General features: G+C 65.2%; 11 protein-coding genes across 23 annotated transcripts; 4 read left to right on the forward strand and 7 right to left on the reverse strand.

Moving 5' to 3' along the window:
• The first annotated feature begins 8,637 nt into the window (after positions 1 to 8,637).
• Positions 8,638 to 17,159, forward strand: RNF126 (ring finger protein 126). Of its 4 annotated transcripts, none has more exons than XM_074851546.1 (10): positions 8,638 to 8,782; positions 9,454 to 10,857; positions 11,959 to 12,017; positions 13,437 to 13,500; positions 13,969 to 14,210; positions 14,758 to 14,826; positions 14,911 to 14,980; positions 15,201 to 15,294; positions 15,661 to 15,776; positions 15,943 to 17,159. In XM_074851546.1, exons 2-10 carry the CDS (start codon positions 10,615 to 10,617, stop codon positions 16,096 to 16,098), a joined length of 1,113 nt encoding a protein of 370 aa, XP_074707647.1. In that variant the 5' UTR covers positions 8,638 to 8,782; positions 9,454 to 10,614; the 3' UTR covers positions 16,099 to 17,159. The 4 variants fall into 4 exon arrangements, with proteins under 4 accessions (XP_074707647.1, XP_074707646.1, XP_074707645.1 ...); XM_074851547.1 differs by having other exon boundaries at positions 8,681 to 8,782; positions 9,457 to 10,857; XM_074851545.1 differs by lacking the exon at positions 9,454 to 10,857 and having other exon boundaries at positions 15,201 to 15,290.
• Positions 17,160 to 19,434: 2,275 nt separating this feature from the next.
• FGF22 (fibroblast growth factor 22) lies at positions 19,435 to 23,540 on the reverse strand. The gene is given in 4 exon segments (XM_074851557.1): positions 19,435 to 20,099; positions 20,144 to 20,321; positions 20,323 to 20,444; positions 23,285 to 23,540. Coding segments are annotated over 4 exon segments (810 nt in total). The 3' UTR covers positions 19,435 to 19,845.
• Positions 23,541 to 24,075: 535 nt separating this feature from the next.
• POLRMT (RNA polymerase mitochondrial) lies at positions 24,076 to 41,357 on the forward strand. Of its 2 annotated transcripts, none has more exons than XM_074851528.1 (21): positions 24,076 to 24,163; positions 24,774 to 24,869; positions 25,491 to 26,173; positions 26,521 to 26,651; positions 29,209 to 29,395; positions 29,853 to 30,002; positions 30,165 to 30,332; positions 30,639 to 30,809; positions 31,461 to 31,700; positions 31,899 to 32,678; positions 33,213 to 33,335; positions 35,250 to 35,372; positions 36,294 to 36,470; positions 37,181 to 37,267; positions 37,532 to 37,645; positions 38,306 to 38,355; positions 38,541 to 38,639; positions 38,867 to 38,939; positions 39,429 to 39,511; positions 40,040 to 40,110; positions 40,808 to 41,357. In XM_074851528.1, exons 1-21 carry the CDS (start codon positions 24,106 to 24,108, stop codon positions 40,855 to 40,857), a joined length of 3,714 nt encoding a protein of 1,237 aa, XP_074707629.1. In that variant the 5' UTR covers positions 24,076 to 24,105; the 3' UTR covers positions 40,858 to 41,357. The 2 variants fall into 2 exon arrangements, with proteins under 2 accessions (XP_074707629.1, XP_074707630.1); XM_074851529.1 differs by having other exon boundaries at positions 29,856 to 30,002.
• Positions 41,358 to 41,899: 542 nt separating this feature from the next.
• On the reverse strand, positions 41,900 to 56,197 carry HCN2 (hyperpolarization activated cyclic nucleotide gated potassium and sodium channel 2). Its single transcript, XM_074851530.1, has 8 exons — positions 55,740 to 56,197; positions 48,840 to 49,263; positions 46,295 to 46,456; positions 45,169 to 45,387; positions 44,776 to 44,922; positions 44,236 to 44,476; positions 43,912 to 44,076; positions 41,900 to 43,790 (listed from the first exon to the last, which is right to left on the reverse strand). The coding sequence occupies exons 1-8, from the start codon at positions 56,180 to 56,182 to the stop codon at positions 42,844 to 42,846; spliced, it is 2,748 nt and encodes a 915-aa protein (XP_074707631.1). The 5' UTR covers positions 56,183 to 56,197; the 3' UTR covers positions 41,900 to 42,843.
• A 2,420-nt stretch (positions 56,198 to 58,617) lies between these two features.
• On the reverse strand, positions 58,618 to 70,816 carry BSG (basigin (Ok blood group)). Of its 2 annotated transcripts, XM_074851549.1 has the most exons (9): positions 70,612 to 70,816; positions 66,282 to 66,629; positions 64,540 to 64,702; positions 62,736 to 62,824; positions 62,130 to 62,257; positions 61,676 to 61,949; positions 60,300 to 60,324; positions 59,911 to 59,981; positions 58,618 to 59,646 (listed from the first exon to the last, which is right to left on the reverse strand). In XM_074851549.1, exons 1-8 carry the CDS (start codon positions 70,682 to 70,684, stop codon positions 59,924 to 59,926), a joined length of 1,158 nt encoding a protein of 385 aa, XP_074707650.1. In that variant the 5' UTR covers positions 70,685 to 70,816; the 3' UTR covers positions 58,618 to 59,646; positions 59,911 to 59,923. The 2 variants fall into 2 exon arrangements, with proteins under 2 accessions (XP_074707650.1, XP_074707651.1); XM_074851550.1 differs by lacking the exon at positions 66,282 to 66,629.
• Positions 70,817 to 73,166: 2,350 nt separating this feature from the next.
• Positions 73,167 to 79,075, reverse strand: CDC34 (cell division cycle 34, ubiquitin conjugating enzyme). Of its 2 annotated transcripts, none has more exons than XM_074851555.1 (5): positions 78,777 to 79,075; positions 75,620 to 75,706; positions 74,915 to 75,012; positions 74,471 to 74,605; positions 73,167 to 74,024 (listed from the first exon to the last, which is right to left on the reverse strand). In XM_074851555.1, exons 1-5 carry the CDS (start codon positions 78,951 to 78,953, stop codon positions 73,814 to 73,816), a joined length of 708 nt encoding a protein of 235 aa, XP_074707656.1. In that variant the 5' UTR covers positions 78,954 to 79,075; the 3' UTR covers positions 73,167 to 73,813. The 2 variants fall into 2 exon arrangements, with proteins under 2 accessions (XP_074707656.1, XP_074707657.1); XM_074851556.1 differs by lacking the exon at positions 78,777 to 79,075 and adding an exon at positions 75,797 to 75,961.
• Positions 79,076 to 80,086: 1,011 nt separating this feature from the next.
• Positions 80,087 to 82,138, reverse strand: TPGS1 (tubulin polyglutamylase complex subunit 1). Of its 2 annotated transcripts, none has more exons than XM_074851552.1 (2): positions 81,791 to 82,138; positions 80,087 to 81,593 (listed from the first exon to the last, which is right to left on the reverse strand). In XM_074851552.1, exons 1-2 carry the CDS (start codon positions 82,132 to 82,134, stop codon positions 81,077 to 81,079), a joined length of 861 nt encoding a protein of 286 aa, XP_074707653.1. In that variant the 5' UTR covers positions 82,135 to 82,138; the 3' UTR covers positions 80,087 to 81,076. The 2 variants fall into 2 exon arrangements, with proteins under 2 accessions (XP_074707653.1, XP_074707652.1); XM_074851551.1 differs by having other exon boundaries at positions 80,087 to 81,608.
• A 371-nt stretch (positions 82,139 to 82,509) lies between these two features.
• Positions 82,510 to 85,981, reverse strand: MADCAM1 (mucosal vascular addressin cell adhesion molecule 1). The gene is made up of 5 exons (XM_074851543.1): positions 85,555 to 85,981; positions 84,756 to 85,022; positions 84,323 to 84,637; positions 83,306 to 83,977; positions 82,510 to 83,148 (listed from the first exon to the last, which is right to left on the reverse strand). The coding sequence occupies exons 1-5, from the start codon at positions 85,613 to 85,615 to the stop codon at positions 83,024 to 83,026; spliced, it is 1,440 nt and encodes a 479-aa protein (XP_074707644.1). The 5' UTR covers positions 85,616 to 85,981; the 3' UTR covers positions 82,510 to 83,023.
• A 3,562-nt stretch (positions 85,982 to 89,543) lies between these two features.
• On the reverse strand, positions 89,544 to 102,669 carry LOC141935398 (hippocampus abundant transcript 1 protein-like). 6 transcript variants are annotated; one of them, XM_074851540.1, is made up of 13 exons: positions 101,508 to 102,087; positions 99,797 to 99,892; positions 99,383 to 99,514; positions 98,607 to 98,669; positions 97,399 to 97,526; positions 96,850 to 96,964; positions 96,066 to 96,284; positions 95,282 to 95,395; positions 94,734 to 94,805; positions 94,234 to 94,346; positions 94,006 to 94,103; positions 93,386 to 93,552; positions 89,544 to 93,300 (listed from the first exon to the last, which is right to left on the reverse strand). In XM_074851540.1, the coding sequence occupies exons 4-13, from the start codon at positions 98,631 to 98,633 to the stop codon at positions 93,091 to 93,093; spliced, it is 1,263 nt and encodes a 420-aa protein (XP_074707641.1). In that variant the 5' UTR covers positions 98,634 to 98,669; positions 99,383 to 99,514; positions 99,797 to 99,892; positions 101,508 to 102,087; the 3' UTR covers positions 89,544 to 93,090. The 6 variants fall into 6 exon arrangements, with proteins under 6 accessions (XP_074707641.1, XP_074707639.1, XP_074707638.1 ...); XM_074851538.1 differs by lacking the exons at positions 99,383 to 99,514; positions 101,508 to 102,087 and adding an exon at positions 102,443 to 102,669 and having other exon boundaries at positions 93,427 to 93,552; XM_074851537.1 differs by lacking the exons at positions 99,383 to 99,514; positions 101,508 to 102,087 and adding an exon at positions 102,443 to 102,669.
• A 3,829-nt stretch (positions 102,670 to 106,498) lies between these two features.
• Positions 106,499 to 111,917, forward strand: SHC2 (SHC adaptor protein 2). The gene is given in 13 exon segments (XM_074851531.1): positions 106,499 to 106,582; positions 106,585 to 107,058; positions 107,629 to 107,699; positions 108,065 to 108,125; positions 108,325 to 108,444; positions 108,564 to 108,617; positions 108,811 to 108,862; positions 109,022 to 109,148; positions 109,305 to 109,485; positions 109,570 to 109,636; positions 109,737 to 109,901; positions 110,240 to 110,541; positions 110,672 to 111,917. Coding segments are annotated over 13 exon segments (1,887 nt in total). The 3' UTR covers positions 110,801 to 111,917.
• Positions 111,918 to 116,054: 4,137 nt separating this feature from the next.
• Positions 116,055 to 117,783, forward strand: C2CD4C (C2 calcium dependent domain containing 4C). The gene is made up of 2 exons (XM_074851548.1): positions 116,055 to 116,123; positions 116,505 to 117,783. The coding sequence occupies exon 2, from the start codon at positions 116,524 to 116,526 to the stop codon at positions 117,781 to 117,783; it is 1,260 nt and encodes a 419-aa protein (XP_074707649.1). The 5' UTR covers positions 116,055 to 116,123; positions 116,505 to 116,523.
• The last annotated feature ends 13,002 nt before the right edge of the window (positions 117,784 to 130,785 follow it).

Consider the following 130,785-nt stretch of genomic DNA (forward strand, 5'->3'; position numbering starts at 1 on the left):
GGGGAAGGACGGAGCCGGGAGCCCCCACTGCGCCAGCTCCCGGCGTGTGGCTGGCCCTGGGCTGGGCCGTGCGGCTCCACTCCCCATCCCTGTCCCCGTTCCCGGCCGGCGTGACCCCTGGCTCGCTCTGCCGGCCTCGGAGCGATTGCCCATGTAAGGGCAGAGGGCTGGGGAGCCAAATCCCCGAGCTGGATGTCGATGAGCGAGCGGGTGGTGATGCACTCGCTCACATGCTCCAAGATGCAAGAGGAGCTTGCGGAGGCCAGGGAGGGATTTTCCCTGGCTGCGAGTGGCGTTGCACAACCGGCTGGCTCTGGCAGGGAAGGGGTCGGACCTCGCTCCGGAGCAGCATCTGGAAGGGAGCAGCCGGCTCCCGCTCCGCCTGACGTGGGGCAGGAGGGGCCTGGAGGCCGGGAGGGAAGCGGGTCGGGCTCCTTCCCCCGAGCCGGCGTAGCTCGGCGCTGCCTCGCAAAGGCCTGCTGGTGCCCGTGGGCTCGGAGCCCCGCCGAGGCTGCCCCGTGCCCTGCAAAACCGTGTTGGGGGGCTCCGCTCACCCCCTGCCCCGGATTTGGCCCCTGCAGCCCTGGGAAGCGCCAGGAAAGCAACTTGCCCGCAGTCACGCTTCAGGCGGGGGCCAAGGCTGGTTCTCAAGCAAAGCTGAGAGCAAAACTCCACCAACCAGTCTGCCGCAGGCGGGTGATGCTCCCCCCAGCTCCCCCCGGCTCTCCCCGGCTCCCCCCACTCCCACGGGCGGCAACTGAGCCCCAGCAGCACCCGCGGAGTGAGGGGGGAGAGGGGCCAGGCTGGGAACCGCCGAGAAAGCAGCCCGGCCGCGGCAGCCGGGGAGAACCCGAGGAGCCCACGGCCGCGCCAGGGGCCGGGGGCGGCGGGCGTGGCGGGGACAAAGCGGCTCTTTGCGGGCGCAGTGAATGGCAGCCTCTGAGCTGACCTTTCCGTCTGGGTGCCGGCTTTGTGCCGCGTCCCGCTGCAGCAAGATTTCAGGCTGAGGTTCAAGAGCCAACCATCCTCCCCCCCAAAACCCTGGCTGCCTCATTCTCCTCCTGAGCTGCTGGGCTCCTTTAAGGAGGGAATCTCGCCTCTCTCATCAGTTCAGGCTAATTAAACTCTGCTAAACCAATTAGAGCTGCAATTTGCAACAAGACATTCAATTGAGAAGCGTTTCTCGCAGAGCCCAGGGTCACGGCACAGGCAAAAGAGCAGAGGTTTCACACTGACGGCGTGGATCCGCTGGCAGGCGTTGGCCAGGTCCCAGGATGCCTTTTGGTTGCCGTTTCCCCCTCGGAGCAAAGCGATCCCGGCCCTGTTACGCTCCCCGTCACGGTGGGACGCCCGAGTTTCTCCCACACCAGCGGAGATGCTGCCAAACGCCCCAGCAGTGCCTGCGGGGGCCAGGGCTACCACCCGGGGATCCACAGCCCGAGGCTGGTCGGGTGGGGCCGGGGGATCCCAGAGACGCCCAGGGACGGGACCCCGCTCGGGGCGGCTCTGGGTCCGCAGTGGGTCAGCACCGGGGCACCGGGCGAACTCAGCATGCGGGAACCGGGCGAGGCTCAGCCCGAGCCTCAGGCTCCCCCTCCATGAGCGTCCCTCGGAGCTCGTGGTGAGTCGCCGGTGCGAGGCGTGCGCCGAAGGCACGGCCCCGGTGCTGCGGGCGGCACCGGCTCGGCACAGGGCGCTGGTGGGGACCGGCCCCTCGAGGCTCTGACCCCGGGGCTGGGTTTTCTCTGCCGTGTCCACATGGCTCCGGCCAGGTAAATCGGATGCTTATGGCTCACGGCTGCATCACCGGCGTTGGGGAGAGAGTGGCGGAGCGGCGCGATCCGCACCTCGACGGCCACACTCCACCCCCAGCGCTGACACGGAGCTTCGCCCCGCGCCCCGGGGCAGCAGCGTCACCGCTCTGTGCCTCAGTTTCCCCATCTGCTGCGGCGAGATAATGCTCCTCTGCTTGATCCTGCGCTATCTCACAGGAAGGTTGCAGGGATTAGTTAGCTAATGTTTGCAAGGAGCTTTGAAGATGAAAAGCCGTGAACAAATGCCAAGAAGTGCTGAGCTGGATTCTCCTCGCCGAGTAATCGTTTCATGTTCCTGGGACACTTCCACTTGTGCAGATGAAGGAGGGCAGGGCGGGAGAGCTTGCGTGCGGGGAGGGCAGGGGGGCGGGAGGCTTGCATATCTTCCCAAGACCTGCCCCTCCAAATCTGATCACCCGGCCTGTTTGACTCCTGATCAAACCCAGATCCCTCCCGCTAATGCCTCTCCACCACCCCGGCTGCGCCCTGCGAGTGCCCGGACTCGCGGGACGGCTCCTTGCAGCCTGCCTTTCCCCTCGCCGCGGGGCTCCCGGCCCTGGCTCCTAACGCAGCATCAACCGGGCAGTTCATTAACGCACCTTTTACCTCAGCTTCCAGGCAGGGAAGAGGTTAAACGTGGCGGCACCTGCTGCCCCCTCCTGCAGCCCCCCCAGCCTGACTCCCTGCCATTTGCCGATGATCTCCAAGCCAGTTTTCAACGTATTGTAAAAATGCTCACATCAGGCAATTGGATTTAATCATCTGGGTAAGATTTCATGAGGCGCCGTGTCAAAGGTTTAATTAAAGCCCAGATTTGTTCTGCTGCCCGCACCCCCTCCACCACCCAGCCCGGAGTCCATCAGGTCGGCCCCCAGTTCCCTTGGTTGGGCGTGAGCTGCTCCCCGACCTCGCTGCTGCGGCTGCTGCTGCCGCAGGGGGACCCTGGCCGAGAGGTCAGCAGGGCTCTGCTGTGGCCAGTGAGGCTGCGGCTCAGCACAAGCCACGGGCCACCTGCCAGGGTTCAGCCCGAGCCAGGACACAGCTCTGGCCCGGGAGGAGGGAGGTAGGGGCTCCCCGCTGCTGCCCAGCCCCGCACGGCCCCGCGCCGCTCCCAGGGTCGCTCCCCACCACACCAAGGGCTTCCACCTCCCGCTCCAAGCAGGGAACACCTTCGCAAGGAAGATGATGCAGGAAAACCACCCGTGAACACGCACAAGACGCGTGCTGAGGGAAGGTCAGCGGTGCCCCTCCATCCTCCAGCCAGCCGCCGGGTCCTTCATCCCACGGGGGCAGAGGAGGAGGATGCTCCAAGCCTCTGTGGGGTGCGGCAGGAATCGCCCTGTGCCCGGCGCCTCATGGGAGCCCGGGGCCGCCCCACTCAGCCGGGTCACTGCGACCGGCCCCGCGGGAGCTGAGCGGCTGCCGGGTCACCAGGCGCACACGGCCGGGCTCAGCCACGCGTGACACGGCCCCGGGTACCTCTCACGGGCACCCGTGTAAACAAGGTGTGAGTCAGCGGCCGTGCCGGCCGTGCGGTTTCCCCAGTGTAAATGCTTCCTCTGCCGCGGTGGAAGGAAGGACCAAACCGAGCCTCGAGGGAAGAGCTGGCAGCGCCGTAAAACGTAATGAAATCATGTGGGGCTGAACTGGGTCCAGAGGAGCTGAGAGTCAGTAAAACCTCCCGGGTCATTAAAGCCTCTCTGCCTCCTGGGAGAGGCTGCACAGAGGCGCTGCGGGAGGCGGCAGAGCAGCACCGGGATGACCCTGGCCCAGAAGCGATGTGCAGGTTACCCGAGGGGACAGCCGGGCCGCTGGCCGCCCGCCGCCGGGACCGGCCAGAGCAGGGACACAGACTCCGACAGCACCTGAGCACGTTTCTCCTTCCTTCCTGCCCAGGGGCGCTTCTGCAGAGGGGTCCTGGAGCCCCGCGCCAGCGTAACCCAGCACTGGCCGAGGACAGAGCTCGGCTCGGGGAAGGGTGGGAGCCGCTGGCCTCGTTCTGCACGTTGACCCCACCAGACGCAGCCCCTGCAGCCGCGTCCCGCCATCCATCCGACGGACGAGGGCTCAGGGACGGACGGACACCAGACACAGGCCCGGGCTGCCCGGGGGAGGCCGGGGGAAGCAAAGGCAGGCGGCTGCTCTGCGCAGCACGGGGTGAGCCGGGGCTGGGCGCAGCCCTCCCGCCGAGGGCCCCGCTGGGCCGGGGGGGAGAAGCCATCGACACCACCGAGGGGCTGATCCTGCACGGGCCCATGGATGTCAACAGGCCGACGCTGTTCCTGCAGCCTGACCTCGCCGGGAGCAGGTTTCTGCTACGAGCCACGATGATGATGGTGGCTGCGGCCGAGGGCGTGCCGGGCTGCGGCATCCCGGCCCCACCAGCCTGGCAGCCCCGCGGGACCCCGGCCCCGGCAGCCGGCGGTTTGGCCGGTGAAGGGCAGAGCCGCCGCAGGGCACGTCCCCCCGTGGAGCCCCCGTCCGCGCCCCAGCCCGCGTCAGCCGAGGAGCTTGATTGCTTACATAGCCCAGGCTTGCAGTTAGTAGAAAAACAAAACATGTTTTTCACATTAAAATTTCCCTTGAAAAACAATGGTTTAAATCAAGCCTAAGAAAAGCAAAGAATCCAAAAAGAAGAAAGAAAAAGAAAAGGGAAATTTTTGGTGGAGCCCAAAGCAGCCCCCGGAGACTCCGAACTGCCCCCGAGGCTCCGTGCCGCGGCCGCTCCCCACCGGGACGGTGCAGCGGGACATCTGGTGCTACGGGATACGGGCACTGCGCCGCTGCCCTGCCCGCGCGGCTGCCAGCCCCTGCCTGCTGGTGAGATCCAGGAGCCCGGAGCCGCGCAGGCAGCCGGCCGGGGACCGCGTGCCACCAGCATCCCGGTCGGCGCGGTGGTGGCGAGGACGGGGCTCAGCCCAGCCCGCTGCTCACAGGTTATCGGGAGCTGCTGGATAAGTGCCGGGGCAGGATCCAGACCTGCAGCCCGGAGGTGCAAAGCTCGGGGAGACGAGGTGGGGGATGTAAATCTCCTGATCTGTCTGTGAGTGAATTCAAAGGGAGACCGATTCAAATCCGCCGTGACATGACTGGCTCGGGGCTGGCAGACAATCCCTGCAGTGTTTGTAACAAATCTTGCCGCTTTCCTTTGAGTGGCCTCCAATTTATTAATTAAAATAGGCAATTATATATAATGTGGGGTGGAGGGGAGCGGGGAGACCAGCTGCACCAGTTATTCTCACTTGGCAGGAACCGTGCTGGAAAGCTGCGCCGGCTCCGGGAGGTGCTTCTGCTTTCAAGGGCTGGAGGCAGAGCCTGGGCCCGGGGCTGAGCTCAGAGCTGCCCCCGGACCCCCCGCCCGGCACGGCCCAGGCAGGGAGTGGGCTTTGGCTACAGCGACCGCTTCGTTTAAGAGCCCAGAGGCCGAGACCTTTTAGAAAATGACTTGCCTGAGTCACCGGGGAGTTGGCAGCAGAGCTGGAAGCTGCACTCAGAGTCACTGGGATCTGCCGAAAGCGCTGGCTGCCCTCCGGCCCCGCAGGCAGGAGCGCGTGGGGCTGGGGGGGGGGAGCCAGCTCCCTCCCAAGCGTCACCGTCCATCCCTCCGTGCTCCTCAAGCGGAAACACGACGAGGCAGAGACCCCAGGTTTCCGCAGAGCGCCGGGAGCGCGGTGCCGGCGGAGGGGGAGTGCCACCGGCAACACGCCCGTGCAACACCGTGGCTGCGGGCAGCAACACCTGCGTGTCTGGGTTGATCTGCACCCGCCAGATCCCGCGCCAGCAGCCTGGCAGGGCTCACCCGGAGCCCTCGGTGCTCCCGCAGGACACGCCGGCGCACGGCTGGCCCCGGCAATGGGCTCCTCTGCCCGGCGCTGGCCACGGGGGCATGACGGTGCCGCGGGGCGAGTCCGGCCGTGCGGCGCGTCGGCTCCCGCTGAGACCGTGCGCGCTCAGGACACGCACAGGCACACGCCGGTGCCGGAGCCCGCAGCCACCCCCCGCTAGTGCCTGGCACGGTGGCACCGTCTGAATTAAGTAACGTCTCGGGACGTGAGCTCATCGCCAACACCCACGACCCAGGTGATGCGAGTGGCAGCACTGGGTGCCGCAGGAACGGGCCTGGACTAACTTCTGCTGCACCCGCACGGGCTGCTGGGAGCGGCCCCGGGCCGATGGGCACCGCGGGCTCCGGCAGCTCCCACCCGGACGCCGCTGCCCCCCTCCCCTGACACCGGCACGGTCCGGAGCAGCACCGGGGCTTTTTTGCCTTTCCTGCAGAGCCCTGGCAGGCCGGACCACCAGCCCCGCGCCGCCTCTGCTCCCAAACACCCGCAGATTTTGTGGCAGAGGCCGCTGCAGTGGCACATGTCCCCCTCCGCAGAGTAGCCCAGGTGGGACCCCGACTCAGAGCTGCCGGAGGAGCCTCCCACCCTGTCCCGTCCCCTCGGACAACGACAGGCCCAGGATATTTCCCGCTGCCCTTCACCAAAACCCTCCCTCTTTCCCTTCCGCTTTCCCCGAGCGGGGTCGGCCGCTTTGCCAGCCCGGCTGCTTGGGGAGCCGGCTCTGCCTAACGATGAATCGATACTAATTGGGGAGGTGTCACCTCTTCGTCAGTCCTCTCGGAAGAGGGTGCAGTTTGCTTCTTTCTGCAGCACCGTGGGAAAATCCTCCCAGCCGTTGGCTTCCCGGGGTGACTCAAATTTGCTGCCGACCAGCCCCAGCTCCCTCGGAGGCAGCGGGACCTGTGCGAGCCCCGAGGCTGCAGGCTGTGGGGCAGGGCCTGAGTGCTGGCGGAGCCGCAGCTCTAACAGGGAGTTCTCCACCTGCCCGCGCTCCCCGGGCCCAGGGGCGAGGTGGCCCCGCAACGGAGGGTCCTCGCCCTGAGCCGCCTCTCCCAGCACAAACAGGTCCCAGGCAGCCGAGGGGCTCAGGGCGGGGGGGCTCTTCTCGCCGGCTGCGTGCTGGAGGTGTTGGGGCGTCACAGCACGGGCTGCTCGCCCGCCCTTATCTCCACGTGCACCGAGATCTGTTGCCATTTGCATCCCGACGAGTGTTGCCACGTTCAGCTTCCGCAGTTCCTGCGTCAGGGAATTCCAGAGGGACAAAGTCAGTGGAGCCGGATCTTTCCCTCCCCATCCCACAGGCACCCGGCACCCATTTGATCAAGTGGCAACTTGTCCTCCGACCGTGAAACAGGGCGAGGAGAAACGCGTCCACGTCCTCAGCGGGGAAGGGAACTTCCCCCGGGCCGGGAGATGCCCCGTGCAGGGCCGCGGGCTCCGCGCCGGGCCCCGCCTGTCCGGACCCACCCCCCGGCAAGGAGCTGCCGGACTCTGCAGCGGTTTCCCCATCGGGTGTCGTCGGTGCCGGGTCTCATCCGCAGCTGGGACCAGCCCTCAGCGACGAAACCGCTGCAGATTTGTCCCGCAGTTGCCGTTTCCACGCGACGATCGAACCCTTCCCGCAGCCGCCGGGCGGTTACCGAGCCGTTACGCGCCCGGTTCCCAGCAGCGCCCGGTTCACCGGGTCTCACCGGTCCCCTGCCCCCATCCCGCAGCCGGCAGAGAGGGGGGACCCTGGTACGGGGCGTCCCTGAGTTTTTCTTCCCAGGACTCCTGAGCGGCCCCACAAACCCCTCCCCAGCCGCTGCACCCCCGAGCGCAGCCGGAGCAGCCAAACCTGGGCTGAAGATGCCACCTGCTGGGAACGGGGCTGGAGCCAGGGCCGGCGGGCACCCCGCACCCCGCACCCCCAAATCCCGCACCCCAAAGCCCCAAACCCCCGCACCCCGCACCCTAAACCCCGCACCCCAAACCCCACACCTCAAACCCCCAAACCCCCAAATCCCGCACCCCAAACCCCACACCCCACCACCCCCAAACCCCACAACCCTGCACCCCATCACCTCAAACCCCAAAACCGCCCAGAAATCCCACCAGCCCACATCCCTGCCCCCCTGAAACCCCAAAACCCCACATCCCCACGATGCAGAAACCCCCAAACCCCACAGCCGCACCACCTCAGCCCCCCAAACCCCCCCATCCCACAGCCCCACCACCCCCAAACCCCGCAGCCCAGCTCCACGGTGCCACCCCCGGTGCCAGGGACCCCAGCGAGGCCCCGCACCCCCCTGCTCCCCCAAGAGCCGCAGCCTCAGGCCCGGGGCTCCCCCCGTGCCCCCCGAGGGACCGTGCGGCAGGGCCGGGCCCCGGCTCATTGCGGAGCCAGGCCGGGAGGGAACAGCCCTGAGAAACGGCGACTCCACCTGCGGCCCCCAAACCCCCCCAGCACCCGCCGGCAGCCCCAGGGAGAACCGGGGGGAAAGGCCCCACTTGAGAGGTTTTTGCTGAAATTCAACTTTATGTTCACTCGAGGCTATTGCCACTTTTTAAAGAAAATCTTGGATTTGCACTGGAAAACAATTTTGTCTTCATTTGTGGGGGGGACTTATTCCCTGCCCATCTCTTTTTTAAATGAGAAATCATTCAGCTTTTGCGCTGAAATGTGAGAGGCCCCTTCCCGCAATTTTATTGAAAAATAAGAAGGAAAAAGCCAAACAGGAATGGGAACAAATCCGGGGAGACTCTGGGCAGCGTCAGCTGCAGCCCCGTCCTGCTCTTCCTCACTCTTCCTCCTCCCGGAGAGACCGGCCGGGGCCCGGGGGGGGGCTGGGAGGGGCCGGGGCCCCAGAACCGGCCCCGCGGGGAAATGGCGGCGCCGCCCGCCCTGGACACCCCGAGCCCCGCCCCCGCAAGTCCCGCCCCCCGCGAGCCCCGCCCCTTCTCTTCCGCGTTTCTGCCGCTTCGCGGTTCCTGTCCCCCCTCGGCCGCCGTCGCCTCCGCCGCGCGTCGCTGGGCGGGGTGAGGCGCGGGGGGGGGGGGGGTGGGAAGATGGCGGAGGCTTCACCGCAGCCGGGACGGTTCTTCTGCCACTGCTGCTCGGCCGAGATCGCCCCGCGCCTGCCCGTGAGCGGGGGTGGGGGTCCGGCCCCGGTCCGGGGCGGGGGTGGGGAGCCGGGGGGGGGGGCGGGACAGGGCGGGGGGGGGCCCCGGCGGTTCGGGCACGTGGGGATGAGGCCTGAGGGGGCCTGGGGGGGCCTGAGGGGGGCCGGGGGGGGCGGGCCCTGAGGGTGGGGAGGGCCGAGGGGGTGCTCGGGGGGGGGAGCGGGGTGCGGGGGGCTGTTAGGAGGGGCGGGGGGGAAGGCCCTGGGGTGTGGGCGGTTCTGCGCCCACTTGGGGTTCGGAGGGGGGGGGCGGCGTTAGGAGGGACTGGGGGGGCTCCGAAGCGAGGAAATGGGGGCGCTGGGGGCTGCGGGGGGGAAACGGGGCGACCCCCGGCCGCGGGGAAGCCGCCGGAGCCGGGCGGGGCGGGGGCGGCAGGGCGGGGCGCGGCGGGGGCCCTCCGCCCCCCTCGGCCCGGCGCGGGGAGGCCGCGGCGCTTCGTGTGCTCCGGCCGGGCTGCGGGAGAAGGGACCCCCCGAGCAGCCCTGCCGCGGGGGCGGGGGGCCACCCCCGGGCCTTCCCCCGCCGCGCCTCCGGCTGGGCCCCCCCGGCTCAGCACCCTCACCCCGCTGCTTCGGCCCGCGCTAAGCGAAGCGCCGTGGGGTAACGAGGGGGTTTGTTTTTGTCTCTTTCAGTAGGATTTAAATAAGCGTGAGAAAAGCTCCGCGGGTGATAATATCTCAGGTGTAGGCAGGCGCAGAAAGGATCCGTCTGGCCGTTTCCAGAAGCGCTCCGTAGGCTAGGGGCAGCGCGAGCAGACGGGCCTTAATCACCGAGTAACAGCCCCGCTTGCAAGGAGTCAGATTGTCCCAGTGTGGGTAGAAAAGGAGCGTTGGCTGTTGGAGAGGAACTGGCTAAAACATCGTGGTGGGTCATGGCTCGATTTTCTGTTGATCACCTGCCAAATGTGACACGTTAAATTCGACTCAGAGGATCCTGCCAGTCTCTGTGTGTCCTGAAACTTTTCACGGCATCTTATCAGAATGTGGCACTGGTTTTTGTTAACCTTTATCGAATGTTAAACGTCAGACGATTGCGAGCAAAGGTGTCTCTCTGCCGTGGTTGATTAGACTTCGCCGTCAGTTTGGTTTTGTGACGTGCTGTTCGTCCTTTCGCCCTCTCCATCGGCCGCCCTGGCTAGGTGAGGGTAGGCCTTGCTGGCGACTGTCACAGCTTGTGTTTAAGCGTGAAAACGAAACTCTTGATAATGCTCCTGCTCAATGTGTAGACGGGCTGGAGAAGGTGGCAACCAAAAAATACCAGTCGTTTATTTTTGTTTAAACACCCTGTGTTGGGCTTGTGCCAGCAAAGCACATCTGGTAGTGAACACGCTGAACAGCGGCAGGGAGCGCACCACTGCCGTTCTTGATCCAGACCCAGTTAATTGCTGGTTAATGAACTTGTTTGGGGGGTCCAAGTTCATTCGGTTTCACTTCCTGTTTGCAGACCATGCTGCTGCAGATACCGTGGCGTACGCCGCGAAAGGAGTGGTTCAAACAGCCTGAGAAACAACAAACTTTGACATTTGTGCTGTTCCAGCTGCCGAGGAATTTGCTGATCCCGGTGTTCAGAGTTGTCTGAACACACGCACAGAAAAGCCGCCCTTAAATAGGAGAGTTGAGAGGAGGAGGAGGTTGCTCACAGCTCCAGGGTGGCTGCCCCCGTGGCGCTGCTGGGACATAAACCAGTAACGGGGCGTTTTGAAGGCAGAGGAAACTGGTCTGATCTCCTGCGATCAACGCAGCAGTTCCCACGTGTCGGTAACCACCTTTGAGAAGAACTTGCACGGTGTAGGAATGTTCTCGAACTCAAACGTTGTGCAAATTGCCTCGATGCGGTTATTTCACAATCCGGATCTGAAGAGTCCTGCGCAGGAGAGGGAGCAGCAGCTTCTCTTGGGTCTCTCTCTAGGTCTTGGTGTTTGCTGCTTCCTTATCTCGCTGGGCAGGCCGGGGCAGCGCCGAGCGGATCACTGGCGTCGCTGCCTTGTGCTGGGGCCTTATCGGGTTTTTCCGTGGTGGCTGGAAGAGCGATTCCAGGTGTCTTATCAGAGCAAACCCACGTGGCCGGCATCCTCTCTTTTGGGGAATCTGTTGACTTTGTTTCAGGGCCCGTGCCAATTCCGACATAGCAGTAGGAAAGGGAAGTAGCATTATTTTTAGAAACTCTTAAATTTCTTCCCGCCGAGCCTGGCTTTGCCAGCGCGGGGTTCGGAGCGGTTGCGTTTGCCCGTGGTGGCTGTTCCGCCTCGGCCGTGGTTGGGGTTGGCTGCGGGGTCTGTCGCTTCCTCCTCCACCTCGGCGGCGCCGCGTGCCACTCCCTCCCGAGCGCTGAAAAGCCAAGTCACTTCCTTTCGGGATCATAACCATCCCGGGCTGCTGCTCGCTACGGCAGTGAGGTTGTGGAGTAGAAATTCTTCACCGGCACCAGGAATCCTGAGGAAAAGGGGCTGTCGCAAGCTCACGGGGAATCCGGCTTCCACACAGCCGGGCTGTTTACACCAGCAGATTCAGTCTTCGGTGTTAAAGGCCAAAGGGTGGCAGCAGCCTCCCGTACCAAGCGCCAGCGGGAGGTGTAAAATTCTGTATTGTGTGTTGCAGAATGACCCTCTCGTGTCTCCTTGAGCTCGGCGTGGTGTGAACCCCAGGCTGCGATAGCGACAGCTTTCCTTTCAGCCCTTCCGAAGTGGCACTGACACTGAGATTAGCCCATGCTGCAATTCCCTCCGTGTTTCTTTCATTAGGGCAGTTTGGCCCTCGAGGGGGGCAGGGGAGGGCCCCCAAAACACGCAGCTATTTAACAACTAGTGTGTGAGCACGGCTTTTCTGGGAAAGGACGGTGGTTTTGCTTTCACTTCACCCAGAACTACATCAGATGTTACCTAATGCTTTGTCTCTACTGGGGATTAATTAGCGTTATCCAAATCTTTTCTAAAGCCAAGTTCTAAACAAGCTCAGGCTTAACAATTTACCTCACTAGTCTGGGGAAGGCAGATGTCCGTGGTTTGGGGACTTTTTGGCCCTGTAATCGTGGCGTGTGTTTGGGACGATGGGCTGCAGGACTCTTCCGCCCCGTCACACTCTTTGCAGCTTTTACATTCCGATTCTTCCTTTGCTCATTCAGTGTTTCTTCTCCCGTAGGACTATATTTGCCCACGGTGTGAATCTGGTTTTATTGAAGAACTTCCTGAAGAGCCGAGGTAATGTCTGCCCCAAAGGCTGTTGCTGGAACAAACTCAGTCTGCTTTGCTCTTTTCCTTTTTCTCGTTCAAAGGTGATGTTGGGTACTGAATACACCCTCTTTACTACTCCTGCCCAACATTTGGCTCATCTTTCCTCACTATGGGTAGTGAGTGCTTAATTTGCATAGTTTGCATCTACAGGTGAGGCAGCCATGGGGATGCTGGGTGTCATGGGGTGCTGGTGGAGGGTGGGGGAGGACTGGGTCGATTTAAAACAAACAAAAGTCAGCGGTAGAGAGGCTTTTCCCCGTGGCATGTGGTAGCTCTGAACTGGTTTGAGTCATCAGGGTAGAGATGACCCTCGGAGAGAGGAATCTGCGGAATGGAGCGTGTACCCACGCTGCAGCGCGTAATTTAATAACTTGGAGTACAAATGGCGAAACATTGTGACTGAGACTTTGGACTCTGCACTGGAGCAGCTGAGATCTGCATTCACGTGCTTCACTGCTGACTCAGCAGCGGCGCTGCTCTCTGGCAGTGTCGGAACGGGCAAGAGCAGGAGAAATGGCTTAAAACGTTTCAGCCGTGTCTGCCGGCCCTTGGCTGCGAGTGGCTTTGGGACAGGCAGCGCACAGGCGGCTCCGAGCGAGGGCGGGCTGAGCCGCGCGGGCTGTGCCGGGCGCGCGTCGCTGCCTGCCGGGGAGGGGGGGTCTTTATGTGCTGGCAAGGTGACGTTTGGTCTGACCACACCAACCTCAGAGGCTGCACATGAGCCCTGGCCAGCCCGAGCCGTGCGGGCGATCTGCTGTGACCCGGGGAGCATCGCGTCGTCGTTGAACCTCTGCGTTGTGCTACCACGAGTGTCAAAGCTTAGAGCTGGCCGCTGAGCAGGAAATGTTCCTGCGGCTCTCTGAAAGCAGGAGCCTGACGTCATTAAGAGTTTTCCTAATAATCTGTCCCGTTTGGTCACCCACCTTTGCAAGAGAGAAGTTCCTTTGATTCAAGATTAGATTTAAGCTTGTTTGGGTCATAGTGACCAGGGTTTGTACCTCCAGGCTTCTCTTCCCGGTGCCTGATTCGATGGGGTGGATCGTGCGGGGAGTCCTTGCGGTTCAGTCACTTCTCTGTAGCTTCATGAAATCTAAAAGGGCAGGGAGAGATGGGTCAAGATGTGGGAAAACGAAGGTTTCCGGGAGGGAAGAATGGAAATTGATCTGGACGATTAGAAAATGAGGAGCTGAGGGCGGAGCAGGTTCTGCAGGGAGCTGGCCCTGCCCTGGGGCGGGGGAAGGCGAGCAGACCTCCGCGGTCCCTTCCAGCTCCAGCTCTGCACAGAAACGGTCACTTCTGCGAGCTGTCACCGAGCCACCGTGGTGTCTGTGCTCCCGGTCGGGGTCGTGTCCCTCACGGCTCACCGGTGCTGCTCTTCCTCCGCAGGAACGCGGACAATGAGACCAGCTCCTCGACGTCGGCCAGCGACCAGAGCAGGCACCCCTTCGAGGTGAGCCAGTCCCCTGTCGCTTCCAACGCTTTCTGCTTCGCCATTGGAGTATTTTTCCATTAGTACGTTGTTTAAATGTCCCCCAGATCATGACAAAATTTGGGGAGGGAGGTATTAATACCATCCACACGCTGCTCCTGAAATCTCCGCGTGTCATATTTTTGCTGCCTGTTTTTAATAGGACCATCACTTGTAGCTTATTCTTGCTGTGAGGGGGCTAAGCTGGGATTTAGTGAGCTGTCTGGGTGTGTTGCTATGCAGTAGCCTCAGCTTACAAGGCGGCAGCTAAAGCGAAGCCAGGGAAGCTGCAGTTATTTCTTACCCTCAAGCGTAGTTCCAGCCTGTCTGTGCCTCGCCCAGCTGCCCCTCAGCGCGCGGCGCTGGAGCTGCGGGGGGGCCTGGGCTCCCTGGGGAGCAAAGTGCTTTCGCTGCTAGTTACAAGCCCTTCTCTGAATTTTCCCCTCCCAGAACGTGGATCAGCACTTATTCACCTTGCCCCAGGGCTACGGGCAATTTGCCTTCGGGATCTTCGATGACAGCTTTGAGTTTCCGTTCGGGTCCAACGTGCAGTCGGAAGACAACAGGGACTCGGAGAACCGGAGAGAGCGGGAGCATCAGTCCCGGCACCGCTACGGCGCGAGGCAGCCGCGGGCCCGCCTGGCCACACGCCGTGCCGCTGGCAGGCACGAGGGCGTTCCCACGCTGGAAGGGTGAGAACAACCGCGGGGTTCGGGGGGGAGCCCCTTTATCTCTCCCTGATGAGCGTCAGCGGGAGTCAGCCCGTCCCTCGGCCTCGGCCAGGGAGCGCAGCCGCCCAGCACCACTCCTCGCAGGTGCCCAGCTCTGCCCCGGGAACACGGTGCTGGGCCTCCAGCTGTTGGCAAGCACTTGCCTCGAGTTGAGAGGGGCCCCAGGGGGGCCCTTTCACCTGCGCGTGATGGGGGTTCTGCCGTTAGCCCTGCTCAGCGTGAGGGGGAACGAGAGGACGCCCTGGACAGCAAGACTGATGTTCCTTTAACTGCGTCCTGGAGCGCCACTCGCCATCGTGTCAGAAATTATCCCCTCACGATAAAATATCGAAACTTCTCTTTATCAATGAATAATCAGTTCATAAGACGCAGTTGCAGTTGCTGCAGGATATTTTTCCTTTTCCCCTGGTGATGCGACAGTACTGAGCCGTTCCTTCCACGCCAGGTTCCTGGGCTGGGAGCTAGCAGACACTAATTCTTACGTAATCCTGGTTTTCTTGTCTTTCAGAATTATCCAGCAGCTGGTCAATGGAATTATTGCACCTACAACGATACCAAACCTAGGACTAGGGCCCTGGTGAGTTGGAAGACGCACTGCTCTTTCTGACGCTGCTCTTGTTCGTGCTCCTGGCCAGGTGTGACCGTTGTCCTTCTCTTCCAGGGGAGTCCTGCACTCTAATCCGATGGACTACGCGTGGGGCGCCAACGGCTTGGACGCGATTATTACCCAGGTAAAAGTGGCACTAGAAAGGCTCCTCCCGTCCTCCCGTGCTGCTGCGGAGCCGCTGTTGGGGTGCAGGGGGTGAACCGCGGGGGCCGCAGGAGTGGGGGGTGAGGTCCGCAGCGCAGGCGATGCGGCGTCCGAGCGCCCTGCTTCAGGAAACCAACAGGTTCTGCGCGCTGCTGAGCTCACGCCTCCTCTCTGCCTCCTGTGGCCTGTTGTTTTTTCAGTTACTAAATCAGTTTGAAAACACTGGACCGCCGCCAGCAGACAAAGAAAAGATCCAGGCCCTCCCCACCGTACAGATCGCACAGGAACACGTAGGTATGTGTGTCTCCTCCAGGGAATCGCTCACAAAGAGCTCTCTGAAAGTTCTGTTCAACGTTTTCTTGGGATTTTAATTTTGTCTGCTGGTCCCTTCAAGGCCTAAGACGTTTCAAAGAGGGGAGGAAGCAGAAGTGTTGCGCTGTTACACTCGCACACAAAAAGCAGCAATACAGGCTGGATGGATTTGCCCTGGGGAGGCAAACTGCTCTGAGGAGCTCAGCGTGGACAGAGATGGCAAAGTGGGGGGGGGGGGGGGGGGCAGCGCCCCGAGCTTTGCTCTCCGCTGGGGAAGGGGAGGAGGGTGCTCCCAGCGTCGCGCTCCCCGTCACTGCTCAGCTGCATCTCGCTTTCCCTGTGACCCAGACTCTGGGCTGGAGTGTCCGGTGTGTAAAGAAGATTATACAGTGGGTGAGAACGTCCGGCAGCTGCCCTGCAACCACCTGTTCCACAACAGCTGCATCGTGCCCTGGCTGGAGCAGGTTGGTGCCGCCGCGGGGGGGTTTCCTCGGGAGGGGGCCTGAGCGTGAGCAGCCTTTGATCAGAGGAGGGAGCGTCACCTGAGCCTTTTCCTCGAGTGCTGCTCCCGTGTCGTGTTTCTAACCCCGCTTCCCATGTTTCTTGTTTTGTTTTTTCTGCTCTCCAAAGCACGACACGTGTCCTGTGTGCCGGAAGAGCTTAAGTGGACAAAACACTGCCACAAACCCCCCAGGACTCACAGGGATGAACTTCTCACCATCCTCCTCCTCCTCCTCCTCTTCCTCCAGCTCACCAAGTAACGAAAACTCATCGAACAACTCATGAATCTTAATCCAACCCTCTGTCCCTGGGGCCCTGTCCATTGTCCTCCCTCCCTCCCCACCAACGTGCGCGACGAAAGGGGCTTCCAGAGCAGAGCGAGGGGAGGGGAGCGCGGGGGAGGCAGCACCCCCAGAATCCCCTTTTGAGTTCCGAAGACACGGAGACTCCGGGTCCTTCAGAGACGAGGAGCCTCGCGCTCTGTGGCGGGGGAAGAGCCTGTTAATAAAAACACCCATTTGCCGCGTGGACTTTTACCCATTGCAGTGAACGGCTGCTGCGCTGCCCAGCCGGGGAACCCGGGCGCTGAGCTACCGGTTGTGATTCTGAATGGAAAGGTTGTTTGTATGGTTTGAATTTGAGATTCCTTTCTTTATTTCTTCTGCTCCTCCTCCTCCCCTTGGATACTGTCTCTTCTGCTTTGGAGATTGAAGTCTTTAAAATGAAAGCGTAATGTTACTGCCTCCCTCCCAGGACCTGCGGCCGGGGAGGGCCAATAGTTGTCACTGAAAAAACGAACTCTTGAAGTAGACCCCGTCATCCTTCCCTTCCCCCTCTCCGGTCCCATTTATTTTTCTTTATAACCTCGCCCTTCCGATACTCCACACTGAAAGGGTTTTTATAATTTTAAATTATTACTGCTGTTAAATAAACGGACATTTCAGCTCCACGAGACGTTATGCATGATTTGAGAGAAACTCCGGGGTGAGCTCTCGGGAGGCCGCCGCGTCGCCCCAGGCGAGCTGGGCTCGTCCGGGCCCTCCTGCGCGCCGGGCTGCGGCGTGACCAGCGCCCGGTCCCCGAGCGGCGGCGGCAGGATTGCGACCCACAGCCTGCCCGGGGCTTTTGTACTTTTTAGACCTTCTCCCTGTCGCAGTCCTGCCCTTCTCGCCGCCGGAACCGACTTTCCACTCGGGTCAACATCAGGACTGGGCGCGCACCAGAGCGAGGACCAGCCAAGCATCATTGTGAGCGAGTAACATACAGGAAAAACAACATTTTGGAGAAAAATGTATTTCAGAGCTACTTAAAATACAGCTGATTAAAAAAGAAGAGAGAGACAAATATCCAGGTGTGTTTGTGACTCAGTTTCTGTGACAGAGCTGGATCTCGGGGAATGAAAGGAATGTGCCGGGAGCGGGCAGTGCCGTGCCCGCGCTCCCCGGGCCAGGGGGTGTCAGGGGCAGCGCCCGGGTGCTCTTGGTGCTCCCTGAGGCCTCCGGTTTTGGTCCGGTGACGCTGGATCCCGGGGGGAGCAGCCTTGGGCTCGAAATGCCCTCGGTGGGGTGGGCGTGGGGAGTGGTGGGCGAGGGCTCTGCCCGGCACAGGGCCAGCAGGAGCAGCCCCGCGGGCACGGGACGGAGGTGAAGTGACGCCCCGTCGTGCGGCAGGGACGGGGGGTGGGCAGGGGGGCTCTCCCAGAGTCCCCCACCCTGTGTGTGTGACAAGACCTTGCTGTGGCAGAGGCCAGAGCAGCAGAGGGGGGGCTGCCGGGGGGGATGGACGGGGGGTTCAGCGGCCTTTGGGGCTCCCCACCTTCTGGGGCCCTGGAGCGGGCAGGGGGTGGCTGGGGAAGGTGCTGGCCCCCTCCCCGGGCACTCGAGGTCCCGGCACCAGCAGAGCTTTGGGGTCTCTCTCCCGAGGACGCGGCCCACCAGCCTCCCATAGGCAGGGGGGGCAGCGGGCAGGCACCTCGTTTGGCGTTTCCTGAGCTGTTTTGGAACACGAAGAGAAGGTTTGTTGGAGAAAACGTCCCCAGCACGGAGGGCAACAGCCTTCGCCCAGCCGGCGCTGAGCAACTCCCCTGGAATGTTTTTCCTCCTCGGCTTCGCCAGCGCAGCCAGGGCAGCCCAGCGGCACCTTTCATCTCGGCGGGCGGATGCCCGCGGGACGAGGGTTTATCTCAGGACTGGTATATCAGGGTTAATAGCTCATCCTCCGCCGCCGGAGGTTGAGCCAGAAGCTTCTGCTACCGGGATCCTGGGCCTGGGAGGTGGGTGGCAGCAGGAAGGTCCCCGGCTGAGCCCGTGCGTGCCCCTCGGCTGGGCCGGCACGGGGGCAAGGCTTTGCTGTTTAGTCACTGAAACGCAGCCCAAGGAGACCTGGAAAAACCTTCCTTCTGCGGCCGCGTTTCAGCTGCTGGCTCGGCGCAGGGTTCCCGGCTCCCCCAGAGCTCGGGGGGTGATTTCTGAGGGACGAGCTGTGCTCGGGGTGGGATTCGAGTGGCCCGTGGTGGGTGCGTGGCTGCTGCTGCCTGCCTGGCAGGGGCTCTCGGCTGGGGCCGGTGCCCACCGCGGTCACCACACAGTTAACGCGGTGGCTGTTCCTTCTCGCAGACACGTTTGGAGCTGGTTGGGTAAGAAATGGAACAAGTTTGGTGGTTTTCGCTGGGGCCATCGCTCACATCTGACGTGACAAAGTGACCGGGCTGCACTGCCTCGCCGCGGCGGGCGGGGAGGGCGGCGCAGGAACGTGCCCTGGCCGGGAGGCCGAGGCGCAGGTGCTATTTCTGGCCGTGCTTCCCTGCGGGCACAGGGCTGGTCCTCGCCACTGGCCGCCTTCCCGGCTCCATCTCTGCTGGGCAGGATGGAGCGGAGCTGGGCTGGGGGGGGGCAGGACCAGCCTGGGGAGGCTGGGGGCTGGATTCTGCACTTTAAGTCATGATCCGGGGCGTGGATGTGGGTGTCTGTGGCCCAGGTGTCCCCAGAGCGGGTCCCTTCTGCCACAAAATCCTGGCTCAAGGGCTGCACATGGGTGGGGAGCAGCGTCCCAGCCCCGCCCAGCCAGGGGCAGCCCCAGGGCTGCATCTGCCCAAGGGTCCGGGCTGGCTCCCGCAGCGCTGCCCGGTGCCTGGTCCCGCAGAGCCCACTGCAACACCGGAGCGGGACACTCGCCTGCGACCGGGCTCCTCCTGCGGCACCAGGGACCCTCTCGACGCCTTGTCCCCCTCTGCCTTGTCCCTTTGGGTCCCCAGGGCTGCATTCCCTTGCACCACCTCCCGGGGTGCTCCCCCCGGAGCAGCCGTGCCGCTCCGGCTGCAGGTTGTGCCTGCGTGAGGTTTCCTGCAGCGCCAGCGCGGCTCCGGGCTCTCCCCACCGGCAGCCGCTTCATCCTGCTCCCGCCTTTGTGCCACCGAACAACCCTCGCTGTGTGTCTTCCTGCGGGTGAGGTTTTGGTGCACGCAGGGGAGGGTGTGGGTCAATGAGGAGCTGGGCGCAGCGGGGAACCAGCCAGGCTCCCCAACAGTGGCCGCGGGGACAACACTGGTGGCTGCAGCCATGACCCCAGGGGAGCCACCCCCCCGAGCCGAGCCGAACCCACCATCGAAGCTCCAAGACTCGCTCCCCTTCCTCCACGAAGCTTTAATTGCCACGAGTGCTCGGACACCAGACAGATACAACCTGCCGGCACATCCCAGCCCCGCGGCCCCCGCCCCAGCCGCCGCAGAGTCGCCATTCGCAGAGTACCAGCCGCCCCGTCCGGGCTGCACAGGCCGCAGCGCAACGTCGGTGGCCCCGGCACGCGGCGGCCGTGCTCCCCGGGCTGCGCCGCACCGGCTCCGCCTCGGTGGGACGGCGGGAGAGCCGCGTCCCTGCGCGGCTGCTGGCTGCGTCTGGAGCCTTCCACATCCAATCCTCCGCCATGCATTTAAAAATAAAACAATAAATAGCAAAAAAATAGATATGTACATAAATAAAATAACCATTTTTCCATTTTTTTTCCTATAGGACGGTCTGGAGCCGCCCAGGGGGCTCAGCTGACGAGCATGGGGAGAAAGTGGGTGGAGAGGTGCTGCCGGCGTGTCTTGCCCCCACGCTGCGGCCTGCCCTTGCTATTGAGCGAGAGGAACATGGGGCGGCCCCGGTGCCGCCAGCGCAGCGACGCGTAGGTGTTGTAGCCGTTCTCCTCGATGCGCTCCGTGAACTTGCAGTTGGGGCTGAACTCCTTCTGGCAGGAGAGGGAAGGGGCTGAGGGGTGGCCGCGCTCGGCCGGGGCCTATCGTTGCCCTGCTCCGGTGGGCTCGGACCCCGAGAGCGGGGCAGGGCGGGACCCCGGCTCCCCCCGGGTCCCCAGAGGGCAGAGGGGCTCTGTGGGTGCAGTCGCCCGCTGGGGAGCGGGTCAGGGTGTGGGAAGCCAGGAGCCCGCTCCAGGGCACCAGTCCCAGCGGGTTTGGGACCCCCCGTTCCAGCTCTGCCCTGCGCCTCTGACCCCGGTCCAGTCCCTCCCGGGAGGCAGTGTCCGACCTACCGACCCGTAGAGCCTCCCCCGCTTGTTCATGGCCAGGTAGAAGCCGGTGTGCACCGCCCGGATGGCCACGACGCCGACACGCACCGACCGGATCTCGACGATGCCTGCGGGACAGGGAGGTGCGGCGGTGAGCCGGGGAGGGACGGACGGACGGACAGCCTCCCCGCAGGGCCCCGCACTGACACCGGGCCTGTGGGCGCAAATTGCCCCCCCGCAGGGACGGGACTGCCGACCCTCGCCCGGCACCGGAGAGACGGCGGGAACGAGGGCTGCAGCCTGAGCCGGGAGCGGGAGGGGGAACCTCTGATCCGGGAGGGGATTCGATCTTTACCCCTCTCCTCCCCAGGGCCCGGCCGCTTCCCAGGAGCCCGGCTGTGCGGGAGCGGTGCCAAGCACAACCTCTGCTTGCCCGGAACAACCTGTCAGCCTCTGCCTGGTGCCGACCTCGCGTTTATCCTCCCCTCGTTGGCAGCTCTGCCCGTGTGTCTGTCCCGAACGCGCCCGCGGCGCCCGGGGACCCGACCTGCCTCTCGCAGCACCCGGCCCCCTGCACGCTCCAGGCACCGAGGCCAGCACGGCCCTTGGAGGGGCAAAGTGTGGGGGGGGGCGGCAGCGACGGCGCACAGCGGCAGGAAGAGGGGCCGCAGCTGGCCTGAGCGTGTGTGCCCGGCCATCGACCTCCTGGCGCAGCGCTAAGGCGAAAGGCATGTGGTCAGACCAGCGGCTCTGACACGGGAAACTCCCAGAGCATCGTCAGGGCCTCTGGATCCCTGTGCCGCCTCGCACCCCCCAGCCCCGAGCGCTGCTGCCAGCCCTGCCGCCGCCGGGCACACGGTGCTGCGGGCAGGGAGAAGGACTCTCCCGTGGGCAGAGATGCAGGCAGGGCAGCAGGCAGGGTGTGAGCACAGCGGGAGCTGCCCCGGCCGGCCGGGGCGGGAGGATTCGCGGAGGCTTTGGCTGGCAGCGGCACACAGGGGCCGCAGCCCCGGGCAGGGGCTGTCACCAGGCATCGACCCCCCGGCTGAGCCGGCACTGCCTGGGCATCGCTCGCCTGGGCGCAGCCGTGCCCTCGCCGGGGGCGACACGGCGCCGGAGCACCGCGAGGGTCCCGAGCGTTCGGCTCCGGGGCGGTGATGTGTACCGGGGGATTTTCAGCCCAGCTGCCGCCAGCACCCGGCCCCGGCACCCACCGGGACCCGCAGGGCCCGGCCCGGCGAAGCGCCCGACAGGCAGCAGCTGTGGGCAGGGGCTGAGCGAGCGCCCGCGGATCCGTCCCACCCCTCCGCCCTCTGGAGCTGCCGCTATTTATAACAAAGGACCTCGGGTTCCCCAAAAACACCCCCCGTCGCCGTTCCCAGCGCCCCGGCCGCCGCTGCCGCGCTTTGCTGGCAGGTGCCGGGCAGCGACGGGCCCCCGCGGGCGCAGGGCGGCAGCCCCGGGGCAGCTCCCGGTGCCCCCGGGGAGGCGGGGGCAGAGGCAGGGCTCGGGGCGGGGGAAGCCCTGGGAGAGCCCCCACCGCCCTGCAGCCGCGGGCGGGGCTGGTCTGGGGGCTGCTGCGGGGGCCGAGGAGCGGAGCCCCCGCCCGGCCCAGCCCAGGGTATCTGCCCTCGATGCGCCGGCCCGAGCCGCTCCACTCGCCAGTCGCCGTTGCGGCACGGCCCAGGGAACGTGTCGGGGCGCTCGGCGCCGGCAGCGCCCCCGGTCGGGGCTCCCGACAGCCTCTGACAGCGCGGGAGGGTTCCCTCGTCCCGCGGGCGGGTGATGGGGCAGCCCCCGCTGCTGCTCCCGCCCCACGCCCTGACACCCTGCCAGGGCCCCCGGGGGTGCGCGGGCATCGCCCCCTTCCCCCGGCCCCCGACAGCCCCACCGGGTGCAGCCGCTGGTGCCCCCCTCCCTGTCACGGGGGGCCGGGACCCAGCACCCAGAAGGGGCCGATGCCCCCGGCGCCGCAGCCGGTACCGCGGGTGCCGCGTCCCCTCGGGACCCGGCGCTGTCACCCGGGGGGGGAGCGGGCGGCCGCGGGGCCGAGGCGGGACCCCGGGGCCGGGAGCCGCCCCTTGGCCGGCGCGGGGGCCCCGGTGTCGGCCCCCGCAGCCGCCGCCTCCCACCGCCGCACGCCCCGGGGCGAGGCCCGATCCTGCCGGCTCGTTCCCAGGCTCCGGATCGCGGCACATCCCGGGCAGCCCGCAGCGTGCCCCGGCCCCGTGAGCCCCCCCGGGCCCTCCGCAGGACGATGCTCTGCGGCCCCCTCCGACGGGGCTGCTCCGCTCCCCCACCCTCGTGGGGTGCTCGGTTCTGGGACCAGCGTCGCCCCGAAGCTTCCTCCGTCCCTCCTCCTCCTCCTTCTCCTCCTCCTCCTCCTCCTCAGCCTTTATCGTCCCCAGAGCGTTTGCAGGGAGCGACAGACCCCCCCAGCCAGTGCCCCGGAACGCGAGACAGGGGCGGCAGCTCCCCCCGCCCCGAGACGGGACGAGGGACCCCCCCGGTCACCCCGGGCGCGGGGCAGAGCCGGCAAAGCGACGCCGGGTCCCCGGGCAGAGCACGCCGGTGCCCGCGCACCTCTCACGGCTCCCCGACCCCCGGGAAAGGGGCTCCGGGGCCGCGGGCAGCAGGAGCCGTTCGAGCTCGCGCGAGCTGCGTGTCGCCGGTGTCTGCGGGACGGCGGGGGCGGCCCCGGGGACCTGCGACTCCGCACGGCCGGAGCAGACGCTTTGCGGAGGTTTTGCCGGGCGGGAGGAGCTGCGGGCGCTCCCCGGGCCGGACACAGCGGGGTCCCGCCGCCGTCCCGGGGCGCCTCCGTCCGGCCTTCGCCTCCCCCGGGCCGTGCCCTCCGCCCCGCGCCCGGCCCCGGCAGCGCCCGCTTCTGCCGCAGCCTCGGCTCCCCGGCGGGGCTGGGCTGTCGCGTCCCGGTCCCGGTCCCGGTCCCGGTCCCGGCCCCACTCACTGCCCGGCCGCTCCCTCCAGCGCGTCCCCTCCACGCCGCCGCCGCCGTCGATGAGGAGGAAGAAGCGGGTGGCGGAGAAGAGCCGCCGCCAGCGCACGTCGCCTTCTAGGTGGCCGTAGCTGCGGGGGGGCCGCCGGCCGCCCCAGGCAGCACCGCCCGCCCCCGGCCCTGGCCCCGGTCCCGGTCCCGGCCCCGCCAGCACGGCGAGCGCCCCGGCGAGGCAGGCGGCGAGGGCGGCGGGGCCCCCGCGCCTCATGGCGGCGGGCGGCGGGCGGGCGGCGGGGCGCGGCGGGGCGGCGGGCGACGGGCCATGGCCGCGGCGGCGACCGGCCCCGACGGCGCGGGCGGCCCGAGCGCGGGGCGAACCGGCGGGAGGGGCGGGGCGGGGCGGGGCGGGGCGGGGGGCGCGGCGGCCGATGGGCGGGGCGGGGCGGGGCCTCCCATTCATAAATCGGCGCCCCGACGGCTCTACTAGAGTCCCGTCCCCGGTCTCTTGCTGGCGCTCGCGGGGCGCTCGGTCGGCGGGGCGGCGGCGCACGCTCCGGTCCCCGCCGGCTCCCACGGCTGGCGGGCAGCGCTGGGGGGGGCGCGGGGCTGCCGTGGCCCCGGGCCCGGGGGTTGATGCCCGCTTGCGGCCCGAGGAGCGCCAGGCTCGGGCCGGGCCCCGCCCCCCGGGCCCCGCTCCCGCCCCGCCCCCGCCCCGCCGGGCCGCCAGGGGCCGCTCCGCTCCGCGCGGCCGGACTCCCGCTCCCGGCGTGCTCCGCGCGGCGCGCGCGCGCTGGGTCCCGCGGGCGGCAATGGCGGCGTAGCGCGGGGCGGCCATGGCGCTGCTGCGGCTGCGGGCGGCGCTGCTGGGCCCGGCCCGGCTGCGGGGCACCGGTGAGCGGCCGGGAGCGGGCGGCCGGGGGCCGGGCGGGGCGCCTGGACCGGGGAGGGGGCCTGGAGGGGGGCCTGAGGCCGTGGGGGCCTGAGGGAGTGGAGCGGGGGGGTGTCCCTGGGGTCCCGCCCCTCACCCGCCGGTCGGAGCTGGGGCTGGGGGGTCCCGCAGGCCTGACCGCGGCCGCGGGGTCCCTGTGGTCCTGAGCACCCCCCAGGACAGAGCCGGGGGCTGTGAGGGTCTCGGAGCGTCGTGAGCCCTCTCCCCCCGGGGACAGCGATGGGGGCGCTGGGTGTCCCGGGGCGTTGCCATTCTCCAAGGGTAGAAACGGGGGTCTCGGGGGTCGTGTCCCCGTGCAGGACAGAGGCTGCCTGCTCTGGGGGCCTGTCACCCTGTGCAGCAGCGCTGGGGTTTGTGGTGTCCCTGGGGTCCTGCTCCCCCCAAGCGATCAGAGCCGCGGGGCGGGGGGTGTCCCTGTCCCTGCCAGCTGAGCTGACCCAAGGCGGCTCCGCGCTGCCCGGCTGGGCCCAGCCGCGGTGGGGGCCGGGCTCTGGGAGGTGTAAGGGGTGACGCCTTCTCTGACCTCCCGGTCTTTGTGCCTTCCCGCTGCAGGGATCCCATGGAGTGTTCTCAGGAACTACTCCTCTGCCAGCGCCAAGGAGAAGGAGAGGAGAAGTGCCGTCTGCGAGAGGACGGAGCTGCTGGAAGGTGAGTCAGGGAGGGCTGGGAGAGATGCAGGGCTTTCCGTGTCCTGGGAGGTTTTCCAGTTTTCCCGTTCTGGGTAGCCATAAAGAAGATATTTGGGACTGTAAATACTTGTAGTTCCCCGTGGACTTGCTGGCCTCCCTGAGCAAGTTCTGTCCTGTCTTAAGGACCTGGAGGCCCACCCCACCCAGAGGGAGGGTTGAGTTGCTGTAAGACACAGGGTGGTCCCAAGGGACAGTAGAGGAGTCCCCTCCAGGGTGTGTGAGGCCCCGGCGGACTGACCTGGGACGTGCTCTGGCTTTGGGCTCCCTGCCCGCATGAGCTGGGGCCTGAGGTTCTCGGAGGGAGCCCCCAGTGAAGTGACCGGACAAGTGCGAGCTGGTGCCTTTTCCCTTGCAGGGACGTTGTTGGGTTCCCTGGGACGTTGGGGTGGGCTACAGCGTGTGGGTGGGTCCCAGCAAGACAGTGGTCAAAGCAGCTGATTGCTGGGGGGGGCTGGCAAGAGGGGAGGAAGTCCTTGTGTGGACCCTCTCTTCCTGAGCGTGTTCCTGAGGCCCTGGGGTAGGACAGAACCTTCTGCCAAGCCTTGCGTCCCTTCACCTCCCCGGCTGTGTGTCCCAGCAGTGCTGAAAGCTCGAGTGAAGCAGCTCCAAGCCAGTAACGTCCCGGAGGTGATGGTCAACAAAGTGGAGCTGGCCCCACTGGTGAATGACAAGTACCAGGACCCGCTGTGGAAAGGGGGGGCTCCCAGCCCCATGGAGGAGCAGCCTGCTCCCAGGGAAAGGGGTGAGAGCCCAGCCCAGCCCAGCGGCTGGGTCGAGAAGTTGAAGAAGGAGGTGTGCACCCGGCAGCTGAAGGTGGAGCGCAAGTTAGCCATCGCTGCCTCCCAGCTGGCTGTGGAGGGCCAGGCCAAGGCCAAGACCAAGGCCAAAGCCAAAGCAAAGGGCAAGACAAAGGCCAAAGCTAAAGCCAATAAGAGCGTGAAGAAGCCAAAGGCTAAAGTGGATGCTGCTAGCATCTGGGGCCCCACTGGGTCCCGCAGCATCTGTGCCCACAGGAAGCCCCGGGTGGCAGCGGTGAAGGAGGGAGCAAAGGCGCAGAGGCCTTGGAGGGCGCCGGAGGAGAAGGAGAGCAACCACCGCAAGATCCTGCAGCAGACGGTCCAGTCCAGCCTGGAATGCTTCCTGTTCTTGCAGCAGCCGGAGGAGGCTGAGACGTTCCTTCTCATGTACCACAACTCCCGTTCGAAGAGGCGCCTTTTGAACGTCGACGCCTACAACATCGTGATGCGCAGCTGGGCGAGGAAGGTACCGAGATGCTCTGGCTGTCAGGTCTTCTGGGTGGCCGAGGGGGGAGAGGGGCTGGCTCAGGAGGAAGAGCCCCGTGCCTGTAGAAGCAGCGGTTGTGGTTTTATCGGTGTTTGTTGCAGCTGCCTTCAGCAAGTGTTCAAGGGGGGCTTGACTCTGCTGAGAGGGCTGGAGCTGGTACGAGGCCACTGAATTGGGCCACTGATACCTCTGCGGTGGCTTTGAGGGGAAGAAGGGGATGGGGCGGGGTAGACATGGCTAAACTGGAACAGGAGCAGAGGGGCGTGAAGCTGTGACCTGGGGCTGCTGGTGTCTGTGTCGCAGCCCCCTTCCCTTCTTGTCCGCAGGGCTGCTTGCAGCGCGTCCACCGGCTGTTTTCCATGCTGGTGTCCGCCGGCCTCCAGCCCAGCCTGGACTCGTACGCGGCGGCGCTGGAGTGCATGGGCCGGAGCCAGGTGCCCGCCAAAGCCATCCAGAGGTAACGTGGGGGCTCGGGGGAGGGAGGGGATGCGCCCGCTGCGTGCGTGGCTACATGCGTCAACCCACTTCTCGTGGCCGGGTTTGGGGGGGCAGAGCTCCTGCAGCCCTTCCCACCCCCAGCTGCTGGGGAGTTTGTCCCAGATCTCGCAGGGGAGGGAGGTGGAGGAGATGAGAACAACCTTGCTCTGGGCAGGGCTGCGTCTGCTCCCGCAGAGCTCGGAGCAGTGCCCTGGGCTGGCAGCAGCCTCTCTGCGGGCAGGTGCTCCTTGCTTTGCCCCCGCCCTGGACATCTTGTCACTGCCTGGTAGGAATGGCTCCTCCATTCGCTTTTCCAGCAAACAGCTGGTTTTTGCAGGGCGCTCTGGAGGAGAGTGGTCAGGAGATTGAGATGAATTTCGTGGGGCAATCAGTGTCAGACCCAACGTGAGGAGCTGAAGGAGCCCTGTGAGATCCCGGCAGGCTGGGTCGCGGGGCCTGGGTCCGGTGGCACAGGCAGCTGCTTTGCCAGAGGATGGAGGAAGCTTTCTGGTGCTCTGCTAGTGCTGCACGAACACCCTTGGATGGTTCAGGGCTTTGCGCTGGCCTCGTGTGTCCCTTGGCTGGCTCACAAGTTCTAGATGCCTCCGAGTGAAGATCTTCCAGTCAGCTGATGTAGAAGCGACTGGTGTTGACGTTCCTGCCTGGGTGTGTGGGTGTTGCAGCAGTACAGCAGCGCACCCGTAGGGCTGTCTGTAGGCAGATGTTTATAGCACACCTGCACGGATTTGTCCACCCCCAGCCTTGCCAGGGTGTGTGTGTGTTTCCCCACAGCTGTTTCTGTTTGCTGTGTGCGGGGGTACGAGCTCTCGTTTCCCTTCCTCTCCTAAACGTGCTCCCCCAGCTGGACGCGGCGCGGCCGGGAGCGCTGAGCCTGTCTGGACTGTGCGAGATGGGGGTTGTTTCTCGCTCTGCTCCCAGACCGCAGTGTCGCTTTGAGGGTGTAAGGTGGGAGTTCCTTGTTTTGACTGCGCTGCTGGACGGTAGCTCTCAGGGAGAGGGGCTCTGCAGAGATGCAGGGCTGTTCACCGAAGCTCCCGCCCACTCCCAGACGTACCGAAGCGCAGCTGGGGCGCATGCGGCGGCAGTTGTGGCTCAGGGCGCTGTTTGTCACCGCTTGGGCTCTTGATGCTTCCCCAAAGCTGCCAGCGGCTCCCTCCTGCCCCTTTTGCTTTCCATGGCTGCCAGGGCCTGGGCTGGGGCCTGGCTGGTGCCACTGTCCCCCGGCTCTGCCTGTTGTCCCTCCAGTGTCACCTGGTGCCCGCTGGGCCAGTCGGCAGCTGAGGCTCTGGGCCCTGCTGTGCCCCGGAGCCTAGCTCCTGCCCGGCAGAGCCAGGAGGTTGTGGGCCCGCAGCGTCCTCAGCGGGGCTGGGGACGGGGAGATCTTGGCATGTGCAGGGGGTTGTGGTCCCTGGCAGCCACGGGGGCTGCAGGGAAGAGCTTCCTCACAGGCGCTGCTCGGGCTGTTCCTGCTGCAGCCCTGCGAGCTGTGCTCCTGGGCCCTGGCCCCCAGCTCGGTGCATGAACCGCAGCCCCCTGCCCCTCTGCCGGGCTGGGACCAGCCCCGGGGGTTCCCTTCTGCCGCCTGGGGCTGGAGGGGAGAGCAGGGTTATGTGAAGTGGAGGAACCTGCCTCTCTCTGCTCAGCCTCACAGCGGCAGCCGAGCTCGGTCTCCCCACCCGAGTGTGAAGGGGAAAGCTGCCGGCTCAGCTCAGCAGAGGTGTGGGAGGGCGATAACGCTGTAACCTGAGGCAGGTGACCTTGTCAGGCTGGGCCCTGCTCCCGGGGCAGCTCCCACCTCCGGAGAGCTGTGCGGGGCAGGGAGAGCATCCGCCTGCCCAACACTCGTGCTCTCGTGGACTGAGGCATCTGCCTTCTGGGCGTTTCCTGGTTTTGCCTGTTTCTGGGGCCGGGCAGACACCAGCATGGTCGGGCACAAGTTGCTGCACGGCTTTTGGTGGAGGCTCCGTGGAGTGGCTTTGAGGCACATGCCGGAGCAGGGAGGAGGCATCCCAGGGCAAGTGTGTGGAGCACATCCTGCTCCCCAGGGCTGTCAGAGTCTTTCCAACGAGTGTGAGAGGCTGCACCCTCCTGCAGCTGCCCTGGCATGAAGGTGGCACAGGGAGGCCCCACCGGCCCTCCTGGAATGGCCTGGAGCCATGTATCAGTGTCCTGCCCTGTGCTCAGAGCTGGGTCTTGGTGGGTGCCAGCCCCCAAGCCCTGCTTCAGGAGAGGGTTTTGCTTTTGCGGCTGCCAGGGATTGGGGGGCGGGGGGTGGCTCTTTGTCCTGTAGTGTGTCTCACGGGGGCCTGGGTGATGCTCTTGAGGCCACAAGTGAGGGAGGAGAAGCCTGATACTGTCAAGGCTCTTGAATCCTCAGAAGAGGTCACCCCATCCATCTCTTCCATCCTCAGTCTTCTCTTTAAAACTTTTTTCCGTGCCTCATTATGTGCTGATTTCTGTGCAATGCATGCGGTCCCCTGTGAAAGGTCAAGCCTGTCTTATTTGCCCTTCCTCAGATGTGTGAAGCAGCTGAAGAACGATGGCTTCGTTGTGGACGAGCTCTTCCAAAAGTGCCTGTTTGAGGAAGATGAGAAGGAGAAGGTGCTGAGAGCCATCAGGATCGTCCAGCCCAAGTACCAGCTGCCCCCTCCACCCCGCCCCAAGATCTGCAAGTCTTCTCTGCTCCGGGCCTTCTACTCCAGAGTAAGCCCCAGCTCGGGGGTGTGTCTGCAGCTCGGAGGGGTGTTGGAGCTGGCCAGACGGCGCTCGCGGGTGTCCTTGGGTCCAGCCCAGGACTGTAATATGGGAAGAACTTTTTAGCCCAATCTCTGCTCAATAGCCCACACAAATCGTCAGGCAGCTCCGTGTGCTGAGGAAGTGAACAGCCTTATTGACAGAGGAGCTGGGGGCTGGCGGGGGGCTGGAGATGGGCTTCATATGCTGGAGGGGCTGCCTGGGGGGGAGCTTGACCACGACCCAGGAACAGAGCAGGAGAGGCCGGTTACCCTGGGGTTTGCCAGCTAGAGAGCTCAGCCCTCTGGATGCAGAGGTCCCAGAAAGGTGCCTTCAGCAGCACGTGCCTCTCGCAGGGGAGCCAGCAGAACGAGCGCGTCTTCTCTTCCTCTGGCTTTTGGCACTTAATGTCTTGCTCTTGTTGCAGAAGACGACGATGCCGTACCCCAAGCTGGATTTCTCTGTGCAGGAGTTGCAGGAGCGCTTTCAGCAGCAGCTGGAGATGGAGCTGGACAACACCGTAACCATCGAGTCGGTGGAGTCAACCAAACCTCTGACCCCGCAAGCCATTAAAGCGGTAAAGTCTGGGGGGAAGGAGCTCAGGGAGTCTGGGGGGAAGGGGGGCGGTTCAGCCATTGGGACCTGGGGGGAGATGCAGGGCTTGGTGGCCTAAAGAGGGGGCAGCTCCCTGGGGACACTCTCACCACAGCGTTACTATCTTGCTTCCGTTTCTGCGCAGCGCGAGCTGCTGGCCACCCTTCGATCCCAGTGGCATGACTCCATCCTCCGGGCCCTGCAGAAGTCGAAGCACAACATGTCCAAGCTCCCGATGGCATCGGGGTACAACATTCTCTACCCCTACCTGTGCCTGCTGCCGGACGAGGAGTACGTGGCCATCATGATGCAGGTAGGAACCGCCCCGTCCTCACGTTGCTGCAAAGCACCGATGTCCCGCTCAGGCCAGCAGAATCAGAACATGAGCCTCAAAGTTTGCCCAGGTTATCAGGTGCAGGCTCTGTCTGCTCCTTGTGCTGAGCAGCCAGGGAAGCCCCTGCTCTGTCCTGGCCATGTTTCCTTCCTCATCTGTTCAGTGTCACGGGGATCGGCACCTTTCTATGCTCCCAGCACAGGGGCTTCAACTCCAACTTTGTGTCTCTGCTCCATCCTTCTGTTCCTCCCTCCTTCAGACCCTCTTTGCCTTCCCCTTTCTCAGGTCCTCAACACCCTCTCTCCACAAGGAGAGTCCCTGGCTGTCCTGGCCCGGGACCTGGGCTCCAAAGTCTACAACCGATACGTCACCCAGAGGAAGCTGCGCAGCCGCCAGCTGGAGAAGGTGCAGGAGGTCTACAAGGGCTACATCGGTCTGCTGGCCAGGGACAGCCGGGTAGGTGTGCCGGGGGGCGCGGGGGCCCGCGGGGAGCCGAGCGACAGAGCTGAGGTGGGACGAGGCTGTTTGTCTGTCCACCTCCTTGCCGGGGCCAGGCTCTGGGAACCTGCTGCTGCAGAGGCCCCCCCAGAACCGCAAGGCCCCGTCTGGTGCTCGGCAGGCCCCTGCCCCTTGGCGACAGGCAGGTCAGTTCTGGCACAGCAGCGGGTGTTTCTGAGCTGAGAGATGTTAAATTGGCAGTTGATCCCTCAGAGCCAGGCATCCCACGCGGGAGAGCTCTGGGGCTTGGGGGGGTGCGCTTGGGAGGGGGAAGAGGGGCCAAGGGCACTGATCTGGGCAGCTCGTTCCCAGAGCTGTGTGGGGGGAGGCAGGTCTGCAGGAGGGGCAGGATGGTGCGGGGCCAGGGTGTCAGCCCAGGGACGTGGCTGGAGGAAGGGCTTTGCAGCGCCACTGTCCTGGCCACCAGCAGACGCGCGTTCTCGCTGTTGGGCTTCCCCCAGCCACACCTTCCCCAAATACCCCTGCCAGGGACACCGAGCCGGGAAGGTCCTCAGAGCCACGTTCCAGGAGACAGATCCCCCCAGCAAACCCTGGGGAGCAGCAGGGTGGCCCCTCCAGCTGACTCACTTTTCTCCTTCCACCTCCCAGCCCCACAAGTACTTGCCGCGGGAATACTGGGAGAAGCTGGTGGTGGAAGCCGGCTTCGGGCCTTCCCTGAACCTGAAGGACTGCAGCTGGCCGTACGTGATCCTCATGCGCCTGGGCATGCACCTGCTGGAGCTGCTGGTGCAGGCTGTCAGGGTGCCCAGGAACATCCTCAATCCCCGCCTGGAGCCCCGGCTCATCCCTGTCCTCTACCACATCTACTCCTTCCGCAGCACCTGGCAGGTGAGCCTCGTCCAGGGGGCTCTGGGGCTGCGCAGGTCCCCTCTTCATCAGAACCAGACCCTTGTCCCTCCCTGCTGCCTTTCCTGCGCAGGGATGCTTTGAGGAGCCCCTGGTTCTGTGCGGACAGTGTCCGTCCTTAGCGTGATCACACGCTCTTCCAGACTCCAGCCCTGATCCTCTGCTGATTCTCCTCTCCAGGTTGGGCTGATAAAGCCCCATCCCATCTTCTCCCAGCTTGTGTCGAACGCTGCAGAGACCACGCTGACCTTTAACTCCTCTGTCATACCAATGCTGTGCCCGCCGGTGCCCTGGACCTCCCCCCATTTTGGTGCCTTTGTCCTGAATGACACCAAGCTGATGCGCTTTGTGGACGGGGCCGTCCAGCACCAGCTGCTCCTGGAGCAGTGTCCTCCGGTCAACCTCCACCCCGTGCTCGATGCCCTCAACCAGCTGGGCAACTGTGCCTGGAAGATCAACCAGCCCGTGCTGGATATCATCATCTCCATCTTCAACGACAAAGGCAACGAGAAGCTGGACATCCCGCCGCCCGTCTCGGAGGCCCCCAGGCCTCCTGCTGCTCCCGGCAATTCCGCCACCGGCAACAAGTCCCACAAGCAGGAGCTGCTGCTGTGCAAGAAGAAGGCGGCTGAAATGCACAGCTTGCGCATGGACGCGCTCTACAAGCTCTCCATCGCCAACTACGTCAGGGACAAGGTGTTCTGGTTTCCCCACAACATGGACTTCCGAGGCAGGACTTACCCTTGCCCACCTTATTTCAACCACCTCGGTAACGACGTCACCCGGGCCATCCTGCTTTTCGCAGAGGGAAGGCCGCTGGGGCCCAAGGGCCTTGACTGGCTGAAGATCCACCTCATCAACCTCACGGGGCTGAAGAAGAAGAACGCCTTGAGGGAGCGGCTGGAGTATGCCAACGAAATCATGGAGGAGATCCTGGATTCGGCTGACCGCCCGCTGACGGTAGGTGGGGAACAGCTGGCAGCGCTCTGCTCGCTCCTGGGGTGCAGTGGTGGGACGCAGGGGAATAGCACCGGCTCTGGGAGCCTGCAGCTGCCCCCGGGCAGGCTGGGAGGTTCCTCCTCAGTGACCCAACTGAAAAGCAAAAGCAGGGAAGTTCCTCTGTTGGAGTCCAAATAGAAATTGTCCAAGTACGCCAAGGAAAAAGGGTCGGTGTCATCGTTCGTTTCAGAGGAGACTTAACCATTCCTCTTACTTAGCACAGCTTCTAGAAGGTAAAACAAAATGGAAATCGGATCGATTTTGAAACAAAAACATTTTGAAAGAACACTTTGAGAGGAAAGAGGGAAACAAAGCATTGCAGAGTTTCCTAAATAACGTTTCTCTCTGAAAGCGCAATGAAATATTAGGGAAGTGGAGGCATGTGGGGGCAGGTGCCTTGCCCAGCGTATCCCGCGAGCGCGGGGGCTCCGGCCATTGCTTGGGGTGCCCCAAGAGCACTGGCTGCTCCTGCCAGCCTGTGCCTTCCTGTTCCAGGGCAGGAAGTGGTGGATGAACACCGACGAGCCCTGGCAAGCCTTGGCCTGCTGTATGGAAATCGCCAAAGCCTCGAGGTCCCCGGATCCAGCAGCCTACGTCTCTCACTTCCCAGTTCACCAGGTGAGAGCCCGACGGATCTGCATGGCCCGTGTGGCGGAGCCGGGGAGGAAGACGGGCAGGGCCAGGAGCTCGGGGCAGGGCAGGAGCATCCAGGACTCCAGGGCTGTATTTACTGTGCCGCGTGGCCAGGCTTTCTTGAGAATGGGAGCGCAGTCTGCAGGCGTCTTGGCTTGAGAACTCCAGTAGTTTGCTGCTGCGTGCAGCCGTTAACGAGCCAGTACAGTCTAGTGCTGCTTTACTTCCTTTGACCGGAGCGGAGCCTGTCTGGGGGATCGCGGTCAGCTGCCTGCGGGGCGCGAGGCAGGGCAGCCTCACCTTCCCCAGCTGCGGGATCGGGGCTGGAAGTCGTCCCAGCCCTGCCTGGGGGGGCCGTGGCCTGGTGAAGGCAGCACCTGCCCGGCTGAAGCGCTCGGGGCTGCGCTGAGGCATCGGGGGCCTTTGCTCCGCTCCCATCCCGAGGCTGAAGCTGAGCAGCTCCGCAGGAGTGAAGGGTGGGAGGGCTGGACCCCTGGAGAAGGGCAGGGGGACAGAGCCGATCTGACCCCGCGTTCAGTGACGTGGCTGTCACCACACGCCCTGTCCCTGCTCGGTCCCAGATGTGCCCACGCTCCGAGCAGGGCAGGCACAGTCTCTGGAGGCATCTGTCCTCCCGGTAGCCAGGCGGCTGCTCCCAGTAGCCAGCGCTCAGCCCTTTCTCCCTGCCACGCCCCAGCAAATCTGCGCTCTCTCTATATCCCAGCTACCTCTCTGTGCCCATAAACCCCCTCGCTGCATGGGAGACAATGATTAATTGTTTTCCTGGTGAGAGGGGTTTGCTCATTTATCTCATTAGAAGATCAGATGGCCATAATGAAGTGGGGGGGGGGGGGAGAATGGGGGTGTATTCTGCCAGTAGTGATGGTCTGGAATATGTATGAGACAGTCTAAACTGATCCTGTTATGACAACAGAAGATCAAGAGAGCGGTGGGGGCGTGGGGAGGGTGCCGTTAATGAAATCCAAGCAGGGACGGCTTTTGGAGGGCACCCGAGTCTCTGCACCTGAGTCATCGGCGCTTGCTTAACGCAGGCAGCTCCTCTGCCGGCAGCGCTGCCGGAGCTGGCGGCTCGACTTGCTGCACTGCAGGGTGTGGGGAGGAGAGGGGGGTCAGTCCTGCCGGCAGCTCCAGGCTCCCTTTGAGCCAGCAGGGCCCTCGCGCGGGAGCAGGGGGTCGGTCCGAAGCAGCAGCACATGTGGCGCTGGCTGGGGAGTGCCAGGACCTTCCCACGCCATCGCTCGGGGCCTGTCTCACCCAGGCTGGTGCTGGTGCCGGGAGGGCTGTCGGGCAGCTGCTGTGGCAGATGGGTCGGCGTGGCCCTAGCCCTGGCTTTGGGAAGGGCCGGGTCGGGGCTGGTTTCTGTCAGAGGGTGTTTTCGTCAGCCCCGGAGCGGAGGCGGCGCGGCCGGCTGCATCCGAGTCAGCTCTGGCTGCCCAGTGGCCTTCGGCTCAGCTGCTCTTCCCACCGCCGAGCCCGCTCCTGGGCTCTCTGAGGCTGTTTTGACTGCTGGCTCTGGGGGCTTCTTTTAGCATCCAGACAGATTTGTTTTTTTCCAAATTTTCTGGTTTTCAGTGTTTCCACAGAGCTCTGATGTCTTTGAAAATTCATGGAGGGGGCAGTTTGATGTGAAGTTTTCTTTTTTTAAACCTCATAGGCAGCAGTAGTTAGTGATGAGACCCAGACAGGAAAACTGGCCAGAAGGAAAACGGAAACTGGTGTGGCCCTGGCCGCTGCTGGGAGATCGGCTGCAAACCTGTCTGGAGTGGGGGGGAAATGGCCATAACCTCTGAGCCAAGTGCCGGCGCTCTGGGCGGGGCGGACGAGCTGGACTCTGTCCACACGCGAACGCCTTGTCCCCGCTGCTCTCCCCGCACGCAGGATGGCTCTTGCAATGGTCTGCAGCACTACGCGGCGCTCGGCCGGGACCTTATTGGCGCCGTGTCCGTCAACCTGATGCCCTGCGGCGTCCCCCAGGATGTCTACAGCGCGGTGGCCCAGCAGGTGAGGCACAGCGGGCACAGCACCTCCGGGACCCGCCTCCCCCCTTGCCCGCGTGTTGCACGGGGTCGCTCCAGCTCCCAGGGAGAAGGGTCGGAGTAAGACCAGTGTGCTGGGAAAGCCCGAGCTGGTCAGAGGTGGGGGGTCTCTCCCTCCCCCAACGGGAACCACTGCTGCAGCGGGGATCTGACTGGAGATCTCTCCTCACAGAGGTAGCTGTGAGAAATCCACTGGGATTCCTGCTGTCTGCACTTCTGAATGAAGTCTGGGAGAAGTAGGGTAGGGAGGTGGAAGAGAGCAGAGGGTGTTTCTCATCTCTTGGTCACAGCTGGCTGGCCCACAGGTTGTGGGATTTTCTTTGAGCTGGGTAGGAAGGAGAGGTTCAGCCCTTGGCACTGCAGCGAAGTCTTCAGTTTCCTTGGCAAGACGCGCTGTGAAGCGAGCCTGCTGGGAGTGCTGCGAGCTGCCAGCCCCGCTCCGCTGGCACTGCACCCCTGGCGCTGCCTTCTAGGCCTCGGCACGTTTTACCCGGGCAGGAGGAGCATGCAGAGGGTTTGCTCAGTTATCGCTGGGGTGGCAGAGGCAGGAGAACCCGAGTCCTGAGCCACAGTCCCAGGGCCATCCTTGTGGTGGTGCCGGACAGGTGACACTTGTGACAAGTGACACTGCTGAGGCAGCAGTGGAAAGCTCGGGTCCTGCGGACGCGGTTACCTCTGAGGTCTGGATGCCTCTTGATCCCTTCAGCAGATGATCTCTTAACCAGGGCTGGCGGAGGTGGGCTGCAGAGTTTCTGGTGGGGGCTCAAGCCAGGCAGTGCCCAGCTGGGGGGGTCTCATGGTCCCCCTGAAGCTCCCGGCCAGGGAGGGGGGCTTGGGCCAGCACAGCTCACAGCGGGGCTGAGCTCCCGAGCGCTCTCCTCCTCAGGTGGAGGAGTTTCGGAAGAAGGATGCTGAGCAGGGGGTGAAGGTGGCCCAGGTGCTGCAGGGCTTCATCAGCCGCAAGGTGGTGAAGCAGACGGTGATGACAGTGGTGTACGGCGTCACGCGCTACGGCGGGCGGCTGCAGATGGAGAAGCGTCTCAAGGAGATCGAGTTCCCTGAGGTAACGCGCCTACCCTGCCCTCCCCAGCGTGTCTCCTCCACGTTCAGCCCCTGGTGGGAGAGGTGCCTGCGCTGCCCTTCCTCTGGGTTTCCTTCCTGCCTTGCTTCCTCCCTACCTCCAAACCTCGCCAGCAGAAGGGTGTGCAGGACTGAGCCCCCCGCGCCTGTGCCGAGCAGGAGCTGTCTGCCTGCGCTTGTGGCTGGGGAGGGACTCTCCAGGTGGGACTCCTCACCCTCCCTGGGCCCAGCTTGGTGGCACAACGGCCTCAGCGGGTGTTTCAGGTGCAAAGGCAGGTTTGTGGCTGCACTATTCCCTCTGGAAGTGGCCCTTGTCTCTAGCAGAGCTCTTGGAGGCTTGTTCCTCCCGACGCCTGTTTCTTGTTGTGTGACCCCACTGAGAGACAGCCCTTGCTGAGGGTGGCATGCTGGGGGTGTTCCTGCTGCCTGTTACATTCCTGGGGCCGACGAGGCAGTGAGAGCCTCCTGTTCGTCCGGGGATGTTGCGCAGAGATCGGCCTGTCCTTGGACAAGGAGCCCTGTGAAATGCTGATCTGGGCCTCCCTCCATCGCACCCCGCAGCCGCCTGCGCCAGCTCCAGGCTCACGCAGCCCGTGACAGAGGCAGCGCCGGGGAGCAGCGAGGTGCTCTGGTGCTTTACCCCAGGACCCCTCACTTTGCCCCTTGACCCCTCGCTCTGCCTCTGCTCTGCAGGAATACTTGTGGGAAGCATCTCACTACCTGGTAAAGCAGGTGTTCAACGGCATCAAGGAGATGTTCTCAGCGACTCGAGACATCCAGGTAAGGTGCCTGTTGCCTCTTATCCCTCTCTGCCTTTTCTTCTTCCCTGGCCCGCCCGTGCGTAGACCAGGGGCTGCTCCATGGCAGGAGATGGTGGTTCTGGCCCAGAGAGGATCCTCCTGTCCCAGCCCAAAGGTGTGGGATTGTGCCTGGTACCGGGCCAGACTGTCCCAGCAGCAGGAGTCGGGGTCGCCTGCGAGGGGATGGGGTCTCCCAGCCACCCCCACTAACTCCAGCCACTCTCTTCCCCGCTTCCCTCCGCAGAACTGGCTGACGGAGAGCGCCAAGCTCATCGCCCAGTCGGGACAGACGGTGGAGTGGGTCACGCCGCTGGGTCTCCCCATCGTGCAGCCCTACTACCGCTCCAAGCCCACTGTGGTAAGTAGCTGGTGTGCAGGACCCCTCTGCCCCTCCCCAGCCGTGGTGGGAAGCAGGGAGAGCGCAGCTGGGCTTCGAGGCAGCGAGCTAAAGCCCAGCGGGTTGGCATCCTCTGCGGGTGAGCCTGCAGAGCAGGTAGGACTGTGTGTGCAGGCACATCCTCCGGCCTCATCGCTCCCGGCAGAGACGGGAGCGTGTGGGTGGGCTGCTGAGGAAGCTCTGCTGCTCCCGTCCCACTCAGGCAGCTGGGGCACGGGCCCGTTCCCGCGCCGGGGAGCCTTCCTCGGGGCTCGCGTGATTCAGTCTCGCTGCTCTCACCTCCCACGCGCTGCTGCGCTGACTCACAGCTCCACAGCCCGTCTCGTCCCCGCAGCCGCTCACCTCCACAAGCCCTTCTCGTGGCCCTCGCGGGGGTGAATCAGCGCGTCGCTGGAATGGGGCGAAGGGTGCCGGCCAGCACCCTCAGGAGGGGCAGCGGGCAGGGTGTCACTGAGCAGCGCCCGCTGCGGTGGTGACTGGGGTGCTCGGGGAGGTCCCTGCCCAGGCCCTCATTGCAGCTGGGGACGCTCCCGGCAGAGCAGCTCGCAGTTGGTGCTGTCCCCTCTCCGGCAGCACGGGGCAGGGCCCTGTGACAGCTGATCCCTTCCTCTCTCCCTGCAGCTGAATTGCAGTATGCAGACCTTGACTGTGAAAACCTTCAATGGCAACCAGTAAGTACGAGACCATGGTCTCCCTGAGCTGTCCCCAGCCTGTGCTCTGGGGACAAAGCCTTCCCATGGGTGGAACCGGCTGGAGGAACCCTCTGGGTCTCGGCTGGTGCTGGCTCTGTGCTGGCGGGCTCCCCTCCGGCCCTGGAAGTGCCCCAGCTCCTCCCGCCTCCCACCCTGTGCTGCAGGAAGCCCGACACGGTGAAGCAGAAGAACGCCTTCCCACCCAACTTCATCCACTCCCTGGACTCCACGCACATGATGCTCACGGCTCTGCACTGCCTCAGGTCGGCAGCGGGCAGCCGGGCTCCTCCCTGCTGGGGGCGTTTGGGGTTCCTGGCAGATGGGGGGGTGAGGGGAGGCGCTGGCATTGGCCACCACGCTCTGAAGATCTGGGGGCACCGGGCGGGGTGTGTGTGTCCCCCCCAGCATGGTCCCGGCGAGGTCTGCATGAGGCGGGGGCCAGCGCAGAGAGGGGGCTCTCGGTACCAATGGCACCTTCTGCCACCGCCAGGCAGGGTCTGACCTTCGTCTCGGTCCACGATTGCTACTGGACTCACGCGCTCACCGTGGATGTCATGAACCAGGTACAAGTGTCCTGACGAGAGCAGGGATCTTGCTGATCTGTCCTCTGGGCACTTGCCAGCCCTTGCCTGCCCTGGGCTTTGCTCCAGAGCCTGATTTATTTACCTGGGCGCGGTGAGCCTGGGGTGCTTGCTGGTGGCTGCAGATGATGTCCTGGTGCTGTAGCCCCCTCTCCTCCCACCCTTCAGGGAGTGTCTGTGGGAGAATCTGCCCGTAAATCAGCGCTAAACCCAGCGCCTGGCAGCATCGGTGCCTCTGTCCTGCCCTGGGCCCTTCCCCTGAAGTGCTGCCAGAGCTGTTGTAGAGTTGATTGATAAACAGGAGTCGGCCTCTGCCTCCCCCCTCCCCAGGCTGATTCCCTTCCCCCTTGTCTGGCAGCCCCCCCTGCCCCCCCGTGCCCTTCCCTGCCCCTCACCTCTGTCTCGGCTGATGAAGCACTGAGGGGAAGGAGGGGAAAACGCCTCTTAACTCACCATTGCTCCCTGGATCAGATCTGTCGGCAGCAATTCGTGGCTCTGCACAGCGAGAAGATCCTGCAGGATCTGTCCAAGTTCATGGTGGAGAAGTACTGCAGGTACCCCTGGTCTGCTGGCGAACCCCCCCGTGCTCCCTGCCCGCAGCCCTTCCCTCTCCCAGGGTGGTTGTGCCCAGATGCTCACGGGTTGTGAGCTGGGGGTTGCTCTGGAGGGAAGCTGTTCTTCCTTCCTCACTGATGCCCAAATTACCTTGGACCTCGGGGTGAAAAACGAGGTGTCTGCATCCTTTTGGTACAGAACTGGAGTAGGATTTGGTGCTCAAATGCGTTGGGGGTGCCTGGGGTTCCCCGCTGTGAATGGGGCAGGGGGGAGCGGTGAAGGCACCTGCTGGGTTGGTGTGTGGCCCCCGTTACCCCCCCAGAGACCGGCCCAGTCCTGGGCAGCGTCTGCAGCCACCTCGGCACCTGCCTGGGGCTGCTGTGTCTGGGGCTGAGCCCCTGCTCCGGGTGCTGCAGGGCGGATGGTGTGTTCTGGGAGAGCTGAATCCTCTTGTCAGGGGGAGCAGAGGAGGGTGCACCTTCTCCCGGAGCTCCCACGCTGATTTGCTTTCCTTCTGGTTCATCCAGCCCTGACAGAGAGATGAGAGCCCTCTGGCAGAGTAAACTGATGGAGCAGCTGTCGAATGTCCCCAAGACAGGTAGGAGCAGCGGCCCAGAGCTATTTGGAGACGAGGGGAGGGAGGTGGGGAGCGGCCCCCAGCATCGCTGAGCTGATGTGTCTGGAGCTGGACAGGGTGGGGGTCTGGCTGTCCCTGGGATGGGGTTTTGCTGCCTGTGCAGCACGGCAGAGGCGGGGGGCAGCACCTTCAGAGGTTCCCCTGCAGCTCCCTGGGAGCCGTCCCTGCCTCCCCAGGACGCCCCAGCCCAGCCGAGCTCCTCTCCCATCTGCTTCCAGCCAGAGGCCTCTGTCTGGAGAGGGGAGGTGATTGCCAGGATCTGGATAATACACATACAATGGGATTAAGGCAATTACTTTAACTCCTCCTAATCTCTCGGCCCTGCCTCTGCCAGACCATCTGCCTGACCTTTGGAGCAGACCCCTGCTCCCTGGCTCTTGGGCAGCGCCGCGCTCAGCCCCAGCGGCAGCACGAGCCAGGATGGTTCGTTCCCTCTCGTCCTCCCCTGCCTTGCTGCTGTTGCTCTTCTGTCTTGCTCTTCCTACCACCCTCCCAGATAAATTTGGAGGGACATCAGTTCCTGGAAGACCACAACGCTCCCTCTGTGCTGGCCCAGCCTGTGTCGGGCGCTGAGCTGCAGCTGTTCTCGGCAGGAAGCTGAAGCAGAGCCTGGCGCAGCTTCTCTCCTCTGACCTCTCCTCTCCCTCGCTTCCCCCAGGCACGTTCAACCTGAAGCGGGTGATGAATTCCACCTATTTCTTCAGCTGAGCCCCGGCAGCCCAGTGGGGCCCCCGACTACCTCGGGCTGCTGCTGTGGGCACTGGCCCGCGAGCTCCTGCGTCTCATGGGGAAAGTGGGTACGGCCGCCAGCCCAGCAAGACACTGGGGCAAACTGGGAGGGCGCAGGAGGAGCGGCGAGGGGGTGGGGGGAGCTGTGTGTCTGCACTGTTTGCTGTTGCTGCCCCTGTCCCAGGCAAGGGGGGGCTGCAGCTCTCTGGTGGGTTGAAGGGGTGACGGTGGATGGGGCAAGGTGCCGGAGCTGGTCCTGGGCTGCTGGTCCTGGGCTGCCATCCCCCCGTCCCTCCCCCCGTCCCTCCCCCCAGTGCCCACCCTGATCATCGGCCTCCTGCACCACCGAGCCTCCGTGCAGCTCCTGACTCTCAGCTCCAGGGATCGCTTTCGCTTCTGCTGAGTCTCAGGCAGGGAAAACCACTAACACAGGGTGGAGGTGTATGATACTGTAAATAAAACGTTTTTTGAAATACTAACTGGGAACTGAGTCCTCCTCAGCTAAGCCTGGGACAAGGCCTGGGCTCCTACCCCCCTCCTGGGGACGTGGGACTGGTTTCACCCCCCTGCTGCTGTTTTGCTGACGAAAGGTGTCACATTCTGGAACTGCTTTTGCAGCAGAAACAGAGACAAAACTGAGGGGCTGGTGCAGCTGCAGTGGGAGTGGGGGTGGCTGCAGCTGGTGGCCCCACCGCACCCCCAGGGGCCCTTCCAGGCCCCCGCTCCCCTCCTTTGGGTGGAAATCCTGCGGCTGGGGCTCACCTGAGCCCTGTGCCCACCCGCCTCCAGCGCCCAGCCTGCTCCCAGCTCCTTCCTCGCTGATGCTGGAGCAGGGACAGCGCCCTGCCGGCAAGGGAAGGTTCTGGGAGGAGCCTTTTCACCTTGTCCCTCCTCTGGCAGGGAAGCAGCTCACCAAGGCCAACGCCGGCTCCTGGGGCCGTGCCCGGTGGCAGGGGAGCGGAGGCAGCCGGAGCCGCGGCGGGGAGGGACGGTGGCGAAGAAGCAGAGACGGAGTCGGCCGTAGCTCTGTCAGCTGCTGACGTTTATTGCACAGGATGGGCTGGAGGGAAAGGGGGAGCTGGGAGCGGGGCCGTGTCCCGCCGGCTGCGCAGCTACAGGGCGCCGGGCTGGCGCGGGCCCCGCGGTCGCTGCGTACATTCAATGTGGAAGGCTCCGGAGCGTGAGGCAGAGGCATACGTGCACACACACACACTGCACACACCCGCTGGCACACCCGTGTCCGCAGGGGCACACCCGGGCACGCTGGTGCACACAGTGTGCGTGTCCCCGGCGTTAGTGCCGGGACAGCCCCGGGTGCAGGGCCCCAGGCTCCCGTGTCTGACTGCAGGGAAGTGGGGCTGCATTTACCCCCCCCAGCCCCAGGGTCGGGCTGGGGGCAGCAGCGTGTGCGTGGGCTTCTCGTGAGCCTCGGGGTGACCATCCCTCAGACCCCCCCCCAACTTACCTCCAGTCCTGGACCATCACCCCTCACCTGGGGTCTGTGGGAGGGGAGGGGGGGCAGGCGCCGGGGCTGGCCAGCGCCTAAAGCCCCAGGGAGGGGTCCCGGGGCTGCACAGACACAGGCGTGGGCTCAGGTCACGGATCATACGCGGAGCTGAGACGGGGATGATGCAGCTGTGGCTTCTAGGGGCGGCTGGGGCAGCGGGGCTTCGCCACGGGGAGCGGGAGACGGGGCCGCGCTTTGGTCAGAGGCGACTCGGGCCGGGGCTCAGCCCGGCCCCCCCGTACCCCCGCGGTGGGTGGGGGGGTGCTGCGGCCCCCCTGTGCTGCCCTGCTCTGCGGCGGGAGGCAGCGGGGAGCGGGGCTGGCGCCGTGGCGGGGGGAGGCAGCCGGCGGCGTGGCCGTGGCCCTCACCCGGCGCAGGACGGGGCACGGGGCGAGACGGGGCTCATGGCCGCAGCCCCCTCGGGCACACTCATCCCCGCGCCCGGCCTGGCGCGGAGGTCACAAGTTGGAAGAGAGCCTGGACTTGGCCGGGTCCGTGTCGGGCGTGCTGGCCGCCGAATCCTTGCGGGCCGAGTCCTGCGGCAGCGCGGGCGGCCCCGCCTGCACCGAGCCCGCGGCCGGTGGGTGGGCCGCAGCCCCCCGCGAGGGTGCCGGGCCCCGCAGCACGGCCGGGGGGCCGGGGCCCGGCGAGGCGGTGGCTGGGCCCCCACCGATGGAGGCGCAGGACTCGCGGGCCGAGGCCGGGGGGCTCTGGGTGCTGCCGGCCGCCAGCCCGTGGGGCAGCGAGGGCTGCGAGGCCGAGAGGGGCCGCGAATCCTGGCTGAGGCTGCTGGTGGGCAGCGCCTGCGTGCTCTTGTGGGCGGCCAGGCGCTGGGGCGAGCCGGGCGGCTGCTGCTGGCTGAGGGAGAGCTGGGAGCCCAGCTGCCCCGGGGCGGCTCCGTAGGCGAACGTCCGGCTGGCCAGCGGGCTTTGGGACGGCGGGCTGGCCGCGGCCGCGGCGAAGGCGCTGGTGGAGGCGGGCAGGGCCGTGGGCTGCACCTGGTCCTGCGAGGGCGAGGGGTTGGCGTGGGGCACGGGGGGCTGCGGCTGCTGCGGGGGGCTCTGCTGCAGCAAGACGGGGGAGACGGCAAAGGGGCTGGGCACGGCCTGCGCGTACTGCAAGCGGCGCATCATGCGGGGCGAGCCCAGGGCCATGGAGCCCACCAGCGGGCTGGCCATCTGCGGGCAGAAGCTCATGGCGACGGCTTGCTGGAGGGTGGCGATGGCGGAGGTGACCTGGGGCTGGACGGGGCTGTACAGGGCCGTGTGCTGCTGCAGCTCCGCCTGCTGCACCATCTCCCGGTCGTACTTGACGATCTCCTGGATGATCTCGTTCTCCTGGTTGTTGAAGACGCCCGAGTTGAGGTCGTGCTGCACTTTGTGGAGCAGGATTGAGTTCTTCTTCCCTGCAAGGGAGGGGGCCGGGGTGGGGACCACCGTGAGACCCTGCGCTGGGGCCAGGCCGAGCCCCCCACCCCAGCCACGTCCAGGCCAGGCCCCGTGCCCCCCCAGCCCGCTGTGCCCTACCGATGCGGTCGAGGCGGTCGATGGCCACGGTCTCGAAGGCGCGTCTCATCATGGGGTACTCCTCCAGCACCTCGTTGAAGTTGTCCACCGAGAGCGAGTAGAGGCGGCAGTAGGTGTCTGCCCGGACGCTGGCCGTGCGCCGGCCCCGGGTCAGCAGGCAGATTTCTGCGGAGGACACACCAGTGCCAAAGTCAAAACACCACCAGCAAGGAGGGGAAAGGGGCGAGGACGATCGAGTGGCGGGTGCCCCGGGACAGCGCGGGCCTCCTGGTGCCTCGTGCAGCCCCCAGGAGGGGACGCGGGCTTGGCCCTACCAGTGCTCACCTCCGAAGTAGGAGCCGTCGGAGAGCTTCATCTCCTTGTTGCCCTTGGTGAGGATGCTGACCACCCCGTGCTGGATGAAGTACATCTTCTTGCCGATGGTGCCCTCGCGGATGATGTAGTCGCCCGGCTGAAACACCTCAAACTTCAGCTTGGTGAGCATCGCCGTGACAAAGTTGGGGTCCGCGTTGGCGAACAGCGGCATTGAGGCCACCAGCTTGCGGCAGTTGAAGTTCACAATTTCCTGCAGGGGAAGGAGGTGAGGGACCAGGAGCCCGGGACGTGGCTTCCCCGGGGCAGGCTCACGAACACGGAGGTGTCGGCACACGCAGACACGATTGTGCACAGACACACTTGCACGTGGAGCTGCAGAGCCAGAGCGAGAGGTGCTCGACCCCAAGCACATGCCCTGTGGGAGCCGGTGGCCCCGCGGCCTCCCCCGCCACACAGAGCAGGGGGACCCGCGCTGTGGGGAGGGCTCAGGGGGTCCCATCCTCGCCACAGCGTCCCTCAGCCACCTCTCCGGCCCCCGGGGGCCCTTACCTCGCGCAGGGGCTCATTGAGCTCCCCCAGGATGCTGTCCTCATCGAACATCTTGCCCTGGTAGCGGTGCTCGTAGTAGTCGTGGATCTTCTGGCGGAAGTCGGCGGGCAGCTTGTGGAATGACATGTACTGCTCCACCTGCTTGTACTGCGGGGAGGGACGAGGGACGGCGTCAGGGCCCAGCCGGGCGGGGGTTGCGGGGCCGGGACCCCCAGCACGTCCCTGCTCCGTGGGTGAGCCCAGACCCCTCCTGGCTGTGGGGTCCCGCTCCGGCGCCTCGTCCCTGCCCTGTGTCGGCACAGAGCGCTCACCCCGTCAGGCACCGCTGCGGCTCCAGGGGGGCTGCGCCAGGCAGGGGCTGGGGGCCGTGGTCCCCGTCCAGCCCAGCCTTACCTTCTCCTGGTACTGGCGCCGGGACGAGTCCAGCGACTGGATGAGGGCGGTGGCGTGGCCGATGAACATGGCGTAGCAGGTGGCCCCCACGATCATGCTCAGCATCGTCAGCCAGATGTCTGTCATGCTCTCAGGCGCCTGCTTCCCGTAGCCGATGCAGAGCATGTGGCTCATGGACTTGAAGAGGGCGAAGGAGTACAGCTCGCTCCAGGAGTCGTTCTGCAGCGACAGGGATGGCGGCGGCGCTCAGCCCCGGCGGCCGCTCGGCCGCTCGCACATGCGTGTGCGTGGGTACAGCGCCCCGACTCAGGCCTGGCAAACTGTCCTGGTTCTCTGCCTCTGCCTCCCCGCCGCACTCAGCAAGGGGATTGTTGGGCTGTGACAGTCCCACCCTGCAGGTGAGGCCCAAACCCACCCCAAGCGCCCGGGCGGCGATCCCGCAGCGCTCTGCTCCTTCCCGGCGGGTTCCTGCACCTCACCACCCGCCTGGCTTCGCTTCAGGGACTCAGTGATGTTGTTGGGTTTTTTTAAGCTGATATACAAAAGTGCAGCTTTGTGAAATGCTGTGACGGGAACAAGCTCTGAGTTTGTGGAAGCTGCTGAGTTACCGCAGCACGCGGGAGCCTGCGGACGTGGCTGGGTCAGGCTGGAATCCCCCGGCCCAGCCTCAGGCAAAGCCCCGGCTCCCCCAGGAGCGAAGCAGCCGGGGAAGGGAAAGCGCGAGACGAGGAGGGGAGGAAGGAAGGGGAGGAAGCCAGGCAGGGGGAATGGAGCAGGGATGGGAACACCGGCAGAGCGGGATGAGAGGGATGGAGGCAGAAGAGCCATTTGTAGCACGCTGCAGGGCAGAGAGGGAGCAATTAGAAACGTGGCCCATTATTTATTAATAGCAGCTTTGCTACTAATGAGCAGGAGAAGGCGGCAAGGGACGGGGCAAAGAGCCCCGTCAGCATCTTCCGCCCACCCGGATCGATCACAGGCCCCGGGTCCTGCGAGACCTCGCCAGGGAGAGCGTCCGCAGCAGGCGCGGGGGCCCCGTGCCCCCCCCGCGCTCGCACCGTCGGGCACTGCGGCTCCGGGCGGCGCGGGGCCAGGGGAGCGCGGTGGGGCCGGGAGCAGCACTCACCACCATCCCGTTGATGGAGACCCAGCAGTTCTGGGGGAAATCCTGCAGCATGGGCACCAGGAACTGGAGGCAGCCGTCCCAGTGGCAGAGCAGCAGCATCATGCCGATGAGGTTGATGATCCTCATCACCGCGCTGGCCAGGTCGTAGGTCATGTGGAAAATCTGCAGGTGGCGGGGCCGGGGCGGGACAGCAGCGGGTGAGCGCAGGGACCATCCCCCACTGCCCGGCGCCCTCGGGGCACTGACCCACACGGCCTCGGCCAAAGGAGGCACTCACGGTCCCAGCCCCCCCAGCAGCCTGTGCTCCACCTGCCTATTTCTAGCTGGTCGGACGCTGCCACGCTGCCGCCCTGGAAAGCACTAATGGCCGCGAGCTTTGGTGAGGATAAGCCAGCGCTGGCGGCTGCTCAGGGAGAGCCAAATGCTTTGGGCACTGGCGAGGGAGCGGGGCAGCCCCCGGGGCAGCGGGTGCTGGGGACCAGGCTCAGCCACAGGCGGCTTTTGGTAAAGAGGGTCCGAGGTGCCCACGTCAGGTCCCCTCTCAGCCCCCAATCTGGGGAGAGCAGCCCGGGCGGCTCCACACTGCCCAGAAATCCCACCAACAATGCGCCGGGGCTGCGTCCCCCCAGGGCTGGCGGCTACGAGAGCATCAAACACTGAGACACATCAACAACACCCCGGGAGGGCCCCCGGGAGAGCCCCCAGCCCAGGGGAGGGAGCTGTGACCGGGGGGACCCACCATGGTGGTGCTGGGACCAGAGCCCTGGCCGTGGAGCGGCTGATCGGTGCCCTGAGCACCCCCGAGCCCCCAGCTCCCGTCAGAGCGGGGCTCCCCTGGCCGCGTCCCCAGCCCCAGCCTGGCAGCAGCACCCCCTGCCCCCGGCCCCCCACAGGTAGGGGGTAGAGACGTGTCCTACTGGTTGCAAACTGAGCCACGGGCTGAGGACTTGTTCCTTTTCCTTTAATATTTTTAGCGTCCAGAAAAAGTGAATTCAGGGCAGGGGGAAAGAAAAAAAATAAGCAATTAACCCCCTTGCTGTGAAACTCCCAATCGTCCCCCCGCTGCAGATCCAAGGCTGGAGCCCTGCAGCATCGCATGGAGCAGCTGCAGGGCCACGCCATGGCCACAGCCACGGCCATGGCCACGGCCACCGCCACGGCCACAGCGGGCTCTGTGGCTGCCTGCGCAGGCAGGGCACGCGGCGCGGGCAGCACGAGGCAGAGCCGGTGCAACGTGCTGGGGAGGGAACAAGGTGGAGCGCGAGGGCTGGGGAAGGGGCGAGGACAGGCAGGAGCAGCCCTGGCCCCGTCTCTGCCGGCCGCGGGCACATCCCTGCCCCGATGCAGCCAGTGGCCATCTCTACCCCAGAGTGGCCACTCTCTGCCCCTCTCCCACCCACTGCCGTCGAGGGCTAAATCAGGCACATGTGGCCTCCCCGGAGATGGTCCCACAGCATCCACCAGCCCCCACCGAGAGCAGGTGAGTCCCAGCGGGGATCGGGGCCACCTCCCCGCCCGTGCCCCGTAGGCGGATGCGATTACCCGGATAATCCGCGCAGCCACGCGCAGGTTTAACGCGCCCCCGCCGCTCTCCCTGCTAAATCCCATCTGAAAGTGAAAAAAGGGTGCAGAGCCGGAGCCCTGGCGGGGGGGGGGACAGGGGGGGCTGGACACGGTCTGGGATGGGGCTTCACAGGAGGCACGGGAGCTCCCGCAGCAGACCCCAGCTGGGCACAAGCCCCCAGCGCCCACCCCGGCTCGCAGAGCGGCCACGCGGCTTTGCAGGGTGGAGGCGCAGGAGGGTCCGGTGCCATCCCCGCAGCCACCGGAGCCGACGTCACCGTGCCCAGACTGCACCGCGGGTCCCTGCTGCGCTACCGGACACCCGGCCAAGAGCCGCACGTGCCCTCGCTGGGCCTGGGGACAGGCGGTGGCAGAGGAGGAGGAGGAGGGAGCGAAGGCCCTCGCCACCCCTCCAGCCGCGGGCGCGCAGCCAGCGGAGCTGCCGGGAGGCACCTGCCCACGCGGCAAGGCCGAGCACACCCTGTCCCCACGCCAAGGCACACCCTGGGTGCACCAAGCCGGGCAGCACCCCGCCTCCTGCCCTGGGCACCCCGGGGTCCTGCTGGCCCTGAGGTGCTGGGGCTCCCGCAGCCCCCCCGGTGCTCCCCAGCGAGCTGGCGGGGACCAGAGGTGCGGAGCTGGGTGGTCGAGCCAACCACAGACGCGGTTGAGCTGCTGGCAGAGCACGGGGCAGCACGTCTGCCTGTGCCTGGCCATGCTGTCACCCAGGGGTGCTGCTGTACCACAGGGGACAGAGCAGAGGGAAGGTGGGGGACACCCAGGGGTGCCCAGAACCTCCCCCCCCTCTCCAGGGAGGGTCACAGCCACCCACTGGCCCCGCATGCAGCCCCGCATGCAGCCCCGCAGGCCCCCTCCAACCCGCCGGCACCTCGGGCAGTGCCGAGCCCCGCGGCCCTCACAGGGGCCCCTCCTGGCTCCTGCTCCCCCCAGCCAGTGCCGCTGCGTCCCGTGGGACACTCACCTCCTCCCACTGGTGGATGTAGCGGATGAGCCGGGAGAGGCGCAGGAGCCGCAGGAGGCTGAGGATCTTGGTGAAGCGGACGATGCGAAGGGCGCGGGCCGTCTTGTAGACCTCCGAGTCTATGCCCTTCTCCACGATGAGGAAGACATAGTCCACGGGGATGGACGAGACAAAGTCCACCACAAACCAGGTCTTGAGGTACTTCTTCTTGATCCTCTCGGGGTCCAGGATGATTTCCGTGTTGTCCTCGATGACAATCCCCGTCCGGAAGTTCAGCACCAGGTCCATCAGGAAGAAGGTGTCAGAGACCACGTTGAAGACGATCCAGGGCGCTGTGGTCTCCTCCTTGAAGAAGGTGATGCCCACGGGGATGATGATCAGGTTGCCCACCATGAAGAGCAGCATCGTGAAGTCCCAGTAAAACCTGGGGAGCGAGAGGATGGAGGAGGGTGTCACCAGCGCCCCGCAGCCACCCCCTGCATCGAGGGGACCTGGTCACTACACCCTGCCCTAAGAGACCCCCGCTGCCGGGGTGCCAGCACCCTGATTCCACCTCGGCCCCAGGCACCCTCTGCCCAGGGACCACATCCTGCTCCCCCCCCTCAAAACTGCCTCCAGGCCTGATCTTGCCGGGCAGCGCAGCCCCTGGTAGCGGTATGGCTGTGCGAGTGCGGAGGGGGTGCAGGATGAGGCTGGGGCTGGCCGCTGCGGGGGCTCTTTCTGCTGCGCTGGTTTGGCCCCAGGTCTGCCCTGAGCACCCAAACCAGGCATGTCCCAGGGGAGAACGATGCTGCCATGTGCCGGTGGGGGAGACCCCCCCGCTGAGCCGCCCACGGGCTGGGGATCACCCTCACCCCCAAACCGCCGTCCGCGGCGGGGCCATCGCACTCTCTGCGGTCAGCGCTCGAGGTCACGGCTGGAGGCAGGACGGGGGAGCTCGGCCTCCCCCACCGCTGCCCTGGGAGCAGCCCCCACCCATCCCCACTCCCGGGGGGCGACCCGACGACGGGGGACAGAGTCCCCAGGGACAGCCAGGGCCACCCCTCCCCAGCGCCTCCCTGGACGGGGCTGTGGTCCTGGTTTTGGGGGTGCGCAGGGCGGTGGCTGCTGGACCCCGGCAGCGCGGCCGCGGCGGAAGGAGCCGCAGCGGGTCACGTACGGCTGCAGCTGGAGCCTCTGCCTCTGCCCGGCTGCGCGGCTCCTCCGCCGCCCCCACCCTCCCCTGCCTCACCCCCGTCCTTCTCTCCTCTCTCCTTGCCCCATGCTCTGGGCCTCCCATGACCTTTCCGAGCATCTGCAAGGTCACAGCAGCCCCATCCCGGCAGGACCGTGCACAGGGGTCCCCGGCCCCGCCTGCCCCACGCCCTGGCACTGCCCTGGGGGGCCGGAGGAGAGGATGCTCCTCGGTGCCACCCGCACAGACAGCAGGACCTTTGCCCACGCTCAGCCCCCCCCCCCCCCCCCCCCCCCGCCGCTGCCCACCCCAGGAGCCACAGGCTGAGGGGCAGGGGCTGCCCTGGCCACACTGGGGGGGACGGGGGGACGAGGGGGGGACCTCCCGCAGATGGGAACGGGGGATGGGCCGGCTCCATCCCCCCGTGCAGATTAGCGCAGGACCGGAGCTGAGCATCCCGGCTCCTGACCTTTCTCCAATGACACCTTCCCCATGTGAGGCGTTGTCGTGGCAACCGTGAGTGATGTCACTGCTGCACAAGGGTGACTTCACACCCAGGGCTGTCTCCAGGGTACCCTCCCCAGCCAGGAGGAGCGGGCTGTGTTCCCCCGCACCCCTGCGGCCACAGTGGGTCCTGCCGGACCCCTGGGCTCCAGCCGCATGACACGACCCCCCGGACACCGGCAGAGCCGCTGCTGGGGCCGCGGCAGCACCAGGCTGGATCTGCCCCACAAACCCCCCAGCAGCTCGTGCCCTCGCTGCGAACTGACCCCGCGGCACAGAGCGAGTCCCGTGGGGGCATCAGCCACGCAAAGCTGTGAAGAACAAAGATTAAATAATCACGCCAGCTGGGCCAAACTCTCCACTGGCTCAAATCCCTTCGCAATCTGGCTGAGCCAGGGCAGAACTCAGCCTGCTGAGAAAGTAAACTGCTCCTGACCCCCCCAAGACACACGGCTGACTCTGTGTGATCTCTTTGGGGACCCGGGTGTGATGCCAACCCTTTCTTCCTCCAAGAGCAGTGTGTGCATAGAAAATAAGATCCAATCCAGGCTACTAAAAATATCTGAAAACAAATTAATTAGGATCCTCAGCACCCCCTCCTTTGCTCCTGACCCAGTTGAATGGCAGCGACGGTGACAGAAGATGCCGAAAGCCCCTGCGAGCGGGGGCTGCTGCGTTCCTACTGCACCGCCTGCCCCGAGCCTGGCTCAGCAGTGCCGCCCCACAGGTCCTGGCCAGGAGCTGAGTCGGGGCTGAGCCCCCCCCAAGCCCCAGGACCCCCCCACACTCCTGCCCCCAAGACCCCAGAGCACCAGGTCCCTCCGCAGAGCTGCCACCGCTCCAGCACCTCCAAAACCCCGACGAGACCCCAAGGCCGGAGAGGCGCGGGGCAATCCCGACGGCTGCACCAGCAAAGCCTCCCCGTCTGCCCGCTGTTGCTGCCTGGGGGGGGCCAGGAGAACCCCCGGCGCCATCCGAGGGGGGGCACAGCAGCAGGACACCAGGATGTCCCCTCTCAGCTCCATCACTGGCACACGGAGCTCCCAGGGACGATCCAGCCACCTCCACACGCTCGGTGCAACGTGTCGCTCCCCTCGATGGCGACGGCAGTGACCGGGCCCCCAGCTGCCGCTCCCCAGCCTGCCCGGGCGGCCGGAGCTCCCCGAGACCGGGGGGTCCCCGAGGGATGAGCCCCTCGGCCCGGACCAAGGCCCTGGCTGCAAGCGGGCGGGAGCAGCGCAGGATCGGTGCTCTGCAAACTCGCACTAAATACTCATATTCTAAAAAACGAGGTCGCTCCTATAACTGGGTTAAGAAGCCAGTGGCAGGAGTTTGCCCGAGCTGAGCGAGCAGGGAGGTGCGATGCCCAACATCCCGACCGTACCCCCCCCCCCTCCCAGCACAGCCAGTTGTGGTGAATGACTGGTGCTGCTCCCCCCTGGAAAAGCCCTTTACCCCAGGGGTCCCTGGGGAGGGGAGGGGGGATCAAGGCTTTGCAAACTGCTCGAGGACCCAAAACCTTTGAAATCCCCCCAGACAGCGGGTCGCAGCCTTTCTTCCCTGTCACTTTCAGCAGGTCCGACTGCCCCACACCGACACTGCAGAGGGGGACAACAGCTCCCCGACAGCCTCACCAGAGGGAACGGTAACACCGGGACCAGCAGCAGCGCTGGTCCACACACTGGGAGTGACCACAGCTGGCGAGCCCGGTCCCTCTGCTCAGGAGCCCCGACGGTGGCACCATCCAGGCACCAGCAAAGCCCCAGAAACTGTTTTAAGTCCAGAAGAGGAAGATTCTGGCCAAGCGGCACCAGGGACACACGCTCTGGATGTGGCTTTGCCCCTGATTCAGGTGCGGGATCGGCTCTTGCAACAGAAATTCGCCAGCAGCAAAAACCCACAGCTCAGCCCCAGTCCCAGCCCCAGCCCCAGCCCCATCCCCATCCCCATCCCAGCCCCAGCCCCAGCCCCAGCATCGCGGAAGGCTGCGAGCGCCGGGCTGGTGGGGGGCGATGCCGGCGTAGCCGTGGCCGTGGCAGGTGGCCCCGCGGCGGTCGCGGGGAGACGGGCACCGCCACCACCACTGAGTCACTGCTGCGCGCAGCTCCCAGCATTACTGATGCATCCAGAGAGGCTGAATCCTCCTCCCGGGCTTACGCAAGGCTCTTCCCGTGTGAGAAGGGGAAGGGATGGACCCTGGAGCTGGAGCACCCGCTCCCTGGGCTCCTGTGCTCCCCGGGAAGCACCCGGCCCCCTGGGAACGCCACCGGCCTCCTCCTTGGCCCTGGCCCCACGTGCGTCCCTGCTCCCGAGGCCTCGCAGCACCCCCAGCCCCACACACGCCCCTGCCTGGGCCCCGGGTGCGTACGGGGTGTAAATGTGGGAGCCAGAACAGCAACGTGCCGCGGGTCACTGCGAAACGAGGGCTGGATGCAGCCCTCAGGCTCCCAATCCCGCTCCAAGCGCGATACCCCAGTTGCAGAAACACCAACAGAAATAACAAAAAAGTCAACGCTAACTGGGCTTTTTCCTCCCATCAATAAAGACCAGAAGAGGCGAACACAGAGACGACAACGGCGCACAGCACCTGGAAGGAGGTGGCTCTGCTCAGCACTGTCTGCTTCAGCGTGCGATTTCCAAGGTCTCCTTTATCAGATTTGCAGCTCGGGATCTCAACCAGCCACCCAGGCTGCTTCCTAATAATTCAATATTTATGTAAATAGCAACTTTCATTCCTGGAGCAAGTCTGCCCCTGAATTTTGCATGAATAATCGCCGCGCTGTGTCCGTGAGGAGACAGGATCGCTAAACGACTCCGATTACGAAATGATGTCACATATGCAGATGGGTAATGGTTTTATCTTAAGACGGGAAAATGGGTTTTGCAGGGCAAACACAGCTGGGTTCATGCTCCATTATCATTACTAGATAAACACATTTTTTTTACGGCAGGGCAATGTGGAATAGAAGGACACACGTCCTCAACATGCCCCAGCAGGGCAGGCTCCTCATGGCCGGGATTTCAGCCCCGCGTTGAGCTGATCCTGCTCGTGTGCACGTTTGTAGCCCCAGATGATGCCGCGGCTCTGCCCACGGCTCCTCCCCGCTGGGCAGGGAACTCTCCTACGCCACTCGCAGCATCAAAACACAGGCCGGGGCTCTTCCCCAATGGGTTTCAAGTTTTGACAGTGACTCCAGGAGGGAAGGAGCCAGCGCGGGGCAGGCTGGCCAGGGTGACTCCCCAAGGTCACCCCAGCGTGGGCCGGCACCTGCCCGCCCGCCGCAAGCACCCGCCTGGGGAGCGTCGCTGCTCCGCTCCAGGGAAGCCTCCGAGGCCTCGCTCCCACCGCAGCTCTCGGCAGCACCGCGGCTCTGCCAGCTCAGAGGAGCAGGGCAGGCGCTGGCCCTGGTGCAGTCATGGGGGGGACGGTGGGGTCACTCAGCCCCCCGGCTCGCCAGCCCCCAGGAACCAAGGATCCGCCTGGCACCACCTCACCTGCTCCGCGGCGGGATGGGCGATGGCTGCGCGGTGCAGCCGCCCTCGCCGTGCAGCCGCCCTCGCCCTGGCTCTGCAGCAGAGCCGGTGCCCAGCCAGCAAGTCAAGGAGGGGCTCGGGCAGGTGCCTTCGGCGGGCCCCCCCCGGGAAAGCCTGTCGCAAGGGCGCAGGACCCCGAGAGGAGGGCAGCCCCGAGAGGGGCCGAGGGCCGCCGGCCGCTCCTCTGGAAGGTGCCAGATGGGCCCAGGAGCAGCGCATGAGGGCGGGAGGTGCAGGCGCTGGTTCCTGCTCTGAGCCCACCTGGCCAGGGCAGACCCCCCCACCCGTGGGTGGCCTCTTCCCCCTGCCCCGGGGACCCCCGCGCTGGTGGGGACCCATCAGCGGTGAACGGATCCCGGGGTCTGGCTCAGCAGCATCCCCGCACCCTCCCTCGACCCTCCCCACACCGCGCACCAGAACAACTCAAAGCCGAGCTCCTCGTCCCCCCCCCAGCCTCCGGCCAAAGGCCTTCCAGCCCCTTGGAGGTCCCTGGACCAGGGACCCCCATGCCCAGCTCACTGGTGATGCCGTGGGGGCCACCCATCCCCGGTGCCGTTTTCCCCAGCCAGTCGAGCCGCACGTCCCCCCCCCCCCCCAGCAGCTTTCACATGACCTGGGAAGCATCTGCTGCCTCCGAGCCCCCCCCCGGGCTCGGGGTGGGGGGGAAGGAGATGGAGCTGCAGCGTCCTTCTCCCTGGGTTCGCCGTTCCTCGGCTGGAAGCTGCTCAGGCTGGGTCTGGGGGTCTCTGGGCCCGCTTGGGAGCGAGATGAATCCCCCCTGAAACTCCCTGGATGGCAGGGACGGGATCAGGCCTCCTCGGGGGAGGGGGGGCCTTGGCAAAGCTCCGCTTGGCAGCGGGAGGGGAGAGCAGCGGGTGCTCCAGGCCAGAGCCCGGCCCTGCCGGGGGAGGGTGACACCGTCCCCAGGGGCGGTCGCGGGGGGCAGAGCCCAGTGGGGCTCTAGAGGGTCCGCGCTGGGCCGAGCCGCCGGAGGCCCCGCGAAGGACGAGGGGGTGCCCTTGCCCGGACACCCCCCTGTCAAAGCGGGGGGCTCTCGGCACCCCCGGATCGGCTGCAGCCCCGCTGGGGAGGGGGGTGCCCAGCCGCCGGCCCCTCCCTGCACCCGGGCGAGCAGCATCCGCGCCGCCACCCCCAGCACAGCTCAAGGTGCCCTCTCCAGGGCACGGCTCGGCCCGGCCTCCCCTTCCCCCGCCCGCGGCGCCGGCCCCGGGCTCCGCTCGGCCCCTCGCCCCCCACCCCCGGGGGGATGCACCGGCCCCGGGGGGGGGGGAGGATGTACCGGCCCCGGGGGGGGGATGCACCGGCCCCGGGGGGGGAGGGCGGGGAGGATATACCGGCCCCGGGGTGGGGAGGATATACCGGCACCGGGGTGGGGGGGGGGAGGATATACCGGCACCGGGGGGAGAGGATGTACCGGCACCGGGGGGGGAGGGAGGATGTACCGGCACCGGGGGGGGGGGGAGGATGTACCGGCACCGGGGGGGGGGGGGCGGGGAGGATGTACCAGCACCGGGGCGGGGGGGGCGGGGAGGATGTACCAGCACCGGGGCGGGGGGGGAGGATGTACCGGCACCGGGGAGGGATGCACCAGCCCGGCCCGATGCACCGGCCCCGGAGCCCCGCGGGGTCCCGGGCGCTGCCCTCGCCCCCCCCGGCCGGGCGCGCACCTGAAGTCGCTGTAGGGGTGGATGATCCAGGCCCCCGCCGACTTGACGCGCTCCTGCTCCCGCTCCACCGCCTTCTGCGACCCGAACATCCGCAGCGAGAACTTGTTGACGCCGGGCTGGAGCATCGCCCCGAACTGCCGCTGCATGAAGCTGGCCTGGCTGCCGCGGGCCTCCTCGCCCGCATCCTCCGCGCCCTCCTCGGCCGCCTTGGCCCCGCCGGGGGACGCGCCGCCGCCGCCGCAGGAGAAGGAGACCTTGGGCTCCCGGGGGGGCTCCGGGCCGGGGCTGCGCGGCGGCTCCCCCCGCCGGCACTCGCCGTTCGGGGACCCCTTCCCGCCGCGGCCCCGCGCCCGCCCCGCCGCCGCCGCCCCCCCCCCGCCGCCGCGCTTGGCCGCCTCGGCCGCCTCCTCCTCGGCCGCCGCCTCCCCGCCGCCCGCCCGCATCCTGCCGCTGCCGCCGCCGAGGCCACCGGCGGCCGAGTGGCGGCCGCCGCCGCGGCGGGGGCGGGCCGGGGCGGGCCGGGGGCGGGCGGCGGGGCGGGCACCGGGCAGCTCCGCAGCTCCCCCCGCCGGCACAGCCCCCGCCGGCGGCACCGGCGACCGGGGCTGCCCCCGCTGCGCCCGACGGCCCCGGCCCGGGCGCTCCCCCCGCGGGGCTCCGGACCCCTCCTACCCCCCCGCCGGGCAGGGAGCGCTCCGGGCGCTGCCCCGTCGAAAGCCCCTTCGCATCCGGGACCCGCTCCCGGGGCGGCCCCACCCACCCCCGGGCCTGGGGCGGACCCCGCAGCCCCGCCGGGCACGGGGGGCTCCGCGCAGACCGGGGCGACGTGGCTTCACCCTCCCGCAGCCCCGGGGACCCATCGCCCACGTCCCCAGACCCAGCCCGTCCCCTCACACCCCCCAGGGCTGAGCCCCCCCCGCCCCGAGCCGGTGGCGGGAGGAACGGCCGGGGGTGGGGGTGGGGCGGGGGGGTCGCAGCGATGGGGACCCGGGACCGGCACCCCGGGACAGGGCGGCTCCTGCGTGTCCCGGAAACGCCACGGGCCGGGAACTGCAGCTGGGCACCAGCGAGGGGACACCCGCGCCCGCAGCCACGGCGGGACCCGGTGGTGCTCTGGGTGCCGGGAGCGGGTCAGCGGGACCAGCCCCCCCCCGCCCCGCCGTCCCCCCGCGGCTGCCCCGAGCTGCGAGGACACGGGAGCGAGGAGGAGGCCGGGTGAGCCCCGAGCACCGCCGCGGCTCCGGCAGCGCCGGCTGCCGCAGGCCCTCGGCAGACCGAGACCCGTCCGGGGTCACGGTGCCGCATGGGCGACGCGGCCGGAGCGGGTGGCACCATCTGCTGCCCGCGGTGCAGAAACGCAGCCGCACACCACGCGTCCGGCTCCTGCCCCGGCCCCGGCCCCGGCCCCGGCCCCCGCCAGCCCCACTCCGCGCCCCGGTCAGGCAGCCGCCGCCCCCCCGCGGAGCCCCACGGCCCAGGACGCCCCAAAAGCCGCGCTCCAGCCCACCGCGGGCTCGCTCTGCAGCGAGTCACCCCCTCGGCTTCACGGAACCACCCGCGACAGCCCATTTCTCCAAACTGCTCCCCAGGATAGCGCTGCCCCCCCCAGCTGTCCCCCAGCCCTCGGGGGAGCCCCCGACGCTGCAGCTTGACCTGAGCCGGAGGCTGGAGAGGCCAGAGTGGAGCGAGGCCCCGGGGAGGCAGCAGCGGCTCAGGGCTCCCCCCAGGGCGGCAGAAGCTGAGCAGGATCCCCGCAGATGGGGGTGCCCAGAGCACCCGCTGTCCCCCGGCTCGGAGCGGGGCACCCCGGCAGAGGCCAGCTCACGCCTTGGCCCGCTGGGGCTGCGCCGCGGGGGAGTGGGCCCGGCCGAGCGCAGCACGATGCTGCCCCGTCCCCCCCAGGATCTTTGCCCACCCTGCGCCTCCCAAACAAAAGGCACAAGTGGTGCTTTGTGCCACGGCCCGAGAGCCGGGTCAGGCAGGACCCATAATCCTCATCAAGGAAATTAAACCATGCATTGATTTTCACCAGGACGGCACCCGCCAGCACGAGGCCGGCGGTGGGAGCCTTGCATAACCCACTTACGTGCCGCAGAGCCACGCTGCCCGGCCAGCCCCGTGGCCAGCCCGGCTGCCTGCACACCGAGGGACCGGACCACCGGCACCGCTGCCAGACCTGTGGACCATCACACCGCAGGCAGCAGCTTCCTGGGCACAGCCCTGGGATAAGCCACGCTCCCTAATTACCCCTTCCCGGGCAGGGAGAAGTGTTTGGGTACGGGGCGAGGCCACAGCCGCCACGGTCACCAAGGCTGGGGCAGGCAGGGCTCACTCCTCTCCAGCCCGCAGCCTCCCCACCTCGCTCCAAGGGCAGGAGCGTGGGCAGCAGCACGCTGAGCTCAGGCTGCAGGAGAGGGACCCCCCACTGCATCCTCTGTCCTTCTGCAGGCACCACACTGCACACAAAGGCAGCAGAGGCCTCGCACCTTTGCTCTCCCCCCAGGAAAGAGCAGGGAAAAAGAAAAGTAACTGCTTAGGGAAGCCTGAGAGACACAAGCAGCACGTCCTGCAAGGGCTCCCGCAGGCTGGGGCTGAGCCTCGGCCCCACGGCCACAAGACGCTGAGGAGTGGTGCAGCACGGCGAGGTGACGCCTGTCCCGAGAGGTGCATGTGCCTCAGCGACCAGCGCTCCTCCAGGCTCCACAGAGCACCGCTGGGCTCAGCTCCCCCTCCCGAAGGCTCCAACACCCCTGGATCTGCAGCCAGAGCTGGCACCGAACTGAGAGACCCAGCGTCTACACCCCGGGAGCCTGAAATGAGTCAGCAGGTCAGCGAGGAGGGGAGAGACCAGAGTCCAATGATGGGGAAAAAAAAAAAAAGAGAGAGGAATCATCTTTATTTGTGAAGCGTGTTAACAGATGGAACAGTTCAAAGCTACCCAGCAATAAAGGTATTAGACTGCACTGAGCGTTCGCCTGCTCTCAGGCTCCTGTCACGCAAACATCGCGATGGTGCAAGCACAAGAACACGCTGTTAAACCGCCCCCCGCCCCAGCCCCACGCCCTGCCCCACCGCAGCTACTGAGGAGACACTAGCACCCCGTGAAATAAGTTAACAGTGATCATATTCATCCAGTGTTCAGCTCTAAGGCGGCCTCCTGGCTGTCTCGGTACCAGCAGCAGCTCTGGAGGAGCCGAGGGGGATCTGCCCGACGCAGGGGTGGGGGCGGTGGCACAGGCCAAGGACCGTCCTTCGCTCGCTCCTCCCCAGGAGCCGCACGTACCTGGTGGCCCCAGACAAGTGGCTCGCAGGGGACTTGCCGCTCCCATGCCAGACACAGAACTACCTCCCCGAACCCTTGGGTCAGGCCGGGTCATCTCCAGACGGTCACCAGAGCAGCTTCCCCCAGGCCCACGCAAACAGGGCAGGGCAAGAGACCTGCTGGGGGCACTGGCCACGCGGCCAGTGCAGCCGCAGGAGGAGCCACGTGTGTTCCACTGTGTGTTCAGGTCTCGCCCACAGCTCCCCGAAGGGCCTCAGACACCGAGGGGGGGCAAGGAGGCATTTCAGAACAGCCCCCCCCAACACACCCCGTTCCTCCCAGAGGCAAGGAAGAACCCAGCCATGCTCCCACCCAGCCCCTCCGCACCAACACAAAGAAACCTCGGACAGAGACAGCCCGGGACCTAGACTACCAGAAACAAGGGATTTACATTTACAGGTAGAAAAACCCTCCCACAACTCTTTTTTAAAAAAAAAGTGTATTTTAGATTCTACAACATAAGTTTCCTTAGAAAGTGAATTTAACTGAATCGCAAGGACGCACTAGAATATTTCATGGTGCTATTTTACCAAAAAATTAGAAGAAAACAAAATTGTCCAGATGAGTTCCTCATCTACATGTCACCTGGCAGGAGAGAAAGAAAAGCCCGTCAGATAACCCAGTCGTACCGGTGAGGCCGCGCCGGAGCGCGGCACCAAGGCTGCTCTCCAGTGAGGCTGTGGGCCACGACTCGGCTCCTGCCCGAGCCCAGAGCAGGAGCCATCAGGCAGCCCCGACCCTCCCACGCCTCGGAGCCCCCCGGGAGAGCCCAGCACCTTCCCCTCCCTCTCCCCTGCCCGTCTGGGCGGACACACTACTGGTCCCACACGCAGGCCCAGCAGCACCCACCTGGCCCCCGCTCTCAGTTCGCGTTTCTCTGGCGGACGTTCTTGTCCTTGTGGTTTGTGGCGTTGCTCTTCCTGGAAAGAGAAAAGGGGCAGTGAGGAAAGCAAGAGCACAGAGCACCCTCCCCACTGAGGTAGTTCAGGTCCAAAGAGATGGTCGAGATGAGATTAGTTACCAGAACAGCGTCAGTTTGAGACTCTGGTGCCATCCCCGGCTGTGATTTATACACAGTCCACATTAAATGAACCGGGGGGGAGGGGGGGAGGTTTCCCACCCAGCGAGCCAGCGTGTTATTCCCACACCAGCTAGTTTTTATATTCAGAGCAGATTCCCTGGAGGGATGTGATCTGGCAGCACAAATCTGGCTAAATAGCAAAAAACAAAGTACTTACAGTGGTGCAGAACCTCCATCATCATCTTCACATTCAGGACAGCGTAGGAAAAAGAAAGAACAGAATCAGGGAAGAGCGTGTGAGAAGTCTCTGCCACCTCTTAAAACCCCGGGGGCTGCATTCCTGCGGGGTCTGGGTACTCCTGCCTGCACAGGACTGAACCCAAAGGTTCTCGGGTCCACGGGGCTCCTGTTTCGCCAGGGCCTGGCAGAACTGGGGGCTACTCCGTACCAGACCACCACCACCCTGCATGAGCTTTAAGCTGCTTCTTGTCTAAGCTTAGGCAAGGCACAAACTTAGACATAAGCTCCTGTGGCTTGTGTTTGGACAGGGCAGGCTTGGCTCGGAGGATAATTAAGTCACCCCCCCACCCCCCTCACCAATCAGCAGGTCAGGTCTGGTACCTCCTTAACCCCGGGACAACCCCAGATACCCCAGGAGGCCCCAGAGCCGGAATGACGCTGGGAAGCACCGGGCAGTCTCCGAAGCAGGACTGCTGCCTGGGAACTTCAGTTTTTTCTGCTGGAAGATGCAGCTTAAGATAACCTCAAGACAACATCTGCCTTCCAGCCAAGGGTGTCAGAGCGCAAAGCATCTGCCTGTAAAACCGCCTCGAGCCGAGTTCCGAGCCCCGCAGCCAGGGAAGGGTTATTTAGTCCCTCTGCTGCACCTCACAGCTCCGCCGAGCTGATGTGCTGTTCCCTTGCAGAGGGCTCCGGGGTCAGGAAGGATACGAAGCGTTTACACTTCATTGTTAACTGGATCAGATAAGGTAGGGGCAGCAGGGCTAACACAATGCAGATTCTCACTGATAGGGAAAGGGAGGAGCTGATATTTCCAGAACAGATTAAAGATAGCACTAGGCTTTGAGGAAGTCCCAGAGAGTCAGGATGTGTGGATCTGAGGACCAAAAACAGACCCATGAACTGAACCTGAATTAAGCTAAGCCTGGTCTTGTGGAGCCACTGCCACGGCACCAGAGCAGCTCTACTACCTCTTCAGAAATCAGCTTCTCCAGAGTGTCAGCTGCCAAAGAAAGCCCAGTCCCCCAGACACTGGCATGAAGCACTTGAGCAAAGTGCAGAGGAGCTGGAGAGACAAAAGGTCAGGCTGACCTGTGCTGAATCTTATCTCACTCCAGATCCAAAAGCCCAGCTTGCTGAAGGCTGTCAGAAACAGTGCAATTCCTTGCAACTTCATGGCTAAAGCAGCCTGGTAAAGACTACCCTGGTTTTACAAGAAGTGCCCCGAGAAGCTGCCCTCACATTAACACCCTCCCGATGAAGGGCACTCCAAGTTCTCTAGGAGAACACTTTGCCTGCACCCTACAAGTTACTTGGCCTCCCCAGAAAGATTTAACCCCAGGCACCTCTTACCATCAAGAACCTCATCTGGCTTCCTCCTCTTCTCGTAGATGAAGATGATGGTGACAAGAACGAGGACTTCTGCCACAATCCCCAGGAAGGGCCAGAGCGCTGCCAGGCGGCTGCGTACACGCAGGTTTACCACGGCGCTCCCAGAGCCGTAGCTGTTGGTGGCGTTGCAGTGGTAGTCGCCTGTGTCCTCCTCGATGTTCAGCTTAAGGATGCGCAACTCAGTCTTGTTGCCACTGGACTTGATGATGTATCGACCAGAACCATTGATGATGGGCTGGAGGGAGGGAGGAGCCAGCGCTCAGCTCACCGCGCGCGGTCCTACCGCTACAGGAATCCTCCTCGCCACGGTGCCGAGCGGCTCCGAACCAGCTAATTCTGAGGAGACGAGCTCCGACAGCCCTTTGCTGAAAGTAGGGTTGGCAGAAGGGGAGAAAGAGCAAACCACAGCACTTACCTCTTGACCATTTCTGTACCAGGCCCAAAAGCTGACGGGGGGGAAAGAGGGACTCTTGCAGGTCAACACACCGGTGTCCCCCTCGTTCCCATGCTCAGATTTCTTGTACGCCATCACCTGGGGCGGAACTACGGCGAGAGAAGAAGAAAATCAGACACCTCATAGAGAGCAGCTAGAAGACGTGTACTCCTGCAGGCCACTGGCCAGAATCAGACAATGTTACCCGTAAAGCTTGACTTGGGTTTAAGAAACGTGTTAGTAGGTCTATTCCCCTGCTCGGCCATTGTTTGGCATTTTCAGAGAGGAAAGCACATCAAACCGCTTCGAGATAGGCTCAAAGAGATTTGTCCACCAGGTATTATCCATTATTCCTGTGGGAACACGCCCCAGCAGAAGGCTGATTCAAGGCAGGGTCCAAGCGCTGACCCTACAGACACTGCAGCTCCCGATAAGACGGAGCTGCCTCGCACAGCAGAGCCCTGCAGCCTTATCAGTAATAGGGGCTAGGAGCAGCTTTTCAAGAAGTTGAAAAGACACCAAAGCAAAGCGTTCAGGAGATCACAGCTTCCCCACGCCCCTCCTCACACCCAGAACACACGAAGTTACCTGAAACGTTCACTTGTCCCGTTATATCTGGGTCTGTTTTGTAGACACATTCGTAGATGCCGGAGTGCTCTTCCCACTTCCCCTCGATTCTGCCAAAACCCAGGAGGTCAGACCAGCACTCAGCACAACCGACCGATCCACAGACACCGGACCCCAGACCCACAGACATCTGCAAGCACCAGCAGTCCCCTCCCTCCACAGGCCGTTTCTCCCATTCCAGCACCAGTATTTACACCGCACCATGTACCTACAGCAGCCCAGCTCTCAACCCTTCTCTCCCCACACACCGAGGGCAGCAGAAGAGGATTTCAAGTCTGACAAGGGTCTGTCAGGTCAGTGACCACTGAGGCCTCCTGATCTTGTGTCCCGAATCCTGAAAACCAGGAGCTCTCCCTCCCTAACCCGAAGCACTCTGGCTCTCAGGGCCTCTACAAAGGGAAAAAATTTACGGCCTGGACTGTTAGCTAGTATAGATGAAGGAAACCAGGAGCACCAGGACAGCATCACACCACCACCAGGTGCAGTGCCGTGTGTACGCTCCAGAAGGGGCAAACTCCGTGCTCTTCCCCCTTGCACACAAATCCCAGGCTCATCTTAAAAAAAAAAAAATATTGCACCCTACTGAGCAAAGCCAACAGAACGTGAAGTGCAGCAAGAGAGGCCCCGAGTTCGCACAACGCAGGACGCGGCCACACGCCTCGCGTAGGACACCGGCCCCGCAGTTCACCTCCAGGAGCCAGGCAGGAGCTGAGGAAGCAGGTTCAGAGGAAGGATGCAGGAAAGCCCGCTGAAACGAGGTGTCTTGTGTGTTCCGGCAAAGGAACACGGGGCTGGGTTACTCTGGATTGATCCAGGAGTGGGGAGAACTCTCCCATTCTCCTTTTTGTAAAGCTGCTGCAATGAGATTTCGTGGATTATGCTGCACCGCAACAAACGCCTCATTGCGCGGCTCAGCAGTGCCCACCGAGGGACAGGGCAGGCGAAGTCCCAGTCCCACGGCTGCGCCGGGACAACAGCCTGTTTGTTACTTCTGCTGTGCACGGCGCTTCCCACTTCCAAAAACCACTCAGCTAAGGAATTGAGGTCACGCGAGGGAGGCTGGGTTATAAATACTTTAATCCTTGTTCAGCTCCCTGTTGCTATGGGGAGACAGGCACGTCGGCACTGCGATACAAAAGGACATGATGCCTCTCCAGCGCCTGGGTCACTGCCAGCCAGCCCTGACTGTAATCAGAAGGGAAAGCTCACTGCACTGCCACAATAAGGCCGCTACCCCCGCGGCCGCTCAGCTGTGCCCTGCCAACGGCTCCGCAGCGCTGACCGCAGCTCCCCGGCTGGTTCCGTAAGAACGGTCGGACTTTGGAAAGGTACATAAACCCCAGAGGCAGAGACAACGTGCGCTGGAGTGTCTCATCCCACACGCGGGAGCTGCCGTCCTGCCCAGAGCAGGGCTCCCCCGAGCTCCGGGAACCCCGCTCTGGCACACGGGTGTCGGAGCGGCCCCGGCCGCGGGCCCCCGACAAACCCACGCCCAGCACGGGAGGCAGCACAGCTTCTCTCACCGGGAGGAGATCTGCGGCACATAACTCTCCCCTCCTTCTCCTTTTCACCTCCTCCTCCCCACAAAGGAGGAAACGTTGGGCCTTACCAAAACTCTGTTTAGCTCATCTTCTGTTCTGAAGTTTAAAAGCAGGACTGCAAGCACTCAGCTTTGGGGTCAGCTGATAGGAAACATTAACTGCCTCTGGTAAAAAAACAGCCCCCCCCGTTCAGATTCTTACCCGACCTTGCCCCCGACACTCACGTGTAGCTGGTGAAAGCAGTCGACTCCGTGTCCGTTTGCAGCACCTTGTCGCCGTGCACCCACTCGTGACCCCTGATGGTAAGGGGGTAAGACGCCGTCGTCATGTTACAGGTGAGGATCAGCTTGTCGGAAGCCTTGGTTGTGGAAGTTTTGATGTCTGGACCTGCATCCGCAAATAAACGGACCGAAGTGAACGTCTGGTGCTCCAGAGGTCACGCGCCTGCCCAAGACCCTCCAGCGCGAACAGGTACCAAACCCCGCAGCTCCTCGTCTCCCTCACAGCCTTCACTTACCTTCGCCACAGCTCCCCACCAGAACTGAGGAACAGCTCAGGAGAGGCTCGAGCCAGGCGGCCGGGGCCTGACTGCGCCCAGCGACACGCGCCGCCGGCCCTGGCTGCTGCCACCCCGAGCAGGGCCACGGCCACGCGCTCTGGGCAGCTCCGAGCTCCTGCTCTCCCTACGATGGGTGCAGCTCCGGCAGCACCGAGCGCTCGATGAGCCACGGAAAAGGTCACACTGGGAAGGGCAGTTACAAGAGCGCGGCTCTCGGCTTTTAGGAGCCACTAATGCTCCCTGTGCCAACACCTCCAGGGTCTGAGCGGCTCTCGACACCTAACGGAGGGCAGCCCAGACGCCCTTCGGTGAGGGGCAGCAAACGAGACGTATGCCAGCAATAAGTGCATCACCTGATGCCGCCCAAGAGATCAGAGTTAGATTTTCTCCAGGGAGAACACAGAACCAGGACTCCAAAAGGTCCTGGGCCTCCATGCGCCCAGCAGCAGTAAATTATGCAACATAAGATGACTCGGGCGTTTCTGCTGGCGGGAGGCAGTCCAGGAAAACAGCTGCCACCAGCGGCACCATTGCACAGCCCTGGTGGCACCAGGCTGCCCACCTTCCTCCCCACCTCAGTCTCTTGGAAGGAACAATTTTTGCACAGGACTACAGGGATTTTGCTTTTCCTTCTACCCAAATTCCACTGGAAGAAGGTTCTGCTGGAGTTCTGTGTTCCCCAGCACATTTACGCTGGGAAGGCTGCTACGCTGCTCAGCTAACTTCAGGACTGGTGGCAGGGCCTGTGGAGGACGTTAAACCCCCTCACCCCGTCCCAGGTTTCTACCACTCAAAGGCGCCCGCTCGCCCCAAGCTCGGCCGCCAGCCCTGCGAGCGGAGGGGTCCAGCCGCTCCCACGGGACAAGCAGCTACATCACATCAGTGTCGCACACAGACACGGCCACGTCAAAAACGGTTGCATCTGGAAAACTCAAAGCAGGTTTTGTTCCCCACAGCTTGTATCTCGAGCAAGAAAGTGAGCTAAAGCAGGACTGTTGAGAGGAGCAGAAGCTGTACGAGCTGTAGGGAAGGGCCGGTTTGTCAGTGGTGGTTAGGGCAGAGTCTACGCAGAATCAAGACTCTCGATTCTGCAAGCCAGCACCGGGACTCGGAGGCACTCGGGAATAAGCGGCAGGTTCCAGGTCTTTGGCTCCGGAAAAGGCGCGGGATGGCCGAAGGGCGTTTTGGTTGGGAAGCCACAACCCTTTTTGAGCAGGGCCATTTCAGGTCAAGTCACGGGTGGTGAGGGAGATGACAGAGGGTGGGAGTCTCTCAGTTCTACAGCCGGGGTGGGAGGGTGAGGGGAGCTTTCGGGAGCCACAGGACACGGGTGCAGGGGTGAGCACGGCAGGAGACTCAAGACACCGGTGTCCGAGCAAGTGCCAAGGCCTCAGCGTGGCCACTCACGTTCGATGACAAAAACGTTCGCCTGGGAACGGATCCACTTGACTTTGGGGCTCTTCGACAAGTGGTTGCGGTCAGGGTCGTTGCTGGCCCGGCACTCGTACATGCCCGAGTCGTCGCTTGTGAGGTTTGCGATGTAGATGGTGCTGGTAGAGTGCAGGTTGTAGGTGGCGTTGATTTTGACACGGTCCTGCCGTGCCCCATCCCAGAGCTGAGCATAGGTCTCGTTTGGCTCGTTCCCCTCAAACCACCACTGGATCTCAGGGATAGGGTTACCAATCGCCTCGCAGTACAACTCGACGCTGTCCTGAGTCAGTCTCTTTTGAGACAGCGGTGACTTTATAAAACCAGCTACGAGTTGAAGAGGTATTAGTGCAAAGTGTTAGTGCAAAGCAAGAATTCACCTTCTACAAGCAAAAAAAAAAATTCAGCCACTGAGAAGAGGCCACAGACAATCTTAGATCAGCGCACTCTTCCCTCCCTCCCCTCCACGCTCTCTGAACTCTGCCCAGCTCCGACGGGGCTGTTATTTTTAATTGTTGCATCTCCAGCCAACAATACCCTCTGGGACTCTGCTGCAGCGCCAGAGCAGACAGACCAGCACATCGTCTCTGCCACCATCCCAACAAGACTCCCACAGCAGCGGGGGGGCGGCTCACTGGGGCAGACCCAGCGCCTGCCGCGCTTCCCCCGCACTCGCCGCTCCGCTTCCAGCCCAGGATGGAGACAACAACAGGTTTTTCTTGCAAGGGCTTATCCAGCCTCTACGGTTCCCACACAAATCCAGCGTCCCCGTGCTGGGGATGGCACCCCTCGGCTCTGCGGAGGCGCCTGGCACGAGGGGGCACAGCCCGAGCCCCCGCGCAGCCTCTCTCGGGGCAGCTGTAACGGGAGGAGCGCCTCGTTCCCCCCCTCTCCCCCCAGAGGAACATGCCCCTTCCCCATCGCTGCACACGCCGGAGGTGAGTTGTCCATGATTCGGAGCTGGGGGGGTCCCAGGGCCCTTTGCCCGCCCTCCCCACGCTGCGAGGGCCTCCCGCCACCCCGTGCTCACACTCGTCCCATGGATCTGCTCACTAAGATGCCCCGTTTTAAACACGGTATGAAGATAACAACTTTTTTGGGGGGGGGAGGAACGTCTTGTAGTCTGCAAGATGTTTCAAGCCAGGTGAGAAAACACATCACGTCTGTTGTCACACAAACAGCAAAATCAGCCTCTTCGTCTCAGGCGAGAGAATCCGCAGAGCTACATCGGTAACGAACATTAAAAGCCCCAGAAGCAGCTGCAGGCTGGAACCGGGGTGTTCCGCAGAGCGCTCCTGCAGGAGGAGCTCTGGAAAACAGACTGTCCAGAGGCAGGTCCGTGAGCCACGGCTGCAGAAAGCTGAGCTGCCAACGTCTTTAGGCTAGTAGCCAGGCACGGGACAGCTGCTGCGGCCAGCAGGTCCCCACGGCCAGCGGGTCCCCACGGCCCGAGCCATCACCGGGCGGCCGGGCAGGGCAGGGCCCGGAGCCGCGGGGAGGGAGGCTCCAGCCACATCGCTTCAGGAAAAGGCATCACTCGGGCGTCAAGGCCACTGCCGTGACTCAACCTCCGGCAGATTTAGGAAGAACTAGTTAAGCTCACGACACGTCCTTCCTGCACCCCGACGTGCCAACAGCGGGCTTACGGGGCATCCCCCACACCAAGACGGCTCCCAGGGAAGGGATTTACTCAGTTATTAAGCACTTCAAGTTCACGGTTATATACAACCCTCCGTGCATGTACCGTGACGTACAGGCACAAAGGAGGTGGGTTTGGGAGCCAATTTTTTGTTTGTTTTTTGAACGTCTAAAGATGTTTTAGTAAGGAACCCTACGACCATGTTTTGTGAGCGTAGAAACAAACCAGCATTATAAACCCAAATTTGCCCAAACTCAAGAACAATGCAAGTAAGTCTGCGAGGTAAGTTTCAGGAGTCCAAAAATAAAGCAATTACACATTTCTGAAAGGAAAAATCAGCTTTACATACTAAAGCTTTAAAAGTCTGGAAGAACGAACACGCCTGGACAAGGAGAGCTCTGCCCCCCATCCGAGGCCAAGACACTTTGAAAAGGCCGATACTGGTTTTAAAAAAGCAGGAGGTGAGAGGGGTCCCCAAAGGCGCGTGGGGGTATCGGCTGTGAGCAGCTTCCTCACACACCGAGTTCCCCTTCCAGAACAACTGCCCCGGGGGCCAGGTGGGGTTTTTTACACCACAGGCCTGTGATTAAACACTCCCAACCACCTCCCTGTGAGGTCACCGAGCTGACTACAGCACTTGTAGAAGCCTGTCCCATTTTAACTACAGCCCGGTTTAAAATGGAAGCCAGTAAAGATCAAGGTTTTTTTTGTACAGATACAAGGTGATTATTGTGTGCTGACAAAATAAGCTGTGGCAAGGTTATTTGCTCGGAGTTAGAGGGCACTTGGCGAGGTTCAGACAGGCCAACGGCTTCAGCAAGGGCCGTCTGCATTCACACCGGATTAACCCCCCTCTCCTCCCCACACGGAGCAGACCGGGCACCCAAAATCCTGGGCCTGCGGGTCCAGGGGCGCAGGAGCCAGCACCAACCCGCCGGGACCCACCCGAGCTGCTCGAACCTCCCCGAACGGCGACGGGCTGCGGGTGGGACCCGGCCCCCGGTACCGAGCCGCTCCCCGGAGACCCGGGCTGGGCGCGGGCGGTGTCTGCTCACCCCGACCGCGGCGGGGCTGCCCGGAGCAGATAACGTCCTCCCAAGTCACGTCAAACCACAAACAACCCCCCCGGGGAGGGAGGGGGCCTCCCGGTGTAAACAGGGTCTGTGAGCGGCGCCGCGCTGGGGCAGGAGCCCGGCAGGACCCGGCCGGCCGCGGGGCCGCTCCGCTCCCGGGGCTCTCGGGGAATTCTTCCCAGTTCCACCAGTGGCTACAAGATTCACTCTGCCCCCGAAGTTCCGCGTAACCGGGCGGGCACCGCGCAGCCAGGCCCGAGGCGAGCGCTGCCTCTCCGGATCCCCGTCCCGAGCGCCCGCGCTGGAGCCCCCCCCCCGGGCCCCCGGAGCGGCGACAGCGAGGGGCTCCGCGAGGCCAAACCCGAGCGCTGATGCGAGGGAACCCCCCGCACCCCCCAGCCCCCCCCGCCGCGTCCTCGAGCATCGCCAGGCGCCGAGCGAGAGCCCTCGGCCGGGACCGACAGAGCCCACGGGCACCGACCCCGCCGGGCGCGCCCCGCGCAGGCCCCGACACGGGCACGTTCCGCTCGGTTTATGAAAGTCCCGTTCTGCCCGTGACGCCCCGGGAAGGCTCCCCCCGCCCCCCCGTTCCACACGGGGAAATACCGACTCTGGCGCTACCCCGGGATTTTTCAGAGCCCTCCCACTCTCTCGCCCTCCATCTTCGCGTTCAGCTCCACCGCGCGGAATTAAGCCTGGTGCCACAAACAGCCCAGAAATAGCCCCCGAGAGGCTGAAGGGCGACCAGCACCAGGCCACCACTGGCCAAGAAAAAAACCTTTTGCACCGGCACCGCCCGCACCGGCTCGGAGCCAGAGACCGCGGAGCCCCCCCGGGCCACCCCCCGCCGCGGCTCCTCCGGGCCAGCTCGGGACGGGAGAAAACCCGGCAGAGCTGCGGCCCCGGGCGAGCCCCGGCTCGCTGGGTAGGGCTTCAAGGGCCCGACAAGCGGCGACTGTGGCCCCCAGCGCCGCGCGCTGTTTCCTCATCAGGGGATTATCAACTTAAGCATCATGTGAACATCTTTAAGGTCTTAAAGCCCGGGGATCTGTTACTGCTCATAAGCCCCGGAAACCGGGGAAGTGGCTGCGAGGAATAAACTTGCTCATTTTTTTACCGAGGGGAAACCAAACCCGCGCCGCAGGCAGCGCCGGCGGCCATCGCCGCTCTCCGGCTCGGGGGCACCGGCGGGGGCCAGGGGCGGCCCGGGAGCGGCGGACGGACGTTGGGACACCGGCCTGCCACGCCGAGGGGCCGAGACCCCCCCGCCGATACCCCACACACTCCCCCCCCACCTCCCGGCGGGCCGCGCGGCCCCGCCCCCCCCAGCCCCCCGGGCTGTAGCGCGGGTTCAGCCCCCCCGCCCCCGGAGCGCTGCCCCGGCCCCGCCCGCCGCGGGACGTGCCGGGCCGCAGGGCGCCCACGCCGCCGCCTGCGCGGCCCCAGAGCCGCTCCGCTCCGCTCCACCCCCCCCCCCCCCCCCAGCCCGAGCCCGCTGCGGCGCCGCGCAGCCCCCGCCCGCGGAGCCCAGACCCCCGCCCCGGCACGGAGCCGCCCCCCCCGCCGAAGGGCCCCCCCCGAGCGCCCCCGCCCGTACTTGTCCCCGCCACGCCGGCGGCCAGCCCGCCGAGGAGCAGCAACGCCGTGATCCCGCGCAGTCCCGCCGCCATCTCCACCCGCGCCCGCCCCACGCCGCGCCGCCCGCTATAAGCGCGGCGCCGGGTCACGGCGGCAGGGGTGGGCACGGGGGGCGGGCGACGCCCCCCGCCCTCCGGAGGGCCAATCGCGCGGCGCGACGGCGACACGCCCCGCCCACCCAGCGCGGCGGGGCCAATCGGGAGGAAGAACTGACAGAGCGCCCGCCACCGCCCCCCGGCCCCCCGCGGGCACAGCCGGTTCGGGCCGGTCCCGCCGCGGCCACGCCCACCGGTGGCGGGGGGGGCCCGGCCGTGTTGGCACCGGAGCGGCAGCGGGAGAGGGGCCCCGGCCCCGGGGAACGGCGGCGCTGCCGCCCCGCGCTGCAGCGGGGAGGCTGCCGGGGGAGGGTGCGGGGGGGCGGAACGGGGGCAGCGGGAGCTCCGGCGGCGGGAGCGGGCCGAGGCGCCGAGGGGAGGTTAAAAACACGTTCGTGAGAGTTCCCGGCCCTGCCGAGGCGGGAGCCCGGGGTGGGGGGGGGCTGCACCCCCCGCGCCTTCCCCCGGCCACGCGGGTGCATCGCGGGCGGGGGCGGGAGCGGGGGGTCCCCGAGCGGGGCCGGGGCCAGGGGGGAGCCAGGGCCGCGACCCCCCAGCGGGACACGTGGGGAGGGAACCGGCAGCGCCGGAGCGAACAGCGGCCGGTCCAAGGGGAACCGTGGGCCCCGCACGCCGGGGCGTGGCGGCTGCACCGAGCCCCGTCCCGCAGCCGCTCGTGGGCCCAGAGCCCCGGGCCGGGGGTACCCGCGGTGTGGGGAACGCGCCCGGCCCCGGGGGCTCAGCCCGGGCGGAACTTTCCGCGGGGCCGGGGGGCGCTGGGCCACGAGCCCACCCGGGGCCACCTGACAACGCCGGGGGCTGTGGCGGGCGAAAACCAAAGTGCGGCAGCCCCGGGGCAAAGGGGCCTCTGCGGGGCCGCGGCTCCGTCCCAGCTCCTCCCCATCCCGGGAACCGACTCTCGCCCAGCCCGGGCCTGGGAACAAGGAGCGGGGGCCGGGGGCGCGGGGCGGGGGGGCAGGAAGAGCCGGAACAATGGGGCCGGCAGCGCCAGCCCCCGCCGCGCTCCCCGCGGGGATCCGCCGGTTCCTGTAAAGCTGCTGAATCCTCCCGGAGCTTTTCTTACCCCGAGCGCCGCAGCTGCCCCGGCACGTCCTGCCCGGCCGCCCCCTCCCAGCCACCGGCCGCCGCGTTTCCCCCGTGCTGGAGGGATGCGGCTCCCGCGGGGCAGAAATGGGGCAGAACCTGGCGGCCCCCGGCCCCGCCCCGGCCCCCGCCAGCACGTCGCACCCTGTGGCCGGCGCTGCTGGGGGGTCTCAGCCGCCCAGGCTGGGGGCGAGCGGCAGGGAAGTCACCCCTCTCCGAGCTGCCCGGTTCTGCGGGGCCAAGGCTGGGGCGCTCCCGGACACCCCAGGACTTGGGGGGGGGGGCTGCAGCTCACAGTGCCACCAGGAGCGTGACCCCTCCCCTGCAGCGGGGAGGCACCGGGCTCAAGGAGCCCGCGAAGGCGGCGGGGGGGGGGGGGAGGGGGGGGTGGCCACGGCCCTTCGGGCCCCCTGGGCAGGACCAGCCAGGCCGAGCGAAGCTGCTGGGGGTTGCGGAGCAGCCCCCCGGGGAAGGGGGGGTGGGCTGGCTTTGAACCAGCAGCCGGGGCTGCTGCTGCTCGGTGACCTTGGAAGCCGCTTTCCAGGCCGGAATAAGGTGACAATAATCCTGTTCGCCTTTGAGCCTCATTTCCCAAGGCAACAACACCCGTTCGCCGCCCGCGGTCACTCGGGCCCTGATCCCGTTTGCACAACTCGGGGGGGGGGGGGCGGGATTTGCTCTGACCCCTCTGACGGGCTCTGCCCAGGGGGGTGGGAGTGGGGGCAGGAGCCCCGCTGGGGTCGCCGAGAGCCCCAGGCCGGTGGTTGCCGGGGGCACGTCCCCGCGGCAGAGCGGAGGTCCCCGGTGATGCCCCTCGGCCGGAGCGGGGGGCTGGGAGCCGGCCGCAGCCTCCGGAGCTCGCCCGTCCCAGCCGGTCCCGGCTCGGAGGAGCCGCCAGAGCCCCGGGCACCCGTCGGGCCCCGCCGGGCGTAGCCGGGCACTGCCCGGGCCCGTCGGCCGCCGCCTGCGCTGCAGCGCTGGGCCGGGAGGAGCAGGAGGGAAAAACACCCTCGCGGTGCAGCGCTGGGGGTGCGGGGGCTCGGGCCAGCCCCGGCAGAGACCGAGCGGCTCCGGGCAGAGGCCGCAGCGGCTGCGCCCTCCCCGGAGGGGCAGAGGCGCTCTCCAGGCCACAGGAGCCCTGCCCGGGCCCTCCCGCCCGCTCCGCGACTTCGGGGAGAGGGGAGAGAGCTGCTGCGGGAGCCAGGGCCCCCCTGCAGCCCCCCGCAGCCGCGCGGGGAGAGCGGCCAGCCCTCGCGGAAACCCCCGCGGCCCGGGCACGGACAGGGCAGAGCCTCACCCACACACCACACAGCCCTTCCCTTTAAGTACTTTATTAAATAGTTTCAAAAAAAAAAAAAAACCAAAACCAGAAGCAGAAAGACTCAGAACTACCCCATCCCTCCCAGCTCGTTATAAACTACCACCAGCCCGTCCTCACGCCCTGCAGCGCCGCGTCCTGCCCTGCTCCCGGCAAACACGTCAGCGGTGTTGGGGGGCTCCCCCTGCGGGACTCCCCCTGCGCCCCTCCCAGGCTGTACAAAGCTACACGGGGCTCACACGCTTCCCACCCGAAGCCACCAGGTGCCGGCTCCAGCCCCCCCAGACGCGGGGGGGCCCAAGGGAGCTCAGCACGCCCCGAGAACAGGCGGCCACCGCCAGGTTTTGTGTCACTCCTCGTCCAGCCAGAGCCACCGGCTCCCCGGGTCCTGCAGATCCCTGAACGCCCCAGCGCAGCTTCCCCCTTCCCCACCCGCCCCCCACCCAGGAAGTTTATAAAATAGGGGTTTACTTTTTTGCTTTTTCTACAAAGACAGCGGTGGGATTTCCTTTGCAACAGCAGAACAGTCTCCCTGCGAGGTAGAGAGTTAATTCAGGGCTGACAGATCCTAAATTCAAACCAGTTTGTCTTAGTTGAGGTAAAATTCAGGAGTTTATAGTAAGTTTTGCAGTGCCAGAGGGCCATCAAGATTCCTCGTTGCCAGAGTCGTCGTCATCACCATAACAGCTGTCTGCTTCCTCCTCCATCTCATCATCCTCGTAATAGTCATCGTAGAAGAGGTCTGAGCCCTCATCCGGGGCCGGAGTCTTGGTCTTCACACAGTACTCCGCCAGCGTGGTGGGCACCTTCACGCCATCCCGCTCGGCATCCACCTTCGTGCCCAGGACCTGCTTCCTGGGGGCGAGAAGCGGCGGGTGAGGACAGAGCTCTGCCCCGCGCGCGGCTTGTCCCGTCCCCCCTCGCGCCCCAGCTGGCGAGGGGCAGCGCAGGGCGAGCGGCGGGAGCTGATGTGGCTACTGGTGTGTCCCTGCGCCAAGGGAACCCCGCTCAGGAACTCCACGTGTCCTGTGAGACGGCCCTGACAGCACCACGGCCACTACAAACCCAGATGCCCGGCTCCGGAGCTGGGAAGAGCCGGGGTTTGGGCTGAGGGCAAAGCTGGGCTCAGAACCCAGCCAAGCTTCTCCTGAAGCCGCGCTCAGAGCCAGAATCCTCCCTCCTCCCAGCCCGCAGGTGGGACCCAGGGCAGGACACGCCCTCAGGGTCCTCTGCGTCCCACAAGGTTACAGCAGCGCAAGTCTTGACAGCGCTGCTGGGCCTGGGCTCAGCTCAGCACACACCTGATGATGTCTGTGTACTCCCGGTCCTTCCCTTTGCTCTCCTTCCACTTGCGGTACATCACAGAGGCGTCCACATTGGCTGGAGAAAACGTGTTGGGTTCATTCAGCAGCGAGATCACGCTCAGGAGAATGGTCCTGGGCACCGATGAACAGAGGCAGGTGAGAGCCGAGGCGGGTCCCAGCGCAGCCGCGTCCCGCAGCAGGAGGAGAGCCCAGGGCTGGCACCCCTGCCAAGGCGAGCGGCCGCGCAGGGGACAGCCGCGCAGGGGACAGCCGCGCAGGGCTCGAACGTGTTTGCTGTTCTTCAGCAACACACGCAGCCCGAGTGCCAGACGCTGCCCTTCGACCACCTCCAGGCACCGCCGCAGGCTTCGGGCACAGCAGGCCGTCCCCAGCTGCCTGCTCCCCCCCCCACCCGCAGCTCCCTGCCCGCGCAGCCCTCACCGCACGTTCTGAGTGGGGTTCCACCGCTCAGACGGCAGCTCCCCGCTCTGCGGGTCGTCCACTGGCGGGTGGAGGATGGAGATGCAGACGTCACCGGTCTGAAAGCACAAGTGAAACGGGATCCTCAGGAGCTGCTGCCCCAGGAGCCTGCTTGCTCTGCCACTTCGGCTTAAGCCAGCTGAGGCAATCCCAGCCCGTTCCTTCGGGCCCTGGGAAGGGGCAGCACAAGCGTGGTCCCCACTACGCTGTCGGCAGCCTCGGGCCTTGGATAATCACCCCGTGGTCGCCAGCACGGCACGGACGGGGCTGCCCAGCCCTCGGCTGTCTCAGGCCCCAGCGCAGCCCTCCCGGCGCCCACCCGCCCTGCGGGCAGCGACCCACGGTGAGCACGCGGCCCCGGGGCCACACACACTGCCCGCTCTGCATCCACCCTTGGCACAGGCACAGCCCCGCCAGTAGCCAAGCGTGGGAGCCTCCAAGCCTGGAAAGCCAGGCTGCCCTGGAACCAGCTCCAGCACACGAGGCCAGCTGTCATAAGCTCGTTAGCTGCGTTTCCCGTGCCAGGCACTAAATGCCAAAGGCGCTGGGTTTCCAACGCCGTGCGCCAGTGCCAGACAAAGGCTGGCATTTTCACCAGTACCACCAGAGCAGAGTGACTGGCCCCCCGCCCACCCAAGACGCGCCAGGCGGTCCCAGGTGACCTACCTCGTAGATATTGGGGTGCCACATTTTGGTTAAGAACCGAAAGGCAGGAGGAGAATAGGGGTAGTCGATGGGAAACCGGAGACGAGCCTGCAAGGAAACGAGGAGAAGTGAGCATGGGCTCGTGAGAAGGAAGGGAAGGAAACCACAGATCTCCCGACACCAGCAGGAAAAAGGAACCTCTGCCAAGCCCAGTTGTGCTCCTGCAGAGACGGAGCCTCCGCGCCCGCCAGCTCCGTGGGCAGGACACAGGCAGTGCCGCCACGCAGAGGAAGGCAAGTGATGGGCCGCGAGCTGCGGCAGCTCCTTCACCACCATCCTGCACCGTAACCTCTCCTCCACCGCTGCCCACCGTGCCGAACCAGGGCTCTCCGACGTGCAGGGAGGCAGCGGGTCCCAGGCTGAGCACAGCGGCGGCTCGCAGGGCTGGTGCGGCACACGCCTCACACGCTCACTGCCCCCTCCCACACCGGCACCCTCGGCACAGGGTGACGACACCGAGGGCTTCTGGATGGCAACCAGCGGTGGAGCGAGGGCCTTGTGGCTGCGAGGGGGCAGACGGGGCTGGGAGCCGCACGCCTGGCCAAGCCGAGCGGCACTGGGAGCCGGACTGTGAGCCTGGGGTCATCCCCAGTCCCGCTGCCAGGGACACGCGATGGCCACGCCACCGGAGAAAAGGCTATTTACCCCTCAGAGCTCACAGGGAAGGAAGCATCAGGTGCTCAGTGCTCCGATTTACACACTGAATCTCTAAAAATAGCTTGTCACCACTGGAAAAAGAGACCAAGTCAAAACCGGCCGCAGCGTGTAGCTCAGGTGCTAAAAATAAAAGCAAACGAAGATCACGCTGCAGCCCATGGCTCCAGCACCAGCACAGGCAACTGGCCCGCGCGGCCTCTCCTGTGGGCGATGGCCACAAAAGAACAAGGTGTTAAGGCAGGTCAAAGAGACCCGCTGTCGGCTCCGCGTGAGGAGGCTGGGGCGGCATGGAGACGTACAGCAGCACCCCCCAACCCCCAGAGAGCTGCAACCCCAGCCCCCGGCGCCAGGCGTCCCACCAGGACGGAGGCAGCTTCTCCCGCGCCGCTGCACAACCTGCGGCGACTGTTGCAGCTTTTGGGTGTTTCCAGGCTCTGGAAGCAAACTTCCAGACCAAGATTCAGCCACTACTCCCAATAAGCCAACGGCCAGAAACAAACAAAAAAAGGGTGAAGGTTTAAAACACACAGCAACACCCTGAACACTTCTTGCTCCCTCAGCTCGTGTACACGAGAATTCAGACGTCGGATCGGTGAAGCCACAGCGCGAACTACCCCGGCTCTGCCTGGAGCGACCCGGGAGCGCTGCTCCCCCACGGAACGAGCCCGGCGCGGGCCCCATTCAGGATGGAACTGCAAACCAGGCTTCAGATGGTTCTGGAATTACAGCCTCGACAATAGGCAACGCTGCCAAAGCCAGTCGTCAGCTAACGGCCATTAAAGGATTAGTGTGGAAGGCAGAGACAGGTCTGTCCTCCTCCCATCCTGCCTTCCCAGGCCTCTGCCCTCCGCCCCCTCCCACCCTGCCAGGGTCTGGCCCCGGCACAAGTTGATCTTATGGCGAGTCCAAGGAGCCCCCGACCATGCCAGGCCTGTCCCTACGCCCATCACCACCTCGCCTGGCCCCTCGTCTGAGCGCCCCGTGCTCCGCAGCATGGGACAAGGGGTGGAAAGAAGGAAAAGCGAGGTGGCAGCTGGGGCTGGACACGGTTTGTGTGTGTGCGGAGCTTCAGGCAGGCCAGGGCCGCGCACACACACACAGCAACACGCGGCCTGGCGCTGGGCTCCGGCCAAACAGCTGAACTCCGCAGAATAATCCCCTTTGTTGTGCCAGAGGGGATCAAAACAAAACCAGCCAGAGGCAAAGCGATCCCGAAAGGGGGCTCGGAAAGCAACCTCGCTTTGCCGTGCACAAACAGGCCGACGTCACCAGGAGCTGGAAGAGGACTCGGCCCCTTCACGCTCCTCTTAAAGTCTCATCTACTGCCACCAACTGCGCTGAGCCTGGTTGCTCTTGGGCACAACCCGTGAGCGTGAGCTGCTGAAAGGGTGAGAGTTCAAAAGGCCTTGTGCCAACAGAGGCTACGGAAAAAGACTCCATTTCAGTGAAGAGATAAAACCTGACCCTGAAGCATCGGACTTGCCTGCCACTGCTCCACGGAAAAAACAAACCACCCAACTTCTCGGGCACGTCTGACCCTCGGGCTGACTCACCCCGGGTGCATCCCCACCCTGCCAGCAACAGGATGAAGACAGAAGAGCTCACAGAGGAGGAGGGAGGATGAGAAAGAGGAAGAAAACAGCTACGCAGGTTGCACAACACCTGGGACGAGCAGATACACATCCTCCCCGCAGGGACTGAGCAGTCAGGCCACAGACACCCTCTCCCCCCTCTCAAAGCCCAAAGAAAACCACAACACCCGCTCCCCACCCAGCTCGAGCTGCTGCACTCGGCCTGAGCCGTCCGTGCCGGCACAGGAGAGTCCTTTGTCTCTTCCCTCTGGTTTGGTGGCGATGGCCCAGATCTCCCCCAGGAGAGGGGACAGCAGCCACTGCGAGCTCGCTCTCCTACGCCCACAGACCAAGGGGATGGAGGGGGCAGGAAGGAGCCTCAGAGGCAGAGCCCCGCGGGGGCCAAACGCCCCGTCCCACGAAGGGAACCCTTCCCTTCCCTTCCCTTCCCTTCCCTTCCCTTCCCTTCCCTTCCCTTCCCTTCCCTTCCCTTCCCTGGCAGCACCCACCTGCGCACAGGCTCCCCCCTTCGCCCCAGCTCCCGCTCGCAGACGCCCCAGGAGCACCCCAGCTCCTGCAGCCCCGGTGACCCCCGGGTGTCCAGCTCCAGACCCAGGTCTCCCCCCCGAGCGCAGGGCAGCACCTGCCACCCCCCCACACCCACCTGGACCTGACCCTCCCAAACCCCCTCTCTCTCGCCCCACAGCCCCCTCCCAGGGTCCCTTCCCAAGACCCCCTCGCCCCAGCACATCCCCCAGGATCACCCACTGACCTTCACCCCAGCTCCCACCTCCGCCCCCCACCCACACACCAACCCCCAGAACTTCACCTCCTCGCCACTTCAGTCCTCCCCACCACCACACACCCCCCTGCTGCCCCCAGCCCCTCACCTTGAAGTACCCGCCCTCATAGTAGGTGTTCGGGGGGCCGAAGATGGCCACCTCCCAGTTGTAGAGGTCCCCCTCATCCACCAGGTTGACCCGGAACCCTTCCACGGGCTCCTCCTGCAGCCCTTTGAGCTCCAGCAGTAGGGCCTTCTGCGAGCTGGGCACGAGGGGCCGCGCCATGCCGAGAAGCCAGAGTAGGCCGCGAGCTAAGCCGGGGGCTGGCGTAGGCGCGACAGCCGCGGTAGCGGAGGGGGGCGACGGGGACGGGTCCTGCTGCTCCGCGGCCACTCCGAGCGCAGCCGCGCGGGGCACGACGGGAGCTGTAGTCCGCCCGCGCGGGGCGGGACCAGCTCAGGCTCCTCCCACACGGACGTCGCCCACCTATCAGAGCGCGCTGACGGGCGGTGGGCGGGGTCATAGCAGGCTCCTCCCCCAGGGCACCGCCCGCCTATCGCAGCGCGTCGCCGGCGCGGGGGGCGGGGCTTCTTCCCGGCAGCCTCCGCGGCGCGGCGCGTGCTCGGTGCCTCGGGCCGTCCCGGGGCCGCGTTAATGGCGCCCGTCGAGGGTCCGGGCCCCCGCAGCGATCCCCGCCCGCAAACCCCCCCGCAGCGCGGTCGCTGCGATCCCCGCCCGCTGCGATCCCCGCCCGCAAACCCCCCCCGCAGCGCGGCCGGCTGCGATCCCCACCCGCAAACCCTCCTGCGCACGGGCTCCCCGCTCCCCCACCGCGGGTGGCTCCCGGCCCACAGGGCGCCCTCAGCGCCGCTGAACCCCAAAAGCCCAGCCCGGACCCCGGCGCCGCAGCCGCGCTGCTTCAGGTCGGCGTTTAATGCCAGTGAAGGGGCCGAGGCCCCCCCGGGTGACCACACCTGTTGGGCAGAAGCGCTCAGTGCGGTTCCGGCGCCTCCGTAATGGCGTTGGACGAGGCAGCACCTGGAATTCCAGCAGAGGCTGCTCCTGGCACGGGCCCAGCGGAGACGATGTCCCAGGCCCTGCCGGTTCCCACCTCCCCCCGTGTCACATCCCGTCACCCGCAGCCTCACCCAGACCGGCTCCAGCAGTGCCGCTCCCGCCCGCAGCGATCCAAACATCCGCTCAACACAACAAACACCCCGGAGCGACGGGCACCCTCCTCCCCGCTCCTCGTGTTTCGGCAGCAGCTCCACGTGCTTTGCGCTCCCGTCCCTTCCGCCGGGCGGGTGCTGCAGGCTGCCGACATCAACCCCCAGGACAGGCTGCCTCGAGGATCCGCGCGCTGCTGCGGCTCATCCTGGCACTAAGCGCTGCCAGGCAGTAAAGAAATTAGCCACTAAAAAAATAGTAAAAAGCTTTAATGTCTTACAGTAAACCAATAATTGCACAGTATAAATAATTAACACAGACAAGTTCAAATAAATAACACATGGTTCAACACGCATCTCTGTTCAAAGGCAAACTATGACCTCAGGGAAGGGGCTTTGTCTCGTCCCAAATCATTATCGAATCTGTAGCACTTTGCAGCTTCACTTGAGAACTCGTCGCTCAGGCATGAGCTTTGATCTCGAGTCCGGACCACGGCGGCCAGGGGCGGTTGGGTAAACACGGAGCGAGCAGGTGGCAGGGACAGCTCATCGCCTCGCAGCTCGGCTGCTGGCACGACTCCCGCTGGCTCGCGGCCCTGCCCGGTGAGGTTTGCTTCCCAGCCGGCCATTTCTCATCTGCTGTGCGTTTAAAACATTTTGCTTAATAAAATAACGCTGTATCTCACACCGGCTCAGCCCCTTATCTACCTGCGAATCCTCACAGGAGTCTGTGAGGCAGACAAGTGTCATTCCCCGCTTCACAGGGAGGTGTGAAACAAACCCAAAAGCAGAAACAAAGTTCCCCGCTGAAGCCGCAAAACACGAGATTGCCAGGGCGAGGACGATCTGCAGGATATCTGGAGGTCCAGCCCCACGTTTAGCTTATTCAGGCTCATTTTTAACGACTAACGCTGCCCTACAGGTTACAGACCTCCTTACAAGTTCCCAGTTAACACCTAAAAGAGATTTACTAACGCCAGCTGGATCGGAGGAGCCGCGGCTGGGAGAGGCACAGCGGCTGGGGACACGTCCTGGGCACCTGTCGCGCTCGGGACAAGGAAGGGAGCGTGGGAATCGGGAATCTCTCGTCGGGCAGACCCGGGCTCTCCAGACAGCGCCTGACCAGCCCCCGTGCTCGCCGTCCAGCTCCAGGGGTCCAGAGCCTCCTTCGCGTGAGCAGCTCTGCCCGGAGCGCTCGCGGAGGTCGCAGCGGACGCAGTCAGCATCGCTCCCACCCGGGCGTTACTCAACGGGCTTCACTTTCGCAACGAACAAGGCGGTGGCTTTCTTCAGGAACTCCTCCCTGCTCATGGAGGTGCTCAGCTTCCTCTCCTGCAGCGCCCGGTCCATGGCCAGGGCCAGCCCGTCCGGCCCCAGCTTGGAGCCCGCCTCCAGGTAGCGGCTGGGGAGGGAGAAGTGGCCGGCGCCCAGCGCGTCCTCCAGCGCCCGCAGCACGGCCTGGCAGACCCTCCTGTCGGCGGCGCCGGAGCCGCCATCCAGGACGCCGAAGAGCGCGTCTGCCTTGGCCGCGAACTCCAGCAGCACGAAGCAGGTGAGGACGCCGTAGCGGAAGACGTCGAAAGGCACAGCCTCGTGGTCGCGGCAGCGGACCCGCCCCAGCAGCGCCGCCGCTGCCTCCGCCGGCGCTCCCCCGTGCTGGCAGATGCGCCGCAGCAGCTCGCTGTACAGCCGCCCGTCCACACCCGCCTTCCGCCGCCGCCCGCCGGCGCCCAGCACCTCGTAGGCCGCGCCGGCGTTGCTGTCGAAGGCCGTCCTGTCGCGACACGGCACAGACACAGACACGCGGCCTCACCCCCCGCCCACTCTGAACTACAGCTCCCGGCGTGCACCGCGCGCGCGCCCGCCGGCCGGCGCAGGGAGGCCGCTGCCGCGGGGCACGCCGGGAGCTGTAGTCCGCCGCCCGCCCGCCCCCCTCCCGGCCGCCGCTGCCCGCACCTGTGGGAGTGGTGAGCCAGGCGCACGTACCACAGCGCCCGGGCCAGGCGCTGCGGCGGCCCCGGGAGCTCCGCGGCGGCCTCGCCCGCCGCGCCGGGGCTGCCCAGCACCAGCCGCTCGAAGTAGTCGGCCAGGAAGGAGACGGGCTCTTCGGGCCGCGCCTCCAGCACCTTCAGCAGCGCCTCCCGCACCATGGCGGTGACGCCGGCCTGCAGCAGGAACTCCGCCTCGCTCCCCAGCCCGCCGGCCGCCGCGAGACCCGGCTCCGCCAGCCCGCTGCCCGCCGCCGGGACCGGGGCCGGGGCCGGGGCGGCGGCCGCCCGCCGCTTCTCGTACGCCGCCATCTTGGCTGCGGGCAGCAAAGGCCAGTTCCGGCCATCTTGGGCAGCGGTTCCGCCGGGGCCGGAAGTTTCCGCGCCGCCATCTTACGCACTGGCAGCCAATCGGGAGGCGGGAAGGCAGGCGAGGGCGCCGCCATTGGGTGAGGCCGCGGGCCGCCATCTTGCGTGTGGGCAAAAGAGTCGTCCCCGCAGCTGTCAGTCGGCGGGGCGCCCCGGCCGCCATGTTTACTCCGGGAAGTGCCCCGCCCTTAGCAACCGGGCGCGCGGCGGTCGCTACGGACGCTGCCCGGGGACCCCGCCCCGCGCCCGGGGCCTCCCGCGGGGACGGTACCGGGGAGGGGCCGCCCCCGCCCCGGCCAGAGAGACACTTGCTCAGGGTTCAGGCAGGAACAGCCCTTTACTGCAGCCCCCGTCCGCCCGCCGAGGCTACTCCGCCCGTGCCGGGGGACCGCACCCCCCCGCGCCCCGGGCTGCTTCTGGCCCCTCGGTCGTGACAGACGACCGGGCCGTCGCTCTCCCGCCCGTCCGCCGGGGTGCGGGAGCCCCCGAGAGCCCCCGGGACTGTCCCTGTCCCCCCGGCGCTGCCACGTCTCTGCTCGTCCCGTCCCAGCCCCACCTCGCGCAGGTGGTCCCGGGGCTCGCAGCCTCCGCAGGCCTCACGCACCGGCTCCTCGGCGCAGGCCCGGCAGCCCGGCGCGGCCCAGTGCTCGGCGGCCCCCGGGGCAGCGCGGCCTTTCCCCCCACAAGCCCCTCAGCGTCCCGGGCAGCAGCAGCAGCTCGGAGGTCTCGGTCCCAGAGCATCCATCCTGGGGTGGGGGCTGCTCGGCAGTGGAGAGGGCGACAGCAGGGACCGGTCCGGGGGGCTGCAGGCATCTGCAGGCACCTCCCGCCCCTAGGGCAGCTCGTACCGGGCCCTGAACCGCTTCCACAGGCGACGAGACACGACGCCGGTCACGATCAGTCCCAGGAGCGAGACCGTTGACCCCACGGCGACGGCAGGGCCGGTGCTGAGCGGATCTGCCAGGACATGAGGAGGATTCATCACTGCAGGCAGACGCTGCCCACGCCAGCAGATCCCGGGGGTGAGGATAACACCCCCCGGCACCGAGTGCGGCACGAACACACCGGGCCCAAGCGGCTGGGGCACAGGGAGCGGCTGCAGGCCGCCACTCACCATCCGAGACTGTCAGCTGCAGACTGGCCGCCTGGGAGCGGTGGCCCAGCAGGACGCACTGGTAGTGGCCCTGGTGCCGGGGCTCGGCATGGTCCAGCCGCAGCGTGGAGCCGCTGCCCGCCGCCTCCTCCCGGTACTGCGAGAGGGCCACGGGGGTCCGCAGCCAGCGGACGGTGGCGTTCCCGCCGCACCGCGCGCGGCACTCGATGCGCAGGGCCCTGCCCCGCGTCCCGTTGGGAGGCAGCGACCAGATGCGCAGGCTGCAGGCGGGCACCGTTCCCGTCCCCGTGCCCTTTGCCGCCGGGGTAGAGCCCCCGCTGAGGCCGCCCGCAGCCGTCCCCTGCGCCTCAGCCCCGGGGCTCGCGGTGCCCGAGTCGGGGAGCGTGGTGGTGGCCGGACGTGCCGTGGGGCTGCCTGGGAGCGGGTCCCGGGGAACGGGGCGCTCTGGGGAGGGTGGCTCGGTGGCAGCAGCCGGCTCCAGGACGGTCTTGGCATCAGGTTCCCACGCTGTGGCGGTCAGGGATGTGCTGGGATGGTGTGTGGGGACACTGGGCTCCGGGGGCAGCGCTGTGGTGGTCACAGGCCTGGCTGTGCTGAGGGCCCCTGTCAGAGCCGCCGCTGGCCAGGGGCTCCCTGTGGAGGTGGCCACGGCCACCGGCTGCTCCGTCACAGCTGTGGACACAGAAGATCACAGCGGCCTCGCCACAGCCCGGAGCTGGGACGGGGCCTCTCTGGCACACATTGTCCCCGTGGGGTGACAGCCCCCTCCGCCCGCACCGCCCCATCCTCCCCCACCCCACACACCAACCGCCCCGGGCAGGGAGAGGCAGCGAGTGGGAGCAAACCGGCAGCCCCGGCACGGCAGCAGGGACGGGGACAGGGATGGGGATGGGAGATTTGCAGAGCGGCGCAGAAACAGGGCTGCTCCCGCTCCAGCAAAGCTGTTTCAAGCAGCGCAGGGCAATGGGGGGCGGCTCCGGCAGACGGGGCAGGTCCTGAGCTCCCCCCAGCACTCACCCCCAGCGCTCACGGCCACCGACGCCACCCGGGTGAAGTTCTCCTGCCCGATGCTCAGCGTCACCTCACACCTGAACTCCACCCCTTCTCCCACCTCCTCCCCAGCCACCGGCAGCATGGACACGATGTTGAACAGCTCCTCCTCGGTCTCCGTCACATCGAAATCTGCCTCCGGCAGCGCCTGGTCCCCCCGGTACCAGGAGAGCACCAGCCCCGTGAGCGGGTAGACCTGCCCGGCCGAGCAGCGCAGGCTGCCAGGCTGCCCCGGCTCCAGGGCGCGGGGGGTCGCCTCCAGCTGCAGCGCGTCCGGGAGGGCTGAGAGAGGAGTCGCAGCGTCAAGTGGTGATTTTTGGCAGCCGGGGGGGAGCGGGCTGCCTCGGGGATCCCGGACTTGGCCAGGGAGGCGGCGAGGGACAGGCTGGGGGATGCTTACCGTAGACCCTCAGGTTGACGGTGCGCTGGTAGCGCTGCCCGTGGCAGGTACCGTGGCAGCTCTTGGTGCCCCCCGTGGCGACCGCGGCGTTGCTGATGTGCAGGATGCTGTGGGTGGGGAAGGAGGTGATGCTCTCCACGTTGGTGTCCAGCCCCTTCCACTGCACCGTGCCGTCCGCGCAGGCCAGGGAGCAGTTCAGCTGCGCCGAGCCCCCGAACCGCACCACCGGCTCCGGCGGCACCAGCACCAGCCCGTCAGCGGGTCGCCCTGGGTGGAGGAGGGAGGGAAAGGGGGTTCAGGGGGGACGGTCACCAGAACCCCGCTGCCTACGGGGCCAACGGGACACTGGTTCCCCTGTTTGCCGAGTGGATGGTCGCGCTCAGGCACCGCAGAAGCTCCATTGCCATGGGGGGGGCACGGCTCGTTAGTGGCGGCTCGTTAGGGGCGGCCGAGGCGTCCCCGCAGCACTGCTGTGCCAGGGCACCGCTCACCGCCCCCCCGAGTGCTGCGGGGCCACCAGCCCGGGGCCACTGCCAGCCTGGGCCTGCCCTGTCGCCGGCGTTGCCGCTGGATCCGTCTCAGTTTACCACTGAGATTTTCCAGCTGTTTCTCGGGGAAATGTGCCCAAACGCCCCTTCCCCCAGCTCTCACCCTTCGCCAGCGTCGCGGCCGTTTGGCAGCGGGACAGCGGGCGCAGGCTGGGCTCACGCTACCGCGTCCGTGTGGGACACGGCGGCTGCCAGGGGGGGCAATGGGGACACCCCGGGGCAGCGCAGCAGGTCGAGGGATCGGGACTCACCGCTGCAGCCCCACGGGGAGCCGAGGAGGAGGAGGAGGAGGAGGAGAGGAGCCGGCTCCATCGCTCAGAGGGCCAGCAGCGGGCAGGCAGCAGCAGGCGCTGATTTTCCTTCCTTCCCTCCTTCCAGGAGCGAAGGCCGGCGGGACTGTCTCCTTCTGGCCGCCAGCCCCGACCTCAGCTCTTCTTAAGGTCTGTAGGAACCGCCCCCACAAGCGCCGGCCCCGGGGGCTCCGCCACTTTCCAGCCCGAGGGGTATTTCCAGAGGGAGGTTTCCAATTTTTTTCCCAAGTTCAGCTCTTGCACAACACCCAGCTCCGCCGCCGACGGCCGTGCTGGCAGCCCCAAACCCAGAGAGCCTTGGCCCAAAGCGTGGCTGCAGGGGCCCCCTTCCCCCCCCCCCCGGCAGCCCTGCGCAGGCACCTGCACCCCAAGGCGCGGCTGAGCCCCGGTTCCTTCCCTGGTTCTCACTGGGCTCCACCGTCCCCCCCCGGCAAACCAGCCCTTTGCACCCCCCAGCACCAACAGCTGAAATGAGCCGGGGGGGGGCTGAGGCCGTCGCAGACCCCCACCCCAACAGCAGGGCCAGGGCCCGTGTTCAGCACCGCCGGGGCGGAGGGACGGGAGCCCACGGCCGCGGCGGCTGCCCGGGGCATGTCCCAGCGGAGCCCTGCGGGGGCTCGGGAGCAGGCAGCCCCCCTGCACCCGGGTGGCCCCGACTGCCCCGACTTGGGGTTGGGAAGGCGCCGCCCCAGGGCAGGGGGAGGAGGTGACCAGCCCCAGGCTCGGGGGCCGCAAACAGCGTTTATTGGCAGAACAGGGCGTCTTCAAGGGTGAACGTTGGTGTTTCTGGGAGGGTCGGTTTGATGGTATCGATGGAGAAAGTGTTACCACGTGGAAGATGTTTGTTGCCCCATGTCCTGTAGCCCCCAGGCCCCGGCACAGCCCCAGCGCCTGTCCCCTGTTCACGGCAGGTCCGGCACCACTTCCCTGCTCCTGCCCCGCTGCCCGGGGAGAGACGGGCCCGATCCTGCCCCATCTCATCCCACCGGGCTGCGGCCGAAGCCGGGGAAGGTGCCGAAGGGCGGGGATGGGCCCAGCCCTGCACCTCCCGTCACAGAAGGTGGAAAGTCGGCACAGGACCCGGCCCTTTCCCATCTGGGAACTCTCTGGAGAGGCAGCTCTGGGCACTGGGCGCGTCGCGCATCCTTTCAGGAGGTCGGGTAATTAATGGTCCCAGGTCCAGGAGGCCTCGGAGCAGGGAAGTGCTCTGTAAACAGCCGCCATCAAATATGCGCATTCAGCCGAAGCCAGTGATTAATGGCTCGGGGGGTTTTTGTTCCTTCCATCCTGTGTTAACAGAGACACTTCCCGGAGTTTCCAGCGGCCGCGGGAGCCCCCGGTGTGGGCCCAGCCCCTGCCCGCACGGGCCGGGCTCTTCCCAGCAGCGAGCGGGGGACGCCCGAGGCCACGCGCGTGGGGCCGGGATTCGCCTCCCGCTCCCGCCGGCACACGAGGCCGGTCCCCCCGCGGGCCACGGGCGAGCGAAGCTCCGAGGTAGCGGTGGGGGCGGCGGGGCAAGCACCGAGCACCGAGTGACCTCATCCGGGGCACCGAGCACAGTTTAAAGAAGGGAACTACCATCCTCACAGGCCACGCTTGCTGCTACGCGGTTTTGGGGCAGGAGGGGCAAAACACAGTTAAAAAAATAAATTATCCAAACCCTGGAAGCTGCTCTTGGCCGGGGCCCGGTGCAGCTTTCTGCCAGGGCTCCTGCAACGACGGACCAGCAGCGACAGGCCCGGGGGTGTTGGTCCCAGCCTCTCCGTGCCCACCGGCCACCGGGCCCCGCGCGCGGGGGGTGCGGAGCTGCGCGGCCTCCGCCCGTGAGCTGGGCACAAAGCGGCCGCTGGGGACCGGACCGATGGTCCCGCGAGAGGCGGCTCCCCACGAGCCCTTGGCAGCGCACCCCAAGGCCCAGGTGCCCTCAACAGGATGCGCCAGGTGAGAAAAGAAAAACACCTAAACCAGCATCCGAACTGGAGTCGAGCACTTACGGAGCAGACTTGCTCTGGTTTTTTTTAGAAAGCTTTCCCGGACGGGTCATCAGGAGATTAATAGCTGCCAGAAAGTCCAGCGCCTGTGAGACGCTTCCTCCGGGTCGGGGCTTGCAGAGCACTTGATGCCACAAGCGCCCGGGAGCTGCCCCGGCCTTGGCCGCGGGGCTGGACGGGCAACGTGGATCACGGAGGAAACCAGAGTTATGGAAACCAGATAAACCCCCAACCCTGAGGGCCAGCTCTGGGGTTATCGAGCAGGGAGAGGTCAGGGGACTCGTCCAAGCTCGGAGCGACGTGGCAGCAGGGCCCCAAGGCAGCAGGTTTGGCCCTGGGCCCCCCTGAGCCCCCCGCACAGTGACCCACCACCCCTCCCTCCACCACCCGCTCGGGGTCTCATCTTTAAGGGACTCAGAGGCTTTTTCCTCCCTCCCGGAGGCGCGCGGGCAGCTCCCCCTCCCCGAGCCCAGCAAGGCTGCACACCAACAGGTTGCAGACACTGGGCAGAAGGAACAAGCTTCGGTACCGAGACAGTTTTCCACCCAACAGGAAACCTTTGGGTCAGAAGGGAAACTGTGGTTTTCAAGAATTAGAAGCCCGAACAGTTTTCCTGGAAGCCAACGGTGCTTCCTCCTGAGGGGCAGGAGCCGGGGGCTCTCGCCAGGCAACGCTCGATCCAGAGATGTTTCTCAGGAAGCAAAAACAGTTCAGCGGGGAAAGGCAAAGCGCAGAGGGACGAGCAGCAGCCCCAGCACAGGATACCCCGTAGCCCCGGGCTGTCAGCACTGGCCCTTGGAAGGACGGGGCTGGGGCAGGCACTAACGAGGACAAGGGGAACAAGATTAAGGCTTCCTGCAATGTGCAAAGCACGGGAAGCTCAGCCGGGGAGGCTGGTCCTGCTGAGGGCTCTGCCCCTCGCCCCAGTGGCCACCGCAGCGAGGAGAGGGTGGCCAACAGTGTGCTGTATTGAAACACCCTCCCTTCTTCTCCAAAGAGATTCAGACTGAGACAAGCCCAGGGTTCTTTCTCTAACAGAGATGAAAAAAATAAGAATAAACTCAAGTCCAGAGGAAATAAATGCAAAAGGCAACATATTGTGTAAGAGATGGTTTGTGCTTCCAGCTCATTACAGGATATCGGCTGTCAAACCCCCGACCCCATCCAAGAGCTGCCTTGGGTGTGTTTATGCTTCTTGTGATTATATTGTTCACTTAGTACCATCCTCGAACACCCAAACAAGTGCTTTAATGAGTAAAATAATATCTAAATTAAGCCTGGCTGTAAATGAAGACAATAGGGTCTGGGCTGTTAAAAAACCAGCCTGGGAGGAGGCTCCTGGGGGGCAGGCGCTGGCGTGGGGAGGGGGGACCCAGCGCAGGGACCTCGGGCTGGGCTGGGCTGGGGGCTGGCAGCCCCCTCTCCGCACACACAAACCCGCCAGCAGGACGGCGCCGGCCCCCACAGGCAGCGGGTCCCCTGCTCCTCCAGAGCGTTTTGCTGCTCCCTGCTTCGCCCAGTATTGCACAAACTGCCCAAAAACGGCTTCCTCCTGCGCCAGCACTCAGTCCCGTCCCCCCCGCCGCAGGCCGAGCAGCGGCGCCAGGGCTCAGCCCGGTTCACGCCCAAGTGCGGAAGATGTCGGAGCTGGTTTAACGCTCCCGTGGAAACCTGGAGAGCTACAGAGGGTCAGCGCTGAGGGTGAGCTGGTTCCAAGTCCTTTATGCTCTAGAACAGCTCTAAGGAACTGGGAGCAGTAACTCTACGCCTGGTGCCCGTTCGGGACAGGAGGTCGATGGACGAGCCCCGACACCCACTCTCTGATACCAACCTCTTCGGCACAACCTACACGGCCCGGATGGGCCGGGGTGAGGCACGGGGCGGGCTCGGGGGAAGCTGCCTGGTAACGCGGGCGAGGGAGGATCGAGGACAGAGAACTTCAACACAACAGGAAAGCAGCAGTTTAATAAATAATCCATCGGAGGGAGAGATTAGCCAGTTCTAAACACAACCTGAACTGAAATAAATACATTTCATTGTTAGCCTAAAAAAAGAGAGATACAGAAACGCACGCACTAGTAAACTTTGAGAGCGCGGAGGTACTGCCACTCCTCAGTGAGCGCGGGCTATGCCCACGCTTCTTAAAGATAATCCACGTTGTTAGCAGCCATGTGAGTGCAGAGAAAAGAATAAAAAAACAGTGAAGTAAAAAGTTACTATTTTGCTAAAGTAATGGCAAAAGAAAGCAATGGTTTAACGCAGGTTTTTTAATGCGACAAGATCAGTTTAAACTCACTTGAACTGCTGGGGCTGCAGAAGGGCAGTTCAGCCAAGCTTTGCCTTACGTTCGGGGCATTGCTGTTACCGACCGGAATTATCAGTCACTGCAGACAAATTCTGGGAATACTGATGTTAAACAGCCAGGCTCAGGCACTACACAGCAGATCAAGTGGCGTTTTAAGAAAAGGCTCTTTTAAAAAAGTTGCATTTTCATATAAAGTAACCAAAATTGGCAAAACTAGCTGAATGCTCCATACAGATCTTCCAGTCTCCACGTGGGATGCTGCAGAATTACCAGCCCTTCAGAATGAGACATTCTTCATTCGGGTCCGGCAACTCCGGCTCCGTCCCCGCTTGGCCCAAGTCCTCCTCGGTCCCGTAAAGGCAGAACGGTGGGTGGGTCACATCCCTGCGCTGGGCGGGACGGGAGCTACCGGGGGGCTCAGGCCGCCCCCGGCCAGGTGAGAGGAACTCAAAACCACGGGAAGGACCATCCCTGCCTGCTCCCAGCGCCAGGACTGGGGAGCCCCGGGTCCCAGGGCAGGGCCCCGCGCGGCACAGCCACGGACCCACCCACGAGTCACCCCCCCCCGACCCCCCGGCGGCAGCGGGGCCCTTCGCACGGCCGGGCTGAGGCATCGCCCGGCCCCCAGCCCAGGGGCTGCCGAAGCCGCCGAACCACCCCCGGGCTGGGGAACGGTGGGGATGGAGGAGGGGAGCTCGCCCGAGAGTTCTGCTGTCGGAGGGGAAGGAGAGGCTGAGATGCCACCGGCAGCAGCGGCGAGAGGGAACGGGACTAGAAACCCATCGGTTTCAATAAACTATTCAATAAAGGAAAGGACTTTTAAAAATATATCTCTATATACTTTATATCATATAAATTATGCTCGTCTTTTTTGTAACGTTCTGCTCTACTCTACCCGTGAAGCTCCGAGTGCCTCAGTGAGAACGAGGTAACGACTCGGTGTTCCGTTCACTTCATCCGTGTGTGAGGGACAAACCTCCTCCAGTTCCCTTTGAGGTGTAAACAAACGCATCGCCAGACGTTCTCGGTGACGCTCCGGCCTCAGAAAGGCATTTCTGTGAGCAACGCAGAGTTGGGATTGCTGCCTGGAAATTTAAGTGACTGAATTTCCTTCAGGAAAGGAGCTTGTCGTGCACGCACAGCACAGACCATCCCCGTAACCTTCGGGAATCTGGAGCATCACCACCACGAACTGGGGAAAACTGGAACCAGCGCAGGTCGCTGAGACTCTGCCAGCTCTGCTCTGCGACAGCCCCGGGGCTGCGCGGACAATCCCTGCTCCTGCAGTTCTGACCGCGGGGTACTGGGCTGGATTGAACCAAACTGAATTATTTCACTCCAATGCCCACCTCCAATAACCAACTGGTCCAGGCAAGTGGTAGGCAGCCATTGTACCGTTAGCTCAGCCCAGCCCAGGCGGGCAGCGGTTCCGAGCCGTTAACATCTGGCGGGTGTTTGAGACCTACACGAGACTGCAGCTCCCTCTGTCCAAAGCCAACATCAACCAGCCCTCGCGCCGGCGAGCGCACGGGAGAGCTCGGCCAGAGCTCACATCCCCTCGCAGCCCTGGCCGGGGGCCAGGACTGAGCTCTCCGGGGCCATCCACGTGGATTTTCCACCGAGCCCAGAGGCAAATGGCACCCGCAGCCACCGCTGCGCAGGAGCAGCATTGGCCACAACTACCTGTTTGCAAAGACCCAAGACGTGACACGACAGTCCCGCCCTTTTGGCCCTTCTCGCCGAGGTCACCCATCCCAGCCCCCCCGAGGAGGGATCCCAGCCAGCTGACAGCAGCCGCACACACCCCGCTCCGGGGCAGGACTATTTCTGGCCACGTACCCTCAATTCCCTTAACAACTAATTTCTTAAGTGTTCCCAGTTTGGTCTTTGCTTCCCCAGTGAGCGCTCAGTGCCGTCACTTCTGATCTTACTCAGATGAGAACAATCCTTCCTGCCCTCTGCCGTACCTCTACGTATCCACAAACCACCCGGCGTTCCCCATACGTTTGTCTCAGCTGCTTTCACAACACTCAAGTTCAAGTACCTGCTGCTCTTTCTAACCAGAGCTGAACCCTGCAGCAGAGGTTGCAACTCCACTCAACAGAATGAAAACCTTCATAGCAGGCTCAGAAACGCTATGTGGAACCCAAACCTGTACGTTCAAATCGATTGTAATCATCACCATCAGGATCTTTTGGACTGAGAAAAAAAAAAACCAAGCTACAGTCATTATCTGGTTTTAATATTAGATGGCAAGAGCCTGGGGAAAAATCAACATGCTTTATAAAAGTGCTCAAGATAAACAGCTATTTCTTTGACCTTTCTCTCAGGAAACCACACTTCATCCAAGTGCTCAGCAGAGTTTAGCTGTTTCTCCAACCTCTCAGAGAACTGTACTTTCTAAACAGCCCCTGCAGTTCCAGAAAAAAATTCTGAAAAATCCTTCTACCTACTACCCATGGAGGTAGCACGGACAAATGTTACATCAGTGTAACAAAAGAGGAAAAACCAAACAGAAACACAAATGTCGTTGACCTCTAAGCACTTGTCCCTCATGCAGCTGCCCTCTCTCCTCTGCCCAGTCTCCCTTGTGTCTGTTGCAACTTCACTTCTTACTTTTTCTTACCTTCACCAGAACGTTAAATCAGAAGATTTTTGGGGTGGGGGGTGTCTCAGTTTCACCTGGGCCAGAACGGGCAGATCATCGATCCTCGAGCGCGAGGACCCACTCGCAGCCGCCGGCGCCGTCCCAGCCTCCCCCCGGCCGCGGCCGAGCTGGGGGGAGCGGTTTGGCGAGGGGACGGGGGCAGGACCGGACGCCTTGTTCGCTCAGGCCGTTCACGTCAGAACTCCTCCGCCTTTTACTGGTGAGTTGGGTGTTTGGCAGGTCACACCGAGGTTCGGTATTCCCGTGCAAGGGCAGGTTTGCTCTCAAGAACCATCCCTTCACGTGGAGCAGTTCAGCGTCTCCCCCCTCCGTCAGTGCCAGGTGATACAACTCCCTTTTTGCACCAGCTGGACTATTTGGCTGGAAGGGAAACCCTGTCCCTTCTCACGAGCTGTTAGCGGTACAGTGTCACCTCCATCCTCCTCTCCCCCCCCTCTCTCCCTGAACTCCCGCTGGCCAAGTCCGTCCTGGCTCTGGAGTGGAGAGGCCAGGCAGGTCCTTCTCCGCCGCCCTCAGACGCTGCTGTCCTCGAGCAGGGGCTCCTTCCCGTCCGAGCCGCCGGCCTGCGGGCTGTGGGGGTGGGCCTGGGCCCCGTTACTGTGCTTCTTGTGGCTGCCCGAGCGCAGGGCCAGGGTGTGCTCCGGGATGAACAGGGCCACCAGCAGCGACAGCAGGACAGAGCAGGCCCCGAAGAGGAACGGAGGCCCTGGGATAATGCTGCTCTGTGGGGCCAAACAGAGGAACGATTACACTCAGGCGTGGGGTGTAAGCACCCAGCACACGGCGCGACAAAGCTGAACAGGTTACCTCGTCCGTAGGGTTGGCCATGTTGGGTTTGGAGGCCTTACCCAAAGTTTCCACCTCAGCCATTTCATTCAGCTCCACGTGGAAGAGATAGAAGACAAAGCCATAGAGCGCCGGCCCCAGGCCGTTACACAGACCCCGAATTCCAGTGATCATCCCCTGCACCACACCTGGGGACAGAGCGGGGAAAGGAAGATGTGCCTCCAGCTTGCTGCAGGAACTTGTTCAAGGACGCTTATGTACTTAAAAACTGGATCAAGCATTCGGATCTGGATGGCCACACACTCCACAGATGAAGTGGTGAGCTGGTGATGAGCTTCGCTCAGTATCAGGTTCTACACAGATCAGCAGTGCTGGACTTGAAACTTTGGCAAATAAAATGAGGGTGGACACATCAAGTCACAATTTCCAACTGAACTGGAATTTAAGGCAGCCAAGTCTGAAGGCCAGGGTCGAACCATGAAGCAGTGGCCTTGCCTCTATCTCAGACAGGCCGCCCCAAACACCTAATTTAGGAATTTAAGAATTCCCTCCCAAAGCATCAGCTACGGTCAAAGGCTGAGAACCGGAGCACACGTCAGCTCAGGGACGTCGCCCGCTCGCCCCGTCCCCGGGACACCCACCTTGCTGGTCGGGGTCGGCGTTCCGGGACACCATGGCGCTGACGGCCGGGAAGGTGATGCTCGACATGGCCGCCACCGCTCCCGCCGCCCACATCATCCTCGGGGAGAAAGAGGTCGCAGTCAGGCGGCCGGTTGCCGGGGGCCAGCCGCAGCCCGCGCGGCGGCAGGGCAGCACCGACGGGGACAGGGACCCCCGCGGAGGGAGGAACCTGGGAGACAAACTCTTACCAAGGCTGCGACCCGAAGCCGTACCAGGCAAGCTGCAGGATCTGGAAGCCCAGTCCCAACAGGATGGTGTTTTTATTTCCTATCGAACGCATGAGAATTCCCAACACTACTGTCTGGAAAACAAAATGGATGCTGTCAACGTACGTGCAAAGAAAGACAACGCGGAAGACGAGAGGGCGGGAACCCGAGGGAGCTCGTGCTGCCATCTCGCAGACGCTCCTCTGCTCCCGTTACGCCCTTAGGAACCAGCACGTCCCGCCCCCAGCGATCCAGCACAACCTACGGGGCGTTACAGAGCAACACGGGGCCACCCGCCGTTTGTTGTTCAACGGCTACATCCAATGGGTAAGAGAGAGGGACCAGGGGTGAGCTGCGCGTGGCTCCAACCATGTCCTTGTGGCCACAGGGATTCTGACAACTCACCAGCCCCGATTACCAGAAATTTTGGACATTCTTATAAAGAGGAGATGGCTGGAGTCACGAGAGAAACTGCTCCTCACCTGAGCCAGTATAGAGAGAATTCCCACTACCCCAATAAAGGCTGCCACAGTCTCCGAGGAAAAACCAATGACCTGTGAAAACACCAGAGAGGGAATTTTCAGGAAAAAAAGAGATTTGTACCACGGGAGAAAAGCCACTCCATCAGTGTCACTAACGTTTAGGGACAGGGCTTATCAGGTACTTCAGCGTTAACCAGCCGTGCCCTCACCACCTCCCTGCTGCCACAGGAATACAACAGAAGATTTTCCTCTGGCTGAAAGAACAGTTTTAAATATCTGGGCTCACCTTAAACACCTGGAAGTGGCACGGACAGGATGGACAGACAGACCACCGGCAAGAAACCAAGCAAGAGTCCTGGCAATGTCCACAGAGTGGTCGCCAGACTCCCACATTTTTTAGGAAAGCTGGAACAAGTCACTACTTCTTATAGCTTCAACCTCACTAAGCTATTGGCCAAGATTAGCTTCCTCAGGACATGCAACTAAAATAAGATTTGTAGGCTGGGACTTCCTGCATTTCGAGCATTCCCTCATGGCAGGAGACTGACCTGTCGCAGGTACAGGAAAAAGCTGGAGTACTGCCCGGCCTCAGGAAGGTAGGAGAGAAAGACGGTGATACAGATGAGCAGCACTGTAGAATCCTGACCCACTTTCCGCAAGGACTGTAGGGAAGGGGAATGAAAAAAATTAAAAAAAAAAAAAAAGTTAATATAATTAAATATTCTCGGGGTACAGAGACAGCAAACCCAAGTGCTTAAGTCACCATCTTATATCGAAGAGGTGAATGCTGGAATGAAACCAGAGCAGCATTGGAGGAAGATGCCACAGCACACCAGGCCGGGGGTGCGACTGCACCAACTCACACCTGAGAACAAGGAATTGTTATCTTTCAGTTGCTCAGATTTACAGTCAAGTGCTTTTGATCAGAATTGTTTTTTCCTCAGATGACCAAAATAATCTTCCTAGCAAGCAAAGGCGAGGTGAAACTGCAAAGGTCCCAGACGCCAGGAGCACACAGATTTCTCCTGGCACAGGGCTATCGCTGAGCACTGGGATTTGCAGTCAAACAACCGGCACGTTTCCACCACGAGATGCTCTTGCTTCAGGACACCTGGAGCTGCTTTTACCTGGTTTGTAGCTATATGAAGCCACTCGACAGCTTTAGAGAGGTGCAGTCTGCCACCATTTGAAGGTTGTACCTGCAACGGGTTAATCAACACCTCAAACCCTTCACCTTTAGCGGAATGTATCTTCCTTCTCAGAGAAGTTGGCAGAACTAAAGCAAATATAAGCATCACCAGTGTGTGGAAAAGCAGCAGCAAGGTGACTTACAGCGAATGGGTCTGCTTGTTCCCAAGAGATCGGAGCTCCCCAGGAGACCGGGCGCATCTCCTCCGGCAGAGACTCCGGCACGGCCAGCAGGATGAAGCCGATGTCCAGCAAGGCAACGCCTGAGGCGAGCACAACCACCAGCGTATCGCCGTAGGCTTGGGAGAGGTACGCGCCGATGGCCGGGCTGGTGACCAGACTAGCAGCAAAGGTGGCCGACACCTGCAAGCAGAAAACATTAATACAGCCCCTTCCTCCTAGAGCCCGTCCTCCTCCAGAGGAGCCCAAGGGCACCAGTTCGCCACCTCTGACGGAGATAACCAGGGTGCGGGCTCCTGCAAACAGAAAGGCGACAGGTTCTCTTGGTGCCATCTAGGCTAAGGCCCAGCAAAGGGAGGGTGAAGCCATCCGTCCTAACGACTCACGCAGGACACTGCCAGTAACCCCGCAGAAAGGGCTGATCACAGGCTCCTCGTACGCGCGGCAGTGCCCCAGCCTGCGCCCTCCCTCCCTCCCTGGCGCGAGGCAGCTGCAGAGCGGGCTGGTTTGGAGGCTGAGCCACCTCGCAGCCGGGGCTCAGACTGCACAGAAACCAGCCTTCGCCCTCGGTGCTAAATCACACACCGAAGAACAGGGAGACTCTGTTATTAGTGAAGCGCATATCATCCTTTCACCGATACTGTCCTCAGGCTTGTCAATACATCCCCCACCCTCGCTTTGTACCCCTCCGACCTGCAAAGCCCCAAACATTCCTTTCAAGAGACAAGCCAGTCACTCAGCTCCTTACCAAGCCGTACGCCGTGCTGCGTTCATGCTCCTGCGTGATATCGGCAACGTAGGCAAAAATCACAGAAAAGGTGACAGCAAAGACCCCAGACATGGAAATGACAGCAAAATACCACCTGAAACAGGCATTGCCAAAGCAGAGTTAGAGAGCGACCAGGCGGCAGTCCACAACGGCTGAACTGGAACCTCTCCCTTGTTCCATCCTCCTTCACTGCACCAGAAAGCGCTCAGCAACACCGAGACACCGAGCTTCAGCCCGGTGGCCCATGGAGCTTTATCACTTCCCCACAGAGGAAGGGAACATCAACACGCCCGAACAGCGATAACGCAGCTATCAGGAGAAGAGGCACCAGGAGAGGAAAGACAGCTTCTCTCTTCCTGACACTGAAGCCTCTGGTAGAACCAGACCAGTAAATTAGTCCCTAGGCTGAGCATCCCTCCCCACTGACGGACTCTCCCATCCCATCCATGCAGCACCCACAACCCCCGTCGTTCGCTCTCACACTCATTCCTCTCCTCAGAGCCCCTCGCTTGTAACGAGTAAACTCACCACGGACTGATCTTCATAAGGGGAATTGGCGCACACGTGAAGAAGACAGTGAGGAGGAGGAAGGATTTCCTGCCCCAGACATCAGAGAGAGCACCAATCAGTGGGGCACTTAGAAAAGAAAGCAGACCCTAAGAGAGACAGACGGGATGAAGAGAGAAATCCCTCAGCCAAATTCTGACCGTTGACGGCAAGAGCTTTTGACAACATCATCTAGAGATAAAAATACGATGAGGCAATTCATTCCTATTTTCTACAAGCAGGCAATATTGCCAAAACAGAACAGTTTGTTAAACTGCTCACATCCTTTTAGGGAGAAAAAGCCACCCCTGACCCGCTCGGCACTGCTCAACACTCCAGTTACTTCCCGTTCTCTGCAACTGCTCAGCCGGTGCCGCCGGAGCCGCCCTGCCAGCGCCTGCAAAGCCGCGGGCACGGCTCCCTCACATTAACGTCTGCTGCCGTTCCAGGGAAAGCTTTCTCCTTCAGGTGGAGACCTGACGAGATGCCACGGCCACTGAGCACAAATAAAATTGTTCGATGACTCTGAAGGTCTCTCAGACCCGAGCCAGGCGGGAAGAGCCCTGGAGCGCACGTGGGAGCACCCACCCCACGCTGCAGCAAACCCCTCTGGGGACGTTTTCTGAGCTCCTCTTGCCAGAGCCGGGGCCTAACGATCTGTTTTGCCACATTCCCAAGTCAGAGCACGTGGCTACTGCTTGTTCAATACAGTTGCCTCCAACTCTGCTCTGGGAATGCTGGTTTAGCCCAAACTCACCGTGCTGCAGCGCAGTCCCCACCTCCCGCCTGGGGAGAGCCCGCTAAGGGCCCCTTAGCTTCAGCTTCCCAGGTTGTAAGTTCAGATGTCACTGATTTTTTATTTTGTTACACTCCAGAACATGGATACAGGGCTGACCTCATGCTGATTAGCATGTTTTCAGCTGAAACAGGCAGCTGTTCCAGCCCCAAACCCAGGCTGACAAGCAGCACATTGTTAACACTGCTCAGTAACACCAAGCACACAACCGCCGCGTCCACGCGCCCTCAGGGCTTCGTTCTGCGTTCGCTTTGCCAGCAGCACCCAAACTGAAACCCGAACACGGATCTGTCCAATGCTGGCTGACATCAGCAAGTGACACAGGTCGTAACGGCGTGACACTTCCTGCACTGATCGCAGATTCACAGGACAGCCTGGAAGGAGCATTCCTTACCTTGACTCCATGAATCAGGCCGTTCATCAAGAACGTATGCTGAGGAAAAGTCTGGTGTAACACCTAGGAAAAGCAAAAACACAAGAACAGAGCTAGCAACTCTTGCAAAACTTCCATAAGCACCTGACAGCGCGGTGCCTGGAAGAGCACAAACCAGGGAAGTGGGAAACACACCACGGACACCACCACTGCTGCGCCTGCGCGAGGAGCTCTGCCGCCCCTCTCCACACGGGCAGCCGCTTCCTTTAATACTTCCCAGGTCTATAAATTATTCCAGCACACTTGGGCGAGGCTAAGGGGATCTGAAAGGTGCCTTTCTCCATCCCTGCACCGTCTGATTTCCGTCCATTTTTACTTCATGTGACCACATAACTTCTCTGTTGTTCTCTCCCCCTTCTGTACCATCTATATGTTCAATTTGTGTTTCACACTACTAAGCTAATACCGTATTTCTAAATGCCTTTGCATAAACAACGGCCCCTTCTGCACAGTTACCTGGACATCAGAGATCAGGCACGTTAGGCTTCAGTGTGAGCTGACATACCACCACCAGGAAATGAATTTAAAAAGCTCAGAATTCTTCCTGAAGTTGCCACATCAGAAGTTTACCGTTCCTTAACTAAAGGCAAATACCCGAAACAAGATTTTAAGTTTCTTTAATAAAGCTATCCCTCTGCACTTAACATCACCGTGAAGTGGCCTTTGCTGCCTGTGTTCATCGTAACCCAGGAGTTACCGCTGGGCTCTCCAGGAACTGCTGGGAAATCGTCTCTCACCAGAAATCTCCTTTATCCCTAAGGAAGTTGGTGTTGGGTGGAAGGTGCAGTCTTTGGATAAAAAGTCAAAGCTTTGCTCAACTTCCTTTTATTAAGCTCCCAAGTGCATTTTTAAAAAAAAAACAAAAACACCTAGAAAAAAAAAAAGGGAATAAATGACAGTAAACTACCAGTAAATTCTAGTAATTTCTTGTCAGGTCTTTCACTCCCGCTTTCTTGAAATCCTCCAAAAGCTTTCAAAAATCTAACTCATGCTCTGCTCCAAGTTAAGCTAAAATAATTAAGAAAATAATTGCCCAACTCCATAAAAAAATTACTATAGCTCCAGCTTTTTCAGGCACAATCACTCCCATCTCGGTCTCCACCTCGTTACGATCTCCACCCTGGCCGAGGCGAGGGCCAGCGTTAACTCACCGTCAGCATCGGCGTGGTCAGCAGCCCCCAGGCAAAGAACTCCAGGAAAATAACCACCACGGCGTGGTACACGCTGGGCTCTCCAATCCCCTGTCGCTGCAAAACAGAGCTCCGTAAGGAAAAACTGCCCGTGCCCTGCTCTGCGACAGACCGGTGACGCGCGGCTGGACGCCGAAGCGCCCGCTCGGGCCTAAGCCGCTCCCGAGGGGACTCGGTGCCGCCTCGTGCAGGTGAGCCCCTGCTGCAGCATCTGCGTCCTACCAACACCTGCCTCTCCTACAAACCTGACCTCAATTTTTTTGTCCAAGAACCAATATCTTTGATACCATTACGCTTTCTCTAAAGATGGCCAAACATATCATCCTTTCAACCCTCACCTCAGGACCTGGAAATGAAACCCCTCGGTTCTCTGCACGTTTTGACAGCAGCGCGTGCCACACCCCGGAGAGGGCTCGGGGAGTTGGGGAGGCGGTTTTACTGCTCAGCACCAACTCCATCTACCCAGCACGGTGGGAAAGGCACAGGCCTTAGATCTGCTGTTAAAAACCCCACACCCCCGCTCATCTTTCCTTCCATAAAGATCCCTCATGGCACTTTCGGGGCAGCATCTGTCCTGCCGCTTTTCCAAGTGCCCGTCTCAGCCACTAGCCAGGAGGTTTCCTCCAGCCACGCAGGACACACCTGCGAAGTCACCAGCTCACAAGGAAAACAAATCACAAGGAATGGGAGGAAAGCACACAAGTTTCAGCTGAATTACACCAGGGAACAGCACATGCCAAACGCTTCGGAGCACACTGTGCTGTTCCACAGGAACCTATTTCTGCTATTAGCAAAGCGCATGATCTGAACTCACCAGAAGGGTAGTCGAGCCCTGATACATTATTAATAAAACCACCTGAAATGTCTGCAATCCCAGCAATTTACAGCTTCCTGCAGCTTGAAGAGTATCCAGAAGTTAAAAAATTCCAGCAACTGCACAAATCTCCCAACCAAAGGGATACTGGATTTGGTATGGGAAACCCCAAATCCACGGGCATTTCTTCCAGGCTAAGAGACTGGACGTTATTAATTTCCTCACAGCTGACTGACATTCCTACACCGTGCTCCCAAGATACGAATCATTAACCGACCAGACCAAAGATGTACCAGTGTCCTGCCTCCAGCATTCACCGCTGACGGATTCTCAGGGACAGGAATTCAAGAAACTTGGCGTGTGAAGAGCAATCTTTTACCCAGTCCCATCCTCCCAGGTTTTGACAGAATACTACTGCACTTCGGATAACTAATACAGCTGTAAGTTATTTGAAACATGAGAGAAGGCAGCAAGAAACATTATTCTGCTGAAACGTTGTTTATGTTCGCAGACTCTATTAAAACTGTCTCCTGCAGACAGGCTAAGTCTGCTTAAAAAACAAATCAACAGCATCAGCAAGAGAGGCACTCTACCCGAGGGGGACCGGGTCATTAAAACAACTCTGTTTTATTGCACACAAATGAGATAATGTTTTGCAGCAGAGAGAGAAGCCCCAAGGCGGCACAAAGCCAGTAATTAAGAGCACAGCTGTCATTACCCACCTTGCTTCAGAGAGCAGCCCTCTCCTCTTCCCTTCACCATCCCTCTTTGCCCTCTCAAGCAGTTAAACATTTCTACCACATGACTGCAACAAAATTAACGGCCAATCTCTCTTTATGGAGTAGGTCCAGATCTAACCTGTTCACAGCTTAACGTCACTCCTTCCACTTATCAACCATCTTATTGCGGTAGAGTCCTCAAGCAATTTAGGGTAACTAATCTCCTTCAGAGTGCACGGTCACCCGCCGAACCGCTCCTCTGGAGGATGTACAGCTGCTACCGCAAAATATAAAGGCGCTACAGAAAAAAAGTAAAAAGATGCAAAAAGGTACTAGGAGCCTGTAGGACAGGCCAGCACCTCACGACCAGAGCTACTTTCTCTCTCTCTCGAGCAAGCCCAGAGGGGAAGAGCTTGCAACCATCTTAAGCTCAGGTGCGCCCACTTCGAAGCGTGACGCTGCCGCCCGCACCACCCGGAGCCGCTCTGCTCCCGCAGCAAAGGGCTCCCTCGGGAGAGGTAAATCTTCCTCAGAGATTTGCAGACGGTCTGTCATCCCCAAGGCAAACACCGAATGTCAGCGTGGGCACCTCCTGACCAGAGAATTCTGGCACCCGGCGAAGCAGGGGAGCGCGTCAAGCCGCCTGTCTGGAGCGCGGCGGCCTCGCGGCGCTGGGGGGGCAGAGCCGCCCTCTCCCACGCCCCGGGGAACCCCGGGCAGCAGCGGGCCCCCCGCGGCCGTGCCCCGGCCCGGGGCTCAGTCCCCCGGGGAGGGGACGGGAGGAGGGCAGCGCGCCAGCCTGCAGAGCGGCACCGCTCCCGGGGCGAGGCCCCACCGCGCCGAGCCCCAGCTCCTCCCGGCCCCGGCCCCCCGCCTGCCCCAGGGCCCCCCGCCGCTGCCGCGACCCTCAGCCGCGCTCCCGCCCGGTCCTGGCCCCGAAGGCCCCGCGCCACCGCCACGCACCTGCCGCCCCGCTCCCGCCCCAGGGCCCCCCCACCGCTGCCCCCAGCCCCGACTCCCGCCCACCCGGGGACCCCCAGCCCGGGGCACGGGGACCCCCCCCCCCGCGCTCACGCCGGCCCCGTCCCGGATGACGATCTTCTTGGCCAGCAGGACGCTGCGGTTGAGCCGCTTCTTCTTCTTCTTCTCGCCGGTCATGGCGCCGCCGGGCCGCTGCCGTTCGCCGGCCTCCGCGGCTGCCCCATCCTCCCTGCGGCGGGCCGCGCCGCGCCGAGCCCGGGCCCGGACCCGGACCCGGACCCGCACCGGGCGGGGGAGCGCCGGGCCCGGGGCTGCCGGGCGCGGGGGCGGCGCCGCGGGGCGAGGGCGGCGGCCCGGCTGGCGGCGGCGGAGGGCGGCCCGCCCGCAGGCCCCGCCCCGCGGCCCGCCCCGCCCTCGTCGCCAGGGCGACGGCGCTGACCAGCACTTCCGGCGCCCCACTCCTCGCGCCTCATTGGCTGCTCCGCCTCTGCCCGGCCGGCCGAGCTGGCCTCGGATTGGCCGGGGGGGGCGGGGGCGGGCGGTGTCGCGACGCCTCTTCCGGCGTCACGGCACCTGCCGAGGGCGGCGCAAGGCACGACGGGATGTGGTGGGCGGGGCCGCTCCCTGCCAGGGCTGCGGCGGGCGCAGGGCATGCCGGGACGGGCCGGTCCTCCGGGAGCGCGGGGCACACCGGGATGGGTCGGTCCCCTCCCGCCGCCCGCCCCGGGGCTGCAGCACCGGCAGCGGCCTGGAGGCGCCGTGCGGAGGCCGGTGGGGAGCGGGGCCGCCCCATCCCGGCATTGACGGCACCTGACCCGGCCCGGGGCAGCGCCCGTCGGGCGGGCTGACACCGCGGGAGCGGAGCGGCTCTGCCCCGGCTGGGCCGCCGCCGAAGGGGGTGTCAGCCCCGGGGCCGAGCGGCCTGTCTGGTGCCAGCGCCGCCGTTGCCGGGCTATTGGCCGTGGGGGGTCGGTGCTCTGCTGGGACCGAGGTCTCACGGGGGGCTGAGCCGTGCGGGGCTCGCAGGGCCGGGGCTGGGCCGAAGGGCGGGGGGAGCCCCGTCCAGCCGGAGCCTCCACTCTCGGGGTACCCCCGCACCCCGGGGTGGAGGGGTCAGGGCACCCGCGGGGCTCCCGGCCGCTGCCTGAGAGGCCCCGGTTTGCCGGGCTGTGGGGGGCCGGTGACTGCGGGGCCGGTTCTGTGCCGCCACAGCGCCCGGGCCGGGGTCCTGCTCCCGCCGGTGCTCAGCCCTGCCCGGTCCCCTCGGTGTGTCCGGGCGTTCCCTGCCTGGTGTCAGCCCGGTCTCTGCCTCCTGTGGGGATCAGGCACCGGGGGCGGCGGGCGCTGCTCGGGGCTGCCTGGCTGAGACGCGTCGCCGCCGCCAGCCCCCGCTGCCCTCCTGCCGCGGCCTGACCCACCGCCTGCTCCCTGCCTCTCAAATCCTCGAAATGGTGTCTGGTGTCCACCGCGAAACCGGAGTCAGACTGAGTGTCTGTCGGTACCGGCGTCAGTCGGGGCCTCCCTGGGAGGATCCAGCCCTTTCCGCAGCCTGGCGCCGAGGGCAGGGGGCAGCCGGGGTGGGGGGGGCTCAGCGCTGCGGGGGGCTGCGGCGGGAGAGCGGCCTCGGTGCTGCCGGTGAGCCGCTCGTGTGCTTGGCTGCGTGTGCACGTGTTCTCTCCGAATTAGTCCCTCACGGTTTGGAGAGCACTTGGTGCTGATTCCCCTAATACAGCGCCAGAGGTGTGAGGAGGTGAATCAGGCGCAGTTCAGAAAAGTTGTGCAAATCGCGTGCTGCTGGGGAGTGGCAGGGTGGGGCCGGCCCCGCTCGCCCCCGCCTTGCTCCAGTTGGCCGTGCCAGCAGCATCACTCAGTCCACGGGTTCGAGGGGCCAACGAGCAGCGTGTGTGACCGGGGGGAGGGATCTCGCGGTGGGGCAGGACACTGCTCCGCAGAGCGCTGGGGTGACGGGATGCTGTGGGGCTCCCCCCTGCCCACAGAGCGCCCGAGGCTGTGATCCAGCCTTCAGCTTTCCTTTAAATAACGATTGAAAGCAGCTGGCGAAAAGCCCTTGAGGTGAAGGTAACTCTCCAGAGCCTGGGACCGGCTGCAAAGGAGATGAAAATAATCCCCCGTTCTCCAGGGACTCGTGCAGCAGAGGAGAGCGGCTCCATCTCCCCAGGGCAGCGGGTGAAGGCGCTGCCGCGGTGGGCGCAGGGCTGGCGGGGGCTGCCCCGTCCCCACGCCGCGGGGTGCCCGTGGTCCCCAGAGCACTCGCACATGGCGTGGGGTGAAACACCCGTGACCTCCTCGGTGCCTCTCCTCAGGAGCGCGTCCGGGGCCACCCACGCCGGGCAGGGACATGCGTCCCCTTGGGCCCCGCTGGAGCCGGCTGGTTCAGGGCTCTGCGGAGGTTTAAAGGCAAAACCGAGGAGAGAGGAGAGAGCCGAGGAGCGGCTCCTGATATGGCAGCAGCAGATGTAATTCTATTACCTTGATTTATTGATCGCACTTAGAGCAATTACTGGCTCTCACCCCATCACCTGCCAGGGAGCAGGAGACAGCGAGGAGAAGCAAGACAAAGGCGGCCAAGCGTTGCGCAGGGCATGGCCTCGGGGGAGGCTCCGGTTTTGTTGGTGGGGGGAGAGCTCCTGCCGGGCCGAGGGGCTCCCGGGGACCCTGGAGCCAGGCGCGGCTGCTCCGCAAAGACCCCGCGGGGCCCGAGCCCGAGCGATGCCACCGCCGCGGTGGCAGAGGGGAGCGGGGCTGGGGCGGGCCGGGGGTGCCGGCGCGGCAGAGCAGCCGCAGGCCCCGCTCTGGGCCGGGGTGGGTCTGGCTGTGGGTCCCCGCGGCCCCTCGCCCCTCTGTGCCCGGCCGGGCCGGCGCGGGGCTGGCGGCATCGCGGCGATGCCCCGGGAGCGCCGGGGCAGGGGCTGAACCCCAAGGCCGGGGCAGCTCCGGGCTCGTCCTGGCTCTGCCGGAGCATCCATCACCCCAGAGCCTCGCCAGGACGAGCCCCCACCCTCGGCCCCTGCCACCCCAGGGCACTGGCAGGGGACCCCGGGGGGACCCCCCGGCTCTGTCCTCGCCAGCCCAGCGCCATCGGGGGGGACACACTCGGCCCAGCCCCTCTCCGCCCGGTGAGCAGCGTGGGCAGGAGCTCCGAGACCTCTGAGACACTGGACGAGGCAGCAGCCCCAGGGCTGGAGGGAGGGAGAGTTACTTGATTGAGGTCAGAAAGTCCCTTTAAGGCTCTTCCCCGCCCCCCCCCCCCGCTTGCTGCAGATACTGGCAGAGAAGCAAGAAAATGATTGTGCTTTTTACTGCCTGAGCCCCAGACAGATATAAACAAGCGGGAGCCAGACCTGGCGTTGGAGGCAGATGAAATCAGAGTGAACAACCCCCTGGGCTGGAGGCACAGACATAGGGCAGCTCGGCGGGCAGAGCCCCCCGCCCCCCCCGCCAGCCCCGCGCTCCCTGCAAGCGCTGCCCGGGGACGGAGATGCAGGAAGAGCAGAAAATGTCCCCGTTGGGGGTGCGGGCGGCAGCCGGGGGCTGCGGGCCCCTGCTGGCCTCAGCAGTGAAGGGGGAAGCGGGGAGCAGCGTGTGCGTGAGCCCCACGGTTGCCGGGGGGGCGGCAGCAGCCCCCCCCCCCCCCCAGCTCCACTGCCCCTCAGCCCGGGACACCCCCCCCCCGGTGGGGCTGAGAACCCCCAGGGCCGGTGCGAGCCCCGGGGGCCCGCGAGTGGCTCCGACCCCACGGGCCCAGGCGTGGGGGGCAGCCCGGGTGTGCCCGGGGGGGTCCGTCGGCCGGTACCCTGGCCCGTGGGCCGGGCGCGTCCCCACCGTCCCCCAATGCCGGGACGGCGCCAGCCCCTTCGGGGCTCCGGCTGCCGCCTCCCCGCAGCCCCCGCTGGCGACTCGGGGGGAGCAGCACAGCCTGGGGGGGGGGTGGGGTGTTCTGGGGGGGTGTGCGGGGCGGTCCGAGGATGCTGGGGGGTGCCGGGCAGTCGGGGGGTGCGGGGGGGTGTGGGGCGATCCGAGGATGCTGGCGGGGTGCGGGGCGGCCGCGGGTCCAGAATGGCGGGGGGGGGGCGGGGGATGCGCTGGCGGCCGGGGGGGCCGGGGGGGGGCCGGCGGACCGCTCACACCATGACATCAGCGCGGCGCGGCCCCGGGGGAGCGGGCGGGGGGCGGGAGCCGGCGGAGCGGCGCGGCGGAGCGGCGCGGAGCGGAGCGCGGCCCCGGGCATGCTCCCGGAGCCCCGGTATGGCCGCTTCCGCGACGAGCCGCTGACCGCCCCCATGCCGTCGCCGGCCCCCGGGCCCTGCCCCGCGGCGGGCGAGGAGCCCGAGCCCGGCACCACCTTCTGCGCGCTGCTGCCGCGGATGCCGCAGTGGAAGTTCCCCGGCCCCGGCGGCTTCCTCGGCCGCGGCCCCGCCGGCGCCGGGCGGGAGCTCTCGGCGGCGGCCCGGGCGGGCGGGGCGGCGGCCGCGGGGGCCCCCTCGGTGCTGGCCGCCGTGCTGGGCGCCTGCGAGCCGCTCTGCGCCGCGCCCTGCTCGGGGCCGGCGGGCGGGCGGGCGCGGGGGGCGGCGGCGCGGCCGGGCGCGGAGGAGTGGAGCCGCCGGGGCAGCTTCATCCGGAAGCCGGCGCAGGGGTGGCTGCACCCCGACCAGCGGGTGCTGGGGCCCGGCGTCTCCTACATCGTCCGGGTAAGTCCCGCCCGGCCCGGGGCTCGGCGGCGCTGCCCGCCCCTCCCGACGGCTGCGGGCAGGGCCCCCCCGCCTCGGCTGCCCGGCTCTGCCCCCCGAGGGAGCTGCCCCGGGACGGGCGTCGCGGGAGCCCCCGGCGCCGTGACCGCGGCCCAGGGGACGTGGTGGGGTCCGGCCCGGGGGTGTCGTGGGCAGCACCCCCCCCCCCCCCCCCCGCCCCAGGCACACGCAGCCTGCGGCCCCTTCGTCCCGTCGCGGCCCCGTTACACCACCCGCGTTGTCTGGCCCGTCCCGGGAGGGCACGGCCCCACGAACCGGCCCGGGCTGGGGGGGGGGGGGGGCGCTCAGCCCCTCCGAGGGCGTCACAAGTCGTAGCCCGCAGATGAGTTTGTCAAGTCTCAGCGCAGGGTCCGGGCGTGCGATAGGGCATTTTGGGGTGGGGGACGAAGGTGTGCTGGCGTGGACGGGCCCCCCCTGCTCGCTGACACCCGGCTTCTCCCTCCTCTCCATCGCCGGCCCTGGGCTGTGGCGGCGGCCGGGGGAGGCTGCTCTGGCCGGGCCCCCCCGCAGTACATGGGGTGCATCGAGGTGCTGCGCTCCATGAGGTCCCTCGACTTCAACACCCGGACACAGGTCACCAGGTGCGGCCCCGCTCACCCGGAGCCCCCGGCCGCCCGGGGTGCTCCCCCTCCCCCGGGCCCTGCGGAGCGGGGGGGACGCGGGGCCGAGGTCTGGGGGAGCCCTGCCCCCTGGGAGTCACCCTGTGCGCAGGGACATGGACCAAGGGCACTGCCGCAGATCAGAGGGTGGAAAGAGGAGACGGGAGGTGGCCCTGGCTGGGATCACGTACTGCGGGCCGTGACGTGGGGCAGCGCTGCAGGGACGCTGCAGCGCCCGGGGCTGCGGGGACCGATGCCCCCAGACCCCGCAGAGCCGCGGGCCAGGGAGGCAGCTGGGACGGGGCCGGGGTCTGCAGCCGTAACCCGGCCGGGGCCGTGGCTTGCAGGGAGGCCATCAACAGACTGTACGAGGCGGTGCCGGGCGTGAAGGGCATCTGGAAGAAGAAGGTGGGTTGCCACCCAGCCCGTCCCTCCTCGCGCTCCTTCCTGAGGCGAGCCAGGGCTGTGGGACGGGGTGCGGGGGGTGCCCGCCCAGCTCGCGGGGCAGAGCCTGGGGTCTCTTGGGGCACCCCTCTTTGCCTCCTTCACCCCAGGAAACCAGGTCCTCATGGGCTGCATCGCCCCCACGGTCCTCTCCCCCCGTCAGGCTCCCAACAAAGCCCTTTTCTCCATCCTGGGCAAGAGCAACCTCCGCTTCGCTGGCATGAGCATCGCTGTCAACATCTCCGTCGACGGCCTGAACCTCATGATCCCCACCACGCGCCAGGTGAGAGCCGGCCCCGGGGACGTGGCCCCGCCACCTCCCAGCCCTGCCTCCCACCATGAACCAGGGGGGGCCAGCGGACCCCGCGCTGACCTCTCCCGTGGGCCGTGTCCCCGCCGCAGATCATCGCCAACCACCACATGCAATCCATCTCCTTCGCCTCCGGTGGGGACACGGTGAGGCACCTCGGCCCTCAGGGGCAGTAGGGACCAGGGCTGCCCGTCCCATGGCTGAGCCGAACCGCGGGGCAGCCCGGTCCTGGGGCAGGATGTGGGGCTGGGGCCGAGCCCGTCCCCTCGCCCCAGCGCCCCTGGTCCAGCTCGCCGCGCAGCAGCGGGACTCGGGCCCTGAGCTCCCCTGTGCCCCCAGGACACCACGGACTATGTCGCCTACGTCGCCAAGGACCCCATCAACCAGAGAGGTGATGCTGGCCCCGCGCCCGGCAGCTCTGTGGAGGAGGAGGGACACCCTGGGGCATGAAGGCTGGAGGAGGAGCCCCTGGGGGGCGGCTCAGGGTGGTCCCGGGGGGGTGATGGGAGCGCAGGGGAAATGCTGGAGCCGTCTGTCCATCTGTCCGCAGCCTGCCACATCCTGGAGTGCTGCGAGGGGCTGGCGCAGAGCGTCATCAGCACGGTGGGACAGGCCTTCGAGCTGCGCTTCAAGCAGTACCTGCACAGCCCCCCCAAGGTGGTGGTACCCCCGGACAGGTAGGGTGGGGGGGGGGGCCCCCGCTGCAGCCCCGCACCCCCCGACCTGGGCACGTCCCCATCTTGGGGTCGCTCTGGAAGCCCCCATCCTTGCTCGGTGTGGGGAGGGGGTCTGAGCCGGGCCGGGTGCCCCCAGCTCGCCCGTCCCTGGTGCAGGGTGCTGGGTGCGGAGGAGTCGGCCTGGGGGGAGGACGAGGAGGCGGCTGAGCACGATTACTACAACAGCATCCCGGGGAAGGAGCCACCCCCGGGGGGGCTGATCGACTCCCGGCTCCAGCACGGCTCAATCCTGGGCCACATCCGCACTCAGCCCTCCGGCTCCGGCCCCCCCAGCCAGGTGAGTCCCTGCGGCCACAGCCAGCGCTGCCGCGGGGGTCCCAGACAGGTCCCCCCCAACGTCCTCGCTCTCTCCTCTCCCCAGGGGGGTTTTGCAGCCAGGCGAGACCAGAGCAGCCAGCCGGGGCCACCCTGGGACCTGGAGAGCCAGGGTGGGTACCGCCGCGGGGGGGGCACCCTGGGAGCCGTCAGCGAGGGGGGTCCCCGCGGCTCTGCCCCGCCTGGGCCGGCAGTGATGTCCGGTGCTCGCAGGCCAGCCTGGCGACGGGTACCTGCAGGCGGACGGCCACCCCCTGGGGCCGCGGGACTATGAGGAGCACATGTACGTGAACACGCAGAGCCTGGACGCCTGGGAGCCTGAGGCGGCGGCTCGCGGGGCACCGGAGGAGAGCCCCAAAAAGGACCTTTTTGACATGAGTAAGCCACCACGCTGGGGGGTGCCTGGTGCAGGACCTGCTGCCGAGGGGCCCAGCCCCGTGCCGCGGTGCCAGGGCGATGCTGTGCCGAGCGCTGGGGGCCGTGAGCCGGGGGGCCCGTCCTTGCCCGCCCGTGCCAGGGCAGCAGGGCTGTGCTCTGGGGAGGGAGCAGCCGTGCCGGGGAGGGGGGGCACCATCCCCTCCCTGCCTGGGCGCAGGCGCAGCGTCCTGCCTGGGTCTGGCTGTAACCCCGGGTCCTGCTGCCACCACTTGGCCCGTCCCCATCCCCACCTTCGTGCCCCTGGGAGTGACACCCCCCCCACCCCCTGGCTCTGGCAGGGCCGTTCGAGGATGCCCTGAAGCTCCACGAGTGCATCGCAGGGGGCGGCACCAGCCCCCCCATCGAGGACCAGTGGCCGAGCCCCCCCACACGGAAGGCCCCCATCGCCCCCACGGAGGAGCAGCTGCGGCGGGAGCCGTGGTACCACGGGAGGATGAGCCGGCGGGACGCCGAGAGGCTCCTGCAGATGGACGGGGACTTCCTGGTGCGGGACAGCCTGACCAACCCCGGGCAGTACGTGCTGACCGGCATGCACGGCGGGCAGCCCAAGCACCTGCTGCTGGTGGATCCCGAGGGAGTGGTAAGGGCTGGGCGCGGGGTGGGCAAAGGGGCACGGGGGTGGGGGCAGGACGGGGAGGATGCTGGGGCACACGCGCTGCCAGGGGGAGCCTGTGCGGGGGGCTCAGGACCGCTGTGCCCCCGGCCCCCAGGTGAGGACGAAGGACGTGCTGTTCGAGAGCATCAGCCACCTCATCAGCCACCACCGGCAGAACGAGCAGCCCATCGTGGCCGCGGAGAGTGAGCTGCACCTCCGCCAGGTTGTCCGGAGGAAGCAGTGATGCCGGGGGGGTACGTGAGCCCCCGACCCGCTCCCCTGGCACTGGACTTGCCCCAGCACGGGGGCAAAGCTGGGGCCCCTCTGCGCTCCCCCATCCTGGTTGTGCCTGGCCTCTGGGGGAGGCAAAGCCCCCCCCTCCCCAGGGTCAGGCTCCCCATTCCCCTCCCCAGTGGGGCCTTGCAGTCCCTGGCCCCAAAGCCCCCCCCCCCCTCCCCACCCCTGCTGCCTCCCCTCCATCATCCACACGGGGCCCCTCACCCGGCCGGACACGAGGATGCTCGTCCCACACACGCAGGTGAATCGCTGCTGGGGCGGGAGCCGGTGGGCGACCTCGCCAAGAGGGGCAGAGCCCAAACCCGGCTCTGGCAGCGCTGCCGGCTCCTGCCCGGGGCTGCCCCGCATCCCCCTGCCTGGGTGCTGCCTGCACGGGGCTCTGCACCCAGCTGTGGTGGCTCCATCCCGGCACGAGGAGTTGGTCTCTGGGTGATGACGGAGCAAACGGGGTCAGGGCTGGTCCCAGGGTGGGATGGGGCGAAAGAGCCTCACGGGGGTGTGTGTGTCCGTGTGTGTGTGTGTGCAGGGTGTGAGGGGCAGCCGGGGGACCAGCCCTGGGCCCATGGTGCCTCTCGCCCAGCGCTGCTGCTCAAGGCCCAGCTCCCTGCCTCAGTCCCCCTTCTCTGCCAGGACATCCGGGGGGTGCCCCTATCCGGGGGTGCCCCATCCGCGGGGGCTGTAGACCCCAGCTTGGCTCTGCCTGTGGCTCCGGGCACAAACATCTTTTGGAGGCCGGTGCTGCTGGATGTCCCTGCGGGTCCCGCATTTCCAGCTGGATTCTCCCCAGGAGTGGCTGCCGTGTGAGGCTCCCCGTGGCCCCGCGGCCCCCCCCTCCGGCAGGGGCCAGGACAAATCTGCTGCAGGGAAGACGTGAGCTCCCAGCACTGGCTCTTGAGGCCAGGGCTGCAGGAGGAGAGGGGTCCCACGGCCACTGGGGACCCCCCCAGCTGGCTTGGGGCTCGGCAGGTTTTTACGGCGTACACGGCCCCTTCTCCAGCGTGTCTGGTGCTTGGTGCGGGTTCGTGGTTTGGAATACGTTTCTAATTAAACCTGGAAATGAGGAAGGCCCCCGGGTTGTTTGTGCCGCCCGTGGGCACGGTGCTGGGCCAGGGCAGCTGCTGCTCAGGGGTGCAGGGGGTGCTGGGCCGGTGTCTCCATCAGCACCAGCTCCCAGCCGGTCCCGCGCTGGCACTGGCAGCCTGCCCCATCCTCACCGGACACGCTTGTCTCTGCCCCCCCTGGGTCACCCCGTCCCCCTTCTGCACGTGGGTTGCCTCCGTCCCCCCGCCTCGGGGGGGCTGCGGCACCCAGGGCGCTGGTCGTGTGCGGCATCTCCTCCTGGCACCCTGCATCTCCCTGCCCAGGGCAGGATGTGGCCTCTAAGCCTCCTGGCGAGGCTTCGTCCGGCTCCTGCCGCCGCCGTGCTGGCACCGAGCAGCCCGAGCCCGGTTGTCACTGTTAATGAACATGGCAGCTGGCAGAGTGAGAGCCCCACGGTGGGTCTGGCCGCGGCTCCTGGCTGCACGGCGCGGCTGGCCCGTAGGAAAGGCGCTTGGCTGGAGTCAGCCGAGGCAGGAGGAGGCTGCCGGGGCCGGTGATGGGAGGTTTTCCGAGCCGGCAGCCTGGGCCGCGAACCACCGGGCACGTGGACCGGGCGGGCATCAGCCCCAGCACCAGCCAGCTCCGGGGTCCTGGCCCAGGTGGGTGCTGGTGCCTGTCCTGGCTCTGCCCCCCGGGGAGTGGGGTCACCCTTGGCCCTGCGCTGGGGACAGACCCTCCTGGGACAGGGCTGCCAGGTGCTGGCTGAGCTAATGAATAAAATAAGCCCCTAAAAAAAGCCCGGTAATGCATGTGTAATTTTCCATTGATAGTTGAATACCTACAGGGACACGGTGCTTCCATCTCAGCTGCTATTTTTTGTCATGTAGTAATGCGTCTGCAAAGATAATTGCGCTGTTCCCTCAATAGCAGAGGCAGGAAAAGGTAGCGAGAGCCTGGACTTTCTCCTCTCGCTGCCGGAGAACAAGCCCCCGGCTCTCACCCGCTGCTGCGGGCTCTGCCCTGGCCCCTGGGCAGGTGGGGGTTATTTGGGGGGGTTTAACCACTCTGGTTGGGGCTGGGGTGTGGTGCCGACAGCCACGGGGTGCAGGGGGCTCTGCCCACCCCCGCTCCGGGTTGTAGAGCTGCTGCGTGGGGGCTCAGGGACCCTCCTCAGGAGGGTCCCGCTGTGGGGCAGCACCCCAAGGGCGGGACCCTGCGGGGGGAGGTGGTCTGGGAGCCGTGCAGCAGCTCTCTTGAAACAAAAAACAATTAAAACAAATACAAGGCCTTGATTGAGTTAAGTACAGACAGGAATAATGCAGTCAGAGCACAGGGAGTGCTCCCCTCTGAACCTGGATTTCCTTCCGCGTGCTCTGCACCCAGCACAGCTCTGTTCCGGACTGGTCTTTGCTGGGCTGGGGTGAGGGGAGGGCGAGGGGGGGGTCACAGGAGGCTGGGACTGGGCGATGGTGGAGTGAAGCAGATAGTGGCTCGTGCTGAAACCGCTGGTGGCTGCTCGTGCGTTTGGAGTAGCAGTCTGTAGTCTCCAGAGTTAACGCTGGGCTGACGGGGAGAGCGACTTGCCTCTCAGCACTGCGCCTTCAGCCCGTATGATGGTGGGGAGGCCGAGGCGTTTCGGGAAGCTTTGGAAGGCACAGAGAGTGACTGCAGAGGGACGCAGCCTCCTCGCTCTCCCAGGGCCTTGGGGATCGCGCCAGCCGACCGTCCCTCTGTCTGTCTCCAAATGTGCCCCTGGACAGAGGGGTAAGAGTCTCTGACGCTGGCTCGAAGCAGGTTTCATGCAAATAAGAAACCTGTGCAGCACTCCTGCGCTGGTGGTCAGGGGGGTCAGCCCATGCCCCGGGGTCCTGAGTTCCTGGGCCAGCCACTTCCTCTCCCGGGGCTCGCTCCTTCCCAGCTTCCAGCAGGTGGAAGCACACTGCCAGCTCCGCCAGCCACGTCCCCACCCTGTGCGTGTCCTCAGCCCTGCTGTGTCCCCAGCCCTGCCAGTGTCCCCAGCCCTGCCATGTCCCCAGCCCTGCCCGTGTCCCCAGTCCTGCCCGTGTCCCCAGCCATGTGTCCCTCACCCGCGGTGCCGTGCCCAGGCCTTGCCAGGCGCCACACGCCTCTGGCAGCATCCGGCCTGGCATGAGGGACCTGTCCGCCTCGCCCAGGCCTTGTCCAGCTCCCCGTCACGCTGCCGGGGGACGTGGCTCCGGAGCCCCGAGAGCTGTCCCCTCCTGGCACCCCACCCTGCCTGGACGCACGGAGAGCCCTGGACGAGGGGGAGGCCGGCCAGGAAAGGCGCCTCTCCCAGCTCCGTGCTGCTGGGTGCCGAGTGAGGGTCCAGGGCCTGTTGTGGAGGCCCTGGAAATCTTTTCTGCACATGTTTGTTCTCTGCCCGTTTCTGTTTTGGGTCCAGCAGCTCCCGCCGCACTGCTGGGAGGGGATGCCCCTGGCACAGCCCCTGTCCCCAGGTGCCGGTGTCAGAGCACCCGTGCGAGCTCCGTCGGCGAGCGCCGGGTCCCTCCCGCGTCCCTGCGCCGGGAGCGGGGGCATTCGGGGCCTCAGCGTCTGCCCGACTGCTGCAGCTCCAATCCTGCCTCAAACCTGGCAGCCCTGCCCCGAGCCGAGCCCAGTGCAGGCAGCGGGCAGCGGGCAGCAGGCAGCTCCGAGCCCCCCGCTCCCCGCCGTGCCCCAGAGGTGGCTGCTCCCCAGCGGGCAGGCAGGGCTGGCCCAGCTCCAGCGCTCTTTGTTGTCTTGAGGGAACTCAACCATTTCTGCGCCGTGTTTACCCACCGTGTGCAGGGTGGAGGAAAGGCAAACACCAGCCTTTTGTTCACCGGCCTCCCCCACCCGTTCGCCTCATCCTCCCCTCCCAGGCTCCATCTGCCCTCTCCCCCCCCGCGGGAGCCAGGACGCAGCACCCGCAGCGCCGAGCCCAGGGTCCCGCTGCCATTCCCTTCCCCAGCGCCCCCCGAGGCCCCCCCCGCCCCCCCCCCCCCCACCCGGCTGGTTCCCGCTCCCCGCGCGCCCCGTTCGGGGGGTCTCAGCGAGGGGTGGCTCCGCCGGCGGGGGTCTGCGGTGGGGCTGAGCCGCTGCTCCCGGCCGGGCAGAGCCCAGAGCCCTGAACCGGAGCCGGGGAGCGTCTGCTCGCTGCGGGGAGGGGCCGGGGCATGGCGGGGGGGGGCACACGGGGAAAGGGGGTGCGGGGAGAGGGGAGGGAGATTTGCCTCCAGAGAGGGAGGGGGGATGTTCCCCCAGGCCCTGGGGACCTTCTCTCCTGCCACCTTTCCCCGGCGCTGGCAGAGCTGGCCCCGGCCCTGGGGCCGGCTCAGAGTCTGGATGCTGAGGGCGCCGAGACCCCCCCACCTCTGGCAGCCGCTCCCCTGCCCGGTACCCCCGGCCCCGCACCACTGGGGTGACGGTGCCTTGCCGGGGGCCTGATGCGGCCGCTGGCCCCGGCTGTGCCCCCCCCCCCGCCCGCTCGGGGCCCCCCTCGGTCCCCAGGGCTGTAAATCCCCGCGGTACCTGGGCTGGGGCCGATCACCCGGGCTTGGGGGCTCCTGCCCCGCTCTGCCCCCCCCCGCGGCACCGGGGCCCGCAGCGATGCTCCGCGGATCCTCCTGACGTTTTGCCCCCCGGGGCGCCCAGCACCACCCGGGCCGCATCCTGCCCCAGCGCCGTCCCCGCCGGGCGCTGTCGGGGTGGGTGACCTGCGGCACTGCCGCCCCCCGCTCCTCCCCCCGCGGTATTAAACCCCTTAACGCGCTCCCCGAGTCCCTGAGCCGCCTCGGAGCGCCGGTGGCTTTGTCCAGCGGGGAGCCCGGGGGGGGGCGCGGGCTGAGCTGGGGGCGGGGGGGCTCGGGGGGGGCCGCGGGGCTGCCGCCGTCCCGCTCCCCTCCTCATCCCGGCTCAGGACGCCCCCGCTCCCGGTCCCACCCCGGTCCCGGCGCTCCCGTGGGCGGGGGGCCCGGTGTCCCGGGGCCAGGCCCCCCCCCCAGCGCTGCCCCCGCCGAGCATCGGCACCCCGGGGCCGCCCGGCGCGGCTCGGTGCCGGTGCCGGTGCCGATGCCGGGGCGGCGCGGGAAATGCGGGGGCGCCGCGCTCGGAGGATTACGGCGGCGGGGGGGGGAAGGGGAAGGAGCGGGGCCGCCGCCGCCGCCGTATAAAAGCGCGTCCGCGCCCGCCGCGCCCGGGCTGCGGCGGCGGCGGCGGCTCCCCTCCAGGTGCGGTGGCGTCTGTCGGTCGGTCGGTCCGTCGGTCCGGGCATCGCGTCGCGTCCGGCAGCGGGTCCCCGAGCGCCGCGGCCGCCCCGTCCCGTCCCATCGCTCGGGGCCGGCGGCGACGTGTCCTCCCCTGGGGGTGCGTGTCCCACGGCGCGGCCGGTTCCTCCCCGTCCTCCCCCGGGCTGGCGGGCCCCCGCGTCCCTCGGCGCGGCCGGTTCCCTCCCATCCTTGTCGCCGTCCCCCCGGGCTGGCGGGTCCCGGTCTCTCGGTGCCGCTGGTCGTCGTCCGTTCCCGCCCCCTCCGCCCCGGGCTGACGGCTCCGGCCAGCCCCCCCCGGTGCTCAGCCCCCGGTGACAGCGCTGTCCCTCGGGTCTCTTCCAGCCCCGCACCCGGCGGCAACATGTGGCTCCTGGAGCGGCTGCGCGGTGTGGCAGAGAACGGCGGGTCCCGGGGCGCGGGGCCGGAGGAGTCCCCGCGGGGGTCCCGCTACAGCAACGTCCTCACCCCCGACAAGATCCCCGACTTCTTCATCCCGCCCAAGCTGAGCGCGGCGCCCGCCGAGGCTGAGGGCCCCGAGCCCCCCGCAGCGCCCACCCTGGGCCCCTCGGCCTCGGAGCAGGACCTGGCCGGGCGCAAGCCCCCGCGCAGCCCCCGGCCGTCCAGCCGGCCCCGCTCGCGGGCCACCGGCCGGCACATCATCCAGATCGAGAGCGCCGAGGACTGGGCGGCTGAGGGGGGCTTCGGCACCAACGTGGACCCGCAGGCGCAGACAGCCATGTCGCTGCCCTACGTGCCCAAGGCGCAGACCTCCTACGGCTTTGCCACGCTGGTGGAGAGCCCCCACACGCGGCGCAAAGAGTCGCTCTTCCACAGTGAGCACAGCAGCCTCTGCCCCTCGCCGGCCACCTCGCCCGGCGCCCAGCGCAGAGCCAAGCTCAACGGCGAGAGCGGCCCCCGGGCGCCCGCCGACCTGGGCGCAGCCCTCATGCACCCCGGCCGCTACTTCAGCGGCGGCGAGAGTGACACATGCTCCTCGGCCGAGTCCTCGCCCTTCGGCTCCCCCCTGCTCTCCCGCTCTGTCTCCCTGCTGAAGGTCTTCAGCCAGGAGAGCCAGTCCAAGGTCATCAAGCTGAAGCACTCGGTGGCCCGCAACAGCTCGCTGTCCACCGACGACAGCTCGGCCGACACCAGCCCCAGCGCCCAGCGCCGCGCCAGGAGCGCCCCGGCCGGGGGGCAGCCCCCCACCGCCCTGCTGCCCCTGGACCTGCCGCCGGGCCGCGACCGGGAGCACAGCCTGCAGCTCAGCCGGGGCGGGAGCCTGCGCCTGGCCGCCGAGTACGACCCCTCCAACGCCCGGCTGCGCGTGCGCCTCGTCTCCGCCGAGGATCTCTACGATGCCCTCGTCGACCTGCGCAGCATCAACTGCTGCGTCTCGCTGTGCCTCAACCCTGGGAAGCTGCAGAAGCAGCGCAGCACCATTGTCAAGAACAGCCGCAACCCCGTCTTCAACGAGGACTTCTTCTTCGACGGGCTGGGCCCCGGCCACGCCAGGAAGATGTCCCTGAAGCTCAAGGTGGTCAACAAGGGCAGCAGCCTTAAGCGGGACACGCTGCTGGGGGAGAAGGAGCTGCCGCTCACCGCCCTCCTGTCCTGCCTGTAGGCGCTTGCTGCCAGCCCCGCAGGGAGCTGCCTGCCCGTGGGGCTGGGGCGAGGCAGGGGGGCCGGCCCCGGCCCCAGCCCCGGCCCCGCTGGAGGAGGGCTCGGAAGGGCCCCTCAGAGGAGGGATGGGGCCGTGGCGGAGGGTGGGGGTCCCCAGGGGCGGCACTGCCGCAGGGCTCTGCCAGCACCAGCCCTCCTGCGGCGGGGCAGGCAGGGCCGGCAGCCGCGGCCTCTCCCCTCTCTCCCTCCCCGCTCCCGCCCGGGGCCCAGCGGGAAGCGGGGAGCCGCCATCCCCGTCCCCACCGGGAAGGATGGATGTCGGCTGCTGGGCTCTTCCCCCTGTGCCCGTGGTCTCCAGCTGGCCAGCAGGAAGGTCGGAGGTGGGTGGATCTCTGTAGCACACCTACCGCCACCTCTCTCAAAGCCCCAGCTTCTGGAGTCAGGTGATAGCATCGATCTTAGCTTTAATTTGAAAGGCAAGTTTCTAGTCTTGGAAACTGCAGAGAAAATACTGCAGAGGTGACCCAAGAGTGGGCCAAGGGAGGTGACCCTTAGGGATGAGTCAAGTTTGTGGGTTTTGAGCCTTTCCTGGAATCTTCCCAGCCCTGCGAGACTGCACAGATGTGCACGTCGGCTTGGTCCGACACCCGCAGCCTCCTGGACCCCCCCCCCGCCCACCCCCAGCAGCATCTCCGCTGCTGACCCCCTGTGGGAAACCGCCCACAGAGCTTCAGGGGCTCTGGGTTTGCCCAAATCCAGGAGGCTGCTGTTCCTGTCCCCTGCCTGGGGAGGGGGATGCTGGGGCTGGCGCTGCTGTGGGGGGGTCCTAGCACCCCTCGCCCTGGGCACACGGGTGCTCCCGGGAAGTGTCCCAGCAGACAAAAGCCGAGGTGGGGGGAGCAGCTCTCCCTGGGTGCTGGTGGTCTGGCTGGCACCGGAGACATCCCCGGGGGTCGCTGGGTGGGGGGACAGGCCGAGGCTCCCCCACCCTCCTCCCCCCCTTGCCTGCGGGGGCTCGGGGGCTTGTGAGCGGCTGCACCCGCTGGGCAGGAGGGACGTGTCCCCTGCGGCCACCAAGCCCCTGTGCCCAGTGGACCCAGCTCCCCGCAGGGACTGGCCTGGCTCTGCAGTTTCCCTCTGGGGTGCAGCCGGGGGCTCCCACCCCTCCCCATCCCTCCCTGCCACCCCGGTCGGCCAGCTGGAGGCACCGGCCATGGGGGAGATGCCGTTGGGGCATTTCTGCAGGTGGATAAAACAGACGCCTCGTGGCTTGGTGTGGTGTTACCCGTCGCGTCAGGCTCTGCATGTTTCTGTGGAAGGGAGCAGCATTCGCAGCGCTCCTGTCGTGCCTGTTGCTGCACGCGTGGACACATGCACACACGTGTCCCTCTGTGTTAACCTCTGTGGTGGCAGTTGATGTTCCTCCCTTGTCCTTTGCAGCAGATGGCAGATTTCAGTGTTGGCTATTTATATCCGAGGCTGATCTTTCCCAGCGTGTTTTACTTCTGTCTGTAAATACGTTTCAGGTACGCAAGGCATGGTTCTGATAAGTGCGGTGTTTGCATGTCGGGGGGATTTAGGGTGATCGTGGCTGTTTGTCGAGCTTGTGTCTGAACACGAACCGTGCAGGACGTAAGGAGCAGACACGTCCCTCCTTCTTGGGGGGTTTCCCACCTGAGGCTTCCCGCTGCCCCCCCAGGAGCCAACACGGGGGTCACTCCTTGGCCTCCCGTGTGCCCAGGCTTGTCCTGGGGGTGGGTGGGGGCTCTGGGGAGGGTGGGACGGGGAGATGGGCCACGTCCCTGGGCTGGGGGGCGAATGTCCTGCCCCTGAGCAGACCCGGGGCAGGAAGGGGACCCTACCTGGCTGGCTGCTGCCCGGCGGTGCCCTGCGGTCCCCGGGGTGCTGCGGTCCCCGGGGTGCTGCGCCTGCGAGGGGCTGGTGGGACCCAGGCGCTGCTGGGGGTGGGAGGGACCCAGCAAGCTCTGAGGGGAGGGGGAACAGGAGCTGGGCAACAATTCTGGTGATCTATGAGAGGGTTGGGGGGTGACGCATCCCCCACGGCAGAGCTGGTGCCTTTGGGTTTGGGGAAGGGGGATGCTGAGAGCAGGACCCTGGGTTGCTCCTTGGGTTGGGGCTGGCCCTGGGGGGACACCCAAGGGCCTGGGGGCTTGTGCTGTCCCACCCCCCCACCTGTCCCAGCGTGGCCTCGCTGGGGGCGAGTGGCACTGAGCCCTGGATGTGCTGCTGTGTGCCCTGCTCCTGCGGTGGGCTGGTGGGCTGGGAGCTGGGACTGCGGCCTGGCTGGGTCTTTCCTCCCCTGTAGCTCTTTTCTACTGTTCTTGCTTTGATATTTCTGTGGCTGGATTTAATGATGCATTTTTGGAGTGAAAAAATATATTAATACCGGAATTGAATGTTTGTTTACAGATGATGTCCCCTTTTTAGTGCAATAAAGTCATTTCTAAAACAGATACAGGTGGTGCCCCGGCTCCTGGTTTCCCTGAGACGTTCCCTCTGCTTTTCCCTGCCCTGGCCGTGGCATCCCCCGGGCCCCGTTACCTTCCCTGCCAGCTCCTGGGGATGTGGGGAAAGGGGCTGTTCCTGCCGGGGGGGGCTGGGGCCGAGCTGAGCCAGAGCATCGCCGGCGGGGGGACGGGGCTGCGGCGAGGGAGACCCCTGAGTCCTTCCTCTTCCTCGCCAGCTCCCCCAGGCCGGCCCCTGTGCTCCTGCTCGGCAGAGCTGGTGATTAAGGGTTTGATGATGTTTTTGTGCTCTCCGTCAGCAGCGGCTGCGTGGGCTGGAGCGCTGCCCTTGGGGGGGGCCGGGCGCCCCGCGCCCCCAGCCCGGGGGGGCTCTGAGCTCCGGGAGACCCTTGGGGGCTCCCTGGGGCACAGCGGAGCTCTGGCCCCACAGCAGCACGGGGGTGGAAGCCCTCCCTGCTGCTCGCTGAGCTTCACAGCCCTTTTTCCCTCAAAACCGCGGCATCTCGGGCCAGCTCCTGCACCGCAGCGGTGATCGGCTCCGGCAGCGTTTTGGCATGAAAACAAACCCGATGGTTCCTGCCCTGCTGTGCCCCCGCAGCACCCGCGGTGTGAGTGATGTGGGTGTCGGATGAGCTGCTCTCAGGGGGTCCCTGGGCCGTTTCCCTCCCCCAGCCCCCCAGGGAGCCCCCCCCTGCCCGGCTGGCGGTGTTCAGCGGGTTACCCTGTTTTTCACCACCTTCCATTTCCAAATCTGCTTTTAACCAGATGCTGCTGAAGGAAAGAGGGAGGTTTGTTACCTAAATGCCATTTTTCTAATTTCCACCATTCTAATAATTTGTCATTTTTGGTAGAAATAAAGGCTGGGAGCAGTAAACAGATCCGCCCTCCCTCCTCCTTCCCCCACAGGGGCAGAGAAAGCAGCGTGGCGAGCGCTTGGCAGGTGCCAATAATTTAAATAGTGCTTTTTCTAGAGGTGTAAAGCTACAGCAGTTAGCAATGAAATGAGGCTGATTAAGTTAGTCTAAACTAGAGTGGATGGGGTCAGCCTGAACACACGAAAAATCCCTGGAAAGTGTTCAACAGTCAAAGCACTGGAAGCAGCCAGAGGGGTGGGGAGGGGCGTCTTGTGGGGGAAGATTTAACTCTGAATTTGTAATCAAGTAGTGGTGGGAAGGAAATGTGGCTGCTTCTCTGCACCCTGGGCTGGACCCGGGAGGGTTGGGGTTGGGCTGAGATGAGCCTCTGAATTGGAAGATGCTGGTGATGGCCGGGGGGGAGCAGGGGGACACCACCCCCCCGCAGCGCAGCCCCTCAGGACGGGGGGAGCCCAGGCAAGGCGCAGCCCTGGGAGGCTGCCGGGAGAGCCCGGGGCCGAGAGACGCTCTCCCCGTCGCTGGCGGTGCCCACACCGAGGGGTGCCCGAGCCCCGGGAGCCTCCCCCTGCACGGGGGTTTCTCTGGCTGGGGGTCCCCAGGCCCCACGAGGGTTGCGCTGGGCGATGGCACAGTGGATCCATGCAGGAGGCTGAGGCAGAGGAGGGGAGGTGGCTGATGCAGAGGAGCCACTGGCAGCCGCTGCCTCCTTTCCCCTCATCTCCAGAGCGAGATTCACCTGGGTGAGACGCGCGCACAGACCTTGGCTATTTTTAGTCCTGTGTTCCCACAATGCGAGGACTCAACTTCTGAGAAAATTGCCTGGAGCTCATTTAGCTGCGTGCATGATGGCTGGCAAAGGAGGGAGAGGGCAAATGAGGGGCCCAACCTCAGACGGGGTGTGCAGGGGGCTGGGGCTCCCCTGGGCTTCCCAGGGAGGAGGCCGGCAACGCTGTCCCTGCGGGGCTCATCCCTTCCCCGCCTGACGCTCGGGGGTCCTCGGCCGTGGCTGGGGCCGGAGCAGCTTTTGGCTGATCAGGGCTGTAACGGCTATTTTCTCCTCTCTGGATTCTTGGGCACTGCTGGGGCTGGGGGAGCATCGAGTGCCCCCCCACCCCGGGCAGCCCCAGCCTGGCCATGTCCCTCCCCCCACTTCGACCTGGCTGCGGGTTTACAGTTTTGGTCAGAAAAAGCATCTTCCCGTTGCCTGGCAACCCTTGGCCGCTAGGTCCGGCGGGGGGGGCTCTCCCCTGCCCGCAGCCGCTCCCCCCCGCCCCGTGCCGGGGGCGAGGGGCCGCGGGGGCTGCTCAGTGCCGGAGGTGCCCGAGGTGCGAAGCCGCCGCCCGCCACGGGCTCAACCCGCGCGATGGCTCCCCAGGACGTGATTCACCGGGCCAGCAAACAGGCAACTGCCTCCAGCATCAGATGGCACAGAGAAACCTCGGGGAGAGGAGAACCTGGCTCCCACCCGGGGCGACAGCTCTGCAACGCGCCGGCGAGCCCCGGGCTGGCGGCAGCCGCCCTGCAAGCCCGCGGCCTCCCGAGGCAGCCACGGCTGCAGGAGCAGGCGGTGAAACGGCCCCGTGCCCGTTGCCAGCCGTCAGCGGGGCTGGGGGAGCAGGGGCTGCTGGGGGGGTCCGCAGGGCCTGTCTGGGTGCCCACAGCACCTCTGCCGCGTGGCCCTGGGCACCCGGGACTGGCCAGTGGGACACGAGGCGTGCAGAGGTGTGCAGAGGCGTGCAGAGGCGTACAGAAGCGTGCAGAGGCGTGCAGAGGCATGCAGACGTGTGCAGAAGCGTGCAGAAGCGTGCAGAAGCATGCAGAGGCGTGCAGAAGCGTGCAGAGGCGCGGGGCAGGCGCGAGCGTGCGGGTGTGCAGCAGGGAAGTGGCCAACACTCCCCGGGCAGCGCCGGCTGCACGCGAGCATCCGCCTCCCCCAGCACACACGCTCCTTCGCCTTATTGCGAGCATTTGTCTTCCACGGCAGCGTGTCAGTTTTAAAGCGGAGAGGAGAGACTCCCACTGTTACTGGGAGGAAAACAGAACTTAATTGAATCCCACAATCCCTCGTAGTCACATCAGGCGAGAGAGAAAGCCAGAGCAGAGCAATTCCCCCTCGCGCCCTTCCCTGGGCTGGCTGTGCCCCCCCCGGGCAGGGTCCGTGCTCCTGGGGGGGGGACCTGGGGTTCTGCCGGGAGCAGGGACGACCTGCGGCTCCTCATCAGCCCCGCGGCGCTGGACCGTTCGCTGGAAGCCAGCGCGGTGGAGGCAGCAGCCTCCGGGGTGTCCCCAGGGCCGGGAGCGCTGCCCGTCGCTGCCACCCCCGCGGCGCGTGCTCTGTGGATTTTGCTTTTCGGTTTGAGCTTTGAGGCTGGCAATCTGACCAGGACCCGGGGCCGGATCCTGCCTCCGCAGCCAGGGAAAGGCAGCGAGCGCACAGCGAGCACCGCCTTGGACTTTGCCTCCCCATCCTCTCCGGCAGAGGAGAAATCGATGCAGGTCCCTGGAGCCAGCGTGGGCTTGGCTCAGGCCTGGGGCCGCGCGAGGGGAGTGCGGGGGTACGAGGGTGGATGAGGGCGAGGGCAGAGGCTGCTCTGCACTGAGGGATCTCTGCTTGCCTCTCCTCTCTGTCTCCAGCGACCCGCTCTTCGCTATCTGCCTACTAGAGTTTTCAACGCCGCCTTTAAAATGTTTGCAAAATGCCCAAAGCATCAAACAGGCCCAGGTGGGAGGGAAAAAATGGCATAAACAAAGCAGACAGGAGGATTTATTAAACGCCAGCAGCTGCTGGCAAACACGTTAATATCGGCGCAGACGGGCGCCAGTTGGGGCATTCGGGGCTGCGGACTGGCCCCCGCGCTCCTGGCCCCCGCGTTCACTGGCCCCTGCGTTCACTGGCCCTGGTGCTCGCTGGCCCCCACCTTTGCTGGGCCCCGCGCAGGGGGGCTCTGGCTGAGCCCAGGGCGGCTGCGCTGCACGAGGGTCCTGCTGTGGGGGGCACCCGGCTGGACCCGGGGAGCCGGGGTGGGGAAGGGCTGGGAGATGCTCTGGGTGCTGGTTGGGGCAGAGCTCGGCTCCCCCCCGGCTCCCTGCCCGGACCCCAAGCCTGGGACAAGGGGATGCGTCCCCACCTCGCCCTGCTCCGCTCTGCCCTGTCGGCGCTGTTTGGTTCTGTGGGGCACGAGCCAGACCTGGGGCCGCGTCTGCCACCACGGCCGAGGGCGCCCGGCAGAGGCAGCGCCCAGGGACGCACTGGAGCTGGTCTGGCATCACCATGGCAATGGAGGTACCGGCCGCTGCCAGGCGAGAGCGGCGAGGGCAGGGAGCGCCGTCAGGCCGAGCTCACCGGGGGGGCTCTGCTGGTCCCAGGGCCCGTCCCAGCCCAGGGCCCATCACACCGACATCCCCTGACCTGGCCCCGCAACAGCCGGATGGCAGCAACCGCGTCCTCGCCGTGGGAGAAGCCCTCAGCACCCCTCGTACCCGCCACAAAGCCGGAGGTTGCACTGGGCGATACATAAAAATACATATTCAAACCCTCAAATCTCACCGCTGCCAGGTTATAATTAATTCCTCTTTGCAGCTCAGTCCAATTTCCCTCACACAGCTCCCAATTCAGCGCAATTGCCATATGAGATTTCTGTAATCACTGATCTTATCAAGTCCATCAGTGTGAAGTGAGAACACTGCAATTAGCAGGAACGGGAGCAGCAGGTGAGCTGCCACTTGCTGAGTATTTATTTCACCTGGGCCGGGGTGGATGGGTGCTTGGTCCAGCACTTGTTGGGGCTGTCCCTTGCCCACCCCGGGTGCTCGGGGGGGGCTGCGGTGGTGCTGGAGCACCAGCAGTTGTTGGGAGCCCGGCAGGCGGCCGGCCAGGCTCTGCCGGGGAGGGGGTTCGCCTCCCACATCCCCCCATCACCAGGTTGCTGCCAGGGGAGCCGACGAACCCGCAGAGGTGGCGTGTCCTCGAACAGTGCTGCCTGCACCTCGGCTGAGCAGCTGAGATGAAGCGTCAGACTTAATTCTGGGTTTCCTGGCTCCTCTTGCCGTCACCCCCGGCCCTGCTCGGGTGCCCCTCACTGAGCAGATGGAGACACGGGCTTTAGGGCTGGGAGAAGTTGCTGGTGGCAAAGCATCACCCTCCTCTTGGCAGCTCCTGCTCCCTATCCCGGTCCGGGCAGCCCAGGGGGGACGTGCTGGGGGGACACAGGCCATGCATCCCCCCCAGCGTGAGGACCCCCGGCACTGGACCCCAGAGGAGCTGCGCAGGAGACGCCCTGTTCCCCCAAACCCTCCCAGCGGGCTCAGGCAAACGGGGCATAAACCCGCAGGCGATCCCACTCTGAGCCGCCGCTCGGGGACTGACGCGCTTTGTTTCGGACAATCTGTTCCCCTCCCACCGCCACCGGCCGCTGCCTGCAGTGTCACCAGCAGAGGCGTCGGGCAGTGGGAGCGGGTCTGGCCGTTGGGCCGAGAGCCCCCGGGGGCCGTGGAGCCAGCCTGGGCTGAGCCAGCAGCTCCTGCGATGGCAAACCCTGGGGCCAGCCCAGCCTGCAGAGCTGAGACCGGGGAGCAGCCCTCAGCCCTCCCTGGAGCCCCCTCCAGATCGGGCGCGTGATTTCAGCTGGGATGGACAAGGCTCACGCCGCTCTGCTCATCTGAGAAGGGCCAAATTATTTATGAGGCTGGGGGTGCCTCAGCCCCGGGCACCACCGGTGCCAAACGTCCCTGGGGCGCAGGGAGGTGGCTCAGACAGCCCCAAGCCCGTGACTCGTCAGCGCCGGGAGAGCATCGCCAGGAGAGCATCACATCTCCGGGAGAGCATCGCTGCACACTGGTCCCTGCGCATGCGGGTGCCCCCCGGGTGGCCCACGGCGGGGGGCATCAGGTCCCCACCCTCGCCGCAGCTGTAGCATCCGTAGGGCGGTGTTGCACGGGCACCTACCAAAATCTCTCACTTCGCCACCCCCAGCCGTCTGTCGCTGCTGACACTCACCGACAGGAATAAACTCCAACACCTACCATATGCTTTGCTACTTCTGCTGCCTGCGCTCACTTGTTACTATATATTTCCAAAGCCGGGGCTGCCTCCGCACGGGGCGGCTGGCGGGCCGTGCCCTGGCAGCGACGAGACGGGCTGCGGGGTGGCACCTCGGCGACGCCGGAGTTTCTGGCATCCCTGTGGCAGGTCTCTGCCCTTTGGCGGGCTCAGCCCTGCGCCATGGGGACCCCCCGCTCACTCCCCGGCACTTCCTGCATGGTGCCGGCTCTGGCGCTTGTCCGGCTGCAGCCGCTGTGCCAGTGGCTCGGGCGCTGGCGGGGCCGGCTGGTCCTGTCCTGCACCAGCGATGCGGCCCCTCCGCGGCAGGATGCGGCCCCTCTGCGCACTGCCCCGGGCACGGCTCCCGGCCTGCCGTCGCGCCTCGCGGGGCACCAACAATGTGCCTGCCTGGGCGGTGCCTGTGTCCCGCAGCCCGGCCGGCATCAGCCCATGCCAGAGCTGGATGTGACCCCGGAGCCGCGCTGGCCCGGCCGGGAGCAGGGCACTGACGGCGCGGGCTGTCCCCCCGGTCCTTCGCTGGGACGGGGACACGAGCCAGCGCCACAACTCTGGGTTCTGCTGGTGGGAGCCGCGTCCCCGGGGCTGTCCCAAAGGAGAACCACAGGGAAGCGGCCGTCAGCGTGTCCCCAGCCGTGGGGCAGGGAGGGTCCTGTGCAGGGACAGACACTGCCCTGCCCTGACGGCAGGGAGAGTCAGTCACGGTGTAAAGGCGCTGAGCAGAGCCGGTCTCTCCCCGCAGAGCTGCTCCGTACGATTAATGATCCTTGCAGCTGGGAAAATTCATCTTCCTTCAGGACTGGATGCATCTTGGCGCATCCTCCAGGCGCCGGATCTGGTGACGCCGTGAGCGACAGAAAGACCTTTATGGCGGAGCTCGGCTGGGCTCAGCCTGTGCCCGTCCTGCCGCCCCGCGCTGTCACCGTCACCGCACCCCACGCGCCGGAGAAGGACGAAGGACCCTGGGGCCGGGTGGGGGACGAGGACGTCCGGGTGTGTGAGCGGGGCCAGGCGACAGCTGACGGCTGCCCCGCGGCATCCTGCATCCCGTGCGTAGTTTTAATGGCACCATGCGGCTTTGATTCCTGGTTTTAATTGCAGCCTAACGAGGCAAGGGCAGCAGGAGAGGAAAACATCAAGCTCAAGGGAAACAAATCGGGAGAGAAAAGAACATTTTCTGGTGACTAATAGGTCTGTGGCTCGGCGCGTGTGTGTTTGCCTGCCACAGCGCGGGATGTTGCCAGCGCCAGGAGGAGAGGGGATTTCTTCCACGCACTTGGCAAGCTGAGCCGCGCGGTGTGGCGCGAGGAGAGCAGATTTTTCCTGGGCCGGTGCTGTTTCCGCGTTATTTTTAATGCCTGTTGCACAAAAGCTGCCCCCTCCCCAGTAAACAGTGTGGATTTTGCTCGCTTGCGCAGGCAGGGTCGGGGCTAAATCATCTAACGGTGACAGATGGGCCCGTTTACACACCGCGCTGGTCTCACCAGGGGAAATCGGGACTAATTCAGTGCAGAAGAAGGGAAGACAGTTTCTGGCGCTGGCACCCAGCACCCTGGGGCAGCCGCCACCTGACCGAGTGCCCCACGGTGGGAGCCCAGCCCGGTGTCCCCAGCAGCCAGGGGGGCCGGGGTCCCTCCGCCAGCTGGGGATGCTGGGGACAGGAACAGAGACTTGGGGACAGGGATGGGGACACACACACTGGCACGGCTCGGCGCCGTCCCTGACCCCCCGCCCCGCTCAGCGCCATCCTGCTCCTCCCCCTCTGCTGCAGGGGCCACCTCTGCCGACGGGGTAGCCCTGTGGGCGCTGGTGTAGCTTGGGCTGCTCCCCCCACACCAGTGAGGGCTGGGAGCTCGTTACTGAGCTCTTTGACTTCGAGCAGCTTGGAAACCAGCGCTTGCTAATAAGACAAAAAGAATGACAGCAAATAAGCCCAGCCACGGGAACATGGCCTTCTCATCCTGCATTTTTTATTCCCCCACGTTCTCCCCCTTCCCTCCTTTGCCAATGGATTGAAGCCACTGTAATAAAATTATTAAAAAAAAAAAAGTGGTAGCCCCCACCTCAATGCGGCAACCATGGAAACTGGATCAAGGGGACACCTGTACATTTCCATTCCGGGCTCCCGCTATCTGAATATACAGCGGAGCGCTAATTAAAAACCCAGCGCGAGTGGCAGGCGGAGGGAAGGGGCTGGCCCCGGGAGAAGGGGTGCGTGGCTCGGAGGCTCGCCAGCGCCGCGGGCGGGGGACGGCCCCCAGCTCCCCAGCGAGCCCCGAGCGCCGTCCGACGCCTCCAGCTCCCGATGACGATGACGGCGCTCGTCGGCCATCAGCTGCAGCACTAACGAGGCGGCTCCAGCCCCGCTGCAGCCCACAGCACCGAGGGGCCCTCGGGACCCCAGCCCAGGCTGGGGATGGTGCCCATGGGGCAGGGCAGAGCTGGGCTGTGGGGCCAGTGGCCGGGGCCTTTGGCCCATGCCGGGGGGAGTCACGCTGCTGCACTGCGGTGCCGGGGGAAGGGGAGCATCCCCGCTCCCTCCCCTTCCCGTGGGACAGCCCCGGGTGGGCGCTGGGAGCCGCGTCACCCCTCCCACCTGCGCCTGGTCCCCCCGCAGCCGGGGGCGGGGGGCAGCGGGCGGCAGCGTGGGGGTAAAGCGAAGTGCGAGATCTCGCACCTCCCACGGGGAGGGCGAAGGCTGCGGGGGGGCTGCCAGCCCGCGCTGCCAGCTGCCTCCTCCACCGGCACCGGTGCCAGCACGGCCCCGCAGCCTCCCCATGCTCTGCCGACCCCGGCACCGGCCAGGCTGCTCCTGCAGCGTCCCCCCCACCCTGGGGTGGCTGGGGCAGGCACAGGCATCCCCACGCACAGCTCCCAGGTGAGTGCCGTGGGGATGGTGCTCCAGGGCCCTGCTGGACGCCCAAGAGCTGGGCTGCTCCCCCTCCCGCACCACAGACCCTGGGACTTGTGCTTGATTTTAGGTTTTTAACTATTTCACCAGGAGGAAGCTCTCTGATCGGCACGTGAGCGCCCAGGAGAAAAGGCTGTGTTTAACCTGCAGGTTTATTTTTACCGACAGCAAATGGCAGCGCCTGGAACATTCCCCTGCTTGGAGTTAATTTTTGCTGAAGCTCAGTTTTAGTCATTGTTGTCTAAACCTGTTTTCTCCACATTTATCCCATGGAAAAGCTCCTGGAGCTCAGCTCCAGGATTTCAGCGGCTGCAGAGCCGGTGCCCGGTGCCCGCTCCTGCCAGCCCACGGGAAGGTCAGGGCAGCCCCCGGCTTCCACTGGCAGAGACCCCCGGTGTGGGGAGAGCGGCCCCGCCCTGCGCAGGGACACGGCCCTGACGGCCACCGCTGCGGCGCTTCCTGGGGCTGGTGGAGGGCAAAAGCTTCTCCTCTCATCAGAGCGGGCGTCGGGCCATCATCGTCCTGCGGGAGGCCGGCAGAGCGCCGAAACCTCCTGATTGCTCATGGACGGGCCTCAAATCGCTCCCCGAGTGTCCTTCCCAGTCCGAGCCAAAAGCGGAGCTGCCTCTCCCTGCGTGGCCATCCCCCGCTGGGTTCACGCGACGGGGATGGCTGGGGCAGGAGCGAGGGCTCTCTGGTCGCTCTGCCAGGTAATTTTCCCAGTAGGCTGCTCGTTTTCTCTGGCCAAGCTGCGGAGGATGGCAGGATACGCTCTGCAGGAGACGTTCCTCCTCCTCAGCCCTCTCCACCCATCCCGATCTGCCGAGGCCAGAAAGACACTGCAACATGCAGCGCTGCCGCAGTGCCCGGGGGTCTGCACCCCCCCCAGCTCTGCAGCCAGGCCCTCGCCCCCCGACGGACCCTGCGCCGGCAGCACCGGCCCGGCCGAACCAGCAGCTCCCACCCAACGGGTCGTCCCGGCGTCAGGGGCTGGGCTTGGGCAGGCGAGCGCAGGCATCACCGGCTGCCTGCCCCTGCCTGCTGCCCACCCCGCATCCCCGCAGCCGGCTCAACTTTGGGGCGAAGAAAATTCCTCGTTTCCATGGGAACCGGAGGAGGAAAGTTTCTGGGGCTGCAGTGGGGACTGTGCCAGCCGGGCGAGGCAGCAGGACCCTGGCACCGGCCGTCTCGCCTCTCCGCTCCCGGGGCAAGGCGGGTGCCCGGCTGCCAGCCCCCCAGCCCGTGCCCCGAGAGGTGCCCACCGCACCGAGGGTGCACCGGGGCTCCTCATCTCCCCCTCCCGTGCTGTGTCAGACGCGATCTGACATTTAGCTCTGCAGCTCAGCGCGTGGAGATGCAGCGATAGCTCTAATCTGCTTTTCTCCTCCTCGAGTTCTCCCTGGAGGCAAAAGCTGCTGCTGGGAGAGCAGGGGGGCTCTAGCAGCCCGGCGACGGGGGCACCGGCAGCGCCGTGCTGGGGGCCTCGGGGGTCCCACAGCTCCGGGGGTGTCCCGGCAGTGCCAGGCCCTCCTCGCTGCGCCCTCCCGTCACGCAGCAGCTGGCTGGCAGGGCCTGGAGGCCAGCAGCGGCAGAAATTCATGGGGGTTTCAGAGCGCCCAGGGCTCTCCTTCTTCCTCCTCCCTCTGCCCCCCTGGCTGTGCCCAGGACGTGT

Source organism: Strix uralensis, chromosome 27 (assembly GCF_047716275.1).
Source record: "Strix uralensis isolate ZFMK-TIS-50842 chromosome 27, bStrUra1, whole genome shotgun sequence".
Lineage (NCBI taxonomy): Eukaryota > Metazoa > Chordata > Aves > Strigiformes > Strigidae > Strix > Strix uralensis.

Coding starts and splice junctions, on each gene's coding strand:
- RNF126 (XM_074851546.1), top strand. CDS start 10,615: ATGTTCTCGAACTCAAACGTTGTGCAAATTGCCTCGATGCGGTTATTT. Junction 12,018..13,436: donor GAACTTCCTGAAGAGCCGAG/GTAATGTCTGCC, acceptor CTTCCTCCGCAG/GAACGCGGACAATGAGACCA. Junction 13,501..13,968: donor AGAGCAGGCACCCCTTCGAG/GTGAGCCAGTCC, acceptor TTCCCCTCCCAG/AACGTGGATCAGCACTTATT.
- POLRMT (XM_074851528.1), top strand. CDS start 24,106: ATGGCGCTGCTGCGGCTGCGGGCGGCGCTGCTGGGCCCGGCCCGGCTG. Junction 30,333..30,638: donor ACGTGGCCATCATGATGCAG/GTAGGAACCGCC, acceptor CCCCTTTCTCAG/GTCCTCAACACCCTCTCTCC. Junction 37,646..38,305: donor ACCGCTCCAAGCCCACTGTG/GTAAGTAGCTGG, acceptor CTCTCCCTGCAG/CTGAATTGCAGTATGCAGAC.
- HCN2 (XM_074851530.1), bottom strand. CDS start 56,182: ATGCGGGCGGGCGGCGGGGAGGCGGCGGCCGAGGAGGAGGCGGCCGAG. Junction 44,923..45,168: donor GGCGCCAGTACCAGGAGAAG/GTAAGGCTGGGC, acceptor CCCTCCCCGCAG/TACAAGCAGGTGGAGCAGTA. Junction 44,077..44,235: donor CGACGGCTCCTACTTCGGAG/GTGAGCACTGGT, acceptor TGTCCTCCGCAG/AAATCTGCCTGCTGACCCGG.
- BSG (XM_074851549.1), bottom strand. CDS start 70,684: ATGGCGGCGGGACTGCGCGGGATCACGGCGTTGCTGCTCCTCGGCGGG. Junction 62,258..62,735: donor GGGACAAGTGAACGTTTCAG/GTAACTTCGTGT, acceptor CTCTCGCCGTAG/TTCCGCCCCAGGTGATGGCG. Junction 61,950..62,129: donor GGTACAGAAATGGTCAAGAG/GTAAGTGCTGTG, acceptor CCCTCCCTCCAG/CCCATCATCAATGGTTCTGG.
- CDC34 (XM_074851555.1), bottom strand. CDS start 78,953: ATGGCGCGGCCCCTCGTGCCCAGCTCGCAGAAGGCCCTACTGCTGGAG. Junction 75,013..75,619: donor GGCACCCCAATATCTACGAG/GTAGGTCACCTG, acceptor TTGTGCTTTCAG/ACCGGTGACGTCTGCATCTC. Junction 74,606..74,914: donor AACCCCACTCAGAACGTGCG/GTGAGGGCTGCG, acceptor ATCGGTGCCCAG/GACCATTCTCCTGAGCGTGA.
- TPGS1 (XM_074851551.1), bottom strand. CDS start 82,134: ATGGCGGCGTACGAGAAGCGGCGGGCGGCCGCCGCCCCGGCCCCGGCC. Junction 81,609..81,790: donor CTGGCTCACCACTCCCACAG/GTGCGGGCAGCG, acceptor GTGTCGCGACAG/GACGGCCTTCGACAGCAACG.
- MADCAM1 (XM_074851543.1), bottom strand. CDS start 85,615: ATGGAGCCGGCTCCTCTCCTCCTCCTCCTCCTCCTCCTCGGCTCCCCG. Junction 84,638..84,755: donor CGTCAACCTGAGGGTCTACG/GTAAGCATCCCC, acceptor CTCCTCTCTCAG/CCCTCCCGGACGCGCTGCAG. Junction 83,149..83,305: donor GCAGCTGACAGTCTCGGATG/GTGAGTGGCGGC, acceptor ATGTCCTGGCAG/ATCCGCTCAGCACCGGCCCT.
- LOC141935398 (XM_074851537.1), bottom strand. CDS start 102,526: ATGACCGGCGAGAAGAAGAAGAAGAAGCGGCTCAACCGCAGCGTCCTG. Junction 97,527..98,606: donor GCCTGATTCATGGAGTCAAG/GTAAGGAATGCT, acceptor TGTCTCTCTTAG/GGTCTGCTTTCTTTTCTAAG. Junction 94,806..95,281: donor TTTTCCTGTACCTGCGACAG/GTCAGTCTCCTG, acceptor GTGTTTTCACAG/GTCATTGGTTTTTCCTCGGA.
- C2CD4C (XM_074851548.1), top strand. CDS start 116,524: ATGTGGCTCCTGGAGCGGCTGCGCGGTGTGGCAGAGAACGGCGGGTCC.